Consider the following 144179-nt stretch of genomic DNA (forward strand, 5'->3'; position numbering starts at 1 on the left):
TATGTACCACAACTGCCTTATCCATTCATCTGCGAGTGGACACCTAGGTTGCTTCCTTGTCATCAGTTCAGTTCATTCACTCAGTCGTGTTCGACTCTTTGCAACCCCATGGACTGCAGCACGCCAGGCCTCCCTGTCCATCACCAACGTCCAGAGTTTTCTCAAACTCATGTCCATTGAATTGGTGATGCCATCCAACCGTCTCATCCTCTGTTGTCCCCTTCTCCTCCTTCCCTCAATCTTTCCCAGCATCAGTGTCTTTTCAAATAAGTCAGCTCTTCGCATCAGGTGGCTAAAGTATTGGAGTTTCAGCTTCGACATCAGTCCTTCTAATGAACACCCAGGACTGATCTCCTTTAGGATGGACTAGTTGAACCTCCTTGCAGTTTAAGGGACTCTCAAGAGTCTTCTCCAACACCACAGTTCAAAAGCATCAATTCTTTGAGGCTCAGCTTTCTTTATAGTCCAACTCTCACATCCATACATGACTACTGGAAAAACCATAGCCTTGACTAGACTTCTGCACAGTGCTGGAGCAGCCAAGAGGAGATTCCTTGTCTTAACTATTGTAAATAGTGCTGCAATGGACATTGGGGTACTTGTGTCTTTTTCAATTCTGGTTTCCTTGGGATATATGCCCAGTAGTGAAATTGCTGTGTGGAATGGTCATTTTTTCCTTAGTTTTTTAAGGAATCTCCATATGGTTCTCCACAGTGGTTGTATTACTTTGCATTCCCACCAACAGTGTAAGAGGGTTCCCTTTTCTCCACACCCTCTCCAGCATTTATTGTTTGTAGACTTTTTGATGATGGCCATTCTGACCAATGTGAGATAATATCTCATTGTGGTTTAGATTTGTGCATTTCTCTGATAATAAGTGATGATGAGCATCTCTTCATGTGTTTATTAGCCATCTCTATGTCCACTTTGGAGAAATGTTTGTTTAAGTTTTTTCCCTACTTTTTGATTGGGTTGTTCATTTTTCTGGTATTGAGCTGCATGAGCTGCTTGTATATTTTGGAGATTAATTCTTTGTCAGTTGTTTCATTTGCTATTATTTTCTCCCATTCTGAGGACTGTCTGTCTACGTTGCTTACAATTTCCTTCGTTGCACAGAAGCTTTTAAGCTTAATTAGGTTCCGTTTGTTTTTCTTGTAATAGTTTTACTAAGACATAATGAACAATCTTTAAAATATACCCTTTAAAGTCTACCACTTTGAGGGTTTTATGTTATTCACAGAGTTGTGCAACCATCATCACTACCTAACTTTAGAACATTTTCATCACTCTAAAGCTCAATAGGAGTCAATCCCCATTACCTCCCTCCTCTTTTCCTTCAGCAATCTCTAATTTACTTTCTGTTTCTATAGATTTATTTTTTCTGGACTTTTCATGTAAATTGAATCATATATGGTCTTTTATTGATTTAATTCATTAATTTACATTTTCAAGGTTCATCCATGTGGTACCATGTATCAGTACTTCATTCATTTTTATTGGCAATTAACATTGCCTTGTATTGGTATACAACACTTTGTTTATCAATTCATCTGTTGATGGGCATTGGGATTGTTCACTTGAAGTGGTATTTCTATAGTTTTGGTTTGTTAAAACATCTACTTCTGCTTCATTGACTATGTTAAAGCTTTTGACTGTGTGGATCACAACAAACTGGAAAATTCTTCAAGAGTTGGGACCACCTTTCTTGCATCCTGTAAAACCTGTATGTAGATCAAGAAACAATAGTTAGAACCGGACATGGAACAGAGGACTTGTTCTAAATTGGGAAAGGAGTACATCGAGGCTGAATATTGTCACTTTGTTCATTTAACTTACATGCAGAGCACATCATGAGAAATGGTGGACTGGATGAAGCACAAGCTGGAATCCAGATTGCTGGGAGAAAATCAATAACCTCAGATATGCAGATAACAACACCCTTATGGCAGAAACCAAAGAGGAACTAAAGAGCCTCTTGATAAAGGTAAAAGAGGAGAATGAAACAGCTGGTTTAAAACTCAGCATTCAAAAAACTAAGATAATGGCATCCAGTCCCATCACTTCATGGCAAATATATGGGGAAACAATGAAAACAGTGACAGACTTTATTTTCTTGGGCTTCACAATCACTGCACATGGTGACTGCAGCCATGAAATTAAAAGACGTTTGCTCCTTGGAAGAAAAGCTATGACAAACCTAGACAGCATATTAAAAAGCAGAGACATTACCTTGCTAACAAAGATCCATATAGTCAAAGCTATTGTTTTTCTAGAGGTCATGCATGGATGTGAGAGTTGGACTATAAAGAAAGCTGAGGGCCAAAGAATTGATGCTTTTGAACTGTGGTTTTGGAGAAGATTCTTAAGAGTCCCTTGGGCTGCAAGGAGATCCAACCAGTCAGTCCTAAAGGAAATAAATCCTGAATATACATTGGAAGGACTGATGCTGAAGCTGAAGCTCCAATACTGTGGCCACTTGATGTGAAGAGTCAATTCATTAGAAAAGACCCTGATGCTGGGAAAGATTGAGGGCAGGAGGAGAAGGGGATGACAGAAGACAAGACAGCTGGACGGCATCATCGACTCAACGGACGTGAGTTTGAGCAGGCTCTGGGCGATAGTGAAGGACAGGGACGCCTGGCGTGCTGCAGTCCATGGGGTCGCAAAGAGTCAGACACAACTGAGAGACTGAACACCAACAGTAGCCAGTGATATTAAGCATATTTTCATGTTCTCATTGGACAGCTGTATATCTCCTTTGGATACATGTCTATTCAAATCTTTGCCAATTTTCTAATTGGGTTATTTGTCTATCTGCTGTTGAGTTGTAAAAGATCCTTACATATGCAGAGTAAAAGTCCCTCATATATAGAAATTGAAAATGCTTTTTTTATTTGTGATTTATTTTTTTACCTTATTTATGCTATCCTTTGAAGTACAAAGTTTTATGAGAGGCAGTCCTAAGATGGCGGAGGAATAGGATGGGGAGACCACTTTCTCCCCCACAAATTAATCAAAAGAACATTTAAATGCTGAGTAAATTCCACAAACAACTTCTGAATGCCAGCAGAGGACATCAGGCACCCAGAAAAGCAGCCCATTGTCTTTGAAAGGAGGTAGGAAAAATATAAAAAATAAAAAAAGAGACAAAAGAGGTAGGGACGGAGTTCCATCCCAGGAAGGGAGTCTTAAAAAGAGAGAAGTTTCCAAACACCAGGAAACAGTCTCACTGCTGAGTCTGTGAAGAGCCTTGGAAGCACAGAGGGCAACATAATAGGGAGGAAAATTAAGTAAATAATTAAAACCCACAGAGTATGAGCCCAACAGTAACTCCCCCAGTGGAGAAGCAGCGCAGACGCCTGCACCTGCCACTAGCAAGTGGGGGCTGGGCAGGGAGGCACGGGCTGCATTGCTTAGAGTAAGGATCAGTCCTGAATGCCCTGAGGGTAATCAGAGAGAACTAATTTGGGCTAGCAAACCAGACTATGGGATAGCTAACACGCGAAAAGCCCTAAGACACCGCCAGGCCTGCACACAGAACAAAGGGCTGAACAGAACTAGCCAGCTGCAGACCATCCCCCTCTGGTGACAGGCAGCCAGAGCCGGAAGGAGGCAATCGCAGCCCCAGAGAGACATTATCTACCTAAATGCAAGCAGGCTTCTTTGCTAGCTAAGACTTCTTGGGGTTCTGGACAGTCAACATCTCCCTGAGAAGGTGCGCTGGTTGTACACCCAGAAAACGGAGCGGCAGGGATGGGAAAGGCAATAAGTCGCAGTGACCGCCCTTGCCAAACACATCACCCGACCTGCTTGTAGCTGGAAAGGGCACAAAACGCAGGCCCAATGGAGTCTGTGCCTCTGAGGACTACCTGAGTGCCCGAACCTGAGCGGCTTAGACCTGGGAGGTGCATGCAGCCCAGGGCCAGCCTCGGATGGTTCCCGGCGGAGCAACCTAGAGCCTGAGCTGTGTGGGCAGGGAGGGTACACGCTCCGTGAGTGGGGGCAGGCCCAGTGTTGCTGAGGCACTGTGAGCACACGCCAGTGTTATTTGTTCACAGTGTCCCTCCATCCCCACAGCACAACTGAACAAGTGAGCCCCCCCTCCCCCAGAAAATGTGTCCACCACTGCCCGCCTTGTGTCAGGGTGGAAATCAGACACTGAAGAGACCAGCAAACAGAAGAAGCTAAAACCGAGGGAACTGCCTTGGAAGTGACAGGCGCAATAGATTAAAACCCTGTAGTTAGTACCAACTACATAGGAAGGAGCCTATAGACATAGGAAGGAGCCTATAGATCTTGAGAAATATAAGCTGGACCTGACCCTACACTGCCCACAAGGACACCAGAGAAAGTCTTAGATATATTTTTACTATTTTTGCATTCATTCTTTTTTTTTTTAACTTTTAAAAAATTTTTAAGTCCTCTATTACTCCTTTAATTTTCATTTTTATAACCTACTATATTACTTAAAAAAAAAAAAAGAGACTATTTTTTAAAGCAAACTTCATATATATATATATATATATATATATATATATCTTTGTGACTTTTTTTTTTCTTCTTCTTTTTTTTAATATTGTATTTTTGAAAATCCAACCTCTACTTTAGAATTTTAATCTTTGCTTTTTGGTATTTGTTATCAATTTTGTACTTTTAAGAACCCAATCTTCAGTACCCATTTTTACTTGGGAGCGAAATTATCGACTTGACTGCTCTCTCGCACTTTGGACTCTCCTTTTTCTCCACCAGGTCGCTTCTGTCTCCTCCCTCCCCCTTCTCTTCTCTACTCAACTCTCTGAATCTCTGTGTGTTCCAGATGGTGGAGAACACTTAGGGAAATGATTACTGGCTGGATCTGTCTCACTCCTTTTGATTCCCCTGTTTTTATCCTCCTGGCCACCTCTGTCTCCTTTCTCCCTCTTCTCTTCTCTGTATAATTCCATGAACATCTCTGAGCAGTCCAGACTGTGGAGTGCACATAAGGAAATGATTACTGGATAGCTTGCTCTCTCCTCTTTTGATTCCACCTCATCTCATTTGGGTCACTTCTAACTCCCTCCTCCCTCTTTTCTTCTCCATGTAACTCTGTGAACCTCTCTGGGTGTCCCTCACTGTGGTGAAACTTTTCATCTTTAACCTAGATGTTTTATCAATGGTGCTGTATAGAAGGAGAAGTTTTGAGACTACTGTAAAAATAAGACTGAAAACCAGAAACAGGAGGATTAAGTCCAAATCCTGAGAACATCAGAGAACACCTGACTCCAGGGAACATTAAGCAATAGGAACTCATCAAATGCCTCCATATCTACACTGAAACCAAGCACCACCCAAGGGCCAACAAGTTCCAGAGTAAGACATACCATGCAAATTCTCCAGCAACTCAGGAATACAGCCCTGAGCTTCAATATACAGGCTGCCCAAAGTTACTCAAAAACCACTGACATTTCATAACTCTTTACTAGACACTTCATTGCATTCCAGAGAGAAGAAATCCAGCTCCACCCACCAGAACACCGACACAAGATTCCCTAATCAAGAAACCTTGACAAGCCACCGATACAACCCCACCCACAGTGAGGAAACTCCACAATAAAGAGAACTCCACAAACTGTCAGAATACAGAAAGGCCACCCCAAACTCAGCAATATAAACAAGATGAAGAGACAGAGGAATACCCAGCAGGTAAAGGAACAGGATACATGCCCACCAAACCAAAAAAAAGAGGAAGAGATAGGGAATCTACCTGATAAAGAATTCCAAATAATGATAGTGAAAATGATCCAAAATCTTGAAATAAAAATGGAATCATAAATGACTCTGAAAAAGCCAATATGCAAGAGGCTACCCGAATGTTTGGGTGTTTTTGCTGAGATCCCAGGACGGTCTCAGGACACTGTCCTGGTCATGTGTTCCATTTCCTGCCTCCTCCCTGCTCACAGAATGACACATTATCCTGATTTTTTTTTCCTTCTCTTTGGCTTATGCCTATTCTATTTTAATTAAAAATGTATAAATTAAGTTTTTAAAAAATGGAATCACAGATAAATAGCCTGGAGACAAGGATTGAGAAAATGCAAGAAAAGTTTAACAAAGACCTAGAAGAAATAAAAAAGAGTCAATATATAATGAATAATGCAATAAATGAAGTACAAAGTTTTCTAATTTTAATGAAGTACAAATTATTTACTATATGTAGTTTTTATTGTTGCTTGTGCTTTTGGCGTAGAGTCTAAGAAATCATTGCCTATCAGGGTCATGAACATTTACTCCTCAGTTTTCTTTTAGGAGTTTGATAGTTTTATATCTTTTATTTTGTTCTGTGATCCGTTTTGAGTTCACTTTTGTAAATGTTATAAGACAAATGTCCTAATTCATCGTTTTGCATGTGGATATCCAGTTGTCCCAGCAATATTCGTTGATAAGACTATTCTTTCCCCATTGAATTGTTTTGATTTTACCCTTGTCAAAATCAATTGTTTTGGTACCCTTACTCATAAATACAATGGTTTATTTCTGGACTCTGAGTTCTGTTCCAGTGATTGGTATTTCTAGACTTATGTCAGTACCACACCATCCTGAATACTGTAGCTTTGTTTGAAACAAGAAAGTGAGTCATTCAGCTTTATCCTTTTCCAAATAGTTTTGGGTTCTTATATTTACATAGGCTTTTTTTGCTCTCTTCCATTTCTGGAATTCTCATTATGTCTATATCGGTCTCATGGTAAATTAATTTGTTTTAGAAAATTCTCTCTACTGTACTATACTTGTCACTTTGCCCCAGTTGTTTTTGTTATTTCATCTTACTGTGAAACTATATTATTGTTTAATCTTTATGGTTCTGATATTGTTACTTTTGAAGTCTTTTGGTATTTTCTTTGATATAGACTTTTAGACAATCCAGGTGTTACAGAAGCATATCATTTCCTCTCTTCTGCTAATTACAAATAATTTTCACAATCACTTCTTGCTCAGGGTAAGCCCAACTCTCCAGTGTGATGACAAGAGCAGGAACAGCAAGACAAATAGATTTTCAACATGTTGCTCAGAAAACAGGAAAATAAGCCTCCATCTTTTTCCTCTAAACATCAGTGTCATCTACAATGTGAAACAAGTGTAGATTCCAGAACTGCCTTGAACTGGCCTGTGGGAAGGAGAAATTCTTCAGGGCCTGAAACTACATGCTTGGGTTTGCTTGTTGCTGCTGGTTTGATGCCAGCATTCCTTGAGGTGTTTTCTACTACCTTGTGAGCAGATCCAGCAGTGATGCCTATTTCAGTGCTGAAATTTGGATTTATACACACACTGTTCATGAGGCAATGCCATTAAATTTAGGAACAGTAGAATTTCTAATGCTGGTTGACTTCCTTCTAAGCATGAGTAAACCATATGTACAGAAAACTAGACAGATATTTGCTTTCATTGTTATATAGAAACCATTGGAGTGTTACTCCATCTAACATTTTCAGTGTCCATGTAGTTTTTTTGGTGCTAACTTTTGCCCCTAAGATCAAGTTAATATTTCTATTTATAACTTATAGTGTTAATTTTCATTTATATCATGTTACTCCTCAATATTGGGGGCTTCCCTGGTGGCTCAATCGGTAAAGAATCTGCCTGCAGTGATGGAGACCTGGGTTTGATTCCTGGGTAGGGAAGATTTCCTGGAGAAGGAAATGGCAACCCACTGCAATATTCTTTTTTTTTTTTAAATGAAACAAAGATGAATATTATTTAATGATAAAAGGTACAATTCATAAAGAAGATAGACAACATAAACCAGTAGACACCTACCGACAAAGAAACAGAGATACATAGAGCAAAAATCAGAAGAAATGTAAGGGAAAAGAAAAAAATATCTAATCATAGTGAGAGGAATTAACATTTAACATAATATAAAAAATATAATGGGCAGAAAAAATTAGAATAAGAGCATCTTGAATGTCATTAATAATTCAAATATAATAGACATATTTAATTAATTTATATTAATCTTATATCTTACAGAAATATATTTAAATTTTTGTATCTCATACATTCCTATTAGATGTCCATAGGACATTTAGAAGAATGGCAAAAAAGATAAATATTACTAAATTTCCAAAAGTAAATTTTGTGTGTGTGTGTGTGTGATTCAGTTATACATATACACATATGCTATTTTTGAAATTATTTTCCATTATAGGTTATTACAAGATATTGACTATAGTTCCCTGTGCTATACAGTAAACCTTTACTGCTTGTTGCATATCTTTTTTATTATTTGAAATGTAGCAGTCTATTCATAGTAATTCAAACAAAAGTAAACAAAATGTCATAATTTTTTTAGTTAAGCAAAAATTACAAGCTTTCTAAAACATATATATTATACATATTTTATATATGTTTGAAAAAGCATTTCTTCTATGTTAATAAAGGCTTGAGAAGAACAAAAAAAAAAGAAGAAGAAGAGATGAAGAAATTGGAAAACATTAACTAAATGAAATGGGAGCACTGAATATGACATAGGAAAAGTGAAACAAGCTAGATAAAAGTAAAAGATCCTCATGTAGTCCAGTTGTTTTTAAACACAGCTGCTCATTAGAAATATATCTGAAGATCTGAAGCTCTAGTTAAAAAAAAAAATCAATAGCTGGGCATTTGTATTTGTAAAAAAAAATCCAAAATAATTCTTATATGCATCTGGATTTTAAAAAGTGATTACAGGTTTTCCTATTAAATGATAGCATTGGTGATACATAATTCTATTATTTTTCTCTTGACCAATCACGATACAATGGTATTAAGTGAGTTATAGTTACATAATCATAATAGTAAAATATGTTTATCAGCTTTCACAATCAATAGCCAGACAAAAATAAAAGTAATAATAAAAGTTAATTGCAATCACAAGCCATAATGGGAACTTGATTTACCTAATAATATAAAATAATTACATACAATTTGGGGATCAAGCAGAATGATGTGGTAAGTGGAAGTGCATACATACACATGTTTTCATCTGCTCAGCCAGTTTATGTCTTTCAGTTGATGAAAGACATTTACATTTACGGTAATTTATCTTACATTTAAGATAATTATCAATATGTATGATCCTATTGGGAGAAGACAATGGCACCCCACTCTAGTACTGTTGCCCGGAAAATCCCGTGGATGGAGGAGCCTGGTAGGCTGCAGTCCATGGGGTCGCTAAGAGTCAGACACGACTGAGCAACTTCACTTTCACTTTCCACTTTCAGGCATTGGAGAAGGAATGGCAACACATTCCAGTGTTCTTGCCTGGAGAATCCCATGGACTGAGAAACCTGGTGGGCTGCAGTCCATGGGGTCGCACAGAGTCGGACACGACTGAAGCGACTTAGCAGCAGCAGCAGCATGATCCTATTACCGTTTGCTTAATTGTTTGGGGTTTATCTTCTGTCGGTAGGTCTTTTCCTTCTCTTGTTTCCTGCCTAGCGAAGTTCTGTTAGCATTTGTTGTAAAGCTGGTTTGGTGATGCTGAATTCTCTTAACTTTTGCTTGTCTGGAAAGCTTTTGATTTCTCCATCAAATCTGAAGGAGAGTCTTGCTGAGTATATTCTTGGTTTAGGTTCTTCCCTTTCATCACTTTAAATACATTGTGCCATTCCCTTCCAGTCTGTGGAGTTTCTGTTGAGAAATCAGCTGACAGCCTGATGGGAATTCCCTTGTATGTTATCTGTCATTTTTCCCTTGTTGATTTTGATATTTTATCTCTGTCTTTAATTTTTGTCAGTTTGATTACTATGTGTCTTGGTGTGTTCCTTCCTGGGTTTATTCTTCCTGGGACTCTCTGCACTTACTGGACTTGGTTGATTATTTCCTTTCCCATGTTCCAGACATTTTCAGCTATTGTCTCTTCAAATATTTTCTTAGGTCTTTTTTATCTTTCTTCTCCTCTGGGAGCCCTATAATGCAAATGTTTATGTGTTTAATGTTGTCCCAGAGATCTCTTAAGCTGTCTTTATTTCTTTGCATTCTTTTTTCTATATTCTGTTCTGCAGCAGTGATTTTCCACTATTCTGTCCTCCAAGTCATTTATCCATTCTTCTGCCTCAGTTATTCTGCTATGAATTCCTTCTAGTGTATTATTCATTTCTCTTTGTTTGTTCTTTAGTTCTTTCACATCTTTGGTAAACATTTCTTGTAGCTTCTTAATCTTTGCCTCCATTCTTTTTCCAAGATCCTGAATCATTTTCACTATGATTATTCTGAATTCTTTTTCTGGAAGGTTGCCTGTCTTCACTTCACTTAGCTGTTTTTCTGGGGTTTTATCTTGTCCCTTCATCTGGGACATAACTTTATGCTTTTTACCCTGATTTACTTTCCATAATGTGATTTTTAGTTACTGTAGGATTGTGGGTTTTCTTGCTTCTTTTGTCTGCTCTGTGACAGAGGAGGCTAAGAGGCTTGTGTAAGCTTCTGGATAGGAAGGACTGGGAAAAACTGGGTCTTGCTCTGGTGGGCAGGGCCTTGCTTAGTAAAACTTTGATCTGGTTATCTGCTGATGGGTGGGGTTGTGCTCTCTTCCTGGTAGTTTTTTGGCCTGAGGTGACCCAGCCCTGGGGCCTATGGGCTCTATGGTCAGGTTAATGGCGACCACCAAGAGGGTTTATGCCAAGAGGAAACTTCCCGGGCTGCTGTTGACAGTGTCACTATCCCTGTGGTGAGCCCCTGTTGACCCACGCCTCCACAGGAGACTTTCCACAAGAGCAGGTAGTTTTGGTTCAGTCTCCTGTGGAGTCACTGCTCTTCTCCTTTGAGTCTCAGTACATGCAAAGTTTTGTTTGTGCCCTTTGGGACTGGAGTCTCTTTCCCCCAGTCCTGTGGAAGTCTTATGATCAAATGCTGCTGGCCTTCAAGGTCAGATTTCCTGGGGATTCTTAGTCCCTTTGATGGGTCCCCAGGCTGTGAAGACTGAAGTGGGGTTCATAACCTTCACAACAGTGGGGGAACCTCTTTGGTATTATTGTTCTTCAGTTTGTGGATCATCCACCCAGTGGGTATCAGTTCAGTTCAGTCGCTTAGTCATGTCTGACTCTTTGTAACCCCATGGACTGCAGCATGCCAGGCCTTCCTGTCCATTGCCAACTCCCAGAGTTTACTCAAATTCATGTCTATTGATTTGGTGATGTCATCCAACCGTCTCATACTCTGTCATCCCCTTCTCCTCCCACCTTCAATCTTTCCCAGCATCAGGTTCTTTTCAAATGAGTCAGTCCTTCGGATCAGGTGGCCAAAGTATTGGCGTTTCAGTTTCAGCATCAGTCCTTCCAGCCCTTAATATTCAGGACTGATTTCCTTTAAGATGGACTGGTTGGATCTCCTTGCAGTCCAAGGGATTCTCAAGAGTCTTCTCCAACACTACAATTCAAAAGCATCAACTCTTCAGTGCTCGGCTTTCTTTAGAGTCCAACTCTCACATCCATACGTGACTACTGGAAAAAACCATAGCTTTGACTAGATGCATCTTTGTTGGCAAAATAATGTCTCTGCTTTTTAATATGCTCTCTAGGTTGGTCATAACTTTTCTTCCAAGGAGCAAGTGTCTTAATTTCATGGCTGCAATCTGCAGTGATTTTGGAGCTCAAGAAAATAAAGTCTGTCACTGTTTCCATTGATTCCCAATCTATTTGCCATGAAGTGATGAGACCAGATGCCATGATCTTGGTTTTCTGAATGTTGAGTTTTAATCCAACTTTTCCACTCTCCTCCTTCACTTTCATCAAGAGGCTCTTTAGTTCTTCTTCGTTTTCTGCCATAAGGGTGGTGTCATCTGCATATCTGAGGTTATTGATATTTCTCCTGGCAATCTTGATTCCAGCTTGTGCTTCTTCCAGCCCAGCATTTCTCATGATGTGCTCTGCATATAAGTTAAATAAGCAGGATGACAATATACAGCCTTGGTGTACTCCTTTTCCTATTTGGAACCAGTCTGTTGTTCCATGTCCAGTTCTAACTGTTGCTTCCTGATCTGCATACAGATTTCTCTGTATGGTCACCTGCAGGTCAGGTGGTCTGGTATTCCCAACTTTTTAAGAATTTGGGATTTGACTTATCATGATTGTGCCTCTCCTACCATCTTGCTGTGGCTTCTTCTTTGGATGTGGGGTATCTTTTTCTGGTAGGTTCCATTGTCCTCCTGTCAATGGTTGTTCAACAGCTAGTTGTGGTTTTGGTGCTCTCACAGGAGGCGGTCCCATCTAGTATTCTTCCTGGGAAATCTCATGGAAAGAGGAGCCTCGTGGATTACTGCTCAGGGAATCACAAGAGTCAGACATGACTTAGTGAATAAGCCACCACCACCATTCCTCAGTACTAGAAATTTAATATTTTACATTCTTTTCTTTCAAAATGTTTATGTCAAATAATTTTGACTTTCATTCAAGTGATTATTGTGAATGAATGAAAGTGACTTTCATTCATTTGATTATTCAGCCAGAAGCATAGAATCATATTGAAAATCAATTTTAATGTTAACAAGAGTTTTAAGGAAAAAAACTCTTTCAGTATTTTCCAGATATAAATAAAAGTATATTAAGTTTCACCATATAAAACTGCAAGTATTCAGTCGTTTTGACCTACAAAAAATGGTAACACCATAAGCTTCAATCTATAAATAAAAGTCTGGAAGTTTTTCAATATTGGCAAGCTATAGAGGTTTCAGACTATTCCAAGAAGATTAATTTTCTTCAACACTTTAAACTTTGTCTAATTCTTTACTTAGGCTTATTAGTCATAAGAAACTAAGTTATAGTAAATCATATGAAATTTATTGTAAGGGTACATGTGACAGAGAACACTAGGGACTCAGGTATAAAAGCTCCGTGAGAACAGAGATTTGTCTTAATTATTCATCAGTTCATTCCTCAAAGTCTAATACACTGCCTGATATAGAACAGGTGATAAATACATAAGTGTATCTAAAATATATTTTATATACCTAGAGGAATATCCATTTTTCTATTGATAAACATTTAGGTTGCTTCCATATCTTGGCTATCGACTGTACTTCAATAAAAAATTTTTAAATGCTGTAAGACGAAATCTGGAGCGGTGGCCGAGAGGAGCAACCCCACGTCCAAGGAGCAGTGGCTGTGTGGGTGCAGGAGGGCTGAGAGGAGCTACTCCATGTTCAAAGCCAGGAGGGGCAGCCTTGAGGAGATACTCCTCCTCCAAGGTAAGGAGCAGTGGCTGCACTTTGCTGGAGCAGCTGTGAAGAGACACCACAAGACAAGGTAAGAGAAACCCAAGTTAGATGGTAGATGTTGCGAGAGGGCATCAGAGGGCAGACACACTGAAACCAAAGTCACAGAAAACTAGTCAATCTGATTACAAAGGCCACAGCCTTGTCTAACTCAACAAAACTAAACCATGTCATGTGCGGCCACCCAAGATGGTTGGGTCATGGTGGAGAGGTCTGACAGAATGTGGTCCACTGGAGAAGGGAATGCCAAACCACTTCAGTATTTTTGCCTTGAGAACCACATGAACAGTATGAAAAGGCAAAATGATAGGATACTGAAAGAAGAACTCCCCAGGTCGGTAGGTGCCAAATATGTTACAGGAGATCAGTGGAGAAATAACTCCAGAAAGAACAAAGGGATGAAGCCAAAGCAAAAACAATACCCAGTTGTGGATGTGACTGGTGATAGAAGCAAGATGTGATGTTGTAAAGAGCAATATTGCATAGGAACATGGAATGTTAGGTCCATGAATCAAGGCAAATTGGAAGTGGTCAAACAGGAGATGGCAAGAGTGAATGTCGACATTCTAGGAATCAGTAAGCTAAAATGGACTGGAATGGGTGAATTTAACTCTGATCACCATTATATCTACTACTGTGAGCAGGAATCCCTTAGAAGAAATGGAGTAGCCATCATGGTCAACAAAAGAGTCTGAAATGCAGTACTTGGATGCAATCTCAAAAATGACAGAATGATCTCTGTTCATTTCCAAGACAAACCATTCAATATCACGGTGATCCAAGCCTATGCCCCAACCAATAATGCTGAAGAAGCTGAAGTTGAATGGTTCTATAAAGACCTAGAAGACCTTTTAGACCTAACACCCCAAAAAGATGTCTTTTTCATTATAGGGGACTGGAATGTAAAAATAGGAAGTCAAGAAACACCTGGGGTAACAGGCAAATTTGGCCTTGGAATACAGAATGAAGCAGGGCAAAGGCTAATAGAGTTTTGCCAAGGGAACACACTGGTCATAGCAAACACCCTCTTCCAACAACACAAGAGAAGACTCTACACATGGACAACACCAGATGATCAACACCAAAATCAGACTGATTATATTCTTTGCAGCCAAAGATGGAGAAGCTCTGTACAGTTAGCAAAAACATGACCGGGAGCTGACTGTGGCTCAGATCATGAACTCCTAATTGCCAAATTCAGACTTAAATTGAAGTAGGGAAAACCACTAGACCATTCAGGTATGACCTAAATCAAATCCCTTATGATTATACAGTGGAAGTGCGAAATAGATATAAGGGACTAGATCTGATAGACAGAGTGCCTGATGAACTATGGATGAAGGTTCGTGACATTGTACAGGAGACAGGAACTAAGACCATCCCCATGGAAAAGAAATGCAAAAAAGCAAAATGGCTGTCTGAGGAGGACTTACAAATAGCTGTGAAAAGAAGAGAAGTGAAAAGCAAAGGAGAAAAGGAAAGATATAAGCATCTGAATACAGAGTTCCAAAGAATAGCAAGGAGAGATAAGAAAGCCTTCCTCAGCAATCAATGCAAAGAAATAAAGGAAAACAACAGAATGGGGAAGACTAGAGATCTCTTCAAGAAAATTAGAGATACCAAGGTAACATTTCATGCAAAGATGGGCTCGATAAAGAACAGAAATGTATGGACCTAACAGAAGCAGAAGATATTAAGAAGAGGTGGCAAGAATACACAGATGAACTGTACAAAAAAGATCTTCATGACCAAGTTAATCACGATGGTGTGATCACTCACCTAGAGGCAGACATCCTGGAATGTGAAGTCAAGTGGGCCTTAGAAAGCATCACTACAAACAAAGCTAGTGGAGGTGATCAATTCCAGTTGAGCTATTTCAAATCCTGAAAGATGATGCTGTGAAAGTGCTGCACTCAATATGCCAGCAAATTTGGAAAACTCAGCAGTGGCCACAGGACTGGAAAAGGTCAGTTTTCATTCCAATCCCAAAGAAAGGCAATGCCAAAGAGTGCTCAAACTACCACACAGTTGCACTCATCTCACACGCTAGTAAAGTAATGCTCAAAATTCTCCAAGCCAGGCTTCAGCAATATGTGAATCATGAACTTCCAGATGTTCAAGCTGGTTTTAGAACAGACAGAGGAACCAGAGATCAAATTGCCAACATCTGCTGGATCATGGAAAAAGCAAGAGAGTTCCAGAAAAACATCTATTTCTGCTTTATTGATTATGCCAAAGCCTTTGACTGTGTGGATCACAATAAACTGTGGAAAATTCTGAAAGAGATGGGAATACAGACCACCTGACCTGCCTCTTGAGAAATCTGTGTGCAGGTCAGGAAGGCAACAGTTAGAACTGGACATGGAACAACAGACTGGTTCCAAATAAGAAAAGGAGTATGTCAAGGCTGTATATTGTCACCCTGCTTATTTAACTTATATGCAGAGTACATCATGAGAAACTCTGGACTGGAAGAAGCACAAGCTGGAATCTTAATTGCCAGGAGAAATGTCAATAACCTCAGATATGCAGATGACACTACACTTTTGGCAGAAAGTGAAGAGGAACTCAAAAGCCTCTTGATGAAAGTGAAAGAGGAGAGTGAAAAAGTTGGCTTAAAGCTCAACTTTCAGAAAACGAAGATCCTGGAATCTGGTCCCATCACTTCATGGGAAATAGATGGGGAAACAGTGGAAACAGTGTCAGACTTGATTTTTCTGGGCTCCAAAATCACTGCAGATGGTGAGTACAGCCATGAAATTAAAAAACGCTTACTCCTTGGAAGGAAAGTTATGACCAACCTAGATAGCATATTCAAAAGCAGAGACATTATTTTGCGAACAAAGGTCCATCTAGTCAAGGCTATGGTTTTTCCAGTGGTCATGTATGGATGTGAAAGTTGGACTGTGAAGAAAGCTGAGCGCCACAATATTGATGCTTTTGAATTGTGGTGTTGGAGAAGACTCTTGAAAGTCCCTTGGACTGCAAGGAGATCCAACCAGTCCATTATGAAGGAGATCAGTCCTGGGTGTTCATTGGAAGGACTGATTCTAAAGCTGAAACTCCAGTAGTTTGGCCACCTCATGCGAAGAGTTGACACATTAGAAAAGACTCTGATGTTGGGAAGGATTGGGGGCAGGGGGAATACAGGATGACAAAGGATGAGATGGCTGGATGGCATCACTGACTCCATGGACATTATTTTGGGTGAACTCTGGGAGTTGGATATGGACAGGGAGGCCTGGCATGCTGCAATTCATGGGGTCACAAGGAGTCAGACATGACTGAACTGAACTGAACTGAAGACCAAATCTACAAAAAAGTCACACGGAGAGTCATCACACAGAATTAAATACATTTTTAAAATTAAGAGGGTATAGGAAGCACTTGTGTTCTTAGTCACCAGACACTACATGCCTGCTCAGTGGCTTAAGTTATTTCTGACTTTTTGCCACCCTGTGGACTGTAGCCCATCAGGCTCCTCTGTCCATGGTATTCTCCAGGCAATAATATTGGAGTCGCTTGCCATGCCCTACTCCAGGGGACCTTCCAGACCTGGGGATAGAACCCATGTCTCTTCCATCTCTTGCACAGGTAGGTGGGTTCTTCACCATTAGTGCCACCTAAGAAGACCATAAGTCTCTTTTAATCTTCCATCTAGGGTTCTGCCACTGAGTAATTTAACTATTTTCTATGTGTTTGATTCTTTCACTGAAACTATAAGCTCTTTATGCATTCACCCTCCTCCATATATTTGTTCCCTTCCTGCTTTCTCCAAAATTCAGCTTACTATGACTCATTCCTCTTCCCAAGCCCAGTTGCACCCAAGGATCCCAAATATAATATCCAGCACCTCTTATTTGCACAATCTTAACTTTGTTTATATTATTAATTGCTTAATATTTTTTCATAGTTGTACCTGCCTAGATACATGGTATTTTTAGGCACTGCGGGGACTAACAAAATAAACACACACACACAAAAAAGATGTTCAGGGCATCCTTTACTACCCTGGGTCTAGAGACAGGAGGTTCAAACTGGTAAAACTAAAGACAAGCAGAGAAAAATGTGGCTAGTGGTAAAGTCCTTGTGGCAGGAGTAAGGAGAAGCTTGAGTATAGTGATTCCCATGGTCAGTTCTCTATAGCCAGCTGTGCCAAGCTGTAATGTTGTCCTCCTTATCATCACTGGCCCCATCTCCTCAGGAAATTCAACAGAACACAACAGCCTTGCTTAGGGTTTTGTTTAGGGGATGAATGAAGTGGAATGATATTCCATGAGAAGGGGTCCCAGATATAGAGAGAGATTGAAGATACAGGAATAGAGAACAATGGTGAGAGGCAGGTTATAATGGGAAGCAATGTTCAGCATATATTAACACAGGGACAGATGGGTAGGGCAAAACTAAAACATTTACTCCCAAAATGTGAGATGAAGTCGGTTCCTGAAAAGGTTATGCTTAAAATTAAGGGCTATTTGTGTTTACCTCTATGGTTGATAGCATTTAACCCACTACTCTGTCCTTTTTTGCTTTGACTTTCTCATTCTTCCTCACTCCTGATGTTTTTCTTCTAGGTAAAAATAAAATAAAATCTCCTGCCAATCCTCAAATCCTTTCTACGAAGGCAGAAGAGAATATAGTAATTTTATTACCAAATAAGCATTAATCTTCCCACGTGGCTCAATGGGCAAAGATTCATCTACAGTGCAGGAGACACAGGACATGCGGGTTTGACCCCTGGGTAAAGAAGATCTCCCAGAGAAGGGTGTGAAACCTATTCCAGTATTCTTACCTGGAGAATCCCATGGCTAGTGTAGTCTGATGTGCTACAGTCCATAGGGTTGCAAAGGGTTGGACATGACTGAAGTGACTGAGCACAAGCATTAATGTAGACTTTATGTGCATCATGGGCAATTTGCTGAAAAAATTGTAAGGATGGAAAGAAATTTCACTTTTTAATAAAAATAGCCAGGCCTGTGCCATCCATTCCCTCTGTGTTCTTGGGAGCAGTGATAATTGGCACACAGGTAAGGGGACTTAACAGAACCATTTATTCCACATGGTTCATCTTAAGTTCACTTGAGATCAGCATGACATTTGTGTTAGCTAATTATTTTTATCCAGTAGAAAACACACTGTCATATGTCTCTATGACAAGCAGGTAGTGACAATTTAGAGCCAAGTGTTGCTCATAAATTCCCATAGAGATGAGGAATTGGACTATCCTTAATGTGTCTAACTCAAAGAGAGAACTCCAAGGCCCTTAGGGAAAACATTCCTGGGCTGTAAAATGTGTTGTTCAGTTGCTCAGTCATGTTTGACTCTTTGCAACTCCATGGACTTCAGCACACCAGGATTTCCTATCCTTCACTATCTCCCAGAATTTGCTCAAGCTCATGCCTACTGAGTCAGTGATGCCATCCAGTCATCTAATCCTTTGTCACCCCTTTCTCCTCCTGCCCTCAATCTTTCCCAGCATCGTGATCTTTTCCAATGAGTTGACACTTCATATCAGGTGGCCAAAGTATTGAAGCTTCAGTATCAGTCTTTCCAATGAATACTCAGGGCTGGTTTCCTTTAGGACTCACTGGTTTGATCTCTTTGCTGTCCAAGGGACTCTCAACAGTCTTCTCTAGCACCACAGTTCAAAAGCATCATTTCTCACATTCATACATGACTACTGGAAAAATCAGAGCTTTTACTATATGGACCTTTGTTGGCACAGTGATGTCTCTGCTTAATACACTGTCTATCAGGCTCTACTACAAAGCCACAGTTATCAAGACAGTATGGTACTGGCACAAAGACAGAAATATTGATCAATGGAATAAAATAGAAAGCCCAGAGATAAATCCACGCACATATGGACACCTTATCTTTGACAAAGGAGGCAAGAATATACAATGGATTAAAGACAATCTCTTTAACAAGTGGTGCTGGGAAATCTGGTCACCCACTTGTAAAAGAATGAAACTAGACCACTTTCTAACACCATACACAAAAATAAACTCAAAATGGATTAAAGATCTAAACGTAAGACCAGAAACTATAAAACTCCTAGAGGAGAACATAGGCAAAACACTCTCCAGCATACATCACAGCAGGATCCTCTATGACCCACCTCCCAGAATATTGGAAATAAAAGCAAAAATAAACAAATGGGACCTAATTAACCTTAAAAGCTTCTGCACATCAAAGGAAACTATTAGCAAGGTGAAAAGACAGCCTTCAGAATGGGAGAAAATAATAGCAAATGAAGCAACTGACAAACAACTAATCTCAAAAATATACAAGCAACTCCTACAGCTCAACTCCAGAAAATAAATGACCCAATCAAAAAATGGGCCAAAGAACTAAATAGACATTTCTCCAAAGAAGACATACAGATGGCTAACAAACACATGAAAAGATGCTCATCATCACTCATTATCAGAGAAATGCAAATCAAAACCACTATGAGGTACCATTTCACGCCAGCCAGAATGGCTGCGATCCACAAGTCTACAAGCAATAAATGCTGGAGAGGGTGTGGAGGAAAGGGAACCCTCTTACACTGTTGGTGGGAATGCAAACTAGTACAGCCACTATGGAGAACAGTGTGGAGATTCCTTAAAAAACTGGAAATAGAACTGCCTTATGATCCAGCAATCTCACTGCTGGGCATACACACTGAGGAAACCAGAAGGGAAAGAGACACGTGTACCCCAATGTTCATCGCAGCACTGTTTATAATAGCCAGGACATGGAAGCAACCTAGATGTCCATCAGCAGATGAATGGATAAGAAAGCAGTGGTACATATACACAATGGAGTATTACTCAGCCATTAAAAAGAATACATTTGAATCAGTTCTAATGAGGTGGATGAAACTGGAGCCTATTATGCAGAGTGAAGTAAGCCAGAAGGAAAAACACCAATACAGTATACTAACGCATATATATGGAATTTAGAAAGATGGTAACAATAACCCGGTGTACGAGACAGCAAAAGAGACACTGATGTATAGAACAGTCTTATGGACTCTGTGGGAGAGGAGAGGTGGGAAGATTTGGGAGAATGGCATTGAAACATGTAAAATATCATGTAAGAAACGAGTTGCCAGTCCAGGTTCGATGCACGATACTGGATGCTTGGGGCTAGTGCACGGGGACGACCCAGAGGGATGGTATGGGGAGGGAGGAGGGAGGAGGGTTCAGGATGGGGAACACATGTATACCTGTGGCGGATTCATTTTGATATTTTGCAAAACTAATACAATTATATAAAGTTTAAAAATAAAATAAAATTAGGAAAAAAAAAATACACTGTCTAGATTTGTCATACCTTTTCTTCCAAGGAGAAAGTGTCTTTAAATTTCATGGCTGTAATCACCATCTGCACTGATTTTGAAGCCCACCAAAATACAGTATGTCATTGTCTCCCTTTTTTTCCTATTTGCCATGAAGTGATGGGACCAGATGCCATGATCTTAGTTTTCTGAATGTTGAATTTTAAGCCAGCTTTTTCACTCTCCTCTTTCACTTTCATCAAGAGGCTCTTTAGTTCTTCTTCACTTTCTGCCATAAGGGTGGTGTCATTTGCATATCTGAGGTTGATATTTCTCCTGGCAATCTGATTCTAGCTTGAGCTTCACCCAGCTTGCCATTTCACATGATGTACTCTGCATATAAGTTAAATAAGTAGGGTGACAATATACAGCCTTGACATACTCCTTTTCGAATTTTGAACCAGTTCATTGTTCCATGTCCAGTTCTAACTGTTGCTCCTTGTGCTGCATATGCTGTCTCAGAAGGCAGGTAAGGTGGTCTGGTATTCCTGTCTCTTTAAGAATATTCCACGGTTTGCTGTTACCCACACAGTCAAAGGCTTTAGTGTAGTCAATGAAGCAGAAATATTTTTCTGGAATTCCCTTGCTTTTTCCATGATCCAATGGATGTTGGCAATTTGATCTCTGGTTCCTCTGCCTTTTCTAAATCCAGCTTGAACATCTGGAAGTTCACAGTTTACCTTCTGTTAAAGGCTGGCTTGAAGGATTTTGAGCATTACCTTGCTAGAATGTGCAATGACTGCAGTTGTGCAGCAGTTTGGGCATTCTTTGCATTTGCGTCCTCCTTCAAAAGGACTTATGCCAGCACTGACCCCATGGCAGGTCACTGTTGACCCACACCTCCACAGGGGACTCCTGGGCCCTCATAGGCAAGTCTGGCTTAGTTTCTTGTGGGGTCACTACTCCTTTCTCCTGGATCTTGGTGCACACAAGGTTTTGTTTGTGCCCTCCAAGAATCTTGCCCTTCAAGAACTATAGACAGAGTTTCATGACATTGTACAGGAGGTGGTGATCAAAACTATTCCCAAGGAAAAAAAATTCAAGTGGCAAAATGGTTACTTGAGGAGGCCTTACAAATAGCTGAGAAAAGAAGAGAAGCTAAAGGCAAAAAAGAAAAGGAAAGCTATATCCATCTGAATGCAGAGTTCCAAAGAATCTCAAGGAGAGATAAGAAAGCTTTCCAAAGTGATCAATGCAAATAAATAGAGGAAAACAATATAATGGGAAAGACTAGAGATCTCACCAAGAAGGTTTGATATACCAAGGGAACATTTCATACAAAGACAGGCACAATAAAGGACAGAATAATGTTAGGTCCACAATAATGGACCTAACAGAGGCAGAAGATATTAAGACGAGGTGGCAAGAATACACAAAAGAATTATACAAAAAAAGGTCTTTATGACCCAGATAATCACGATGGTGTGATCACTCACCTAGAGCCAGACATCCTGGAATGCGAAGTCAAGTGGGCCTTAGGAAGCATCATGACGAACAAAGCTAATGGAAGTGATGGAATTCCAGTTGAGCTATTTCACATCCTAAAAGATGATTGCATCCTAAAAGATGATTCTGTTAAATTGTTGCACTCAATATGCCAGCAAATTTGGAAAACTCAGCAGTGGCCACAGGACTGGAAAAGGTCAGTTTTTACTCCAATTCCAAAGAAAGGCAATGCCAAAGGATGTTCAAATTACTGCACAATTCCACTCATCTCACATGCTAACAAAGTAATACTCAAAATTCTTCAAGCCAGGCTTCAACAGTACTTGAACTGAGAACTTCCAGATGTTTAAACTGGATTTAGAAAAGGCAGAGGAAGCAGAAATCAAATTGCTAACATCTGTTGGATCATAGAAAAAGCAAGAGAGTTTAAGAAAAACATCTACTTCTGCTTTATTGACTATGACAAAGTCTTTGACTGTGCAGATCACAAACAACTGTGGAAAATTCTTAAAGAGATGGGGATACCGGACCACCTGACCTGCCTCCTGAGAAATCTGTATGCAGGTCGAGAAGCATCAGTCAGGACTGAACTTAGAACAATGGACTGGTTCCAAATTGGGGAAGAAGTACAACAAGGCTGTATATTGTCACCCTGCTTATTTAACTTCTATGCAGAGTACATCATGTGAAATGTAGGGCTGGATGAAGCACAACCAGGATTCAAGATTGCTGGGAGAAATATCAATAACCTTAGATATGCAGATGATACCACCCTTATGTCATAGAGCTAAGAGGAACTAAAGAGCCTCTTGATGAAAGTGAAAGAGGAGAGTGAAAAAGCTGGCTTAAAATTCAACATTCAGAAAACTAAGATCATGGCATCTGGTCCCATCACTTCATGGCAAATGGATGGGGAAACAATGGAGACAGTGACATACTTTATTTTCTTGGGCTCCAAAATCACTGCAGATGGTGACTGTGGCCATGGTATTAAAAGACACTTACCCCTTGGAAGAAAGGTTATGATGAACCTAGACAGCATATTAAAAATCAGAGACATTACTTTGTCAACAAAGGTCTGTCAAGTCAAAGCTATGGTTTTTCCAGTAGTCATGTATAGATGTGAGAATTGAACCATAAAGAAAGCTGAACACCAAAGAATTAATGCTTTTGAACTGTGATGTTGGAGAAAACTCTTGAGAGTCCCTTGGACTGCAAGGAGACCCAACTAGTCAATCCTAAAGGAAATCAATTATGAATATTCATTGGAAGGAGTGGTGTTAAAGCTGAAGCTCCAATATCTTGGCCACCTGATGGCAACTGACTCAGAAAAGACCCTGATTCTGGGAAAGATTGAATGCAGGAGGAGAAAGGGACCACAGAAGATGAGATGGTTTGATGGCATCACAGACTCGATGGACATTAGTTTGGGCAAGCTCCAGGAGTTGGTGATAGACAGCGAAGCCTGGCATGCTGCAGTCCTTGGCGTCACAAAGAGTTGGACATGACTGAGTGATTGAACTGAACTGAGTACAGCACTTTAAGAGCGTTATTTTTTAGGATTTGAAAAAGCTCAGCTGGAATTCCATGACATCCACCACCTTTGTTCATAGTAATGCTTCCTAAGGCCCACTTGACTTCACACTCCAGGATATCTGGCTGTAGGTGAGTGATTACTCATTCGTGGTTATATGGGTCACTAAGACCTTTTCTGTACAGTTCTGTGCATTCTTGCCACCTCTTCTTAGTATCTTCTGGTTCTTTTAGGTCCATACTTTTTCTGGTTGTAAAATTGCGAGAGGCTTTTTCTTAGCTTCTTGAGACTTACAAATCAAAGGGACAGATAATTAATTTACAATGATATTTTTTTAAAAAAATCTAAGGGGAAAAACAGAAGGGAATGTCTCTCCCTATGGGCACCAGAGAAAATTTTTAAAAATAAATTAGGATTGCTTTTTTCCCTTATAGTGTATGACAGTAGTTCTCAGAATGGGGTCATTTTAAAATTCCTGAATGAATTTTTGGTTGTCACACTGGAGGAAGGGGAATACAAGCATCTAGCATGGAGGCCAGGGATGTTAAAACATCCTAAAACACACAAGACAGCCTTCCATGACAAAGAAATATCCAGCTCAATATCTCAGAAGTGCTGAGGCTGAGCAAGCTTGCACTTTGAGAAAAGTAACCACATCATTTATCATCTAAACTGGAACACTTTTTAGAATGGAAAGCTGGTATGGTTATTATAAGTCTGGGACAGCAGATATTTATATCTGTATCATGTTGTCCAGAAGACAATTACCAATGATGTGAGATTCATAAATTATGGTCAGGATATTTACACCTCATACAGTCTCTTAGGATGTGCTGGGAAAGACTGAAAAATTAACATTCTGCAAAGGAGTGGGAGTGTGCCCTAATTTTCAATGTTCATGATTATGTAATGTGGTTGATTTTGATCTATCACATGACTCACTAAATGTGGAGGGGGTGAGGTGTGCAGGAGCACATCATTATACAGGACTCACACCAGGCAAACAGCAAAAGTGTTGACAACCTCTGAAGCAAAGAAAATAGTGAAGTAATAGGAAGTGAGAAATGGGGAATACCTATCACTTTGTTTTTAAGGTGATTTAATTATAAGCTTATATGTTTTTTAAAAGGGGTGTTTTTAACAATGAAGTCTGAATTCCTTGCAGATTTATCAATGAGTTTCATGAGATGGCATGGGCTGGATCCAATATACCTCTATAATTTATTTTATAATTAGCTAGAAGTAAAATTTCACTTATAAGCTGAGAATATGTAAAGTAACTACCAAGAGTGAGAGTCTGCTGCCTAAATTCTTCTCACTCTCCCTCCCCTCAAAAGAAGAAAATTCACTCATTTAATTGTTCAGAGCTCAGGTATTTCTCAGTGAAAAGGATGATCTCAAAAGCAAGTGTTTTGGCTCCGTGTTGTCTCTGCAGCCTCTTGCCACCGTGTGGCACATTGACCCTAGTCTTTAAATAAGGTCCCAGAATGGCAAGTTCAGAGATGAAGACAGAAAAAGTTGGCAGGTAGGAACTCCCTGTGCCAGAATTCTACTTTCACAATATTCAGGAAAAATCTTCACAGTCTGTATAGTTACGGTTGCGGCCCCTTCCTGGTTTCATCCTAGAATGAGGCGAGAACTACCTGTTGTACTAATATCATTGAAAATGATTTGCCAACACTTCTTAGACTTGTCAAGCTTATATTATGTTAGCTCCATTTTAGTCTTGTCTCAATAAATACCATGTTTGGAAAAAAGGTGTTAAAACATATTTAAAATACCACAACAATATTTTATAATAATATAAATGATATTATTAATATATTGATTGACTAACTAGCTATAATACTTTTCATAATTTTCTATAATGTGCTCCCTTTAAGTTGTATAAAACCTTATATCCATCTGAACTCAGGACTCTTAAAGGGGTTGAATTTTTGGCCTTTGGAGGAGTTAGTTATCTACAAACTTTCATATTTTTTTCTGGTTTTAGACTATTCAGTTTTCTCCTCAGTCACACTAAAAAAAAAAAAAAAAAAGTCTAGTTTTAAAAATATTCAATTAAATCAAGAATTTAATATTCTTAAAATTAAAACTTTTTTTCTGTACCTGTTTATACTATCTTCTTACTTAATATGTTGTATAGATATCTTATCTTGGTTTACTGTATGCCAAACACTCCACAGGATTTTCCATCTTAAAAGACCAAACTTTTGGTTTTATTTGTTTAAACTGACTTACTGATTGCTGAAGTCTAGCATTTATATATGGGAAAAGGCAATGGCACCCCACTCCAGTACTCTTGCCTGGAAAATCCCATGGATGGAGGAGCCTGGTAGGCTGCAGTTCATGGGGTCACTACAAGTTGGACTCGACTGAGAGACTTCACTTTCACTTTTCACTTTCATGCATTGGAAAAGGAAATGGCAACCCACTCCAGTGTTCTTGCCTGGAGAATCCCAGAGACAGAGGAGCCTGATAGGCTGCTGTTTATGGGGTCGCACAGAGTCAGACACGACTGAAGCGACTTAGCAGCAGCAGCAGCAGCAGCATTTATATGTAACTCATAGGTGTATAGCTTATTTTCAAAGAAAGAGAACATCCATGGGATTAGCACTCAGATTAAGTGAAAGTCACTTTCTGGCACCCAGAAACTTACTTCGTTCTAGTTGCAACACATCTTTGTCTTCAAAGTAATAAGTATTATGACTCTAATTACTATAGATAAGAGTTCAATTCAGTCGATCATCATGTCCAATTCTTTGCAACCCTATGGACTACAGCACACCAGGCTTCTCTGTCCATCACCAACTCCTGGAGCTTGCTTGAACTCCTGTCCATCAGGTAGGTGATGCCATCCATCCATTTCATCCTTTGTCATCTCCTTCTCTGCCTGACTTCAGTGTTGATAGTGGCCTCTGATCAGGCCATGATTAAAAAGATAGCATTATAATTTGGTATTTTCTTTATCTTTGTATGTCAGTGCAGCTTAGTGACTTCACCATTAATATGATCTATTAGTCTTAGAGATTTACTTCACATTTATTTAACTATAGGACTAGATATCAATATACATTGAAAAAGATGTAATTATTATTATGTTTTCACCTGGGTTGTTTAGCAATCAAGTGTAGTGGAAAGAATATAGGCTCTGGACTGACACAAACCTGGATCTGTATCTCACTAGAGTCATTCAATTGATGTGTAACCTTGGCCTGAAGAACCCATTTTTCTGACCCTTAGTATCTTCATTTACTACATAGTAATAAGAGCAGTAATATAAGTAAATGTGAACAGTAATCAAGATAACATAATAAAGCATCTAGTATTATGCTTGCTACAATGAATAGGACCCACATAAAAGTATCTGTTAATAATGACAAAGGAAATAATAAAATATGTTTGAATAATGCATTATAATGTGATGATAAAAACCAAGCTCAGGCTGCGTGCTCCCATGGATGAGCATTTAAATATTAGCTGTGCCAATGACAAGCTATGTTAAATACACAGAATACATTCACACTTCTGGTAAGTGACTCATTGTCTGCACCTCTAAAAGTTAAGTTTTCACATCTGTAAATTAGAAAGTGATACTCACAGATGTGAAATTTTTCACTTATATAATGAAAATTAGAGATTGTATATATAAGAAACATAGCACAGTTTCTGTATGTTAAGAAGCCTGTCATCTATGGTAACTACTGTCTTACTGCTGCTGTCAAGCATTGTGAGGATTAAATATGCAAGGCTATGGAAAGTTCTGGATAGGGTGCCTGGGTCAGGAAATAATAACACTATTGCAGTTACCTCCACTACAACGTCCATTACCACTGCTACCAAAAACTGGCTCTGCAATTCCAAATTTCTAAAGGTCAGAACTAAAGAAATGAGCATGATGCATGGAGGATGTGGATAGGACAAAAAAAAATTCCTGACACTGTCCACAGTCACTGTACACTCACCTTAATCCTAAGGATTAACTTCTTACTGATAAATTTATCTTTTCAAAAAAAAATTTTTTTTTTGGTTGTTGTTTTTAGGTCCCTATATAGAAACAAGGTCTCATATGTTTTTCATTACAAAAATACCTCTTGGATTTTTCTTCAAAAAGCTGTTCAAAACTGGCAGCATGAGTGCCCTCACCAGAACGCAGCAAGACTATGAAAGTAACCGTCTAGAAATTTGGGAGCCCTGGATTTTCTTCTCTTCGGCATCTTTAACCCTGCTGGTAATCAGATTATCTGGACCCTAGTAAGCTTTCTTCTCATTTAAGGAACTAGGACCTTCATTTCCTAGACAGGAGTAAACATCCATGAATGAATTTTACCCACCAGGATACATTGAATTGTTTTTCTAAGAAACAGCTGGATTCACTATCTGGAAGAATCACAGACACTTCTTCCTTTTTAATGCTGTGAAGATAAAAAGAGTCTTTCTTTTCCAGTAAGTTAGAAGAGGACCCACTAAGAGTGACTGAAGGAGAAAGCATGGACAATTACAAGAAATAATATATCACAAGGACACACAAAAGAACAGTGAGGTGGAAGATATATTTTTCCAGTCCTACCTAAATATCTGGGTAATATGACCTAACTTTCTCATTGGAGATATGTCATATTATGTACTTGCAGTATAATGGCATTAATCAAATATCAAAAAATGATTAAGATGAACTAGGGATTTTAATGTGTTAAAATTAAATTGAATTTTAACATTTGTGGCTCTTGATAATTGTGGCAACAAATTAATGAGATGTTATGCTCATTTTATTTTTTTTGAAATAGTTAACATACTATTTCAATAAGTAGTGTTATGTTTCTTTCTGCTGTAGAGCAATTTGATCCAGTTATATTATACATATATGAATATATATACACACACATATATAATATATAATATAATATATTATATTACAATATCATATATTAAAATATATTACAATATAATAGAATATAGAATATATATATATATATATTACATGTATGTATATATTTGCTAAGGCACTTCAGTCGTGTTCGACTCTGTGTGACCCCATAGGTGGCAGCCCACCAGGCTCCCCGTCCCTGGGATTCTCCAGGCAAGAACACTGGAGTGGGTTGCCATTTCCTTCTCCAATGCATGAAAGTGAAAAGTGAAAGTGAAGTCGCTCAGTCGTGTCCGACTCTTAGAGACCACATGGACTGCAGCCCACCAGGCTCCTCCACCCATTCAATTTTCCAGGCAAGAGCACTGGAGTGGGGTGCCACTGCCTTCTCCATACATATATATACATATACATATATATATATTAGATATTATATAACATGTAATATATATATACATATATATAATTAAATATATATTATTAAATTATAAAATTAAAGCATATATGATTATATAACATTATTATATATTAATGTATTATAATATATAATAATATATTATATAATATATATAATACATATGTAATATATAAAAAATATAACAATGTATTATATATTACATATAATACATATTTATTATATATACATATATAATGTATATGTATACATTCTATATATATAATATATATGCATATATAATATACATGTATACATATATACACATAAATAAAAAATATATATTACATATTAATATAATATATAGCTTATATATTATATATATATACAATTATATATAATTATATTGTATATAATATATATCATATAATAGATCTTATATTATTATATTATTTATAATTCATATTTTATTTTTTAATAAATTCAATTTATATATTATTATTTAATTTATATTAAATAATTATTATTTATATTATTATTTAATTTATATTAAATAATTATTATTTATATTATTATTTAATTTATATTACATCATAATATATTATATTATGATACAATATATAATATAATTATATATATGTGTGTATATATACATATAATACATATACATAAATACATATATATATACATATATATATATATATATATATATATATGGAGAAGGCAATGGTACCCCTACCCAGTACTTTGCCTGGAAAATCCCATGGATGGAGGAGCCTGGTAGGCTGCAGTCCATGGGGTCGCTAAGAGTCGGACACGACTGAGTGACTTCCCTTTCACTTTTCACTTTCATGCATTGGAGAAGGAAATGGCAACCCACTCCAGTGTTCTTGCCTGGAGAATCCCAGGGATGGGGGAGCCTCGTGGCTGCTGAAGTGACTTAGCAGCAGCAGCACATATATATAATACATATATATATTTACATATATAATACATACACATATAATATATAACAATATGTATATTCGGAGAAGCCAATGGCACCCCACTCCAGTACTCTTGCCTGGAAAATACCATGGATGGAGGAGCCTGGTAGGTCATGAGTCCATGGGGTCACGAAGAGTCGGACAGGACTTAGTGACTTAGTAGTAGAAGATATATATAATGTATATGTACATATATATATGTATGTAACATATATATATGTAAAATTTATATAAATATAATTACATATATATGTAAAAATATATTTACATATATATGTAATATATATTACATATATATGTATATTAATATATATACATATATAATGCATATATATAATATATATAATACATACAAAACTGCTGCTAAGTTGCTTCAGTCATGTCTGACTCTGTGTGACCCCATAGACAGCAGCCACCAGGCTCCCCTGTCCCTGGGATTCTCAAGGCAAGAACACTGGAGTGGGTTGCCATTTCCTTCTCCAATGCATGAAAGTGAAAAGTGAAAGGGAAGTCACTCAGTTGTGTCCAACTCTTAGCGACCCCATGGACTGCGGAGCCTACCAGGCTCCTCCATCCATGGGATTTTCCAGGCAAAAGTACTGGAGTGGGGTGCCATTCCCTTCTCCATATAATACATATATATATAAAATATATTATACATTATTCATTATATAATATATAATACATATATATGTATAATATATAATACATACATATTATATATTATATATAAGACATATATATAATACATATAATATATACAATATATAATATATATACATATTTATAATACATATAATACATATGTCTATATATGTATATAATATATATATACATATATACATATATATAATATATATGCATATATATAATATATATTTATAATATATTATAATATATTACACATACCTAATGTACATGTATACCTAATGTATATGTATACCTAATGTATTCATATATGTATACATAATGTATATGTATACATGTACATGTATACATAATAATATATATGTATACATATATATTATGTATATAATATATATATGTGTGTATATATATATGCATGCGTGTATGCTAAATCACTTCAGTCATGTCTGACTGTGACTCTATGGACTTTAGCCAACCAGGCTTCTCTGTCCATGGGATTCTCCAGGCAAGAATACTCGGGTGGATTGCTGTGCCCTCCTCCAGGGGACCTTACTGACCAAGGGATGGAACTTGTGTCTCTTATGTCTCCTGCATTGGCAGGCAGATTCTTTACCACTAGTGCTACCTGGAAAGCCTATGTACATATATACACTCTCTTTTTATATTCTTTTCTGTTGTGGTTTATCACAGGTTATTGAATATAGTTCCCTATGCTATACAGCAGGACTTTCTTGCTCTTTTAGTCCATACACAATAGCTTACATCAGCAAACCCCAACCTCCCAGTCCATTCCTTCCCCACCCCTCTCTCTGTTGACAACCAAAAGTCTATGCCTGTGAGTCTGTTTCTTGTTCATAGATTAGTCCATTTGTGTTATATTTTAGATTCTGCATATAAGTGATATCATATGATATTTGTTTTTCTCTTTCCGACTCATTTCACTCAGTATGATGGTCTCTTGTTTCATCTATATTGCTGCAAATAGCATTGTTTTGTTTCTTTTTTATGGCTGAATAACATTCTCCTGTATGTGTGTACCACATCTTTCTTCATTCATCTGTTGGTGGACGTTTAGGTTGTTTCTATGTCTTAGCTGGTGTGAATAGTGCTGCTATGTACATAGGGGTGCATGTATCTGTTTGAATTAGTTTTGTCTGGGTATATGCTCAGGAGTGGGATTTCTGGATCATATAGTAATTCTATTTTTAGTTTTTTGAGGAATTTCCATACTGTTTTGCATAATGGCTCCACCAAATTACATTCCCACCAATAGTTTAGGATATTTCCCTTTTTTCCACACCCTCTCCAGCACTTGTTATTTGTAAACTTTTTAATGATGGTCATTAAATGACCACTAACCAGACGGTCTGATTGGTGTGAATTGATACCTCACTGTAGTTTTGCTTTTTAAAAAAAGACATACTGATTTTATTTTTCTAATTTAAGGTCTAAGTCAAAAGAGTTATTAGAAGAGATTTGGAGACTTAATTACAATAACATTATGGATACTGAGAACTAGTACCTGGCTACCTATTTAATCAAAGTGTCAATAAGATATTTTAGAATAACATCAAGCAGAGTATATTGGGCTTCCTTTGTGGCTCAGCAGTAAAGAATCCTGCAGGAGACTTACAGGAGATATGGGCTCAATCCCTGGGTTGGGAAGATCCCCTGGAGAAGGAAATGGCAACCCACTCCAGTGTTCCACACATAGGAGTCGTGTGGGCTACAGTCCATGGGGTAGCAAAAGATCAGACTGAGAGACTAAACAACAAACATAGTAATGTGATTGTAAGGAGCTTTAACTCTTTCATAAGAGAAGAATCTTTGTTCATTATTTTTGCTTTTTTTTTTTTTTAATAATTAAGGACATTAATAAAAGTCAATACAGAACAAAAAATATATTCTGATGAGATATGGAGCCTCTACTATTTGAATAGATTTTACAGAGGATACACAAAAACATTTTAAAATCCCTTGTTAAGATTAATTTATTATGTTAACAGAGAGAAATCTAAATTCTAACTTTTCATGAATATATTTGAAAGTAAAAGATTCACAAGCTCCTTTTCATTCCTTAAATTATCCCATGACCAAATTCTTCAAAATTCAACAAATTTGCCAAAATTTTAATACATTTTATAGCTTCTTTTCAGACTAGGCTATTATAATTCAAGGCAAATAAAATCACTTTCCTCAAATTCTCAACAACTTACTCTATGTCCTCAGATTTTTGTCCATCACTATGCTCTCTTGAGAATATTTTGGAACAGACACACACTCTTTAGTGTAGGATTATATCACTCTCTTTTTCTCTTTATTAATTAATTAATTTATTTATTTTAATTGGAGGATAATTACTGTACAATAGTGTGGTGGTTTTTACCATACATTGACATGAATCAGCCATGGGTGCACATGTGTCCTCCCATCCTGAACCCCCCTCCCTCTGCCCTCCCTACCACATCTATCCAGGTTGTTCTAGAACACTGATTTTGAGTGCCCTGCTTCATGCATGAACTTGCACTGATCATCTATTTCACATGTGGTAATATACATGTTTAAATGTTACTCTCTCAAATCATCCCACCCTTGCCTTCTCCCACATAGTCTGAAAGTCTGTTCTTTACATCTGTGTTTCTTTTGCTACCTTGCATATAGGAAAGTTGTTACTGTCTTTCTAAACTCCATATACATGAATTAATATACTGTGTTGATGTTTCTGTTTCTGACTTACTTCAGTCTGTATAATAGGCTCTAGTTTCATCCACCTCATTAGAATTGACTCAAATGGTTTGTTTTTTATAGCTGAGTAATATTCCATTGTGTATATGTACCACAACTTCCTTATCCATTCATCTGCCAATGGACATCTATGTTGGTTCTCTTCCTGAAAACTTCAGAGGAAGGTAAACTCACAAACTCATTCTATGAGGCCACCATCACCACAATACCAAAAATAGACAAAGATGCCACTAACAAAGAAAACTACAGGCCAATCACTGATTAATACAGATACAAAATTCCTCAACAAAATTCTAGCAAAGAGAATCCAACAACATATTAAAAAGATAATACATCATGATGAAGTGGGCTTTATTCCAGAGATGCAAGGATTCTTCAATATTTTCAAATCAATAAATGTGATACACCATATTAACAAATTGAGATAAAAAACATATGATTATCTCAATAGATGCAGAGAAAGCCTTTGACAAAACTCAACACCCATTTATGATAAAAAAAAAAAAAACCTCTCCAGAAAGCAGGCATAGAAGGAACATACCTCAATATAATAAAAGCCATATATGAGAAACCCACAGGAAACATTATCCTTAATGGTGAAAAGTTGAAAGCATTTCTTTGAAAATCAGGAACAAGACAAAGGGGCTCACTTTCATCATTAGTATTCAACATAGTTTTGGAAGTCCTATCCACAGCAATCAGAGAAGAAAAAGAAATAAAAGGAATCCAGACTGGAAAAGAAGAAGTGAAATTCTAATTGTTTGCAGATGACGTGATCCTCTACATAGAAAACCCTAAAGATACCACCAGAAAATTACTAGAGGTAATCAATGATATAGCAAAGTTTCAGGATATAAAATTAACACACAGAATCCCTTGCATTCCTATACAGTAACAATGACAAATCAGAAAGGGAAATTAAAGAAACAATTCCATTCACCATTGCAATGAAAAGAATAAAATACTTAGGAATAAATTTACCTAAAGAAACAAGAGACCTATAAATAGAAAACTATAAAACACTGATGAAATCAAAGATGGCACAAATAGATGGAGAAATATACCATGTTCATGGATTGGAAGAATCAACAGTGAAAATGAATATATTACCCAAAGCAATCTATAGAATCAATGCAATCCCTATCAAGCTACCAATGATATTTTTCACAGAACTAGAACAAATAATTTCACAATTTGTATGGAAACACAAAAAACCTCGAATAGCCAAAGCAATCTTGAGAAAGAAGATTGGAACTGGAGGAATCAACCTGCCTGACTTCAGGCTCTACTACAAAGCCACAGTCATCAAGACAGTATGGTACTGGCACAAAGACAGAAATATAGATCCATGGGACAAAATAGAAAGCCAAGCAATAAATCTATGCATCTATGAGCACCTTATCTTTGACAAAGGTGACAAAAATATACAATAGATTAAAGACAATCTCTTTAACAAGTGGTGCTTGGAAAACTGGTCAAACCATTTGTAAAAGAATGAAACGAACATTTTCTAACACTATACACAAAAATAAACTCATCATGGATTAAAGATCTAAATGTAAGACCAGAAACTATAAAACTCTTAGAGGAAAGCATAGGCAGAACACTCTCAGACATAAATCAGCAAGATCCGCTATGACCCTCCTCCCAGAGTAATGGAAATAAAAACAAAAATAAACAAATCAAACTTAAAAGCTTTTGCACAATGAAGGAAACTATAAGCAAGGTGAAAAGTCAATGAAACAACTGATGATCAATTAATCTCTAAAATATACAAGCAGTTCATGCAGCTCAATACCAGAAAAATGAACAACCTAATCAAAATATGGGCCAAAGAACTAAACAGACATTTCTCCAAAGAAGACATACAGATGACTAATAGACAGATGAAAAAATGCTCAACGTCACTCATTAGAGAAATGCAAATCAAAATTACAATGAGGTATCATCTCACACCGGTCAGAATGGCCACCATCAAAAAGTATACAAACAATAGTAAATGCTGGAGGGGGTGTGGAGAAAAGGGAACCCTCTTGCACAGCTGGTGGGAATGCAAACTGGTAGCCACTATGGAGAACAGTGTGCAAAAAACTGGAAATAGAACCAGAACTGCTGGGCACGCACACTGAGGAAACCAAAATTGAAAGAGACACACGTGCCCAATGTTCATTGCAGCACTGCTTGCAATAGCTAGGACATGGAAGCAACCTAGATGTCCATCAGCTCCTTGTAGATTTGATTTATATTTCTCTAATAATTAGCAAGTTGAGTCTCTTTGACTGTGCCTGCTTGCCATCTTTATGTCTTCAGGCCTCTGTTCTCTTTTTGTTGCATCCTATATTGACTTTTTAATAAAAATCTGGTATCCTCTTTTCCTAAATGAGACAACTGACTTGATCTTCACCTGCTCTACCAGGGTAATTAAATTTCATAAGGATTACCAGCAGGTAGTGAATAATATGTGACCATCCCACCCTACCCAGCCCCATCCCATGGGCAGAGAGGACTTGTTGGAAAAAGTATAACACCCAGCTCAAAAGAGCCAAGCTCAAGCTCCATGTCATAAGGGCTGCTTTTCAGCTGATTTGCTGATTCCTGTCTGTGAGCATCTTGACTGCTATTCTCATTTGGGGACTATGCCTTCTTAATGCGGGAAAGCTCCCCTTTTCTTGCATCCTATACTCACAACATAAAAGGTTCTTTGAGATGAGCTGGGTACCAAACTGTAAATTCAGATCCCATTGCTTTGGTTTTATTTGATGCCACGGAGAGGATAGCTGTTATTACATGACAGTCTGTGATGGAAATTTATTATCTTGTGGTCCAGGTAAGATTCACTAAGATATGTCTATTGCAGATTTTTTTTTTCTGTATAAGGATGCTCTTTAAAAGCCTTTTTGTTACTTGAAATATAAATTTCCAAGTATTGATTAGAAAGAAGTGTGGGACAGTGTTCAGTCAACATTTATCCCAGTTGTCTGAATCTAGGTGGTAAGATTTGGGATGAAGTGTTTACTGTCTTTCTTTTGTCTTTCTGTACTACTCTAATTCTCTATAACTAATGGGTGTTGTTTACATAACCAATGAAAGGTGAATCCCACCATATCAGTGTAAATGGAGTCCACAAAATTCAATTTCTTAAAATGTACGTCATGTTAGTGAAATGGTAAATTAAAAAGAAAGCACTATTTTTCAGTTAGATTGTCTTTTCATAAATGTGTAAAATAAAGACAGTAAAACCTGTAGTGACCCCAAATGATCTCACCTTGAACTCAGAAATTCCCACCCCAGATAAGCACAAGGCAGTCACTTCCAAGCAACTCCATGCACCAGCCTATCTGCATTTCAGCGTGAATGTGGAGTAAGAATGTGCACCAGATGACAGTTCTGTAATATCCAAATTCATACCACAACAAAGTATTACCAAAGTGTTTTATTGTATTCCCTAAAATAACAACTTCTGATGACTAAGAGTAAATTATATATTAATTTAATTTTGAGAGACTGTCTTTGTTAACTCATATCATGTGCCCTAATCTCTGCCTCAAGTAACATTCTATATTTGCCTGTTTTTTTGTGTGTAATGAGAATGTATGCAACAAATAGAGCTAAGGGATCATAATGGGCTAAGGCGACCTCAGAGGGAGAAGGAGAATGAGAGACAGAAAGCTGCACAGGTGGGTTTAGATGAACACTGGGTGGCTAACCTCACTGAGAGGTTAAAGTCTCCAGATCACATTATGTATGAAACAAATGAGCCTAGAAAGGTATTACTGGTTATAAATGTATGGCCTTTAGCACTCTAAATTCCTTAGGTGTGAGTTTTTCTTTTTCTTATCCCTGGATTTCTGGACTACACCTCTTTGAACCTCACTGAGAAAAGCCTGATGGACTACAAGCTTACATTTGGTTTAAAATTCAACAACAAGGGGACTTCGTTTTGGTTCAGTGGCTCTTTGCTCCCAGTGCAGGGGGCCTTGGTTTGACCCCTGGTTAGGAATATAGATTCTGCATGCTTCAGCAAAGACCCAGTGCAGCCAAATAAATAAAATTTTTTATAAAATTCAACAACAATACAACACTTTCTGGTATTAGCAATGAACCTTTTCTAAAAGAGAAATAGTGACATGGTTAAGTGTGTAAAACTAGGGAATACCTCTACTGTGGTTATTTCATATCCTTTATCTATTTGTTTATCTGCTTTGCTAAAATACTATGATGACTGCAATTCTTCATCCTTTATTAGAATTTTTGGTTAATTCCAGAGACCTTGAGTTTTCTCTATTCATCTCTTAGAGTAGAGAATACATATAAGCTGTCCCTCTGTAACTCTAGTTGTTGTTCACAATTTGCTGGTACAATGATCAATTCAGGCCTGAGAAGTCTTTAAAGAGAAGGGCAGAAACATTGAGAAAACAAGTACACCAGGGATTATTGACCAGGACTACAAAAGTATGATGTCACCAAAGCATGATGGCGGGTCTTTCATGAGGACAGAGATGCTAGAGGTTCCTAAATGGTTCTCATTAAAAAGTGAAACAAAGAAACAAATAAATACATAATTTACTTATTTGTCTTTTTAAAAGGAATACTCAGAGATCAAATTGCCAACATCCACTGGATCATCAAAAAATTAAGAGAGTTCCAGAAAAACATCTATTTCTGCTTTATTGACTATGCCAAAGCCTTTGACTGTGTGGATCACAATAAACTGTGGAAAATTCTGAAATAGATGGGAATACCAGACCACCTGACCTGCCTCTTGAGAAACCTGTATGCAGGTCAGGAAGCAACAGTTAGAACTGGAAATGGAACAACAGACTGGTTCCAAATGGGAAAAGGAGTATGGCAAGGCTGTATATTGTCACCCTGCTTATTTAATTTATATGCAGAGTACGTCATGAGAAACGCTGGGCTGGAAGAAGCACAAGCTGGAATCAAGATTGCCAGGAGAAATATCAGTAACCTCAGATATACAGATGACACCACCCTTATGGCAGAAAGTGAAGAGGAACTAAAAAGCCTCTTGATGAAAGTGAAAGAAGAGAGTGAAAAAGTTGGCTTAAAGCTCAACATTCAGAAAAAGAAAATCATGGCATCTGGTCCCATCACTTCATGACAAATAGATGTGGAAACAGGGCAGACTTTATTTTGGGGGGCTCCAAAATCACTGCAGATGGTGATTGCAGCCATGAAATTAAAAGACTCTTACTCCTTGGAAGGAAAGTTATGACCAACCTAGATAGCATATTGAAAAGCAGAGACATTACTTTGCCAACAAAGGTCCATCTAGTCAAGGTTATGGTTTTTCCAGTGGTCATGTATGGATGTCAGAGTTGGACTGTGAAGAAAGCTGAGTGCAGAAGAATTGGTGCTTTTGAACTGTGGTGTTGGAGAAGACTCTTAAGAGTCCCTTGGACTGCAAGGAGATCCAAACAGTCCATTCTAAAGGAGATCAGTCCTGGGTGTTCTTTGGAAGGAATGATGCTAAAGCTGAAACTCCAGTACTTTGGCCACCTCATGCAAAGAGTTGACTCATTGGAAAAGACTCTGATGCTGGAAGGGATTGGGAGCAGGAGGAAAAGGGGATGACAGAGGATGAGATGGCTGGATGGCATCACCAACTCGATGGACGTGAGTTTGAGTGAACTCTGGGAGATAGTGATGGACAGGGAGGCCTGGTGTGCTGCAATTCATGGGATGACAGAGTCAGACACAACTGAGCGACTGAACTGAGCTGAACTGAACTCTTAATTGTGTGTCCCTCTAGAATCATGAACTTTTCTCTCCAATTAATTTCCAAATACAGATGTCAAAGTGGAAATTTTTGACTAAAAATCTACATTTTCATGTTCATTTGTACATTGTCATACTTTTGTTTATTTTTAATAAACAAATATTTTAATAGGTGGTTTTTTCTCTAATAAAAGTATTGAATTCTTTTTATTAGAATAAAAACTTGGAGAGTATGCAGTTTTCAGTAATAAAAATAAATTCCTCAGTTCTTTTATTATTGTTATCAGTTGATTTTCGTGGCAATGAGCTTCATTTTAATGTTTCTGAGTGAATATCGCATCTCCTTTATTACGTTATTTATTGTTTTCTTTTGAGGCACCATGCATAGGGTTTTGAAAATGCATACACACAAATGAGCAACATGCTTAACATTTCAGCTAAATACATAATGGCTGAAAATTCAGAGCTAGTTCAAAAGTTCGAGAGAACATAACTGAATCAGTTGCTTATCCCAAGGCCTCTTGTTCAGTGTACATGCTTTGTGTATTTGGAAAAAGAGAGCATCAGCTCTACCATCTTAGAGTTTTCTTGTTTCTCTTGCACCTTTCATCTCAAGTTCTTCTTGTGCTTTCACTCTCCTAAAAACACTCTGGCTGGCTTTAATTCAATTATTTGGCTTTCCAGCTTGAAGTAAACTTTTAAAGAAAGAGGTCATATATCACCCTAGCAACCTGGTTGGAGGGAAGGAATGTATTCTAAAACATAATAGAGCAAAGGCAGCACCTGGAAGATTTTGTTATTGTTAGTCACCTCTTAAGTGGTCATGTTGTCCCGGTGAAAAGTAAAAAATGCCAGGTCCTGAAGAAAGGTGCTAGAAATGTTTCCTGAAGACACTATGTGCAATGGCAAGATCAGTTTACTAGTCTCAGAAGAGTACAAGTAGCTACTAGGTTAGCATAAGCTATCTTTTTCTTTAAAAATTGAGTAACTGTCAAAATGCATCAGGCTGGATATAAATAGGCACAGTCTGAGAACTTATAAAACTATAGATATGACCTAGAAAGACGTTATAGATTGAACGATGCTAATGTAATCTCAGTGTACGCACATCATCTCTCTATTAAAGAAAATAGGAGTTCATGTAAGGTGGCTATGCAGAGATACCCTCACAAACAATAGGCATCCATTCTCCTCTGTTTATTGCTCCTCTCTTCATTCCTCTCCTGTGCTTCATTTGTGGTGTTGTGAACCAGACATACATGAATTTTCCTGTCAATCATGAATTAATACTTGTTTTTTTTCCTTTACCTTTCTTCTGCAATTTTCAGATCAAGGCTGGAGCCAAAACTATTTACACACTTCTGCACCAAACATGAATCAAAAAATTAGAAAGACTAAAAGGAGCTATTAAGATCAGAACTATTTCTCAGCATTGTATAGTATTGCCATTAACATTGTCTTTTTCTCTTTAACATACAATTTCATCCTGGTCCAAGAGAAAGAAAAAGGAGAACAAAGAAAATCCCGGGTAGATGGAAGAGGCACTTTGGGCTTGTTACAGCTGTATTATTGCAAAGCTAACAGGTACCAGTTCTCTGGCAGCTCTCTGTATAAATCACCCCAAAGTGATAATTGTCAAATTTTCCCCATACTAAGGAAAGGATTATGTTGTAGCAGAATCTCCACTGAATTCCAACAGCAAATTACTTTTGGCCAGAAGCTAAATGGACTCTTAACCATCATCTTATCTGAACAGTTTCAGTACTGATGGAATACATCAGAAAAGAGAACTCTCATAGTTTGGCTTATAAAGAGTAAACTTTAAGAGTGAGTGCTTATAGTCATAAAAAGGAATGCATTTGAGTCAGTTCTAATGAGGTGGATGAACCTAAAGCCTATTATACAGAATGAAGTAAGTCAGAAAGAGAAATATAAATATCGTATACTATAGCATATATATGGAATCTAGAAAGGTGGTACTGATGAATTTATTTGCAGGGCAGCAGTGGAGAAACAGACATAGAGAATAGACCTATGGACATGGCGGGAGGGGAGAAGGGAGACGGTGAGATGTATAGAGAGAGTAACATGGAAATTTACATTACCATATGTAAAATAGATAGCCAATGGGAATTTGCTGTATGATTCAAGGAACTCAAACAGGGGCTCCGTAACAATCTAAAAGGGTGGGATGGAGAGGGAAATGGGAGGGAGGTTCAGGAAGGAGGGGACATGGGTATACCTATGGCTGATTCTTGCTGATGTTTGACAGAAAACAACAAAATTATATAGAGCAATTACCTTTCAATTAAAAAAAAAAAAGAGTGAGGGCTCATGTCCCTGCTTCCAGGATGATGCATTTTCATTTTTATGATGTTATAGGGTAGGAGTGTTAGGAGAAAATGATTTTCACAATAATCCAATAACATAATAAATTCATAAGCAGTATGCATGGCCTGTGTTCTCTGCAATCGGAAGACTGACTACATGTCCTATTGAAAAGAGAACTGAAAGTGTTAGTTGCTCAGTGATGTCTGATTCTTTGTGACCCCATGGACTGTAGCTCAACAAGCTCCTCTCTCCTATTGATCTAAGGCTTAGCTCACTGCCCACCTTCTCTCCAATTAAATTACCTTTTCTCCCACATGTTGGAATCTTTCCTGTGTCTAATCCTAGGAATTCCTAAAAGATAGTAAGTGATAGTTTAAATATTGCTGGCTAACTCTTGAGCAATTCTCAAAGGTCTATAAATCCACGCAGTCTTTCAGGAGTGGAATTTGGAAATACACTTCAACCACTTTAGAGATGTTTATATATTTTAATTCTGAAAATTTATTCCAAGAAGTTCTAGTAAATTAACAATCTGGAATATACATAACACTAATAATGAGATAAACAATTTTAAAATTCAAATGATCAAAATGCTTATTAATGGAAGACTGTTGAAATTAATTTGGGGGAGGATATTGCATCAGCAAAATGACAAAATAGAAAGCCCTGAACTATCCTCCCCACCTTCAAATCCCAACACATACACTGTTTCAAAATCAATACACATACTTGTTACCTGTGTGAGGAATCTGGAGGGCGGTTGAGAGGCTCCTGTAGTGTACATGAGTGTGAAATCAGCCCACATCAGAGCTCTTAGGAAAATCTGAGACACCCTCTCACCATAGTCCCTCATCTTGGCACAGAGTCATAAGATTGGGAGGAAACCCCTGCTCCAAGCTTCTCTCTGGGGAGGGAAAGAAAGGACTAGACAACACATAACATTTGGATTTCTCAGGGTACTGTCAGAGGAACTGGCTTCTATCATATCTGAATCTGAGGACTGATTTCAGATACTGAATCTCAGGTATCTGAGGACTGAGAGCTCTTGGGAGCTCTCAGGCTGGGAGAACAAGATATTGAGAACAAAGATGGTGATTTGGACTGGTGTGCAAGCAGTCACCTTAGCTCCTCCCCACAGCTCACAGTAGAGTGAGCAAGTGATCCACTCCAAATCTCACTTTCACCCTTGGGAGGTTAGACCACATATTAAAGTTCTCTTTTCAAGGGCTGCCCAAGGGACTGGCTTCTGCCATGCTTGTCTTGGAGCATTGCCAGGACTCACTATACTCTAAATGCTGAGAGCCACTGAAAGTAAAGCTGGCAGTTTGAACCAGCAGGCAAGCATTCTCCAGAGTCCCTCTAACTGGCTCAGCGCAAAGTGAGTTGCTGAAAAGCTCCAGACCCCAGCTTCTCCTTGAGGAAGGGAAGATTTAGGCTGAGTGTTCAATACTTCATCTGTTTCAGGGGCTGCCCAAGGCATTGTGTTCTTCTCTGCTTGCCTTACTGATAGGACACAGCACACTCTAGATGCCTGGGGGTCACTAAGTGTAATATTGGTTCAGACTACCATGCAGTCATCTACCTCAGCAAGACTGCAAGACCCTGGCTTTTTGTTGAGGAGAAGAGAAGACTGAACTGTGCACCCGATATTTGGACTTTCCAGGTGACCATCCACCCAATGCTCCAGCCTCAGTCTTTGCCACCTCAGAACAGTACATCCTAGATGCCTGGGGGGTCTGTGGGAACAAAAAAAGTTTGAAGAGTGCTGCTTCTTCAAAGGACTCACAGAATATCAGACAAACACGAGAAATCAAGAGAGTACAAAGTCTTGGAAATAAAAATAAGTAAGCCATCAAAGTCCTTTAATTGGAAATTTACACATACAAATCAAAAGAAGATACACACACAGAGAAAGTTTGAGAGGCATCCTGAATGTCTTGCCAGATTGATTGGTGATGTTCTTAGCCTGTGTCGGACCAGATCATGAAGACTGGTAAAAGTGTCAGCTTTTTCTAATGCACAGATGCCAACACAGAGTTAAGGAGACTGAAGAAACAGGAAAATATAGTCCTCAAAATGGAACAAGATAAAGCTCCAGTAACCAATTGCAATGGAACAGTGGTATATGAATCACCTGAAAAAAATTCAAAACAACCACTATAAAGATCTCCAATAAACTTAGGAGAAAATATGTGAACAATAAGAGAATTTTGACAAAGAGATAGAAAATACAAAAACAACAAAGTAGGAATCTTAGATCTGAAGAATATAATATCGGAACTGAAAAATTCACTAGAGGGATTCAATACAGATCAAATCAAGCAGAAGAAAGAACAAGCAAACTTAAAGATGGGCCACTTGAAATAATTCAGTCCAGGGAACAACAATTATAACAATAAATGAATAAAAAAGGTTGTAAAGATATCAAGAGATACCATCAGCAGAACAATATACACAATGGGAGTCTCAGAAATTGAGAAAAAAAGAGAGAGGACTAAAAGATTATTCATGATCAAAATCCTCCCAAATCTAAGAAAGGAGATAGACATTCAGATCCAGAAAGCCTAATAGTCCCTATGACCAAAAAATATCTTTCCATCTGTCTGCATCTTCTTCAGTGTGTGTGTGTGTGTGTGTGTGTGTGTGTGTGTGTGTGTTTAATCACTGCTTCATAATGTTCAGTGTTCAGATCTTTCACTACCTTGGTTAAATTTATTCCTAAGAATTTAATGTTTTTGAAGCTACTGTAAATGAGATTATTTTCTTAATTTCTCTTCCCAATAGTTTGTTGCTAGTGTATAGAAACAAAAATTATTTTTATGTTGATTTTGTATCTGCAATGTTAAACATTGGTTTATTAGTTCTACCAGTTTTTTGGTGCAGTTTCTAGGGTTTTTCATATGTAATATTTTGTCCTCTGTAACCAGAGACAATGTTACTTCTTTTATGATTTTGATGTCTTCATTTCTTCTTCTTGTCTAATTGCTCTGACTAGGAGTTCCAATAAAATGCTGAATAAGAAATGGCAAAAGTTGGTATCCTTATCTTGTTCCTGAACTTAAAAGCTTTCATCTTTCCACCATTGAGTTTTATACTAATGCTGTGCTTGTCACAAATAGCTTCATTATGTCGATTTACATTCCATCTATACCCAACTTGCTGAGAGCTTTCATCTTGAAAGGAAGTTAAATTTTGTGAGATGCTCCTTTCTGAATTATTGACAATTATAAGACATTTATTCTTCATTTTGTTACTGTAGTGTGTTATATTTAATGACTTACGTATGATGAACCATCCTTGCTGGTGATAAGTTATACTGGATGATCCTTTTAATATGCTGTTTAATTCACTTTGCTAGTGTTTCATTGAGAATTTTTTCATCAACATTCATCAGGGATATCAGCCTGAAATTTTCTTTTCTTGTAGGTTCTTTGATTTTGCTATCATGGTAAAGCTTACCTCATAAAATGAGTTTGGTACTATTCCCTTATCTATTTTTTTTTTTTTTTAAGAGTTTGAGGAGAATTGACACTAATGCAACTTTGAATGCTTGGTAGAATTCATCATTGAAGCCATTTGGTTCTGGGCTTTTCTTTGTTGGGATGCTTCTGATTATTGATTCAATCTCCTTACTAGGAATTGGCATATTTCAGATTTTCAGTTTCTTTATGATTCAGTCTTTGTAGGAGGTATATTTTTAGAGTATTTTTTTCATTTCTTCCAGGCTATCCAATTTGTTGGTGTATACTTGTTCATAGTAGTTTTTGTGATTCTTAGGATTTCTGTGTTATCAACTTGCAATGTCTTGTCTTTAATTACTGGTTTTATTTATTTGAGTCTTCTCTCTTTTTTCTTAATCTAGCTAAGTGTTAACTTTGTTAACATTTCAAATAACCAACTCACTTCTGGTGGTATTTTCTATTGTTTTCTAACCTTTATTTCCTTTTTTTTCTGATAATTTGTTTCTTGTGATCATTTTTTTCTGATTTATTTCTTTTTATGTCCCTGTTTTGCTAACTTTTGGCTTATTTTGTTAATTTTCTAGTTCCTTGAGGTATCAAGTTAAGTTGGTTACTTGAGACCATTCTTTATTCTTCATGTAGGTGTTTATTGCCATCAACTTCTTTCTTGGAACTGCTTTTGTTACTTCCCACAAGACTGAATATGTCATGTTTTCATTCTCATTTGTCTCAAGACATTTTTTATCCCTCTTTTATTTTCTTCTTTAACCCATTGGTTGTCAGTAGGATATTTTTTGGTCTTCCCTAGTGGCTTAGATGGCAAAGAATCCACATGCAATGCAGAAGATTTGGATTTTATCCCTGGGGCAAGAAGATCCCCTGATAAAGGGAATGACTACATACTACAGTTTCTCACCTGAAGAATTCCATGGACAGAGGAACCTGACAGGCGACAGTCCATGGGGTCTCAGAGTCAGACATATCTGAATGACTATGAATTTTCCTGTTTCCCTCTTGTTATTGACTTCCAGTTTCATATAAGTGCGGTTACAAAAGATGCTTGATATGATCTTAGTCTTCTTAAATTTGTTAAGATTTGTTTTGTCTTGACAAACATGGAGAATGTTCCATATATGTGAGTTCGGTCCATCTACTCTAACATGTACTTTAAATCTAATGTTTTCTTATTGATTTTCTGCCTGGATGATTTATCCATTGTTGAAAGTGAGGTACTGAAGTCCCCTATTATTAGTGTTTTGTTATGTATTTCTCTCTTCATTACTGACATTATTTGCTTAAAATATTTAGGTGGTGTAATGCTAAATGCATAAATATGTACAATTGTTATATCCTCTGGATGAAGTAGACTTTTTTCATTAAATAATAACCTTTACTGTCTCTTTTTATAGTTTTGGCTTGGAGTCTATTTTGTCTGATGTAAGTATATGTATCCTTGCTCTCTTTGGTCTCAAGTTGTGTAAGCATATCTTTATCCATCTTTTCGTTTTATGTCTGTGTGTCCCTAAAGTTGAAGTGAGTCTTGTCTGGGAAGAATATAGTTAGGTCTTAGTTTTTTTTATTCATTCATCCATCTGTGTCTTTTGAGTGGAAAATATAGGCCATGAACATTTAAAGTCATTTTTGAAAATTATATACTTACTATTGCCATCTTGGCAGAGCCAAGATAACAGAGTAGAAGGACATGTACTCATTTTTTTTTGCAAGAACTCCAAAATTACAACTTGCTGCTGAACAGCCATCAACAGGAGAATGTTGGAGCCCACCAAAAAAAAAATCACCCTGTGTCCAAGGACAAAGGAGAAGCCCCAGCAAGATGGTTGGAGGGGTGAAATTGTATTTAGAATAAAATACTGTACCCACCAGAGATGCTCATAGGGCTCAAAAAAATGTGTGACCAGGAGACCCCCACAGAGATTAAGCCAGACCCGCCTTTGAGTGTCTCCTGCAGAGGCTGCACAGGGGCAGCAGTGGCCTGCACAGGGGCAGGGGCTCTGGGTGCAGCAGACCTGGGTGTGGCATAAACCCTCTTGGAGGAGGGTTTAACCATTAACCCCACAAGAGAGCTGCCAGAACTTACACAGGACTGGGGAAACAGACTCTTAGGGCGCAAACAAAACACTGTGCACACCAGGACCCAGGAGAAAAGAGCAGTGACCCCACAAGAGACTCATCCAAACTTGCCTGTGAGTGTCCAGGGGTCTCTGGTGGAGGCGTGGGTCAGCAATGGCCTGCTTCAGGGTCTGGGGCACTGAGTGCAGCAGTGCATGCATGGGACCTTTAGAAGGAGGTTGCCATTATCTTGATTACCTCCACCATAGTTTGGTCTCAGGTTAAACAACAGGGAAGGAACACAGATCCACCCATCAACAGAAAATTGGACTAAAGATTTATGGAACATGGCCCTGCCCATCAGAACAAGACTCAGTTTCCCCCAGTCAGTCTTTCCCATCAGGAAGCTTCCATAAGCCTCTTCCCTCAGAAGGGGACAGAATGAAAACCACAATCACAGAAAACTAATCAAACTAATCACATGGACCACAGCCTTGTCTAACTCAACAAAACTATGAGCCATGTCATATAGGGCACCCAAGACGGACGGGTCATGGTGGAGAGTTCTGACAAAATGTTGTTCACTGAGAAAGAAATGGCAAACTACTTCATTCTTGCCTTGAGTATGAAAAGGGAGAAAGGACACTGAAAGACGAAGGAGAAATAACTCCAGGAAGAACTGAAGAGACAGGGCCAAAGTAAAAACAACACCCAGTTGTGGATGTGACTGGTGATGGAAGTAGTCTAATGCTGTAAAGAACAATACTGCATAGGAACCTGGAATGTTAGGTCCATGAATCAAGGTAAATTGAAAGTGGTCAAACAGGAGATGGCAAGAGTGAACATCGACATTTTAGGAATCAGTGAACTAAAATGGATGGGAATGGGTGAATTTAATTCAGATGACCATTATATCTACTTACTGTGGGCAAGAAACACTTAGAAGAAAGGCAGTGGCCTTAATAGTCAACAAAAGAGCCTGAAATGCAGTTTTTGGGTGCAATCTCAGACAACAGAATGATCTCTGTTCACATCCAAGGCAAACCATTCAATATCACAGTATTCCAAGTCTATGCACCAACCAGTAATGCTGAAGAAGCTGAAGTTGAAAGGTTCTATGAAGACCTACAAGACATTTTAGAGCTAACGCCCAAAACAGAGGTCCTTTTCATTATATTGGACTGGAATGCAAAAGTAGGCAGTCAAGAGATACCTGGAGTAACAAACAAATTTGCCTTGGATTAGAAAATAAAGCAGTTCTATTTCCAGTTTTTAAAGGAATCTCCACACTGTTCTCCATAGTGGCTGTACTAGTTTGCATTCCCACCAACAGTGTAAGAGGGTTCCCTTTTCTCCACACCCTCTCCAGCATATATTGCTTGTAGACTTTTGGATCACAGCCATTCTGACTGGCGTGAAATGGTACCTCATAGTGGTTTTGATTTGCATTTCTCTGATAATGAGTGATGTTGAGCATCTTTTCATGTGTTTGTTAGCCATCTGTATGTCTTCTTTGGAGAAATGTCTATTTAGTTCTTTGGCCCAATCCCACTGCTGGGCATACACACTGAGGAAACAAGAAGGGAAAGAGACATGTGTACCCCAATGTTCATCACAGCACTGTTTATAATAGCCAGGACATGGAAGCAACCTAGATGCCCATCAGCAGATGAATGGATAAGAAAGCTGTGGTACATATACACAGTGGAGTATTACTCAGCCATTAAAAAGAATACATTTGAATCAGTTCTGATGAGGTGGATGAAACTGGAGCCTATTATACAGAGTGAAGTAAGCCAGAAAGAAAAACACCAATACAGCATATATATGGAATTTAGAAAGACGGTAACAATAACCTTGTGTACAAGACAGCAAAAGAGACACTGATGTATAGATCAGTCTTATGGACTCTGTGGGAGAGGGAGAGGGTGGGGAGATTTGGGAGAATGACATTGAAACATGTATAATGTCATGTATGAAATGAGTCGCCAGTCCAGGTTCAATGCACGATACTGGATGCTTGGGGCTGGTGCACTGGGATGACCCAGAGGGAGGGTATGGGGAGGGAGGAGGGAGGAGGGTTCAGGATGGGGAACACATGTATACCTGTGGCGGATTCATTTCGATATTTGGCAAAACTAATACAATATTGTAAAGTTTAAAAATAAAATTAAAAAAAAATAAAGCAGGACAAGGGCTAACAGAGTTTTGTCAAGAGAATGCACTGGTCATCACAAACACCTTCTTCCAACAACACAATAGAAGAATTCTACACATGGACATCACCAGATAGTCAATATTGAAATCAGAATGATTATATATTCTTTGCAGCCAAAGATGGATAAGCTCTATACAGTCAACAAAAACAAGACCAGAAGCTGTCTGTGGCTCAGACCATGAACTTCTTATTGTAAAATTCAGACTTAAATTGAAGAAAGTAAGGAAAACCACTAGATTATTCAGGTATGACCTAAGGCAAATCCCTTATGATTATACAGTGGAAGTGACAAATAGATTCAAGGGATTAAATCTGTTAGACAGAGTGCCTGAAGAACTGTGGATGGAGGTTCATGACATTTTACAGGAGGCAGTGGTGAAGACAATCCCCAAGGAAAAGAAATGCAAAAGGGCAAAATGGTTGTCTGAGGAGGACTTACAAATAGCTGAGAAAAGAAGAGAAGTGAAAGGCAAAGGAGAAAAGGAAAGATATACCCATTTGAATGCAGAGTTCCAAAGAATAGCAAGGAGAGATAAGAAAGACTTCCTCAGTGATTAGTGCAAAGAAATAGAGGAAAACAATAGAATGGGAACACTAGAGATCTCTTCAAGAAAATTAGAGATGCCAAGGGAATATTTCATGCAAATGTGAGCACAATGAAGGACAGAAATGTTATGGACCTAACTAGGCAGAAGATATTAAGAAGAGGTGGCAAGAATACACAGAACAACTATACAAAAAAGATCTTCATGACCCAGACAACCACAATGGAATGATCACTCACCTAGAGTAGAGCCAGACATCCTGGAATGTGAAGTCAAGTGGGCCTTAGAAAGCATCACTATGAACAAAGCTAGTGGAGGTCATGGAATTCCAGTTAAGCTATTTCAAATGCTAAAAGATGATTCTGTAAAAGTACTGGACTCAATATGTCAGCAAATTTGGAAAACTCAGTGGTGGCCACAGGACTTTGAAAAGGTCAGTTTTCATCCCAATCCCAAATAAAGCCAATGACAAAGAATGTTCAAACTACCGCACAATTACACTCATCTCACATGCTAGCAAAGTAATGCTCAAAATTCTCCAAGCCAGGCTTCAACAGTACATGAACCGTGAACATTCAGATGTTCAAACTGGATTTAAAAAGGCAGAGAAAGCAGAGAACAAATTGCCAACATCCACTGGGTCATAGAAAAAATCAAGAGATTTCCAGAAAAACATCTACTTTTACTTTATTGACTATGCCAAAGCCTTTGACTGTGTGGATCACAACAAACTGGAAAATTCTTAAAGAGATGGGAATACCAGACCACCTGACCTGCCTCCTGGGAAATCTGTATGCAGGTCAATAAGCAACAGTTAGAATTGGACATGGAACAACAGACTGGATTCAAATTGGGAAAGGAGTACATCAAGGCTGTATTTTGTTACCCTACTTATATAACTTATATGCAGAGTACATCATGAGAAACCCTGGACTGGAGGAAGCACAAGCTGGAATCAAGATTGTTGGGGAAAATATCAATAACCTCAGATATGCAGATGACACCACCCTTATGGCAGAAACTGAAGGGGAACTAAAAAGCCTCTAGATAGAGTATAAGAAGAGAGTGAAAAGTTGGCTTAAAGCTTAACATTCAGAAAACTAATTTCATGGCATCTGGTCACTTCATGAAAATAGATAGGGAAACAATGGAAATAGTGAGAGACTTTATTTTCCGAGCTCCAAAATCACTTCAGATGGTGACTGCAGTCATGAAATTAAAAGACATTTGCTCCTTGAAATAAAAGTTATGACCATCTTATAGTCAGTATAAAATGAATAATGCAATAAATGAAATTAAAAACACTCTGGAGGCAACAAATAGTAGAATAACAGAGGCAGAAGATAGGATTAGTGAATTAGAAGATAGAATGGTAAAAATAAATGAATCAGAGAGGATAAAGAAAAACGAATTAAAAGAAATGAGGACAATCTCAGAGACCTCCAGGACAATATTAAACGCTACAACATTCGAATCATAGGGGTCCCAGAAGAAGAAGACAAAAGAAAGACATGAGAAAATACTTGAGGAGATAATAGTTGAAAACTTCCCTAAAATGGGGAAGGAAATAATCACCCAAGTCCAAGAAACCGAGAGAGTCCCAAACAGGATAAACCCAAGGCGAAACACCCCAAGACACATATTAATCAAATTAACAAAGATCAAACACAAAGAACAAATATTAAAAGCAGCAAGGGAAAAACAACAAATAACACACAAGGGAATTCCCATAAGGACAACAGCTGATCTTTCAATAGAAACTCTTCAAGCCAGGAAGGAATGGCAAGACATACTTAAAATGATGAAAGAAAATAACCTACAGCCCAGATTATTGTACCCAGCAAGGATTTCATTCAAGTATGAAGGAGAAATCAAAAGCTTTTCAGACAAGCAAAAGCTGAGAGAATTCTGCACCACCAAACCAGCTCTCCAACAAATACTAAAGGATATTCTCTAGACAGGAAACACAAAAACGGTGTATAAGTTCAAACCCAAAACAATAAAGTAAATGGCAACGGGATCATACTTATCAGTAATTACCTTAAACGTAAATGGGTTGAATGCCCCAACCAAAGACAAAGACTGGCTGAATGGATACAAAAACAAGACCCCTACATATGTTGTCTACAAGAGACCCACCTCAAAACAGGGGACACATACAGACTGAAAGTGAAGGGCTGGAAAAAAGATTTTCCATGCAAATAGGGACCAAAAGAAAGCAGGAGTAGCAATACTCATATCAGATAAAATAGACTTTAAAACAAAGGCTGTGAAGAGAGACAAATAAGGTCACTACATAATGATCAAAGGATCAATCCAAGAAGAAGATATAACAATTATAAATATGTATGCACCCAACACGGGAGCACCGCAGTATGTAAGACAAATGCTAACAAGTATGAAAGGAGAAATTAACAACAATACAATAATAGTGGGAGACTTTAATACCCCACTCACACCTATGGATAGATCAACCAAACAGAAAATTAACAAGGAAACACAAACTTTAAATGATACAATAGACCAGTTAGACCTAATTGATATCTATAGGACATTTCATCCCAAAACAATGAATTTCACCTTTTTCTCAAGCGCACATGGAACCTTCTCCAGGATAGATCACATCCTGGGCCATGAAGCTAGCCTTGTAAATTCAAAAAAATAGAAATCATTCCAAGCATCTTTTCTGACCACAACACAGTAAGATTAGATCTCAATTACAGGAGAAAAACTATTAAAAATTCCAACATATGGAGGCTGAACAACACGCTGCTGAATAACCAACAAATCACAGAAGAAATCAAAAAGAAATCAAAATTTGCATAGAAATGAATGAAAATGAAAACACAACAACCCAAAACCTGTGGGACACGGTAAAAGCAGTCCTAAGGGGAAAATTCATAGCAATACAGGCACACCTCAAGAAACAAGAAAAAGTCAAATAAATAACCTAACTCTACACCTAAAGCAACTAGAAAAGGAAGAAATGAAGAACCCCAGGTTAGTAGAAGGAAAGAAATCTTTAAAATTAGAGCAGAAATAAATGCAAAAGAAAAAAAAAGAGACCATAGCAAAAAATCAACAAAACCAAAAGCTGGTTCTTTGAAAGGATAAATAAAATTGACAAACCATTAGCCAGACTCATCAAGAAACAAAGGAGAAAAATCAAATCAATAAAATTAGAAATGAAAATGGAGAGATCACAACAGACAACACAGAAATACAAAGGATCATAAGAGACTACTATCAACAATTATATGCCAATAAAATGGACAACGTGGAAGAAATGGACTAATTCTTAGAAAAATACAACTTTCCCAAAACTCGACCAGGAAGAAATAGAAAATCTTAACAGACCCATCACAAGCACATGGAAATTGAAACTGTAATCAAAAATCTTCCAGCAAACAAAAGCCCAGGTCCAGATGGCTTCACAGCTGAATTCTACCAAAAATTTAGAGAAGAGCTAACACCTATCCTGCTCAAACTCTTCCAGAAAATTGCAGAGGAAGGTAAACTTCCAAACTCATTCTATGAGGCCACCATCACCCTAATACCAAAACCTGACAAAGATCCCACAAAAAAAAAGAAAACTACAGGCCAATATCACTGATGAACATAGATGCAAAAATCCTTAACAAAATTCTAGCAACCAGAATCCAACAACACATTAAAAGATCATACACCATGACCAAGTGGGCTTTATCCCAGGGATGCAAGGATTCTTCAATATCCGCAAATCAACCAATGTAATACACCACATTAACAAATTGAAAAAATAAAAACCATATGGTTATCTCAATAGATGCAGAGAAAGCCTTTGACAAAATTCAACACCCATTTATGATAAAAACTCTCCAGAAAGCAGGAATAGAAGCAACATACCTCAACATAATAAAAGCTATATATGACAAACCCACAGCAAACATTATCCTCAATGGTGAAAAATTGAAAGCATTTCCTCTAAAGTCAGGAATAAGACAAGGGTGCCCACTTTCACCATTACTATTCAACATAGTTTTGGAAGTTTTGGCCACAGCAATCAGAGCAGAAAAAGAAATAAAAGGAATCCAAATTGGAAAAGAAGAAGTAAAACTCTCACTATTTGCAGATGACATGATCCTCTACATAGAAAACCCTAAAGACTCCACCAGAAAATTACTAGAACTAATCAATGACTATAGTAAAGTTGCAGGATATAAAATCAGCACACAGAAATCCCTTGCATTCCTATACACTAATAATGAGAAAACAGAAAGAGAAATTAGGAAACAATTCCATCCACCATTGCAACGGAAAGAATAAAATACTTAGGAATATATCTACCTAAAAGAAACTAAAGACCTATATATAGAAAACTATAAAACACTGGTGAAAGAAATCAAAGAGGACACTAATAGATGGAGAAATATACCATGTTCATGGATTGGAAGAATCAATATAGTGAAAATGAGTATACTATCCAAAGCAATCTATAGATTCAATGCAATCCCTATCAAGCTACCAACAGTATTCTTCACAGAGCTAGAACAAATAATTTCACAATTTGTATGGAAATACCAAAAACCTCGAATAGCCAAAGTGACCTTGAGAAAAAGAATGGAACTGGAGGAATCAACCTACCTGACTTCAGGCTCTACTACAAAGCCACAGTTATCAAGACAGTATGGTACTGGCACAAAGACAGAAATATAGATCAATGGAACAAAATAGAAAGTCCAGAGATAAATCCACGCACATATGGACACCTTATCTTTGAATAAGGAGGCAAGAATATACAAGGGATTAAAGACAATCTCAACTCCAGAAAATAAATGACCCAATCAAAAAATGGGCCAAAGAACTAAATAGACATTTCTCAAAGAAGACATACAGATGGCTAACAAACACATGAAAAAGATGCTCAACATCACTCATTATCAGAGAAATGCAAATCAAGACCACTATGAGGTACCATTTCACACCAGTCAGAATGGCTGCGATTCAAAAGTCTACAAATAATAAATGTTGGAGAGGGTGTGGAGGAAAGGGAACCCTCTTACACTGTTGGTGGGAATGCAAACTAGTCCAGCCACTATGGAGAACAGTGTGGAGATTCCTTAAAAAACTGGAAATAGAACTGCCTTATGATCCAGCAATCCCACTGCTGGGCATACACACTGAGGAAACCAGAAGGGAAAGAGACACGTGTACCCCAATGTTCATCGCAGCACTGTTTATAATAGCCAGGACATGGAAGCAACCTAGATGTCCATCAGCAGATGAATGGATAAGAAAGCTGTGGTACATATACACAATGGAGTATTACTCAGCCATTAAAAAGAATACATTTGAATCAGTTCTAATGAGGTGGATGAAACTGGAGCCTATTATGCAGAGTGAAGTATATACTAACGCATATATATGGAATTTAGAAAGATGATAACAATAACCCTGTGTACGAGACAGCAAAAGTGACGCTGATGTATGGAACAGTCTTATGGACTCTGTGGGAGAGGGAGAGGTGGGAAGATTTGGGAGAATGGCATTGAAACATGTAAAAATATCATGTATGAAACGAGATGCCAGTCCAGGTTCAATGCATGATACTGGCAGAAGATATTAAGAAGAGGTGGCAAGAATACACAGAACAACTATACAAAAAAGATCTTCATGACCCAGACAACCACAATGGAATGATCACTCACCTAGAGTAGAGCCAGACATCCTGGAATGTGAAGTCAAGTGGGCCTTAGAAAGCATCACTATGAACAAAGCTAGTGGAGGTCATGGAATTCCAGTTAAGCTATTTCAAATGCTAAAAGATGATTCTGTAAAAGTACTGGACTCAATATGTCAGCAAATTTGGAAAACTCAGTGGTGGCCACAGGACTTTGAAAAGGTCAGTTTTCATCCCAATCCCAAATAAAGCCAATGACAAAGAATGTTCAAACTACCGCACAATTACACTCATCTCACATGCTAGCAAAGTAATGCTCAAAATTCTCCAAGCCAGGCTTCAACAGTACATGAACCGTGAACATTCAGATGTTCAAACTGGATTTAAAAAAGGCAGAGAAAGCAGAGAACAAATTGCCAACATCCACTGGGTCATAGAAAAAATCAAGAGATTTCCAGAAAAACATCTACTTTTACTTTATTGACTATGCCAAAGCCTTTGACTGTGTGGATCACAACAAACTGGAAAATTCTTAAAGAGATGGGAATACCAGACCACCTGACCTGCCTCCTGGGAAATCTGTATGCAGGTCAATAAGCAACAGTTAGAATTGGACATGGAACAACAGACTGGATTCAAATTGGGAAAGGAGTACATCAAGGCTGTATTTTGTTACCCTACTTATATAACTTATATGCAGAGTACATCATGAGAAACCCTGGACTGGAGGAAGCACAAGCTGGAATCAAGATTGTTGGGGAAAATATCAATAACCTCAGATATGCAGATGACACCACCCTTATGGCAGAAAGTGAAGGGGAACTAAAAAGCCTCTAGATAGAGTATAAGAAGAGAGTGAAAAAGTTGGCTTAAAGCTTAACATTCAGAAAACTAATTTCATGGCATCTGGTCACTTCATGAAAATAGATAGGGAAACAATGGAAATAGTGAGAGACTTTATTTTTCCTAGCTCCAAAATCACTTCAGATGGTGACTGCAGTCATGAAATTAAAAGACATTTGCTCCTTGAAATAAAAGTTATGACCATCTTATAGTCAGTATAAAATGAATAATGCAATAAATGAAATTAAAAACACTCTGGAGGCAACAAATAGTAGAATAACAGAGGCAGAAGATAGGATTAGTGAATTAGAAGATAGAATGGTAAAAATAAATGAATCAGAGAGGATAAAAGAAAAACGAATTAAAAGAAATGAGGACAATCTCAGAGACCTCCAGGACAATATTAAACGCTACAACATTCGAATCATAGGGGTCCCGGAAGAAGACAAAAAGAAAGACCATGAGAAAATACTTGAGGAGATAATAGTTGAAAACTTCCCTAAAATGGGGAAGGAAATAATCACCCAAGTCCAAGAAACCGAGAGAGTCCCAAACAGGATAAACCCAAGGCAAAACACCCCAAGACACATATTAATCAAATTAACAAAGATCAAACACAAAGAACAAATATTAAAAGCAGCAAGGGAAAACAACAAATAACACACAAGGAATTCCCATAAGGACAACAGCTGATCTTTCAATAGAAACTCTTCAAGCCAGGAAGGAATGGCAAGACATACTTAAAATGATGAAAGAAAATAACCTACAGCCCAGATTATTGTACCCAGCAAGGATTTCATTCAAGTATGAAGGAGAAATCAAAAGCTTTTCCGACAAGCAAAAGCTGAGAGAATTCTGCACCACCAAACCAGCTCTCCAACAAATACTAAAGGATATTCTCTAGACAGAAACACAAAAATGGTGTATAAGTTCAAACCCAAAACAATAAAGTAAATGGCAACGGATCATACTTATCAGTAATTACCTTAAACGTAAATGGGTTGAATGCCCCCAACCAAAAGACAAAGACTGGCTGAATGGATACAAAAAACAAGACCCTACATATGTTGTCTACAAGAGACCCACCTCAAAACAGGGGACACATACAGACTGAAAGTGAAGGGCTGGAAAAAGATTTTCCATGCAAATAGGGACCAAAAGAAAGCAGGAGTAGCAATACTCATATCAGATAAAATAGACTTTAAAACAAAGGCTGTGAAGAGAGACAAATAAGGTCACTACATAATGATCAAAGGATCAATCCAAGAAGAAGATATAACAATTATAAATATATATGCACCCAACACGGGAGCACACACAGTATGTAAGACAAATGCTAACAAGTATGAAAGGAGAAATTAACAACAATACAATAATAGTGGGAGACTTTAATACCCCACTCACACCTATGGATAGATCAACCAAACAGAAAATTAACAAGGAAACACAAACTTTAAATGATACAATAGACCAGTTAGACCTAATTGATATCTATAGGACATTTCATCCCAAAACAATGAATTTCACCTTTTCTCAAGTGCACATGGAACCTTCTCCAGGATAGATCACATCCTGGGCCATAAAGCTAGCCTTGGTAAATTCAAAAAATAGAAATCATTCCAAGCATCTTTTTCTGACCACAACACAGTAAGATTAGATCTCAATTACAGGAGAAAAACTATTAAAAATTCCAACATATGGAGGCTGAACAACACGCTGCTGAATAACCAACAAATCACAGAAGAAATCAAAAAAGAAATCAAAATTTGCATAGAAATGAATGAAAATGAAAACACAACAACCCAAAACCTGTGGGACACAGTAAAAGCAGTCTAAGGGGAAAATTCATAGCAATACAGGCACACCTCAAGAAACAAGAAAAAGTCAAATAAATAACCTAACTCTACACCTAAAGCAACTAGAAAAGGAAGAAATGAAGAACCCCAGGGTTAGTAGAAGGAAAGAAATCTTTAAAATTAGAGCAGAAATAAATGCAAAAGAAACAAAAGAGACCATAGCAAAAAATCAACAAAACCAAAAGCTGGTTCTTTGAAAGGATAAATAAAATTGACAAACCATTAGCCAGACTCATCAAGAAACAAAGGGAGAAAAATCAAATCAATAAAATTAGAAATGAAAATGGAGAGATCACAACAGACAACACAGAAATACAAAGGATCATAAGAGACTACTATCAACAATTATATGCCAATAAAATGGACAACGTGGAAGAAATGGACTAATTCTTAGAAAAATACAACTTTCCAAAACTTGACCAGGAAGAAATAGAAAATCTTAACAGACCCATCACAAGCACGGAAATTGAAACTGTAATCAAAAATCTTCCAGCAAACAAAAGCCCAGGTCCAGATGGCTTCACAGCTGAATTCTACCAAAAATTTAGAGAAGAGCTAACACCTATCCTGCTCAAACTCTTCCAGAAAATTGCAGAGGAAGGTAAACTTCCAAACTCATTCTATGAGGCCACCATCACCCTAATACCAAAACCTGACAAAGATCCCACAAAAAAAGAAAACTACAGGCCAATATCACTGATGAACATAGATGCAAAAATCCTTAACAAAATTCTAGCAACCAGAATCCAACAACACATTAAAAAGATCATACACCATGACCAAGTGGGCTTTATCCCAGGGATGCAAGGATTCTTCAATATCCGCAAATCAACCAATGTAATACACCACATTAACAAATTGAAAATAAAAACCATATGGTTATCTCAATAGATGCAGAGAAAGCCTTTGACAAAATTCAACACCCATTTATGATAAAACTCTCCAGAAAGCAGGAATAGAAGCAACATACCTCAACATAATAAAAGCTATATATGACAAACCCACAGCAAACATTATCCTCAATGGTGAAAAATTGAAAGCATTTCCTCTAAAGTCAGGAACAAGACAAGAGTGCCCACTTTCACCATTACTATTCAACATAGTTTTGGAAGTTTTGGCCACAGCAATCAGAGGAGAAAAAGAAATAAAAGGAATCCAAATTGGAAAAGAAGAAGTAAAACTCTCACTATTTGCAGATGACATGATCCTCTACATAGAAAACCCTAAAGACTCCACCAGAAAATTACTAGAACTAATCAATGACTATAGTAAAGTTGCAGGATATAAAATCAACACACAGAAATCCCTTGCATTCCTATACACTAATAATGAGAAAACAGAAAGAGAAATTAAGGAAACAATTCCATCCACCATTGCAACGGAAAGAATAAAATACTTAGGAATATATCTACCTAAAGAAACTAAAGACCTATATATAGAAAACTATAAAACACTGGTGAAAGAAATCAAAGAGGACACTAATAGACGGAGAAATATACCATGTTCATGGATTGGAAGAATCAATATAGTGAAAATGAGTATACTATCCAAAGCAATCTATAGATTCAATGCAATCCCTATCAAGCTACCAACAGTATTCTTCACAGAGCTAGAACAAATAATTTCACAATTTGTATGGAAATACAAAAAACCTCGAATAGCCAAAGCGACCTTGAGAAAAAAGAATGGAACTGGAGGAATCAACCTACCTGACTTCAGGCTCTACTACAAAGCCACAGTTATCAAGACAGTATGGTACTGGCACAAAGACAGAAATATAGATCAATGGAACAAAATAGAAAGTCCAGAGATAAATCCACGACATATGGACACCTTATCTTTGAATAAGGAGGCAAGAATATACAAGGGATTAAAGACAATCTCTTTAACAAGTGGTGCTGGGAAACTGGTCAACCACTTGTAAAAAAGAATGAAACTAGACCACTTTCTAACACCTTACACAAAAATAAACTCAAAATGGATTAAAGATCTAAACATAAGACCAGAAACTATAAAACTCCTAGAGGAGAACATAGGCAAAACACTCTCTGACATACATCACAGCAGGATCCTCTATGACCCACCTCCCAGAATATTGGAAATAAAAGCAAAAATAAACAAATGGGACCTAATTAACCTTAAAAGCTTCTGCACATCAAAGGAAACTATTAGCAAGGTGAAAAGACAGCCTTCAGAATGGGAGAAAATAATAGCAAATGAAGCAACTGACAAACAACTAATCTCAAAAATATACAAGCAACTCCTACAGCTCAACTCCAGAAAAATAAATGACTCAATCAAAAAATGGGCCAAAGAACTAAATAGACATTTCTCCAAAGAAGACATACAGATGGCTAACAAACACATGAAAAGATGCTCATCATCACTCATTATCAGAGAAATGCAAATCAAGACCACTATGAGCTACCATTTCACACCAGTCAGAATGGCTGCGATCCAAAAGTTTACAAATAATAAATGTTGGAGAGGGTGTGGAGGAAAGGGAACCCTCTTACACTGTTGGTGGGAATGTAAACTATTCCAGCCACTATGGAGAACAGTGTGGAGATTCCTTAAAAAACTGGAAATAGAACTGCCTTATGATCCAGCAATCCCACTGCTGGGCATACACACTGAGGAAACCAGAAGGGAAAGAGACACGTGTATCCCAATGTTCATCGCAGCACTGTTTATAATAGCCAGGACATGGAAGCAACCTAGATGTCCATCAGCAGATGAATGGATAAGAAAGCTGTGGTACATATATACAATGGAGTATTACTCAGCCATTAAAAAGAATACATTTGAATCAGTTCTAATGAGGTGGATGAAACTGGAGCCTATTATACAGAGTGAAGTAAGCCAGAAGGAAAAACACCAATACAGTATACTAACGCATATATATGGAATTTAGAAAGATGATAACAATAACCCTGTGTACGAGACAGCAAAAGTGATGCTGATGTATGGAACAGTCTTATGGACTCTGTGGGAGAGGGAGAGGGTGGGGAGATTTGGGAGAATGGCATTGAAACATGTAAAATATCATGTATGAAACGAGATGCCAGTCCAGGTTCAATGCATGATACTGGATGCTTGGGGCTGGTGCACTGGGATGACCTGGAGGGATGGTATGGGGAGGGAGGAGGGAGGAGGGTTCAGGAGGGGGAGCACATGTATACCTGTGATGGATTCATTTTGATATTTGGCAAAACTAATACAATTATGTAAAGTTTAAAAACAAAATAAAATTTAAAAAAAAAAAGAAAAAAAAGTTATGACCATCTTAAACAGCATATTAAAAAGCAGAGACATTACTTTTCCAACAAAGGTCTGTATAGTCAAAGCTATGGTTTTTCTAGTGGTCATGTATGGATGTGAGAGTTGAACTATAAAGAAAGCTGAGTGCCAAAGAATTGATGCTTCTGAACTGTGGTGTTGCAGGCAAAACTAATACAATTATGTAAAGTTTAAAAATAAAATAAAATTTAAAAATAAAAAAAAAGACTCTTGAGAGTCCCTTGGACTGCAAAGAGATCCGACCAGTCCATCCTAAAAAAAATCAGTCCTGACTATTCATTGGAAGGACTGATGCTGAAGCTGAAACTCCATTACTTTAGTGAACTGATGTGAAGAACTGACTCATTTGAAAAATGCTGATGCTGGAAAAGATTGAAGGTGGGAGGAGAAGGGGATGACAGAGGATGAGATGGTTTGATGGCATCACCAATTCAATGGACATGAGTTTGAGTAAGCTCTGGGAGTTGGTGATGGACAGGGAAGCTTGGCGTGCTACAGTCCATGGGGTCACAAAGAGTCTCATATGACTGAGCTACTGAACTGAACTGACCCCATATTCAATAACAGATACAGTATCTACACAGAATATCAATAAGGAATCAGGACATTTGAACACTATATATCAACATAAACTAACAGAAACAGAGAAAATTCCATTCAACAGCAGCAGAACATACATTCTTCTCAGATGTACACATAACAACCCCTCACAAAGGTAATATGTAGGCCACAAAACAATTCTTAACAAATTTAAAATTGAAATCATGCCAACTATCTTTTCTCCATACAATGGAATAAAACCAGGAAACAAAAGCAGAATGGCTGTCGAAAATTTATAAATATTAGGAAATGAAATAATATATTCTTGAACAATAAATAGGTCAATGAAGACTAAAAGAGAAATTAGGAAATGTTTTGAGGCATGCAAAAACACAACATACCACAATTTATGAGATAAAACAAAAATAGTAGTAAGATGGAATTTTATAGTAATAAACTTCTCAATTATAAAAGAATAAAGATCAAACATCCTAACTCACACCTCGATGAACTGAAAAGAAAGGAAAAACTACATTTAAAGATAGCAGAAATAAATTATATGGATTATTAGAGTAGAAATAAAGTATAAAACAGAAAAACAAAAGCAAAACATCAAAAGTAAGAGTTAGTCTCTTGAAAAGATTAATAAAATTTACAAACCTTTAGACAGACTAAGAAAAGAGAAGGACTCAAAAAATAAAATAAAAAACAAAAGAGGAGACATTACAACTGATGCCACAGAAATAAAATACTACAATCAACAGTTATACAAATAAATTGGATAATCTTAGAAATTGTGATAAATTCCCAAAAACATACAGCCTAACAATACTGAATGATGAAGAAATAAAAATTTAAACAAACCAGTAAGAAGTTCGAATTAGTAGTCAAAATGTCTTGACAAAGAAAAGCCTAGGGCCAGATGGCTTTACTGCTGAATTCCAGCAAACATTACTCTGACAAAGACACTACAATAAAAGAAAGCTACAGGCTAATTTCCCTGATGAATAAACATGCAAAGTTCATCAACAAAATACTAGGAAAGTGAATTCAACAGCACACTAAAAAGGTCAGTCACCATGACTGGATGAAATTTATCCTTGAGATGCAAGGATGCTTCAACATATGAAAATCTGTTAATGTGATATTCCACATTAACAAAACAAAAGACAAAAATTATCTCAATAGAGTCAGAAAAAGCATTTGAAAAAATTAAACACCTTTCATGCTAAATTCTCAACACACTTAGAACAGAAGGATATTAACAATACCTTAAAAATGAAAGACAATTTATGAAAAGCTCACAATCAATATCATGAAAGCCTTTTATTTAAGAACAAAATGAGCATTTCTCCTCTGCCAGTTCTATTTAACATAGTACTGGAAGTCCTATCAGAAATAATTAGGCAAATATATATATAACATTCAAGGAAAAAATATGATTTATATTACTGTTTTAGATGACATGTTTATACCCTAAAGACTCCACAACACCCCAAAACTGTCAGAATTAATGATTAATTCAATAAAGTTGCAAGGTACAGAATCAACATATAAAAATCAGTTGCTTTTCTATACACTAACAATGAACTATCTGAAAAAGAAATTAAGAAAACAGTTCCATTGATAATAAGCATCAAAAAGAATAAAACAGTTTAGAGAAGTTGGCAGATCTAATTGGAGAAAAAGTGGATTGGAGTTGCTTCATCCTTGACTGGGGATGATATTTGTTATATCCTAGTCAACGTACTATTTAGAGTAGGTTTTTTATGTATGTATGTTTGGGCTATAAGAGTTATATTTGAAGGAAGAAAAATAGAAAAGAAAAAAAGTGTGTGAGAGAGATCAAACCTGAGCTATTAAATGTTTTCTATCCCCAAGAGGTAGTTGGGGAATACAAGTGAATTAAATTTTAAAAGTATAATAAAGGAATCACACACACCTATTTGGGTGCTAAAATCTGAAGGAGCAAAACCAAGTGCTGGAAGCCATGTAGAGCAATAACAACTCTCATTTGTTGCTGGTGGGAATGCAGAATGGTACAGCTACATTTGAAGACAACATGGCAGGTTCCTACAAAATTAAACATTTTCTTATCATATGATCCAGCAATCACACTCTTTTTGCTATTTCCCCAAATGAGTTGAAAACTTATGTCAACACAAAAACTTGCATGTAGATAGTTATGGCAACTTTATTCATAACTGTCAAAAGTTGGAAACAGCAAAGATGTCCTTCAACCAGCAAACAGATAAACTTTGCAACAACCAGAAAATGAAACATTATTTAGCACTAAAAAATGAGCTATCAGATCATGAAAGTTATGGAGGAGACTTAAATGCACATCACTAAGTGAAACAAGCCAATCTGAAAGACTAAAAGCTCTAAACTATATGAGATTTTGAAAAAGGCCAGCTATGGAGACAGTAAAAATATCAGTGGTTGCTAGGGGTGGGGTAGGGAAGACAGCACAGAGAATGTATAGGCAGAGAAACTATTCTGTATGATACTATAATAGAGAATACATTTGTCAAAACCCATAGAACATAAAACACCAAAAGTGAACTCAATGTAAACTATAAACTTTGGTGATAATGAGGTGTCAGTGAAGGGTCATGAGTCATAATAAATGCACATTTCTGGTGAGGGATGTTGATAATGAAGAGGCTGTGCATGTGTTAACCCAAAGTATATGTAGAAATATCTCTGTACCTGATGTTCAGTTTTGCTGAGAATCTAAAATAAAGTGTGTATATATATATATATATATATATATATATATATATATATATGCATTATAGAATGTTGAGAGTAAAATACTAAATCATCAGATTTAGAGGAAGAACAACATAATCAGAAAGAGGGAAAGTCTTCAGAAGCAGAGAGATTGAGAAGAAAAATAGGAGCAGGAATTTCTCCCCAAAGATGTTCATAACTGATTGCTATCAAATATTTACTTGCTCTTTGAGGCCATGTGTGTATTTTTCCTCCATAGATTTTATGTGGCTGAATCGCTTTTGCTCATTGCTTCTTGTTCTTTCATGCTCCCCTGTAGTTTTCCAAATATTCATCCTGCTTTTAGCTTAATTTGTCTGATTTCTTTGTACTTGCATTGTCTCTGTTCTCCATTAGAAAATAAATGGTAAATGTAAACACCAAACTCTAAAGATTTTGGGCATGTGGCTACCAGGAATAAATGCTTCATTATAAAAATACTCATTAGCAAGTTTTCAGTCTGAAATCAGTTATAGCTTTAGTTCTCTTAACCCACAAGAAATACAGAAAATTGACACTCCCTTTAAGGACAAAAGTGCAAACATTAGTTATCCTGGTAGCTGCTGCTGTATTAATCTCAATGGGAAGATACATTTATTTAACAGCCTATTCTTTTTAGAAAGTTCTGAAATACCATCTGAACAGAAATCCTAATAGGATGTTATTTGTTACAGATATAGGAAAAACTGATTTACTTCTCCTTTGCTTTATGAAATAAAGAAAATGAAATTTTCACATTCTAGACTATTTTAGAAAAGCTGTCAAAACCTATTATAAGATATGTAGATGAGGTTTGCTATAAGCTCAGCTAGAGGTTACAACTGTTGTATTCCTATCAATGTGCTCCCCATAGAGTTGGTATTTGTAGAATATTCCATGTAGTGGCACACCCTCCATTCTTACTCACTACCTCTCATTCACTTGAGACAGTATGTGCAGAAGGTGAAGAGACATGTTGAAACAAGGTGATGGTCATTGGCACTGGTTGATGTAGGAATTTTCTGATACTTCAGAGGTCACCAGAATAACTAACTCTGGCTGTGCCAGTCAACTAATTCTAGACTAAGGGAAGAATTGTAACAGCCAGTGTAAATGCTTCTATTGAGAAACTTTGGTCTAAAGGACATGGAAGAATCAGGTGTGGCTTAAGTAGTACATGGTTCAATGCACGATACTGGATGCTTGGGGCTGGTGCACTGGGACGACCCAGAGGGATGGTGTGGGGAGGGAGGAGGGAGGGGGGTTCAGGATGGGGAACACATGTATACCCGTGGTGGATTCATTTTGATGTTTGGCAAAACTAATACAATTATGTAAAGTTTGAGAATAGAATAAAATTAATTTAAAAAAAAGAAAAGAAAAGAAATCAGAAGAGGCATTTTTTTCAAAGGTGAAAAATTACAGCAAATTGGTGTGATGATGGGATGATTCAGGAGGAAGGGAATAACACAGGAGAATGGAAAGAATGTTGAAGTGTTGTCCTTGAGAAGATGTAAGACCAATGAGGTCTGGTGTGTAAGTGGAGGAGTGACACTTAGGGGTAATACATCTATAGGAACAAGAAAGAAAGGCAAAAAATATAATAGTTAGGACATGGCTGGCTACATACTTTGTGGCCCAAGTGAAAAATAATAATTCAGGGCCCTGGCAAAAGGTAGCAGAGTCCATCTCCCCTTCCCAGGAGCTGATGGCTCCAGTCCATGGGGGATAAGCATAGTAATGATGATTATCCAGACAGACAGGACCAGTAGGGTGTTTATATGTATGTGTATACACACATAGAATCATAAAGAGATTTATTTGAGGGACAGGATCACATGATTATGGAGTCTGGCAATTCCAAAATCTGTAGAGCAGCCCAGCTGAGGGGCTGTAGACCCAGAAAGACCCAATGTTTCAGTTCAAGTCTGAGATGGTTAATTTAATATGTCAACGTGACTGGGCTAAAGGATTATTTGATAATTGGTGGAAAGTATTTCTGGATGTGTTTGTGAGCATCTCTGGAAGAGATTAGCATTTGGATCAGTCAAGTGAGTAAACAAAAATGCCCTACCAAAGTGGACCAGTACCATCCCACCTACTGAGGAGCAAACAGAATAAAAAGGCAGAGAAAGGTGGATTCTCCCTCTTCTTCAGCTGGAACCTGCATCTTCTCCTGCCTGCAGACATTGAACATTGGAGCTTGTTCTTGGGAATTCTGAACTGGGTTCTGGACCACCAGCTTTCCTGGAGCAACAACATATTATGGACTTGTAAGCCTTCATAATCACATGAGCCAATTCCCATAATAAATCTCCTCATACAGCTTCATATCACATTTGTTCTGGTCCTCTTGAGAACCCTGACTGATACAAAGCCCAAAGTCCTTTTGCTGGCAGAATTCCCTTTTGCTCAGGGGAAGTCAGTCTTTTGTTCTGGTCAGGCCTTCTACCGATGGAAAAAGACCCATCCACATTATGGAAGGCAACCTGCTTTACTGAAAATCCACCAATTTAAAATGTTAATCTCATCTAATAACATCCTCAAAGAAACATCCAGAATGATGTTTGACTGAACCATGGCCTAGCCAAGTTGACACATACAATAAACCATCACATAGGTAACTTCTAAGAGATTAGTTTCCCCAAGCTATGCTCAGTCTTGAGATAAGGAATGGGCTAGATGCCTCCTAACTGCTCACCTGCTGAAGGAGTTGCCAGAGCAGCCATTGCCTCACTTTGCCCCCAAAATGCCACAGGTGTGGGCTCAGCCCTCATCCACAATGCTCCAGTGTTCAAGTGTTCTACCTGGGGTAGATGCTGATGGTGACTTGTAGACTCTCAGCCCAATATAACTTTCAGCCCTAGGTGGAAGATGACAGCAGTAGTGGCAGGAGGGTGACAGGAGAGCAGGAGTGATAAAGAGTGATTGGGAGCAGAGACTGAGCAATTTCAGGAACCATTTGGAGGAGGCAGAGAGGCCATGAGAGGCAGGGCCCAGGTTCTGAGCCCCTGAAGCATGCTCCATTTTCATTTGAAGCTGATTTACAATATGCAAATTTAAGGAAAATTTATAAGAACTGTATCTTATGACAAGGACCACAGAGCATGAAACAACAAGAACAGGGCCCTTCTGAGTACAGATCTCTCTGTGACTGCACTGGCCTCATACCCATGAAGCCATGTTCCCATGCATGTGGAGACAGATAGGCAGATATCTGCGAAGTTTGTGGAATTCCTCCAATTACTTTTTATTTTCTTAATAAGTAATGTTTTCAACTGAGAGGCAGAAGGCAGAAGAGATGGTGGTGGTTTCAGGAAAGGAAAGAAGAAATTTAAAAAGCATCAGGGAGCATAAAAAAGAGAGAAAATAAAGCAGGAAATGCACTTGGATTGCTGGCCAGCTCCATGGCCCTATTTGAGTTTAAGTCATGAATTTAAAGAGACATTGAGCAGTACTGAGATGCAATTCTTTTTGGCAGCAGGGAAAAGTTGGATTTAACCAGGGCTGGAGTTTTTCCAGGAAGCACGATGAAGCAAAAGAGGTTAAGGAAGTGGAATTTGTAGGCAAAGAAGCTGTTACAATATTGGAATGCAGAAATAAATAAATAGGTACAAATTAGCTAAATAAAGATATTAATGAATAAATAAGTAAATTATCACTTAGTGAGTCTCAAACATTTTGTGGCTGATAGATTTCTTTCAGTACTGCATTTAATTTTTCAAACATTATGTAACACTATATTCATTTATTTTATTCAACAAATATTGGTTGAGCACTATTATGTGCCAGACACTTTTCTGTAGCTATGGCTTATTTGCACAGATGAAGTGTGTACCCACAAAGCAGGAAAACAAAAATAATCATAAATTCATGAACAGGATAATTTGAGGTAGTGGACAATGCTTTGAAGGCAGTAGAATTGAGTAAGAAAGTTGAGATTGGCTGAAGTCAGAGAGGATATTCAATCCAGTAGTAAGAAAAAGTCTTTCTGAGATGATAATTGACTGAAATAAGGGTAAGAATTTTCCACAGTTTATTGCAGATGACACCACCCTTATGGCAGAAAGTGAAGAAGAACTAAAGAGCCTCTTGATGAAAGTGAAAGAGGAGAGTGAAAAAGTTGGCTTAAAGCTCAACATTCAGAAAACGAAGATCGTGGCACCCAGTCCCATCACTTCATGGCAAATAGATGGGGAAAGAGTGGCTGACTTAATTTTTCTGGGCTCCAAAATCACTGCAGATGGTGACTGAAGCCATGAAATTAGAAGACACTTACTCCTTGGAAGGAAAGTTATGACCAACCCAGACAGCATATTAAAAAGCAGAGACATTACTTTGTCAATAAAGGTCTGTCTAGTCAAGGCTATGGTTTTTCCAATGGTCATGTATGGATGTGAGAGTTGGATTATAAAGAAAGCTGAGCACAGAAAAATTGATGTTTTTGAACTATGGTGTTAGAGAAGACTCTTGAGAGTTCCTTGGACTGCAAGGAGATCCAACCAGTCCATCCTAAAGGAGATCAATCTTGGGTGTTCATTGGAAGGACTGATGCTAAAGCTGAAACTTTGGCCACCTGATGTGAAGAGCTGACTCATTGGAAAAGACTCTGATGCTGGGAGGGATTGGGGGCAGGAGGAGAAGGGGACAACAGGATGAGATGGCTGGATGGCATCACAGATTCGATGGACATGAGTTTGGATGGACTCCGGGAGTTGGTGATGGACAGGGAGGCCTGGTGTGCTGAAGTTCATGGGGTCACAAAGAGTCGGAAATGGCTGAGCGAGTGAAGTGAACTGAAGGGTAAGAAGGTGCACACCACACACACACACACACACACACACACACACACACAACTAATATGAGCAGAGGAGCCAGAGAGAAAGCTTGCTGTTCAAGAGCAGCTGTAATGCAGTTAAGCAAGTGTATTCACAATTGAGTTTCAGCACAGTCTATGTGAATGGCACCCCCTAGAGAAAAGTGAGGCACAGCCTGTACACCAACACTAAAAGGAGAGCTCATCTATTACAAAATCAAACTTGGATCCTCCTGCCTGCATGCAGAATGGCCAGTATACTGACACCGGGTTGTGATGAAGGAAAGTGCAGCATTTATTTCAGGTACCAAGCAAGGAATTCAGGCAGCATGCACTTAAGTGGTCTGAACTCCCTTAAGGCTTTCAGGGAAAGATTTTTAAACACAGAGTGAGGGACAGAGGTTGTGGAGTGTGTGATTAGCTCATGGACATTCTGATACATTGGATGTGAGATAATCAGGAGTCAACACCATCAACCTTCTGGCTCCAACCAGTCTGAGGTCTGTGTGCTTGTAGGCAACATACAGTTCACTTCTTTCATCTGGTGGGGGTTTCAGAATCTGAAACACAGCTCTAAGGACATGGCTCAGAATATTATCTACATCCCTTGAGGAGGAACTAAAGGTTCTTGACTTTGTCAAGTAGCTAAGCTACTATTATTTTCTTTTCCTTGACTGTTTTCCCTTTTTTCCTGCATTTTCTCATTTCTGTGATTAAACGTACTCTTTGGAACTCAGGGAAGGTCTAGGAGACTAGGTTTTCTAAAGAAAAGAGACAGGCAGTAGACATGGGGAGTGTCTCTTCCAGGAAGGCCCTGTAGGGTCCTATTTGGTTACCCATCCTATGCTAACTTATCTCATAATTAAAAACACATGATTCATACACATGTCAAAATCACTATAAAATATATACAATGACCATGAAATGCTGATTTTCAGTTCTCTAGGAATTTGAGAAAACCCTTAATCGAGTGAAGTTATGTTAATTGCTTCTGCTTCTACCTAATAACTGCTTTCCTTCTTTTGTTGCTGAGCCCCACTGATTCTTGTACGTGTTTTCCACGTCTCTTCCCTCACACCAGCCTTTGCTTGAATACCATTTCCTTTTAGTAGAAAGCTTATTGAAGTCTCTCTAGAAAATGCCTGGTTTTGAATCCTGCAACTACACAAGATTCATTTAAAGTACAGTGTTTACATACTGTATTGTCAGTGCTGCTTCCACTTCCTCCACTATGCTCTGTAAATACCTCTTGCCAGTCTTACAGGTGAGCTCTCTATTTGTGAGTGGCTCTGACTGAGTGGTTTTCTTTCTTCTTAGTGATTTTTGTTCTTTAGCCAGATGCCCCTGTTCTTTCTGTGCTGCCGTCATGATAAGACATTGCATTCTCCCTTCCGTATATCGAAGTTTGGCATAAAGAGTAATTTTTTGACTGGTTTGAATTGAAAGGGAATCTCCACTGGGAAAAATATTGAGGCAATAATACTTACAATGAAATATGGTTTATGTCATAAATTATATCTTCTTATGGGTTTTTCTGGGTAACCACTGAATGGCCATTGTATGACAAAATGTAAAGTAGAATGAACTAAAAATCAAAAGGTCTGGACTCCAGTCTATTGCTGACACTTATTAGCAAGTTACTAGATCTTAATTTTTATATCCTCTCTCTAAACAGGTAGGGGTCTAGTTTATAGTGTTATACAGAACTCCAAAGAGAATGTAATCAAAACTGATTTGTACATCAGAAAAATGCTTTATAGACCTAAGGCATAATTATGCCTGTATCTTTTTCTGTTTGCTTCTCTATACTATATTTCTTTTAAGATTATAATTAAGACAGATTATAAAATAGTACAAGTGCAATGGTATCTCTACATGAAGATAGCATTTTGGGATATTTAAATATAACAGTGTCAGGTTCCAGGAAAAAAGATTCTGCCCTGGGAAACTTACTGTCTGAGAGACAGGATTAAAGATAGTCACAGTAATTATGAGTGTAAGTCAAGAATAATTGAACTGCCCTAACGTACTAATGGCTTAAAAGTCTATGAAGTGACCAACATAAACATTTGCACATGGGAAACAATATTATGGCCTTATAAAGTACTGAGGTCACATAGCTGTCTTGAAAAATACCAAGCCAGAAGAAATCCTACTGTCCTTTTTAAAATATTTATTGGTAGCTACATGAACAAATTAATTGTAATACTAAAAAAAAACCTACAGTGAAAAATTGAAGAGATTTAAAGTTGTCATGCATAATACAAGTGTTCAAGAAAAATAAAGAAAAATAATTAATTTTAGAAGTGAAATACTCATTTACATAAAATGAAACTCAGAACTTCCACCAGTTAGCAATGATTAGAGAATCTGTAGATTCTGAACCAAGTGGCACGAATTATATACTCTTGATTTTCACCTTTTCTCTTAGGTTCTCTTTGATGCCACTGCCATGAGTATGCTGATTTCCAGAGCTGCCCCTTAGCAAACAAGCAGCCTTGCCTTGATTCTCAGCCTAAATCTAAATCTGTGGTCTTTTTGTCTAAACTGACACCACAGTTAAATTTGAAGCCTCAGAAGTAGCTATTCCCACCATGAGTCATACTTTTAACATCTTTGATGACAACCCAAACACAAATTCCTAATACCTTCCTTGACTCATCTATTTTTTTTACTCTTTACTTCTATCATTTTTATTCTTTACTCACTTTACATCTTAGGCCTCTTCATGGAACACTTATTTTACTGTCTAGAAAATTTTCCTTTCCAAGAATTCCACTTGCCCTGTAATCATCTCAAGTGGAGGCTGTTCATCCTTATAGATTCAATATACCAAATATACCCAAATACCAAAGAGTGATATTTTTAGCCTGAGTGGAATTAGAAGACAGAAGGTTTTGAACAGAGAGATGATATAACTTGTTGAACATTTCGGAAAGACTCTGGATGTTGTAAGGGAGCAAGAGTGAAAGCAAAACAAAGCTATTATAGTAATCCGATTGGTTGATAATGGTGTCTTGGACTAGAATGTTAACAATAGAGGTAATGAAAAATGGTGAAGCACTGAAAAAATTTTCAAAGTAGAGCTATCAGCATTTGGTGTTGAATTGGATAAAGATGTAAGAGAAGAGGAGTCAAGTGTGTCTCCAAATGTGTGTGTGTGGGTGTGGGTGTGGGTGTGAGTTCACAATTAGCTGGATTAAAGAGAGTGCTATATATTGAGATGGGAGGACTGGTGTGAAGGGGGACTATTTGGTAGGAGTGTTGGATACAAATTAAAACTGTCACTTTGGATATCTAAGTTTGAAATGCCGACTAGACATTCATATATCAATAAAAATGTCAAAAAAGCAGTTGCTTTTTTAAGTCTGAAATTAAAGGGAGGGTTGGAGCTGAATACATAAATTCAGGACTTTTCTCCTCATAGATGTTGTAAATCCATGAGATTGCAGAGTACCCAGATAGTGTATAAATACATCTAGAGGGTATTAATAATGTAAGAACTGTACATACACATGTAGAGGGGATGTGACAAAATGACAAAGGAGGCTGAGACGGAGCTGTTGGTGAGGTAAGCAAACCAAGAGGGAAGGGGATTTTGAGGAAAAGAGAAAAAGTTTCAAGCCAGAGGAAATAAGTAAAGCTGACAGCAGTATGAAGATAGAATGATAGATATTTCCAGGAAATATTTCTTCAGATTTGACGAGAGTTCAGTGCAGACAGCTCATTTCTTCCATTTAATTGAACATTTTTATAAAGTTCTGTTATTGAAGAAAGTTGTAGTTTCCTAGCTACCAAAATACCCATGTTAGTTGAGAATCTAAGAAAAAAATAAGAGCCAGAAACAACAAAAAAGATAACAATTGAAAATAAAATAATAAGACAGGACCTGAAGTAAAACAATGTAAAATCTTTGCTGAGATATGTTATTGTTGGCAGAATAAGGGCCCCCAAAGTTGTCTGTGTCCTATTCCTAAAAGCCATGATAAAATAATCCTACATGGCAAGAAGGACTTTTGCTTAGTAAGGAAGGCAGGCAGCTTCTAGAAGCTGGCAAGAGGTCAGGACATGGTTTTCCCTCTAGGTTTACAGATGGGACACAGCCTTACCAATCCATTTTAGACTGATGACCTTAAGGTTTGTAAAATAAATTTGTATTACTTTAATCTACCATGTCTTTGGTAAAATGTTTCAACAACAATAGAAAACAAATACAGATTTTAAAACACTTGAACCAATGGTAAGAAATCACTTACCATACATACAGATAAATTTGTATCAGCTAGAAAAGTTTTTTGAAAAACTCTTAATTGGGCAAGTATGACATGGAATAGGTTTAGAGAAAAATATTTTATTAATATCTCATCTTTTATTCTACTGTTCAACTGGAATCTCTTTTTTAAAAATTATGCATGTATTATATATATATATATATATATATATATATGAAAATTCCACAGATCATGAAATTAAGCCAATTCATTCTCAGTCACTACAGAAGGCAATTTTTCTCACCATAGTCAGATCACCTCTGTCACTGGGATGGACAAGAAGACTTAAGCAAGAAATATGTGAATAGTTTATACTGATGCTCTTCAAGATAAGCAGTCATGCCTTACACCTTGGCATAGAAATCTATAGACTGTTAAATCACAGAGAAAAAAAAATAGTTAAGGTTTTCAAGCTTTTTATATATGCTGTGCAACCCAAATAATAAAGAATCATCAAATAATAGTGCTCCTTTACACTTAGAAATGATAATAACTTTGAAGAAAATTTCATATGCCTACTTGTTAGTGTTTATTTTATTCTAGGAAAAAAATTGAAACTGGGTTAAAAAGAGAATGGTATAAAGGATTGTAAATTGTAGCTGAATGGCCTTGATAGAATTGACACTTTGGTAGAGACTGCTATCATTAAGTGTATTGTATTTGCCTAAATGATATGTGGGTTATTTGGAAAAGGGCATAAATATGGTTGCTTAGCAAGTGGTATGTTTTGCTTAATGCAAATCACTAAAATATAAATCCTTTTGTAAATCTTCAACATGAACATTTTATTAAAAAATAGCACCACTGACAATGATCAAAGCAATAACTGTGTGTACAACTAAAAATAAAAGTTTCAATCAACAGAACTTTCCTATTTGGAGACAATAAAATCATTTACAAAACTAATATTTGCTTATTCTGATAGATATCTGTTTCTTGCTTTTCTCAATCATAAACTATTCTGATTGCAGCTCATTGACTCTTGGGCTAAATATTACTGTTCTACACATGAAAAGATGCTCAACATCACTCATTATCAGAGAAATGCAAATCAAGACCACTATGAGGTACCATTTCACACCAGTCAGAATGGCTGTGATCCAAAAGTCTACAAATAATAAATGTTGGAGAGGGTGTGGAGAAAAGGGAACCCTCTTACACTGTTGGTGGGAATGCAAACTAGTACAGCCACTATGGAGAACAGTGTGGAGATTCCTTAAAAAACTGGAAATAGTACTGCCTTATGATCCAGCAATCCCACTGCTGGGCATACACACTGAGGAAACAAGAAGGGAAAGAGACACGTGTACCCCAATGTTCATCGCAGCACTGTTTATAATAGCCAGGACATGGAAGCAACCTAGATGTCCATCAACAGATGAATGGTAATAAAGCTGTGGTACATATACACAATGGAGTATTACTCAGCCATTAAAAAGAATTCATTTGAATCAGTTCTAATGAGGTGGATGAAACTGGAGCCTATTATACAGAGTGAAGTAAGCCAGAAGGAACAACACCAATACAGTATACTAAAGCATATATATGGAATTTAGAAAGATGATAACAATAACCCTGTGTACGAGACAGCAAAAGAGACACTGATGTATGGAACAATCTTATGGACTCTGTGGGAGAGGGAGAGGGTGGGAAGATTTGGGAGAATGGCATTGAAACATGTAAAATATCATGTATGAAACGAGATGCCAGTCCAGGTTCAATGCACGATACTGGATGCTTGGGGCTAGTGCACGGGGACGACCCAGAGGGATGGTATGGGGAGGGAGGAGGGAGGAGGGTTCAGGATGGGGAACACATGTATACCTGTGATGGATTCATTTTGATATTTGGCAAAACTAATACAATTATGTAAAGTTTAAAAATAAAACAAAATTAAAAAAAAATAAATATTACTGTTCTTTCTCAGAAGTCCACACATAAATGACATATATCCACTGAAGAAACACAATCTAAGGGCTGTGAGTTGAGCTTTATTCAGTGTCTTACTAAGGACGATAGCCCAGGAGACAGCATTTCATGCAGCTCTGAGGAACTGCTCCCAAGAGGCAGGGGAAGTGGCCAGTATATCTATCTATCTATCTTTCTATCTATATGATTTTGGCTGGGGAATATGTGCAGTCAAACACACCTCAATAAAAGGTTTCTGCTAGTTACTAGGAACAAGTATCTCTGATAATAATGTTAGTGTATCTTTCTGTATATGGGAATATGCAAGAATCTGGGTTCATTAATTATTTTCTCTCAAGATACCTTTAACTCTCTTAAGAGCTATTTTTTTCCCAAAGCACAGAGTGTCTTATCTTGGATTTTGTCCTGAATTCCTTTCAGCGTGCACTGTTGGGGAGTAACTCCAAAGTCTAATGACTTTATCCTTGTAGAACTAGACGGTGACCAATATACTTTGCTTTACATTTTCTCCCTTTTGGTCACAAATTTGATAGAGGTTGTGAGGCATGTCATGACCATTTTGTCTCACGGCACTCAGAAGGCTCATTCCTAGACCAGACAGGGATTTCATTGATTGATCACCCAAAGTGCTGTTAGTGAACATGGCTCTGTTAATGGCAGCATAAAAGCCTTTAGACCCTCTGTTTTATGAGTCTGTTCTAGTCTGGGAAAATATTCTCCCTGTTGCTTCTTCCCATATCTAAACTATTACAATCATTTTAATCTTATACAGAACTATGAATTTTGTCAACTGCTTCAAGTTGCTTAGTCATTATTTTTGTCAGAAGCTCAGTTACCTATTGGGCAATGCCAGAAACAACAATCAGGGACTTCCCTGGTAGTCCAGTGATTAAGACTTAGCCTTCCAGTGCAGAGGATGCAGGTTCAATCCCTGGTAGGAAAGTTAAGATCCCACACCCCACAGCCAAAAAACCAAAGCATAAGATAGAAGCAATATTGTAATAGATTAAAGACTCTAAAAATGGCTCCAAAATTTTTTTAGTTAAAAAAAAAAAAAAGAAACAGCAATAGGGAGAATGTAAGTAATATAGCTAGTAGCACTAATAAAGTTATGAGTAAGAATTTAAGCCAAGAACTTCCATTAAGGGCAACCCAGGGTATCCCCGGTCATCTGACCCAGGCTGTTCCATACTAATCAGTGTATTTAAGGGTAATGATATATTTCCCTTGTTCATAAGGCATCCAGTCTAACTTTCTAGTGTTATTAGAACTAAACATGATATAATTGTACCCAACATAAAGGGGCTTCTAAACTTAAATAACATAACTTGGAGTTACTCATATAAATCAATCCCATAACTGAGGGATATTCTTTCCTGATAAGCAGGAGGTTATGATTTTTGACTGAAATTTAGATTGTTGCTCTTACTGAGCTTAAGCAACTTTTAAAGAAAATTTATATTTAAAATGGTTAGAAACAAGTGAAAGTTGTTTAGTCATGTCTGACTCTTTGCGACCCCATGGACTATATAGTCCACGGAATTCTCCAGGCCAGAATACTGGAGTGGGTAGCCTGTTCCCTTCTCCAAGGGATCTTCCTGAGCCAGGAATCAAATTGGGGTCTCCTGCATTGCAGGCGGATTCTTTACCAGCTGAGATACCAGGGAAGCCCCAGAGACAAAGCAAGTATTACCTATTGGCCAGGTGAGGGAATTCTATCTAGTAATATTTATAGTGTCCCCAAAGGATTATAACTATTTTCCTAAGGACAATCCAATGAGAACCTTGTGTGTGCTGTGTGCTAAGTCACTTCAGTCATGTCCTACTCGGAGTGACCTTATAACCTACCAGGCACCTTTGTCCATGGAATTCTCCAGGCAAGAACACTGGAGTGGATTGCATGTCCTCCTCCAGGAATCAAACCCACATCTCCTACATCTCCTACATTGGCAGGCAGGTTCTCTACCGCTAGTTCCACCTGGGAAGCCCAATGAGAGCCTTGGAGAAGATAAATTCACCAAAGTAAACCAAAGTACTGCACTTAGGCAATTGACCATAAACCCTAAAATTTGATTGATTTCTCAATTCTGCACAGAGTTGAGCCCATGATAGAAAAACATTCAATTCACATGCAAAAATCCAAGAAATCAAGAAAATACTGTAAATAATCATATGGGGCAGGTCCAGCATTTTAGGATAGCTATCTACTTTTGATGTTATCTTCTTCTCATCCTGGTGTTGGTATCATTTATTCTCTGTTTGACTGTTATTTTGAGGTGAACTTGAAGTCATCAGCCCTCTCTATAAACCAGTCCAGTTCAGGGCCCCTTTTAGAGTGTAAAATACAAATCAAAATCATTTCCCTTCAGTTTTGCTGCACATGAGCTAATTAAGTATACTTGACAGGGAACCTTCTATCTAGGTTGGAGAGAGTCCTTTAAATGACACCTTTTTGTGTTTGTATAATCTCATGGTTGCATATCATAGGGCATCTGGTCTTCATCTAAAAATAGGTTACTATGAAAATCTTCATAACAGGCTTAGAATTCATTTTAACAATTCAATTAAACCTTATAATAATGAAATGTAGTGAATGGAACCATTTTTTGGAAGTAAGGCTCAGATAGTAAATAAACAACATCAAAAACCATTAGCAACAATAGAATTTAATAGTCACTGAGACACAGTTTTCTCTAAAATACCCTCATTCTGACCAAATATAGCCATATTAAGACTAATTTGCTTGCAAAATAAGTCTAGTTCCAATAAACTTGGCCTGATTATTTACATATATAATTGATCACATAAGCTTTTTCAAATTGTTTTGCTGGAACTTTTCATAAGGAATCTCAGTTTGAACTTCTAAAAGGTCTCTCAAGGCCAAAAGAAGTCACACCAACTACTTGCCACCAGATTTACCTATAATTCCTATAAATTTGGGTAAATTCCTCTCTTCTTGAGGTCCAAGATATCTTGAGTGACCGTCTTTGTTCACCTGATAATGTACTGGGAATTCTGTAAAAGGTATTGAGAGATTTTTTTCAATGAGCATGCTGGATCTTTAAAGTTCACCTTAGTTCTTCAAAGCTGTTTAGGAATACTGAGTTTTAAGCTAGCTTTTCATTTTCCTCTTTTGCCTTCATCAAGAGGCTTTTTAGTACCTCTTCACTTTCTGTCATTAGGATGATGCCATCTGCATATATGAAGTTATTGATATTTCTTCCAGCAATCCTAATTCCAACTTGAGCTTCATCCAGCCCTGCATTTCGCATGATGTACTCTGCATATAAGTTAAATAGCAAGGTGACAATATACAGCCTATACATACTTCTTTCCCAATTTTGAACCAGTCCGTTGTTCCATGTCCAGTTCTAGCTGTTGTTTTTTGACCTACATACAGGTTTCTCAGGAGGCATGTAAGTGGTCTGGTATTCCCATCTCTTTAAAAATTTTCCACAGTTTGTTGCGATCCACACAGTCAAATGTTTTAGGGCAGTCAATGATGTAGATATTTTTCTGGAATTCCCTTGCTTTTCCTAGGATCCAACAAATGCTGACATTTTGATCTCTCATTCCTTTGCCTTTTCTAAATCCAGCCTGTACATCTGGAATTTCTCAGTTCACGCACTATTGAAGTGTAACTTGAAGGGTTTTGAGGATTACCTTGCTAGCATGTGAAATGAGTGCAATTGTTCTTGGTTTGAACATTCTTTGGCATTGCCCTTAGAGAAATGCAAACTCTTCCCAAAGGGACTTTTGTTCCCTTAGGGTCAGAATTTTGAAGATATTTTGGCTTTCTCTAACTACATATGCAAAAACCATATGGAATGTCAAAACAGTCCCTTCTTAGACATATCAGGGCAAGATTTCCTTAGTGTCCAATTCAATAAGTACTTGCAAGTATAAGTTTATATGCACATAAATCCAGCAGGGGTATTAGCTGAAAGTTATGTGGTGCCTTTTTTCCCTTCTGTTTTGATGGCTGTTTCCCATTTCAGGGTCAACTTTTTTGGGGATAAAATTACTATTGAAAACTGTGTGGTGGGATCATGTGCTATTTGTGAATTTACTTCCTCTAGGTGTTACCCTAGAGTCATTTCAGCTCTTTGATGTATCTCAGTTTCTCCCTCTGGCAGTCTAAAACTGCTTTGGGTCTAGCAGTACTGGATAACCAATCCTTATGTATGTATCCCCAGCTGAGTGAGCTTTTTAATTAATGAGTGGTTTCCCTACACAACTTCTGCACAGTATAAGGACTCACCTCCATTACTCCTGTAAGTTGCCTGAGAAGTTTGAAGCTGGCTGAAAGGAGTTGTACCCCTTATCTTAAAAGAGGAAAACTCTCATATGATATCTTCATTTTTATTCTGACAAAACACTGTTAAAATAGCAAATTGGAGGAGAGAGATTAGGTCAGCCTTTAATTATTGAGTCCAAACCTCCTCAGTGTCTTTGGACTGAGCAAAATATTTCCAGTGTCTTTCATCTGGGTGATCCAAGTGCCTCTCCTTGAACTTAAGTTCAAGGAAAACCTACTCCTCATAGTGATAATTTTAACAACTACTGAAATAAAACTCAGGATCATCAACCAAGATAGGAGATCCAAGATCAGGAGAGAGTCACCCAATATCTTCTAGATTCACTGAGGAGATGGATGGGCACAAGGGCCCTTGCTGGATCCAGTTCTCTGGATCTTTGTAGAGATCAGGCCAAAGAGAACAAGATGTTCTTCATGTCACTAAGACTGTCAACTGAAAAAAAAAACTGCACAATTTACAAATTGTGAGTTGAATTTCACTTAGACTCATTCAAGACCCTAGCCAGGGAGACAACATCTCAGACAGCCCCGAGGATCTGCTCTCCAAAACAGCCAGAATATATATGGTTTTGGCTAGGGAATATGTGCAAACACATCTCAGTAAAGGTTATTGCTAATCACAAGGATCAGATATCTCAGCTAATTATGCTAGGCTTTTGTATATATGGGAAGATTCAATAATCTGGATTCATTCATTTTTTTTTTCCTCTGAGGTATTTCTAACTATCTAAAGGGTTGGTTTTTCCAAAACACAGAGTGCCTTATCATAGTATACATCTTGAATGCATTTCAGAGGGCACTGCTTATCATTGCCTGCAATGGCTCACAATTTAATCCTTGTAGAACCAGGTGGTGAGCAACATTCTTTGTTTTACACAGATTTGCTGTTGCAGCCCTATATTTTCCTCTGGTTATGTCCTTTTGGTTCCATAACAAATTATATAGGATGATGGAAGACCAGTTTTATTTGAGGATGTTATAGATTTAAGCAACTCATCAACCTGTATTCTCTAACCACCGTTTTTTAAAATTCCAAAGCCTAACAATATTTTTAATTAACAAAATCTTAGCATTTTACCATTAAATACTAACTTTTTATTCTTGACAAAGAAGTTTCATAATATTTTATAAAGTTGACCTAAAAGACTAGACATTATGGGGGTGAGAAGATGGAGGAGTAAGATGGGAAGATCATCTTTCTCCCTACAAATACATCAAAAATTCACCTGAATATGGGACAACTCTTAGAGAATAACTTCTGAATACTAGCAGAAGACCCCAAACTTCAAAAAAAAAAAAAAAAAAAAAAAAGGCAAGCCAATCTCCTTAGAACAAGGTAATGAAAAGATAATGACCCAAAACAAAAACATACAAAGGATTTCAGAACAAGGACTTGCACCCTGCTGCAGAAAGTGTCATGAAGAAGAAAAGTGTCATTTCCACACACTAGGAAATCCCCAAACAGGCAGAGCTAGGAGGAGCTTCAGAACCACAGAGGAGTGTAATGGTTGGAACTCAGAAGGCAAAACAGAGACCATTCACCACAGATATCGCTGCTGAACTTCCCAGCCTAGAAGGGACTCACATGACTCTGCCCACAGCAGAGAGTAGGGCAGAGGTGATGAGGCTCAGGCTTGGGTGTCAGATCCCACGGGGAGGACTTTGGTTGGCTGCTGTGAGGATACACTGAAGCAGCTACTTCGACACAGTTGAGGGAGTCGAGAGAAAAGACTGGTCATCCCAGAGTGGTAAGAAGTCATTGTCGGCAGGATACCTACTCCACATTTGGCTACCCAAACTGGCAAAACTGGTCAGAGTGCCAGCTGTGGAAGTAGATGCAACTGCCACTGACAAAGCCTGGGGAAATGCCTCAGGCAGCAAACAAAATGCTGCTGATGCATCCAAACCCCAGAGGTGGCAGCTACCACCAGGCTGTGAGCAGGCACTGGTTATTGCCAGCACCTTGTTGGGAGCTTAAGCAGCTTGGCTTTTCCTAGGGTCCGACAACCTGAAGCCAATTACTCTGGGAGAGTGCACAACCTGCCTCCGGCTGTAACATATCTGGCAGGCCTCTATTGCCACGGGGACTCTCTGCTGCTACTGCTGCTAAGTCGCTTCAGTTGTGTCTGACTCTGTGCGACCCCATAGATGTCAGCCCAACAGGCTCCCCCATCCCTGGGATTCTCCAGGCAAGAACACTGGAGTGGGTTGCCATTTCCTTCTCCAATGCATGGAAGTGAAAAGTGAAAGTGAAGTCTCTCAATCGTGTCCGACTCTTCCCGACCCCATGGACTGCAGCCTACTAGGCTCCCCTGTCCATGGGATTTTCCAGGCAAGAGCACTGGAGTGGGGTGCCATTGCCTTCTCCAGCAGGGACTCTCTAGTACATCCCAATTGTGGCTTCTATATCCCCTCTCTCCCCAGCCTGAGTGAGCCAATGAGCCATAATAGGCCTTGGCCTTCACCCACTTGTGACTGGACAGCAAACAGACTGTGGACTTTAGGGGCAACTCTGAACTTCAGGAGCAAGTACAAGCTGGAGTAAAGCCAGAGGTGAGACTGAGCTGGTCCCATACTGCTCACAAAAGGCCCAGGGATCTCTCTAGAAATATTAGAGGATTTGGTGTGGGTGTTCTGGGCCATTGAGTGTTTCTTTCAACAAGAGTCTTAGGGTTTTGTCCTCTGTGCTGTGTGGCTTATGAGGCTTTGGTGCTACAACAGGGATCAGGCTTTAGCCCCTGCAGTGAGAGACCCAAGTCCAGGATTTTGAACAGCCAGAAAGCTGCCAACCCCAGGGAGTACTAATAGGCCAGAGTCCTCCCAAAGGACTCCATATCAACACTTAGACCAAACCCCACCCAAAGGCTAGAAAGCTTCATTGCTAGATGCCCCATGCCAATCCTTCAACAAAATAGAAGCACAACTCTGCACACTGGCAGATAGGCTACCTGAAGCCATACCAAACTCATAGACACTGCAAAACACGCTACTGGACATGGTAGTGTCTTTCAGAGAGATTAAATTTAGCTTTATCCACCAGAATATAGGCACAAGTCCCCGCAGCCAGCAAACTTTCACAAGGCACTGATCCAATCCTATCCACAGCGGGCAGACTCCAAAATTAAGCAGAACCTTCCAAGCTGCATAAAGAAGACTTCAAACACAGTAAATTAAATGAAATGAAAAGACAGAGAAACATGAAGCAGATGAAAAACATGGTAAAAACCCACGAGCCAAACAAATGAAGAAGAACTAGGTAGTCTACCTGAAAAAGAATACAGATTAATGATGACAAAGATGATCCAAAATCTTGAAAATAAAATGGAGGCATGGATAAATAGACTGAGGGCATGGATTAAGAAGATGTAAGAAATGTTTTTTATGTTGTTGGGTTTTTTTTTTTTTTTTTCGCCACCACCAATCCTTCCTACCAGAAAGCTTACACAAGCTTATTAGCCTCCTCCATCAGAGGCTGGACAGCAGAAGTAAGAAGAAACACAGTCCCAGAGCAGCTAAAACAAAAACCACTTTACAGAAATTTAAGCAGGCTGAGAAAACAGAGTTATGTCTTAGATGAAGGGACAAGATATTACTCCAGAAAAACAACTAAATGAAATGGAGATAGGCAACCTTCCAGAAAAAGAATTCAGAATACTAATAGTCAAGATGATCCATGATCTTGGGAATACAATGGAGAAGATGCAGGAAATGTTTACCAAATACCTGGAAGAACTAAAGAACAAACAAACAGAGACGAATAATACATTACAAGGAATCAATAGCAGTATAACTGAGGCAGAAGAATGGATAAAAGACCTGGAGGACAGAATGATGGAAATCTCTGGTGCTGAACAGAATATAGAAAAAAGAATGCAAAGAAATGAAGACAGCCTAAGAGACCTCTGGAACAACATTAAATGCAGCAACATTCCCATTATAGGGGTCCCAGAAGGAGAAGAGATGGAAAAAGGACCTGGGAAAATTTCTGAAGAGATAATAACTGAAAAATTTCCTAACATGGGAAAGGAAATAGTCAACCAAGTCCAGGAAGCACAGAGATTCCCAGGAAGGAAAAGTCCAAGGAGGAACACACTGAGACAATAGCAATCAAATTTTATGTAAAATTTTATGACATTTTGATTCTACTTGTTTGACTTGGGCTTCCCTCATAGCTCAGTTGGTAAAGAATCTGCCTTCAATGCAGGAGACTCCGGTTCAATTCCTGGATTAGGAAGATCTGGTGGAGAAGGGATAGGCTACCCACTCCAGTATTCTTGGGCTTCCTTTGTGTCTCAGTTGGCAAAGAATCCACTTGCAATGTAGGGGTCCTGGGTTCATCTCTGGGTGGTTGGGAAGATCCCCTGGAGAAGGGAAAGGTAACCCACTCCATTGTTCTGGCCTGGAGAATTCGATGGACTTAGTATGAATAGAATGCTAGATCTCTAATTGAAAAATATATATGCAACAAAAATTAAAGACAAAGATAAAATGTTAAAAGCAAAAAGGGAAAGACAACAAATAATATACAAGGGAACTCTCATAAGACTATCAGCTGATTTCTCAAGAGAAACTCTACAAACCAGAAGGGAATGGCACAATATATTTAAAATGATGAAAGGGAAGAACCTACAACCAAGAATACTCTACCCAGCAAGACTCTCACTCAAATTTGATAGAGAAATTAAAAGCTTTCAAGAAAAGCAAAAGTTAAGAGAATTCAGCATTACTAAACCAGCTTTACAACAAATGCTAAAGCAATGTTTCTAGGCAGGAAACACAAGAGAAGAAAGAGACCTAAAGAAAATAAACCCCAAACAATTAAGAAAATGGTAACAGGATCATACATAATGATAATTACCTTACATGTAAATGGATTAAATGCAAGAAGCAAAAGAGATAGACTGAGCACATGAAAACATTTGCTCGTATGCACTTCCACTTACCACATCACTCTGACTGAGTCCCCAAAATTGCATGTATTTATTTTATATTGTTAGGTTAATCATGTTCCCATTATGGCTTACAATTGCAATTAACTTTTATTTTTGTCCAGCTATTGATTGTAAAAACTGATATATATCTTTTACTATTGTGATTATGTAACTATTACTCACTTAAGACGATTGTGTCATGATTGGTCAACAAAAAAATAATTAAACTCTGTATCATCAAAACTCCAATTTAATAGAAAAACCTGTGATCACTTTATAAAATCCAGATACACATCAGGATTATCTTGGAACTTTTTGAAAAATACAAATGTCCAGGTATAGCTTTTTATCTTTTTCCTCCAGAGCTCCAGGTGCTTCTAATGAGCAGCCATGTTTAAAAACAACTGAACTATATGATGATCTTTTACTTTTACCTAGCTTGTCTCACTTTTCCTATATCATATTCAGTGCTCTCATTTCGTTTAGATAATGCTTTCCAATTTCACCCTCTTCATTTTTTGATGCTTTTTTTCAAGCCTTTATCAAGTGTAGCAGAAAAGCTTTTGTACAGTTCAGTTCAGTCGCTCCGTCGTGTCCGACTCTTTGCGACCCCATGAATTGCAGGACACCAGGCCTCTTTGTCTATCACCAACTCCCTAAGTTCACTCAAACTCATATCCATCGAGTCGGTGATGCCATCCAGCCATCTCATTCTCTATTGTCCCCTTCTCCTCCTGCCCCCAATCCCTCCCAGCATCAGAGTCTTTTCCAATGAGTCAACTCTTCGCATGAGGTGGCCAAAGTATTGGAGTTTCAGCTTTAGCATCAGTCCTTCCAAAGAACACCCAGGACTGATCTCCTTTAGAATGGACTGGTTGGATCTCCTTGTAGTCCAAGGGACTCTCAAGATTCTTCTCCAACACCACAGTTTAAAAGCATCAATTCTTCACACTCAGCTTTCTTCACAGTCCAACTCTCACATCCATACATGACCACTGGAAAAAACATAGCTTTGACTAGATGGACCTTTGTTGGCAAAGTAATGTCTCTGCTTTTGAATATGCTATCTAGGTTGGTCATAACTTTCCTTCCAAGGAGCAAGCGTCTTTTAATTTCATGGCTGCAGTCACCATCTGCAGTGATTTTGGAGCCCCCAAAAATAAAGTCTGACTCTGTTTCCACTGTTTCCCCATCTATTTCCCACAAAGTGATGGGACCAGATGCCATGATCTTAGTTTTCTGAGTGTTGAGCTTTAAGCCAACTTTCTTATTCTCCTCTTTCACTTTCATCAAGAGGCTCTTCAGTTCCTCTTCACTTTCTGCCATATATAGAAATGATATGCATAATATATATATTTTAGAAAACATGAATTTTTGCCTAACTAAAAATTTTATGAAATTTTGATTCCATTTGTTTGACTTAGTATGAAAAGCTGTTAGATTTCTAATTAAAAAAATAGATATGCAAGAAGCAATAAAGGTTTACCCTATAGCATGGGGATCCTGTAATAACCTAAAATGTAAAATAATTTCAAAAATAGTGTAAGTGTGCATGTATAACCAAATCACCTTGCTGTGCATCTGGAACGTTGTAAGTCAACTACAACAAAATATATATATATATTAAGAAAAAAATTTTTAAATAAATACACAGGAGGGAACCAACAGCAGAGTAACTGAATAGAGGAACAGATAAGTAAGCTGGAAGATAAATGGTGGAAATAACTGAAACAGGACGCAATAAAGAAAAAATAATAAAAAGCAAAGAGGGCAGTCTCAGAGACCCCTGGGACAACTTTAAACATAACAACATTTCAATCAGAGATTCCAGAATAAGAAGACAAAATGAAAGAGTTTGAGAAAATATTTGAGGAGATTATAGTTGAAAACTCCCTTAAAATTACAAAGGAAATAGCCAAGCAAGTCCAGGAAGCCCAGAGAGTCCCATACAGGATAAATTCAAGGAGAAACAAGCCAAGACACATATTAAGCAAACTAACAAAAATTAAATGCAAAGAAAAAAATATGAAAAGCAGCAAGGGAAAAGCAACAAAAAACATACACGAGGATCCCCATAAGGGTAAGTTGATCTTTCAACAGAAACTCTGCAGACAAGAAGGGAATGGCAGGATATACTTAAAGTGATGAAATGGAAAAAAACCTACAACCAAGATTACTCCGCCTGGGCAAGGACCTCATTCAGATTCAAAGGAGAAATCAAAAGCTTCACAGATAAGCAAAAGTAAAAGAATTCAGCACCATCAAACAAACTCTACAATAAATGCTAAAAGAATTTCTCTAGACAGAAAACATGAAAAGGAAAGGCAAACAAAACAAATCCCAAACAATAAAGTAAATGGTAACATGATTATATATATCAATATTTACCTTACATGTAAATGGGCTAAATGCTCCAACTAAAAGACAGATTGGCTGAATAGATAAAAAAAAAATAAGACTCTTATATATGCTATTTACAAGAGACCCACCTCAGACTTACAGAAACAGACTGAAAGTGAGGGACTGGTAAAAGATATTCCATGCAAATGTTCATCAAAAGAAAGTGGGAGTAGCAATACTTATACCAGATAAAATAGACTTTATAGTAAAGACCATTACAAGAGACCCAGAGGTCACTACATAATGATCAACAGCTCAACCAAAGAAGATATAACAATTATATATGCACTCAATATAGAAGCACCTCAATGTATAAGGCAAATGATAACAACTATTAAAAAGGAATAAGGAGTATGTCAAGGCTGCATATTGTCACCCTACTTAGGTAACTTATATGAAGAATACATCATGAGAAATGCTGGGCTGAATGAAACACGAGCTGGAATTAAGATTGCTGGGAGAAATATCAATAACCTCAGATATGCAGATGACACCACCCTTATGGCAGAAAGTGAAGAACTCAAGAGCATCTTGATGAAAGTGAAAGAGGAGAGTGAAAAAGTTGACTTAAAAGTAAACATTCAGAAAACTAAGGTCATGGCATCTTTTCCCATCACTTCATGGCAAATAGATGGGGAAACAATGGAAACAGTGAGAGACTTTATTTTCCTGGGCTCAAAAATCACTGCCCAGGTGACTTCAGCTATGAAATTAAAAGACACTTGCTCCTTGGAAGAAAAGTTATGACCAACCTAGATAGCATATTGAAAAGCAGAGACATTACTTTGCCAACAAAGGTGCATCTAGTCAAAGCTATGGTTTTTCCAGTAGTCATTTATGGATGTGAGAGTTGGACTATAAAGAAAGCTGAGTGCCAGAGAATTGACGCTTTTGAATTGTGGTGTTGGAGAAGACTCTTGAGAGTCCCTTTGATTGCAAGGAGATCCAACCAGTCCATCCTAAAGGCAATCAGTCCTGAATATTCATTGGAAGGACAGATGTTGAAGCTGAAACTCCAGTACTTTGGCCACCTGATGTGAAGCACCGACTCATTTGAAAAGACCCTGATGCTGGGCAAGATTGAGGGTGGGAGGAAAAGGGGATGACGGAATATGTGATGGTTGGATGGCATCACCGACTGAATAGACATGATTTTGAGTAAGCTCTGGGAGTTGGTGATGGACAGAGAGGCCTGGCGTGCTGCAGTCCATGGGGTCACAAAGAATCGGACATGACTAAACAAATGAACTGAACTGAACTGACTGTAACACAGTAATAGTGGGGGACTTTAACACTCCATTCACACCAATAGACAATTGGTGTGAAAATTAATCAGGAAACACAAGCTTTAAATGATACATTGAATCAACTGGACCTAATTGATATATATAGAACAATTCATCCAAAAATAATACAAATCATTCTTTTTCTCAAGGGCACATAGAATGTTTTCTAGGATGGATCGTATCTTGGGCCACATATCAAGCCTTTGTAAATTAAAAAAAAATAACTGATATCATTTCAAGCATCTTTTCTGACCACAGTGTTATAAGATTAGATATCAAGTATAAGAGAAAAAATATAAAAAGCACAAACACATTCAGGCTAAGCAATATGCTTCTGAATAACCAACAGACAACTGAAGAAATTAAAAATGAAATAAAAATATTCCTAGAAACAAATGAAGGACTTCCCTGGTGGCTCAGATGGTAAAGTGTCTGCCTACAATGTGGAAGACCCAGGTTCTATCCCTGGGTCAGGAAGATCCTTTGGAGAAAGAAAAAACATGACAATTAAACCTTTGGGATGCAGTAAAAGCTGTACTAAAAGGTAAGTTTATAGCAGTAGAAGCCTACCTTGAGAAACAAAAGAGACATCAAATAAATAACCTAACCTTACACCTAAAGCAACTAGAAAAACAAGAACAACAACAAAAAAAACTAATTTAGTAGAAGGAAAGAATTTATGAAATTGAGAGTAGAAATAAATTTTTAAAAAATGAAGGAACAGGTAGCAAAGATAAATAAAGCTAAAAGATAGTTCTTTGAGAAGGTAAAACCTGACAAATTGTTAGCCAAACTCATCAAGAAAAAAGGAGGATGACTCAGATCAATAAAATTAGAAATTAAAAAGAAGTTATGACAGAAAAACAAAAATATAAAGAATCATAAGACACTACTATGAGCAACTATATGCCAATAAAATGGACAACCTGGAAGATATGAACTAATTCTTAGAAAACTATAACCTTCCAAGATTGAACCAGGAATAAATAAAAAATAAGAATAGACCAATCAAAACTGTAATTAAAAATTTTCCAACAAACAAAAGCCCAGGGCCAGATATCTCCACAGGCAAATTCTGTCAAAAATTTAGAGAAGAAATAACACTTATTCTGCTCAAACTCTTCCGGAAAATTACAGAGGGAGGAAAAGTCATCCCAAACTAAGTCTATGAAGTCAACATCACCCTGATACCAAAACCAGACAAAGATGTTATACAAAAAAGAAAATTACAGGCCAATATCACTGATGAACATAGATGCAAAATTCCTCAGCAGCATACTAGCAAATAGAATCGAACTACACATTAAAAAAATCACACATCATGATCAAGTGGACCTTATCCCAGTGAGGCAAAGATTCTTCAGTGTATGCAAATCAATCAATGTGATACACCATATAACAAATTGAAAGATAAAAACCATATGACCATCTCAATAGAAACAGAGAAAGCCTTTGACAAAATTCAACACTTGTTTATGATAAAGACTCTTCAGAAAGTAGGTACATGAGGAGTATACCTCAACATAATAAAGAGCATATATGATAAACCCACAGCAAATATTATCCTCAATGCTGAAAAACTGAAAGTATTTACTCTAAAATCAGGCACAAGACAAGGGTGCCCATTCTCATACTATTATTCAACATAGCCATAGGATATAAAATTAATACACAGAAATCCTTTGCATTCTCATATATTATCAGTGAAAAATTTAAAAGAGAATGTAAGGAAACAATCCCATTTACCATTGCAACAGATAGATTAAATACTTAGGAATAAATTTATCTAAACAGACAAAAGATCTGTTTCAGAAAACTATAGTACACTGATGAAAGAAGTCAAAGACAATACTAATAGAAGGCGAGACACACCATGTTCTTGGATTGGAAAATCAATATAGTGAAAACTAGACTACCCAAAGCAATCTATAGGTGTTGGGGGCCGGCATGAGGCACTCCGCCCGTGGCAAAGGTCATGAGGAAGGAGGCTCGACATACACAAAGGCGGGATCGAACCTCAGGAGTCCCCCTGGAAATTCTTGAGCATCTACCCCCATAACCAGAGCCTGCCTTCTTTACTACTTTGTGCTCTCACCTACACCTCTGACTTTACGGAGGGCTGTCCCCCACCACCTCTTTCGGAGAAGGAGTTAACTTAGAGCCCCAGTTAATAATAATTCCTGGGCATGATAGGAGTGTTTCAACCTACAAACTCCTCTGAAGGTTCTCTAGCCTGCCTGACAGGCTTGTCCGGCCACATGTGATTGCTCACAGCCTCCCAACCATGAGAGGCACGAGATGCTTTAAACCTTCTAAAAACAGGTTCTCTAGAGAAGTTAGAAAATTATTAGTATAAGTATAGTGGGCTGATTAGAAATTGTATTGGTGAAGGGTTTTTCATTCATTGAGCCAATGTTTACTGCGAAGTCTCCACATCCCCTGCCCTTATACACATTAATGAATATATAGAAGAAATAAGTATTAACCTTTGATATTAATCACGTTAGACCTTAGGCTAAGCAAATTCTTTCCTTAACTAAAACCCACTACACCCTCACCCTATAGGAATGTAACTTTATTTGGGTGGCGTCTGTTTTAAGAATAATCACCCCTGGAGAAATAAGTGTTGACTGACCGCTGTCACAAGGAGAGGGTCATAAGTTGTCAGCAGGCCCCCCTGGCCAGAAGATGATGTAACACCCCTAAGACCTCTGTATACATTTGTGTGAAGCACCTGACTTTAATAAAAGTCAGGACTGTTGTCCTTGCGTGACTTTTGTATAACATCTCAGTGTATAAAAACAGACTCTGGAAAATAAAGAATTGGGATCAGTTCCTCGAAAGACTGGTCTCCCCATGTCGCTCTCTCTCTCAAACTCTGGCTGAATCTCCATCTGGAGCACGGAACCCACCATGCTTACTAATTATGCCTGGCCTTCTAAGATCCGACCGGGGAGGCCTCAGTGTCTCTTCTCCTTCAGGAGAATGGAAGGACGCCTGCGGCCTACGTAAGTGGTGCAAACTTCTTGTCTTGAAGTTTTGTTGGTCTCCCATGTAAACCGAGCTACTCAGCCTCTTTTCTCCACTGAATTTTCCTATTGAGCTATCTTCATTCTATTACTCTTTATATCTTTGATGAATATGTAAATAGTCGCCGACACCATCTCCCCTTCGAATACCCTGGATCAGCCGGGGCTGGACCCTGGCATATAGGTTCAGTGCAATTCTTATCAAACTACCCATGGCAAATGAAACAACTGACAAAAAATTAATCTCCAAAATACACAAGCAGCTCATGCAACTTGATACCAGAAAAGCAAACAACCTAATCAAAAAATGGGCAGAAGACTTAAACAGAAATTTTTCCAGAGAAAACTTACAGATATTGAACAAACACATGAAAAATGTTTAATATCACTTATTCAGTTCAGTTCAGTTCAGTCACTCAGTCGTGTCCAACTCTTTGCGACCCCATGAATCGCTGCACGCCAGGCCTCCCTGTCCATCACCAACTCCCGGAATTCACTCAGACTCACGTCCATAGAGTCAGTGATGCCATCCAGCCATCTCATCCTCTGTTGTCCCCTTCTCCTCCTGCCCCCAATCCCTCCCAGCATCAGAGTCTTTTCCAATGAGTCAACTCTTCGCATGAGGTGGCCAAAGTACTGGAGTTTCAGCTTTAGCATCATTCCTTCCAAAGAAATCCCAGGGCTGATCTCCTTCAGAATGGACTGGTTGGATCACTTATTATTAGTGAAATGCAAATCAAAACTACAATGAGGTATCATCTCACACTGGTCAGAATGGCCATAATCAAATAAATGCTGGGGAGATTGTGGAGAAAAGGGAACCCTCTTGCATTGTTGGTGGGAATGCAAATTGATACAGCCATATGGACAATGGTATGGAGATTCCTTTAAAAAGCTAGGAATGATACCACCATATGACCCAGCAATCCCACTACTGGTCATATACCCTGAGGAAACTGTAATTGAAAAAGACACATATACACAATAGTTCATTGCATCACTATTTACAATAACTAGGACATGGAAGCAACATCAACAGATGGGCAGAATGGATAAAGAAGTTGTGGCACAGAAACACAATGGAATATTACTCCACTATTAAAAGGAATGCATTTGAACCAGTCCTGATAACCTAAAGCTTATTATGCAGAGTAAAGTAAATCAGAAAGAGAAAGACAAATACCATATATTAACACAAATACCATATATTAATGCTTATAATATAGATTATGTTAAAATCTAGAAAGTACAAGTGATACTGCTTGCAGGGAAACAAAGAAAACTCTGAATAAACCACAGACTTTTGGACACAGTGGGAAGAGGGTGGGATGATTTGAGAGAGTAGTATTGAAACATTTACATTGCTATATATAAAATGGGTGGCTAGTGAGAATTTGCTGTATGACGTAGGGAACCCAAAGCCAGTGTTTTGTGACAACCTAGAGAAGTCAGATGGGGAGGGAGGTTCAAGAGGGACAGAGCATATGTATACCTTTGTTGATATATGGCAGAAACCATCACAGTATTGTAATAATCTTCTAATTAAAAGTTAAAATTAAAAAAAAAAGACTAGACATTCATGCGTGTGTGCTTAGTCATGTCTGAGTCAGCTGTTCACAGCAGGTGACCAAAATAATAGTGCTTCAACTTCAGCATCAGTCCTTCCAATGAGTATTCAGGGTTGATTTCCCTTAAGATTGACTAGTTTGATCTCTTTGCTGTCCAAGGGAATCTCAAGAGTTCTCCGAAATCACATGGAATGTAGCCCATCATTCTGTCCAGTACTAAATTGGGTTGACATTTCCTCCTCCATGGGATCTTCCTGACCCAGGGATTGAACCTGCATCTCCTGAGGTTCCTGTGTTGGCAAGCAGAGTCTTTGGCATTGAGCCACCCTGGAAGCCCAAGACTAGACATGCTTGTTTTTTAAATATGGAGAGTTCACTCAAATCAAATGTACTCTGTACTTCACTATATTTTCACAGAATTTAAATATAAAAAGATACATTTTGGAAACATGGTATGTTTATTACAACGAAATAGCATCTTCTTTTTCACCTATTGATGTTGATCTTTCAGTTCAGTTCAGTTCAGTCGCTCAGTTGTGTCTGACTCTTTGTGACCCCATGAATTGCAGCACGCCAGGCCTCCCTGTCCATCACTAACTTCCAGAGTTCACCCAAACTCATGTCCATCAAGTTGGTGATGCCATCCAGCCTCTCATCCTTTGTTGTCCCCTTTTCCTCCTGCCCCCAATCCCTCCCAACATCAGAGTCTTTTCCAATGATCTTTATATTCCCCCAAATTTTCCCTGAAACATAGGATTTGAAAAGCTATGAAATAGCATTAAAGAATAATGGACCCTAGGAATGCAAACTCAGAAGATAAATATTGCTTGAAGATAGTGCCTTGGTCCTTAAAATAATGCATTTCCTTCTCTTTCTGCAGTACTATTCCAAAAAGAAATACGTAATGAAACTGGTGCCATGCTCATTTCTCAGGGCTTTTTATATAATATTCATTTTTATTTATGAATTTGAGTTGGGCTCTAAAATTACAGTGGATGGGAACTGCAGCCACAAAATCAGAAGATGATTGCTTCTTGGCAGGAAAGCTACGACAAACCTAGACAATGTGTTGAAAAGCAGAGACATTACTCTACCAACACAGATCTATGGTCTTCCCAGTCGTGTGGTTGTGAGAGCTGGACCATAAAGAAAGAGGAGTGCCAAAGAATTGATGTCTTCAAACTGTGGTGCTGGAGAAGACTCCTGAGAGTCCCTTGGACAGCAAAGAGATCAAACCAGTCAATCTTAAGGGAAATCAACCCTGAATATTCATTGGAAGGACTGAAGCTGAAGCTCCAGTATTCTGGTCACCTGCTGTGAACAGCTAGCTGACTCACTGGAAAAGTCCCTGTTGCTGGGAAACATTGAGTGCAGAAAGAGAAGAGAGCATCAGAGGATGAGATAGCTGGATGGCATCACTGAGGCAATGGGCATGAATTGGAGCAAACTTTGGGAGATGGTAGGAAACAGGGAGGCCTGGCACGCTGCAGCCCATGGGTCACAAAGAGTCAGACAAGACTGGACGACGACTGAACAGCAACAACAAAAGATAGTGTCTTGGTCCTTAAAATAATGCATCTTCTCTTCTTTCTACTGTGCTTTTCCAAAAGGAATTACATAATAAAACTGATTCTATGCTCATTTGGCCGGAGGTTTAACATAATGTTCATTTTTCTTTATGAATTTGAGTTTTCAAAAACAAGCACTTAATACTTTGCCTGTAATTGTTGTGCTGCCACCAGGAGGAGTGAAGATGTGCCTTCAATATAGTCCACTGACAGCACCTCCATAAGAGTGTTACATGCTTTCCACTCAAGAGTATCAGTAAGCAAGACCATAAAGCATTTAACAATAGCCAGCATGATTGTTTTTGATAAAATAATACTAAAATATGCAAGCTTCTAAACACACAAGATTTCAAATTTAGTATTTTCCTCTATATTATCAATCTTTACTAATGTAATATTAAATTTGTCCAGGCAGAAATAGATCTTACTAATGCAGCATTCTGCAAAGGGTGATATTATTTTGTTCTGCCCACTTTAAACAAAATACCATTGACTGCAGCAGCCATTGGCACGTCTCCTTGTCTCTGTACTTATGAGATGGGAACCCCATGCTGTGTAGAGTATAATTCACTAAGCATAACTGAATATCAAAAAATACAGAGTAGGGCTGGCATTATTTAGAAGTCTCCACACTAAGCAAAAAACAAAAATTCTATAATGACTTTTATTCTAGCCTACCTTTATTTTCTGTTTTTTTCTCCTAGTTTCTGTGTTCCCATGTTTCTAGTTTCTGTAGTTTTGACAGTTCTCAAAAGAGGTTGGGAATCTCCAATTTAAATATAGAGCAGGTGTTACAGTGGCCTGCTGCTGCTGCTAAGTTGCTTCAGTCGTGTCCGACTCCTAGTGACCCCGTGGACTGCAGCCCACCAGGCCCCTCTATCCATGGGATTTTCCAGGCAAGAGTACTGGAGTGGGGTGCCATTGCCTTCTCTGGCTACAGTGGCCTAGGCACATTCAATATGCTTTCTGGGACTGAGAGTTCTGTCTTTCTATGTGAAAAGGAGGAAAAAGAGTCTTAACAAAAATCTCCAAATATTTGATCTCACATGCAGCATAACCATTTCTTTTCCTCAAAGAGACACTTTGAAGCTACCTGATAATTATTTTAACTTTAGATTCTTGTCTCGAAGCTTTTATTAAAATGTTATTTCCAACCTACATCATTTTATTAAATGCAAAGTTTGCTGCTGCTAAGTCACTTCAGTCATGTCCGACTCTGTGTGACCCCATAGACAGCAGCCCACCAGGCTCCCGTCCTTGGGATTCTCCAGGCAAGAATACTGGAGTGGGTTGCCATTTCCTTCTTCAGTGCATGAAAGTGAAAAGTGAAAGTGAAGTCGCTCAATCGTGTCCAACTCTTCGAGACCCCAAGGACTGTAGCTTATGTCTGTCTTTTTATAAACATTTTAGCCATATTATATTTATTAATAAATTCATTCATGCATTCTATCAACAGCAGGGGATTTTCGTTGCAGTGCCTAGAGGCCGTTTTCCACCACAAGAGAAGCCACTGCAATGAAAAACCCCTACACTGCAATGAAGAGTAGCCCCACTCACCCCAAGTAGAGAAAGCCAACAGGCAGCAGTGAAGACTCAGTACAACCAGTAGTAAATAACCACTTCTGCTGTCTGAGAAGTTCTAGGTATGCAGCTAGTGGTACGATGAGGGTGAGCTTCCCAACATAAAGGAGGGAAATTTTTGTGAGTAAAAGTACTCATGAAAGTGATGCTAACAACAGAATTCACATGAAAGAAACTCTCAGAGATCTCTCATGACACTGAGAGCACTAAGGAAAAAATATTGAAGTGGAACCAAATTTAGAAAGAAGTGTGAAAACTAGCAAATTACAGAAAAGTGAATGCTTACTTTATGCCATTATAGAGTATGAAGTTATCAAATGAGTAGGAGACATCACTTTTCAAATGAGTAAGTTTTCCCAAAGAAATTAAATGTTAATTCTCAATGTTTCTAATGTTTTATATTTTGATATATCAAACAAGCAATAGTTTTACATTTCATTTTTATATGCTTTAATAATCAACAGTTAAAAAAATCTTTTTAATGTTTTAATAAAATTTTTATTTATTTATTTACTTTACAATATTGTATTGGTTTTGCCATACATCAACATGCATCTGCGATAGGTGTACATGTGTTCCCCATCCTGAACCCCCTCCTCCCTCCTCCTCCCCATACCATCCCCTGGGTCATCCCAGTGCACCAGCCCCAAGCTTCGGTATCCTGCATTGAACCTGGGCTGGCAATTCGTTTTAATGCCATTCTCCCACATCACCCCCACCCCCCACCAACCTCCCACAGAGTCCAAAAGACTGTTCTATACATCTGTGTCTCTTTTGCTGTCTTGCATACAGGGTTGTCGTTATCATCTTTCTAAATTACATATATATGCGTTAGTATACTGTATTGGTGTTTTTCTTTCTGGCTTACTTCACTCTCTATAATTGGCTCCAGTTTCATCCACCCTATTAGAACTGATTCAAATGTATTCTTTTTAATGGCTGAGTAATACTCCATTGTGAATATGTACCACAGCTTTCTTATCCATTCATCTGCTGATGGACATCTAGGTTGCTTCCATGTCCTGGCTATTATAAACAGTGCTGTGATGAACATTGGGGTACACGTGTCTCTTTCAACTCTGGTTTCCTGGGTGTGTATGCCCAGCAGTGGGATTGCTGGGTCGTATGGAAGTTCTAGTTCCAGTTTTTAAAGGAATCTCCACACTGTTCTCCATAGTGGCTGTACTAGTTTGCATTCCCACCAACAGTGTAAGAGGGTTCCCTTTTCTCCACACCCTCTCCAGCATTTATTGCTTGTAGACTTTTGGATTGCAGCCATTCTGACTGGCGTAAAATGGTACCTCATAGTGGTTTTGATTTGCATTTCTCTGATAATGAGTGATGTTGAGCATCTTTTCATGTGTTTGTTAGCCATCTGTATGTCTTCTTTGGAGAAATGTCTATTTAGTTCTTTGGCCCATTTTTCTATTGGGTCGTTTATTTTTCTGGAATTGAACTACAGGAGTTGCTTGTATATTTTTGAGATGAGTTGTTTGTCAGTTGCTTCATTTGCTATTATTTTCTCCCATTCTGAAGGCTGTCTTTTGACCTTGCTTATAGTTTCTTTTGTTATGCAGAAGCTTTTAATTTTAATTAGATCCCATTTGTTTATTTTTGCTTTTATTTCCAATATTCTGGGAGGTGGGTCATAAAGGATCTTGCTGTGATGTATGTCGGAGACTGTTTTGCCTATGTTCTCCTCTAAGATTTTTATAGTTTCTGGTCTTATGTTTAGATCTTTAATCCATTTTGAGTTTATTTTTGTGTATGGTGTTAGAAAGTGTTCTAGTTTCATTCTTTTACAAGTGGTTGACCAGTTTTCCCAGCACCACTTGTTAAAGAGATTGTCTTTTCTCCACTGTATATTCTTGCCTCCTTTGTCAAAGATAAGGTGTCCATAGGTGCGTGGGTTTACCTCTGGGCTTTCTAATTTTGTTCCATTGATCTATATTTCTGTCTTTGTGCCAGTACCATACTGTCTTGATGACTGTGCCTTTGTAGTAGAGCCTGAAGTCAGGCAGGTTGATTCCTCCAGTTCCATTCTTCTTTCTCAAGATTGCTTTGGCTATTCGAGGTTTTTTGTATTTCCATACAGACTGTGAAATTATTTGTTCTAGCTCTGTGAAAAATAAAGTTGGTAGCTTGAAAGGGATTGCATTGAATCTATAGATTGCTTTGGGTAGTATACTCATTTTCACTATATTGATTCTTCCAATCCGGGAACATTGTACATTTCTCCATCTATTAATGTCCTCTTTGATTTCTTTCATCAGTGTTTTATAGTTTTCTATATATAGGTCTTTAGTTTCTTTAGGTAGATATATTCTTAAGTATTTTATTCTCTCCATTGCAATGGTGAACGGAATTGTTTGCTTAATTTCTCTTTCTGTTTTCTCATTATTAGTGTATAGGAATGCAAGTGTTTTCTGTGCGTTGATTTTATATCCTGCAACTTTACTATATTCATTGATTAGCTCTAGTAATTTTCTGGTAGAGTCTTTAGGGTTTTCTATGTAGAGGATCATGTCATCTGCAAACAGTGAGAGTTTTACTTCTTCTTTTCCAAATTGGATTCCTTTTATTTCTTTTTCTCCTCTGATTGCTGTGTCCAAAACTCCCAAAACTATGTTGAATAGTAGTGGTGAGAGTGGTCACTCTTGTCTTGTTCCTGACTTTAGGGGAAATGTTTTCAATTTTTCACCATTGAGGATAATGTTTGCTATGGGTTTGTCATATATAGCTTTTACTATGTTGAGGTATGTTCCTTCTATTCCTGCTTTCTGGAGAGTTTTTATCATAAATGGATGTTGAATTTTATCAAAGGCTTTCTCTGTATCTATTGAGATAATCATATGGCTTTTATTTTTCAATTTGTTAATGTGGTGTATTACATTGATTGATTTGCGGATATTGAAGAATCCTTGCATCCCTGGGATAAAGCCCACTTGGTCATGGTGTATGATCTTTTTAATGTGTTGTTGGATTCTGATTGCTAGAATTTTATTAAGGATTTTTGCATCTATGTTCATCAGTGATATTGGCCTGTAGTTTTCTTTTTTTGTGGCATCTTTGTCAGGTTTTGGTATTAGGGTGATGATGGCCTCATAGAATGAGTTTGGAAGTTTACCTTCCTCTGCAATTTTCTGGAAGAGTTTGAGTAGGATAGGTGTCAGCTTTTCTCTAAATTTTTGGTAGAATTCAGCTGTGAAGCCATCTGGACCTGGGCTTTTGTTTGTTGGAAGATTTCTGATTACAGTTTCAATTTCTGTGCTTGTGGTAGGTTTGTTAAGATTTTATATTTCTTCCTGGTTCAGTTTTGGAAAGTTGTACTTTACTTTTTCTTTTTCCTTTTTTTTTAATTTTATTTTTTAACTTTACAATATTTATTGGTTTTGCCATATATCAACATGAATCCGCCACAGGTATACACGTGTTCTCCATCCTGAATCCTCCTCCCTCCTCCCTCCCCGTACCATCCCTCTGGGTCGTTCCAATGCATCAGCCCCAAGCATCCAGTATCGTGCATCGAACCTGGGCTGGTGACTCGTTTCATATATGATATTATACATGTTTCAATGCCATTCTCTCAAATCATCCCACCCTCTTGTCCATTTCTTCCATGTTTCCATTTTATTGGCATATAAATGCTGATAGTAGTCTCTTATGATCCTTTGTATTTGTGTGTTGTCTGTTGTGATCTCTCCATTTTCATTTCTAATTTTATTGATTTGATTTTTCTCCCTTTGTTTCTTGATGAGTCTAGCTAATGGTTTGTCAATTTTATTTATCCTTTCAAAGATAGGATATCCTTTCAAAGCTTTTGGCTTTGTTGATTTTTGCTATGGTCTCCTTTGTTTCTTTTGCGTTTATTTCTGCCCTAATTTTTAAGATTTCTTTCCTTCTACTAACCCTCGGGTTCTTCATCTCTTCCTTTTCTAGTTGCTTTAGGTGTAGAGTTAGGTTATTTATTTGACTTTTTTCTTGTTTCTTGAGGTATGCCTGTATTGCTATGAACTTTCCCCTTAACACTGCTTTTACAGTCCAATAGGTTTTGGATTGTTGTGTTTTCATTTTCATTCATTTCTATGCATGTTTTGATTTCTTTTTGGATTTCTTCTGTGATTTGTTGGTTATTCAGCAGTGTGTTGTTCAGCCTCCATATGTTGGACTTTTTAATAGTTTTTCTCCTGTAACTGAGATCTAATCTTACTGCATTGTGGTCAGAAAAGATGCTTGGAATTATGTCAATTTTATTGAATTTACCAAGGCTAGATTTATGGCCCAGGATGTGATCTATCCTGGAGAAGGTTCCATGTGAGCTTGAGAAAAAGGTGAAATTCATTGTTCTGGGGTGAAATGTCCTATAGATATCAATTAAGTCTAACTGGTCTATTGTATCATTTAAAGTTTGTGTTTCTTTGTTAATTTTCTGTTTAGTTGACCTATCCATAGGTGTGAGTGGGGTATTAAAGTCTCCCACTATTATTGTGTTATTGTTAATTTCCCCTTTCATACTTGTTAGCATTTGTCTTACATATCGTGGTGCTCCTATGTTGGGTGCATATATATATTTATAATTGTTATATCTTCTTCTTGGATTGATCCTTTGATCATTATGTAGTGACCTTCTTTGTCTCTTTTAACAGCCTTTGTTTTAAAGTCTATTTTATCTGATATGAGTATTGCTACTCCTGCTTTCTTTTGATCTCTATTTGCATGGAATATCTTTTTCCAGCCCTTCACTTTCAGTCTGTACGTGTCCCCTGTTTTGAGGTGGGTCTCTTGTAGACAACATATATAGGGGTCTTGTTTATGTATCCATTCAGCCAGTCTTTGTCTTTTGGTTGGGGCATTCAATCCATTTACATTTAAGGTAATTATTGATAAGTATGATCCCATTGTCATTTACTTTATTGTTTTGAGTTAGAGTTTATACACCCTTTTTGTGTCTCCTGTCTAGAGAATATCCTTTAGCATTTGTTGAAGAGTTGGTTTGGTGGTGCTGAATTCTCTCAGCTTTTGCTTGTCTGTAAAGCTTTTGATTTCTCCTTCATATTTGAATAAGATCCTTGCTGGGTGCAGTAATCTGGGCTGTAGGTTATTTTCTTTCATCACTTTAAGTATGTCTTGCTATTCCCTCCTGACCTGAAGAGTTTCTATTGAAAGATCAGCTGTTATCCTTATGGGAATCTCCTTGTGTGTTATTTGTGTTTTTCCCTTGGTGCTTTTAATAATTGTTCTTTGAGTCTGATCTTTGTTAACTTGATTAATATATGTCTTGGGGTGTTTCGCCGTGGGTTTATCCTGTTTGGGACTCTGGGTTTCTTGGACTTGGGTGATTATTTCCTTCCCCATTTTAGGGAAGTTTTCAATGATTATCTCCTCAAGTATTTTCTCATGGTCTTTCTTTTTGTCTTCTTCTTCTGGGACTCCTATGATTCGAATGTTGTGGCGTTTAATATTGTCCTGGAGGTCTCTGAGATTGTCCTCATTTCTTTTAATTTGTTTTTCTTTTTTCCTCTCTGAATCATTTATTTCTATGATTCTATATTCTATTTCACTAATCCTATCTTCTGCCTCCATTAGTCTACTATTTGTTGCCTCCAGAGTGTTTTTGATCTCATTTATTGCATTATTCATTATATATTGATTCTTTTTTATTTCTTCTAGTTCCTTGTTAAACCTTTCTTGCGTTTTCTCAGTCCTTGCCTCCAGGCTATTTATCTGTGATTCCATTTTCATTTCAAGATTTTGGATCATTTTTATTATCATTATTTGGAATTCTTTATCAGGTAGATTCCCTATCTCTTCCTCTTTTATTTGGTTTGGTGGGCATTTCTCCTGTTCCTTTATCTTCTGGGTATTCCTCTGTCTCTTCATCTTGTTTATATCTCTGAGTTTGGGGTGGCCTTTCTGTATTCTGGCAGTTTGTGGAGTTCTCTTTATTGTGGAGTTTCCTCACTCTGGGTGGAGTTGTATCAGTGGCTTGTCAAGGTTTCTTGGTTAGGGAAGCTTGTGTTGGTGTTCTGGTGGGTGGAGCTGGATTTCTTCTCTCTGGAGTACAATGAAGTGTCTAGTAACGAGTTATGAGATGTCAATGGTTTTGGAGTAACTTTGGGCAGCCTGTATATTGAAGCTCAGGGCTGTGTTCCTGTGTTGCTGGAGAATTTGGGTGGTATGTCTTGCTCTGGAACTTGTTGGCCCTTGGGTAGTGCTTGGTTTCAGTGTAGGTATGGAGGCATTTGATGAGCTCCTATTGCTTAATGTTCCCTGGAGTCAGGTGTTCTCTGATGTTCTCAGGATTTGGACTTCAGCCTCTTGCTTCTGGTTTTCAGTCTTATTTTTACAGCAGTCTCAAGGCTTCTCCTTCTATACAGCACCGTTGATAAAACATCTAGGTTAATGATGAAAAGTCTCTCCACAGTGAGGGACACCCATAGAGGTTTCACAGAGTTACATGGAGAAGAGAAGAGGGAGGAGGGAGCTAGAAGTGACCCAAATGAGATGAGGTGGAATCAAAAGAGGAGAGAGCAAGCTAGCCAGTAATCACTTCCTTATGTGCACTCCACAGTCTGGACTGCTCAGAGATGTTCATGGATTTATACAGAGAAGAGAAGAGAAGAGGGAGGAAGGAGACAGAGGTGGCCAGGAGGATAAAAGTGGGAAATCAAACGGAGAGAGACAGATCCAGCCAGTAATCAGTTCCCTAAGTGTCCTCCACCATCTGGAACACACAGAGATTCAGAGAGTTGTGTAGAGAAGAGAAGGGGGAGGGAGGAGACAGAGGCGACTTAGTGGAGAGAAAAGTGAGTCTAAAGGGGGAGAGAGCAGTCAAGCCAGTAATCTCGCTCCCAAGTAAAAATAGGTACTGAAGATTGGGTTCTTAAAGGTACAAAATTAATAACAAATACCAAAAAGCAAAGATTAAAATTCTAGAGTAGAGGTTAATTTTCAAATTAATTGAAATATTAAATATTAATATTTAATTTAAATATTAAAGAGAAGAAGAAGAAAAAAAACAAAATCACAAAAGTTATTAAAATATATATATGAAGTTTGCTTTAACAAAGTCTTTTTTTTGAAAATAGTAGGTTATAAAAATGAAAATTAAAGGAGTAATAGAGGACTTAAAAATTTTAAAAGTTTAAAAAAAGAAAAGAAAAAAAAAGAAGACGAAAAAAAGAAAAGAATGATCGTAAAAATAGTAAAAATATATCTAGGACTTTCTCTGGTGTTGTTGTACGCAGTGTGGGCTCAGTTCATTTTTGGATAGTTTCTTGGTCTGGCTTATATTTCTCAAGATCTATAGGCCCCTTCCTATGTAGTCGGTACTAACTATAGGGTTTTAATCTATTGCACCTGTCACTTCCAAGGCGGTTCCCTCGGTTTTAGCTTCTGTTTGCAGGTCTCTTCAGCGTCTGATTTCCGCCCTGACACAAGGGGGCGGTGGTGGACACTTTTTTAAGCTCACTTGTTCAGTTGCGCTGTGGGGAGGGAGGGACGCTGCAAACAAATAACACTGGCGTGTGCTCCTAGTGTCTCAGCCACACTGGGCCTGCCCCTACTCACGGCATGTGCACCCTTCCTGCCCACACAGCTCAGGCTCTAGATTGCTCTGCCAGGAACCGTCTGAGGCCGGCCCTGGGCTGCATGCACCTCCCAGGTCTAAGGTGCTCAAGTTCAGGCACTCAGGTAGTCCTCAGAAGCGCAGACTCCGTTAGGCCTGCATTTTGTGCCCTTCCCGGCTCCGAGCAGCTCGAGTGATGAGGTGTTTGGTGAGCAAGGTCACTGTGACTTATCGCCTCTCCTGTCCTTGCCGCTCGGTTTTCTGGGTGTACAACTGGCGCACCTTCTCAGGTGGATAACTGTCCAGAACCCCAAGAAGTCTTAGTAAGCAAAGAAGCCTGCTTGCAGTTTGGTAGATCATGTCTCTCTGGGGCTGCGATTGCCCCCTTCTGGCTCTGGCTGCCTGTCACCGGAGGGGGAAGGTCTGCAGCCAGCTAGTTTTGTTTCAACCTTTGTTCTGCACAGGCCTGGCGGTGTCTTAGGGCTTTTCACGTGGTAGCTATCCCTCAGTCTGGTTTGCTAGCCCAAATTAGTTTGCTCTGATTAGCCTCGGGGGCATTCAGGCCCGATCCTTAGTCTAAGCAATGCAGCCCACACCTCCCTGCCCAGCCCCCACTTGCTAGTGGCGGGCGCAGGCGTCTGTGCTGCTTCTCCATTGGGGGAGTTACTGCTGGGCTCATAATCTGTGGGTTTTAATTATTTACTTATTTTTCCTCCCTATTATGTTGCCCTCTGTGCTTCCAAGGCTCGGCACAGACTCGGCAGTAAGAGTGTTTCTTGGTGTTTGGAAACTTCTCTCTTTTTAAGACTTCCTTCCCAGGATGGAGCTCCATCCCTACCTCTTTTGTCTCTTTTTTTTTGTCTTTTATATTTTTCCTACCTCCTTCTCGAAGACAATGGGCTGCTTTTCTGGGTGCCTGATGTCTTCTGCGGGCATTCAGAAGTTGTTTTGGGGATTTTACTCAGCGTTTGAATGTTCTTTTGATGAATTTGTGGGGAAGAAAATGATCTCCCCGTCCTATTCCTCCACCATCTTAGGACCGCCTCTTAATAAAATTTTTGAAGACTACAGAACAATTATTATTTTTATCATTAATTTTAAGTAATTCTTTAAAACTTCAGCTTTGGAATTTTCTCTTGGCCTGCACTACTATGCAAAGCAGAACCTGTCTGTATATATCTTATTCTCTTCAAAGAGTCGGACACGACTGAGCCACTGATCTGATCTGATCTGATCTGATTCTCTTCATAGGGCCCATAATGTAAGTGAGAATTGGCCCAAGAATGGTTTAAGTACTGACTATCAAACTCAAAACACATATTTCTTTCAATGACTAAGCACCAACAACATTTCTCAACCCTTCTGCAAAGATACTTTCATTGGACAATCTCACCATTTTGGTAGACATGACAAAACATGCCTGAAATGTGGAAAGAAACATAGTTGAAGTTATTTTTCTAGGAAACTCCTCAGCTCCTGTGTAGGTATAGCAATCAATTCTGATAGGCTTATCAGCAGGGCTTTACACATTTCCATTCATGAGTAAGTCCATTGGTGGATCCTGCCTAGCTGAGATCCTTATTCCATAAGCAAAATTAACATAAAATAAAATTATTGAAATACCATAAAAGTATGTTAGAGTCCCAGATACCACTCCAGAAAGTTTTATAGTATTTATTTTGAAACAGCAGAAATATACATTCATTTTAGGATGTAGGGCTAAATGATCTTGATTTTTATAATGCCATATAATTAAATTAAATACTGTCTCTTGGAAAGAGATGGTCTTTTCATAGTTTCTCATGATTTGAGTAAGTATTTTTATCAAACACAATATTTTTTTTTTTTATTCTTCCAATTTTATTTTATTTTTTAAACTTTACATAATTGTATTAGTTTTGCCAAATATCAAAATGAATCCGCCACAGGTATACATGTGTTCCCCATCCCGAACCCTCCTCCCTCCTCCCTCCCCATACCATCCCTCTGGGCCGTCCCAGTGCACCAGCCCCAAGCATCCAGCATCATGCATCGAACCTGGACTGGCAACTCGTTTCCTACATGATATTTTACATGTTTCATTGCCATTCTCCCAAATCTTCCCACCCTCTCCCTCTCCCACAGAGTCCATAAGACTGTTCTATACATCAGTGTCTCTTTTGCTGTCTCATACACCGGGTTATTGTTACCATCTTTCTAAATTCCATATATATGCGTTAGAATACTGTATTTATGTTTTTCCTTCTGGCTTACTTCACTCTGTATAATAGGCTCCAGTTTCATCCACCTCATTAGAACTGATTCAAATGTATTCTTTTTAATGGCTGAGTAATACTCCATTGTGTATATGTACCACAGCTTTCTTATCCATTCATCTGCTGATGGACATCTAGGTTGCTTCCATGTCTTGGCTATTATAAACAGTGCTGCGATGAACATTGGGGTACACGTGTCTCTTTCCCTTCTGGTTTCCTCAGTGTGTATGCCCAGCAGTGGGGCTGCTGGATCATAAGGCAGTTCTATTTCCAGTTTTTTAAGGAATCTCCACACTGTTCTCCATAGTGGCTGTACTAGTTTGCATTCCCACCAACAGTGTAAGAGGGTTCCCTTTTCTCCACACCCTCTCCAGCATTTATTATTTGTAGACTTTTGGATCGCAGCCATTCTGACTGGTGTGAAATGGTACCTCATAGTGGTTTTGATTTGCATTTCTCTGATAATGAGTGATGTTGAGCATCTTTTCATGTGTTTGTTAGCCATCTGTATGTCTTCTTTGGAGAAATGTCTATTTAGTTCTTTGGCCCATTTTTTGATTGGGTCGTTTATTTTTCTGGAGTTGAGCTGTAGGAGTTGCTTGTATATTTTTGAGATTAGTTGTTTGTCGGTTGCTTCATTTGCTATTATTTTCTCCCATTCTGAAGGCTGTCTTTTCACCTTGCTAATAGTTTCCTTTGATGTGCAGAAGCTTTTAAGGTTAATTATCAAACACAATATTTTTAATACTCTCAGTCACCACTTGAGTTAAGTTTATTTTCTCATTTCCTAATGCCAAACCACTGAAGAAAAGGGAAACTCTAATTTATTTTTATTTACTTTTGGGGGGGTTTGCCATTTATAAAATGGAGCAAAAACAATGTCTTCTTTTCTCTAGATAAAAATATATTTATAGAATCCGACTTTTGACGTTTCCAGAGATATACTACTAGTCACTGTTTTATTGAGACAGTCATTATTTGCTTGATTTTGAATATGTATTTGGATATGAAGCCTTGAAAAAGATTACATACAAAACAATTTCTAAATGTTATTTGATGTTGGAGGTCACATTTTAAATTATGAGTTTTGGGGCTCACTGCTATAGTTTAAGTGGCTTGGAAATGAGTTGTGCCGATTGATGGTCATCTAAGTGGATAAGCAAGGCTGAATCAGTTCAACAGAGCACAAAATCATTAGGGAAAGGATGATAAAAGCAGCTTCAACCATTCAGCTCTTGTTTAGCAGCTAGAAAGAGCACAAGATCTCAGGTTCACTCTCATTTAATACAGGGTAAGTCCTTTTACATAGCAAATATCCTTTACCTTTCATCATAGTAAATCATAAATCCAAATATATGAGTTGCTCTTTAGATCATCTTTTTAATGCTAATACTCTTCAGAACTGAAGAGTAAAAAGCATTTTGGATTAAACAGTTAAACATCAGCTAAAGCATATACACATTAAAAGAAAACAATCTGTCAAAAATTTGGAGGCAATATGTAGATTAAATAAGCTTGTTATATATTTTAATCAAAATTAAGTTAAAATAAGTAAAAATCTTTGTTTAGCTAAATTCATAAAATTCTGCAACTCCCTTAATCAATAACAGTATATAGATTAAATTAAAAGAAGCACTTTGAGAGTAGGGAACAAGGAGAAGATATAAAATCTAGTCCCATCTTTTCTACTAATTAGAATTTTTGAAAATGAAACCCAGTACCCCATACCAAGTTCCCCTGCCAAGTTTATGACTAACTCTCAATTCAAAACTTTATTCCCTTTCTTGTCCCCTCTGATCTAAATCCTGTGCTAATTGATCATTATCAGCCAGAGTTAGATGACTACAATTGTTGCCCATAGAATCATTAATGTACTAAAATTGCTGCTGTAAATATCACCATTAATGCACAAACTCAGGCTGTTTCACCAAGACAGGATAAGTACAAGTCCCTGGGTCATGGATCAATAGCCCAGAGGCTCATAAAGTGTAAGCATCTGATTCCTGACAGGAATTACAATCAAGAATTATAATTAAGGAATTACAATTAATTAAGAAACACAATTAAGGAATGTCACATAAATGTCATACAATGATGATTAATTCCAGTATCTTCATTGATTCCCTTTACACACGCAACTCAAAGAGCAAGTGGGAGTGGACCTGAGACTTGTTTCCCATTCTGTTGCTTAATGTCCTGCAATAAACTTACTTTGCTGCAAATGCCCAGTGTCAGAGTTTTACTTTCTGTACTGCAGGCACATGAGCCCTTCTACTCAGTTACAAAAAGAAAACAAAAGGGGTGGGGGAGGGTTATCTTTCAGTAAGAATACTCCAGTACTCTTGCCTGGAAAATCCCATGGATGGAGGAGCCTTGTAGGCTGCAGTCCACGGGGTCGCTAAGAGTCGGACACGACTGAGTGACTTCACCTTCACTTTTTCACTTTCATGCATTGGAGAAGGAAATGGCAACCCACTCCAGTGTTCTTGCCTGGAGAATCCCAGGGACGGGGGAGCCTGGTGGGCTGCCGTCTATGGGGTCGCATGGAGTCAGACACGACTGAAGTGACTTAGCAGCAGGCAGTCAGACCTTTGGTTCATGCATGTCATTGAGTTCTCTCAGACATCCCATGAGAAGGTTATCTTTATCTTCATGTTACAACTATTAAGCAGAAACATGGATGTCTCAAAGCAAGTCAGAAGCTAGTAAGGGTCAAACCCAAAATTAAAACTCACATTTGTTACACTCTAAAATCTGTGCCCTTTCCAATAGATTCTCATTTCCTTTCAAATAATCTAGAATACAATGGGTTTCTTTCTGCCATTGAGAAATGGAATATTTCCTTCCATATCAGTAAGCAAAGATGTCACAGTCAACAGCAATTGCAACCCTTCAACGTGAGCCATTAAGCAAGCCTGAGGAAACTCAGGAAGGATAAGAAGACCCGCCATCTAGTAGTTTATCAGACTTCAGGCGCTCATCACAGTGAGCCCTGAGAAAACTCCAGACGTGAAACAGGATACTGGCTGCAGATAGGTGAGGCGCATAGCAAAGGAATGATTTCAGTGAGCCCAGGCTCTTGCATCTTCCCATGCAAAGAAAAGCATTAAATCCCTTAACTTGACATATCTGGTTTTATTTAATTAACAATCATCATTTGATGTTCTGACTACCTGATCTTTGCTGCAAAACTTCTGTGTAGCCTGGTTCTTCCTCTTTCTCTCACCTCCTCAGAATTGTTCTCTCAGGTTTACTTGATATGTTGTCTCCCAAGCTTGAAGTCCTAAAAATCCCACAAAATAAAACACAACTCTCAACTTTTAAGTTGAAAATATTTTTTAAGTTCATACCATCAAATTGATGTCAAATATAAATCCGACTTGAAATTTCTTTTGTGTTTGAGAGCTCCCAAATCCCACACATGCTCTTCCCACCATACTATGCTGTCAGCAATATTTATAATCTTTGTTATATTTAAATCGCTGCATTTTGTATTTTAATTTTTACCCTAAATAAAAAAAGGCATCAATATCTGCCTCTGAGTAATAAAAATTCAATTGAAATAATCATTATAAAACTGTTTCAAGGATTTAAAGATAGGAAACAAACTAAGGTCATGATTATGTTTTCATTATGGAACAACAAAAAATTTGTTTTCCAAATTAAAAAAAAAGAAAAACTTTAGAAGTATATACAGCCATATCCTTTATTCAGTACCAAGAAATCCATTGAAAGGACCATATTTATATGGTAAGAAACTGAAGGGCATCTTCTGAGAATGTAAGGGAAAAGAAAAATTTAACATGAGACAAAAAAAAGAAACAATTCTCCTGATGAAAATAATACAGTAACCCTTCCCTCCCAAAGTATTTAGTTTAGAAAATTTGTAATTGTGAGTTCTTTCTCTATCCTTTTGGAATGAATGTGAATTTTTTAAACCTAAATAAGCCCCTTGCCAGCTATATGACCCAGCAATATCTTTCTTAAGGGCCAGTAAACATCTCTTTGAAATGCAATCAGTCAAGAAGAGAGAGTCCTTACCTCTTGTTTCTGTGAGAGGGGAGGAGCCCCACTCTAGCACAAGCTTTTTTTGCTCCCAATTACAAAACTACCTCGTGTCACAAATCTATGAAACATTTTTGGATAAAGCCAATTAGCTAACACAGATGGTCACCCCAACTACCAAATGAATTTAGGATGAACTGTGTGAGACATGATACCGTCAAATCCCTTTCAGTTCAGTTCAGTTCAGTCGCTCAGTCATGTCCGACTGTGCGATCCCATCAACCAGAGCATGCCAGGCCTCCTTGTCCAACACCAACTCCCAGAGTTCACCCAAACCCATGTCCATTGAGTCGGTGATGCCATCCAACCATCTCATACTCTGTCTTCCCCTTTTCCTCCTGCTCTCAATCTTTCCCAACAACAGGGTCTTGTCAAATGAGTCAGCTCTTCGCATCAGGTGGCCAAAGTATTGGAGTCTCAGCTTCAGCATCTGTCCTTCCAATGAATATTCAGGACTGATTTACTTTAGGATGGACTGGTTGGATCTCCTTGCAGTCCAAGGGACTCTCAAGAGTCTTCTCCAACGCCATAGTTCAAAAGCATCAATTCTTCAGCTCTCAACTTTCTTTATAGTCCAACTCTCATATCTATACGTGACTACTGGAAAAACCATCGCCTTGACTAGATGGACCTTTGTTGACAAAGTGATGTCTCTGCTTTTTAATATGCTGTCTAGATTTGTCATAACTTTCTCTGCAGTGATTTTGGAGCCCAGAAAAATAAAGTCTAACACTGTTTCCCCATCTATTTCCCATGAAGTGATCGGACCAGATGCCATGATCTTAGTTTTCTGAATGTTGAGCTTTAAGCCAACTTTTTCACTTTCCTCTTTCACCTTCATCAAGAGGCTCTTTAGTTCTTCTTCACTTTCTGCCATAAGGGAGGTGTCATGTGCATATCTGAGGTTATTGATATTTCTCCCAGCAATCTTGATTCCAGCCTGTGCTTCCTCCAGCCCAGTGTTTCTCATGATGTACTCTGCATATAAGTTAAATTAGCATGGTGACAATATACAGCCTTGACGTAGTCCTTTTCCTATTTAGATTTATTTTGAGAACATGTATATAGTGAGTTGCATCTGTTTCACTATATAAAAAGTGAGATTTCTTTGTAATCTTTCAGATGGTTGCCTGTGATATTTCTTATATTCAAGTTTAATGTGTTTATTCAATAATAACATTATTTTCTTTTTTTTCTTTTATGGAGAGATTTTCTGAATTGGCAAGAGATTTTGTTATTAATTATATTGCTCAATGAGTGAAAATATGTCTTCAGAGTATCAGAAGTCCTTATAAAACCAGGGTCTTGAACACAGTTAGAAAATGTGAAATACTAGGGCAAAAGCAGTGATGATTTATTTCATCAAAGGTCATTTGAAAAGATGTATGCAACTGGCTGGTAAGAGGAACCCACATTGAATTTTTCTTTTCTTTTATATTATTATTTTCTTTTCTTTTCTTTTTTGTATTGAAGAGGTATGTTTCATGCTCTCAGATGAACTCCAGTTGGTTCAATTTTCTATAAAAGGTTTAAGGAAATAAAATTCATATTTTATGATAAGACTGTTGTCCCAGAATCCTTCCCCTGCCCCTCCTTCAAATGGAAATCAATTATTCTTATCTAAGTTTCAAGAGGAAGTTGCAAAGAGAGAAAAAAACAAAACAAAAACAAAACAAGAACTGGTTAGAAGCAAATAAACCCAAGATGGCAGAAGATTTGACTTTAAATGGACCTAGAGCCTCATTACATGCTCATTGTAATATATTAGCTGCTAAATGACACACCCAGCAGTGCCATGACAGTTAATGATTGTCATGAAGAAACTAAACAAGACTCAGTGAGGCTTCTGAGCACAAAAACCTATCTGTGTCTCCTGTTTCTTGTTTGTGGGAAATAGACTTTATTCAGCCTCCATGACCTTCTCTGTGTTCCAAGTGTTACTTGCTCAGTCCTGTCCAACTGTTTGTGACTCCATGGACTGTAGCCCACAAGGATCCTCTCTCCATGGGGTTCTCCAGGTAAAAATACTGGAGTGGGTAGCCACTCCCTTTCTAGTGGCTCTTCATGACCCAGGGATTGAGCCCTGGTCTCCTGTATTGCAGGAGGATTCTTTACCAACTGAGCCACAAGGGAGTTACAAAGGGCAGATCAAATTCTTGCTAATTGGGGAAGGAAGGGGATGCAGAGACAAGGGAGGCACAGTCAAGAAACAACAGTGCAACCTTGGAGCAGAGTCTTGGTTCTCCCTCAAGAGATATACATAACAATATTTTGAAGCTGTTTTGCTGATACTGAAACTCCCACCAGGTGGAAGAATATAACTGTATGCTGCCCACAAGCAAGTAGACCCCAGACTGGGTGGAACCAGAAGGTTGAAGATGATGACTCCTAATTACTTCACCACCAATCAGTCAGGAGATTGTCCATGAGCTGATCATGTCTTCTTTGAGCCACTCACTACCTCTTTCAAGAAAGGACTGTTTTGAGGGAATTAGCCCACTGTGGCTTTGCCTGGCAAAGCAGTACATTTATTTTTTCTACTTTATCCAAAAATCTGTCTTCAAGATTCAATTCAGTAGCAGTGTACGAGACTGAATTTCAGCTACAATGGCAACAACCAGAAAAGTTTATAGAAGTACTGAAAACGAGTATTGCATGAGTTCTATGAAAAAGAGTATTTCATGAGTTCTATGTCCAAACCAGAGTTCTGCTCTCAGATAACTCATGAATATTTCTATCACTCTTTCCAATTTCCTCTGTTTTACATCAACCCCCCTATATATTTGGTGTCTCCATCTGAATTGAATTGTTAAATGGGTTTCCATTTCCCCATTCTTTGGCTGTTGAATAAAGCTTGTGCTTTAGCATCACTTTCATTACTGGCTGTGTGTATCTGAGCAGAAAAAAAGAACTTCCCCATTTGAGACAAGGGATCTCTGTAAAGGCTAGTACCCCATTGGGGGTCCTGTCAACTAATTCAATGACAGGACAAGAAAAATTAAAAAAAAAAATTTCTTTGCTCTTTTGGGCCTCTTCTTTCCCCTTTAGGGTACATCGAGCACCTGTATTAACCAGATATCTTTGGCAATAACCTTCTATCCTAAGGAGGCCACAATGACCCATAATCCACTCATTTTGTAGATCTAAGTTGTGTAAACTGTCAATAATACACCATTTAATATACAGCCCTCTGTCTCAAAAAACTTACATAACTGTGCTTTGACTTCCAATGGGTGGAACAGTTCTCAGAGTTTTCTGGGAGGCTGTTCCCAGGTTACGATCCTCAGTTTGACTGGAATTTAAAATTTTCCATTTTTCCTCCTTAGATTGACTCATTGACTTTTATTGATAGATTTCAATTGCTTTAATTGATGTCTTGAGTATGGGAATATGAAGGATTACATATTAACTGAAAAATAGGAAAGCAAATTGATGGTTAGAAGATGCATTAAATTAAGCCAGTGTTCAGTACTCATCCTCTAGTTGGAAATAAACAACATCTAACCCGCAGGATGTTCTGGTAAATGAGGGAAGGTATGGGGAAGAAGCTTTGGGGATGGCCATACCTTGTTTTATAGGTTCACAACTTTCACTAGGTTATTTAAAGGTCTGAGATCCTAATAACCTACAGTTAATAAATTTGTCTCACTTTCCTTGATCTAATATTCTCTAAATTTATTTGACCTTTTGTAAAAGGATGGGCTAAGGAGTCCATAGAGAAAGATGGCCACGCATAGCTTTCTTGACATAAGAGAAACCCATTTAGACTTAAGCCAATTTGTGATCTAAGCCTTGCCTCAATGCTGGCCCTTGAACAGGTCCCAGAGATTAACACTCTTGAAGGAAAAAAAGAAAGCAGGAACAAATGACTCATCTGGCTAGAGAAGTGATAACAGCAAAGAAAATACCTCAGTTGTAAGACTCTCAGTTCTGTTTCAATGGAAAAGATGAACCCAAAGCACTTTCTTGAGCTGTTTTGCAAAATTCAAATCCCTTTGAGCACTCAACCACCAGATCAACTAGAACCTAACAGATGACGCTACTGATGTTTTCTGACCCTCATGTTAATCACTTAGTAGTGTCAGACTCTTTGCGACCCCGTGGACTGTAGCCCGCCAGGTTTCCCTGTCCATGGGATTCTCAAGGCAAGAATACTGGCATGGGGTGCCATTCCCTTCTCCAGGGGATTTTCCTGGCCCAGGGATCGAACCCAGGTCTCCCACTTTCTGACCCTCATGAATTCAATCAAGTAAAACTTCGACTCTGTGACCTTTGTCCGGTTCTATCTTGAATTCTCTTCTGCTCAAGCCCCTTCATGAATATGTATATACCCTGAGCTTAAAACTTCCCCAATACTACTGCTCAGGGCAACACTACTTTGGGAAAGATTCTCAGCATTCTTACCACAAGGAATAAAACTTTCCTTCCTTTTATCTTTAGCTTGGTTGTCTTTTGGCTCAACACACATCAAGAGGCAAACCCATTTGGGGGCAACACTTTGAGAACACTTTCTAAGCTAGTTGTTAAAATCTGCAGTGGTGCATATGTTCTACACAATAAAGCTCTAGACTGTGAGGAGTCACTGAGGATTTTTTTTTTTTTTAATATTGAAATTGACTACATCAGTAGAACATGTTCTGGGATGTGCTGATTGAAGGCCAGCACTGAAAATTCATATTTTCCAATCCCCATTAATTGGAAGAGAGAAAAGAAACACACATTTGATCAGTCATGAAATGATGGTATAAAGCCATTTGCTTCGGAGTTTAGCATATGGCAACAGCCACAGTTCAAGGTTTTTGATTAATGGGAATTAACAAACACAGCTGGAAGCTTCTGTTAATCACTCAGAATGTAATCTATTGAAGCAGCTTTGAAAATGTTTTTTTCTTTTCTTAATTTGTGGATTGTGCCTACTCTAATGAAAATGGATTTCATGTTAATCCTTAGAGGGTAAATTTAACATAATCCTTTTCTATAATTGGAGGAATGATTTTAAATAAAATCTACCTACACAAGCATTTTCCCAAGTTAAATAGAAAAGAAAAAGAATTCCGTTTGTGCTGTGGTGGTTGTTCCCTTGAAAGTTTAGTCATCAGAGTGAGGACTGAAGGCATTTGCCCATGTTCCCTTTGACACTAAGGACTGAAACTGTCCCTGAATTAGGTCGTGTGGATCCCCATTTGGGTCCCAGCCTGGCTAAGACCCCTGCCTTGATGACAAGAAAAGTTCTTTTTCCATTCAGGTTCATACGGTCACAAACAAAACTGAAGCTGAGTTTGAAACAGCACAAGCTTTATTCAAAGGCCAGAGGAGGGGGAAAAAAAAGAGAGAGAAGTGAGAATATAATTCACATATCAACTTCTTGCCTTAATGGCAAGAAGGATTTGTGGAGTTGTTTTTTGTTTGTTTGTTTTTATTTTTTTGGTTTTGTTTTTTGGAGTATAGTTGCTTTGCAAAGTTGTGTTAGCTTCTGCTGTACAACAAAGTGAGTCAGCTATATATATCCCTTCTTTCTTTGAGTTTTCTTCCCATTTAGGTCACCACAAAGCATTGAGTAGAGTTTACTGTGCTATACAGTAGCTTCTCATCAGTTGTCTATTTTTTTTTCTTTTCTTTTTTTTTAGTTGCCTATTTTATACATTGTGTTGTTGTTGTTGTTTAGTCCCTAAGTTATGTTCAACATTTTTCTGACCCCACAGACTGTAGCCCACCAAGCCTCTCTGTCCATGGTATTTCCCAGGCAGGAACACTGGAGTGGGTTGCCATGTAACTCTCCAGGGGATAGTTCCAACCCAGGGATTAAATCCACGTCTCCTGCCTGACAGGTTGATTCTTTAAAACCACTGAGCCTCCTGGGAACTCCATTTTAGACAAAGTAGTGTATATATGTCAATCTCAATCTCCTAATTCATTCCACACCACCTCTTACCCCTGGTGTCTACCTGTTTGCTCTCTATGTCTGTATCTCTGTTCATGCCCTGCAAATAGGTTCATCTATAGCATTGCCAGCAAATTTGGAAAACTCAGCAGTGGCCACAGGACTGGAAAAGGTCAGTTTTCATTCCAATCCCAAAGAAAGGCAATGCCAAAGAATGCTCAAACTACCGCACAATTGCACTCATCTCACATGCTAGTCAAGTAATGCTCAAAATTCTCCAAGCCAGGCTTCAGCAATATGTGAACCGTGAACTTCCTGATATACAAGCTGGTTTTAGAAAAGGCAGAGGAACCAGAGATCAAATTGCCAACATCTGCTGGATCATGGAAAAAGGAAAAGAGTTCCAGAAAAACATCTATTTCTGCTTTATTGACTATGCCAAAGCCTTTGACTGTGTGGATCACAATAAACTGTGGAAAATTCTGAAAGAGATGGGAATACCAGACCACCTGATCTGCCTCTTGAGAAATCTGTATGCAGGTCAGGAAGCAGCAGTTAGAACTGGACATGGAACAACAGACTGGTTCCAAATAGGAAAAGGAGTACGTCAAGGCTGTATATTGTCACCCTGTTTATTTAACTTATATGCAGAGTACATCATGAGAAACACTGGACTGGAAGAAACACCAGCTGGAATCAAGGTTGCCGGGAGAAATATCAATAACTTCAGATATGCAGATGACACCACCCTTATGGGAGAAAGTGAAGAGGAACTCAAAAGCCTCTTGATGAAAGTGAAAGTGGAAAGTGAAAATGTTGGCTTAAAGCTCAACATTCAGAAAACGAAGATCATGGCATCTGGCCCCATCACTTCATGGGAAATAAATGGGGAAACAGTGGAAACAGTGTCAGACTTTATTTTTCTGGGCTCCAAAATCACTACCGATGGTGACTGCAGCCAAGAAATTAAAAGACGCTTACTCCTTGGAAGGAAAGTTATGAACAACCTAGATAGCATATTCAAAAGCAGAGACATTACTTTGCCAACAAAGGTCCGTCTAGTCAAGGCTGTGGTTTTTCCAGTGCTCATGTATGGATGTGAGAGTTGGACTGTGAAGAAGGCTGAGCGCTGATGAATTGATGCTTTTGAACTGTGGTGTTGGAGAAGACTCTTGAGAGTCCCTTGGACTGCAAGAAGATCCAACCAGTCCATTCTGAAGGAGATCAGCCCTGGGATTTCTTTGGAAGGAATGATGCTAAAGCTGAAACTCCAGTACTTTGGCCCCCTCATGTGAAGAGTTGACTCATTGGAAAAGACTCTGATGCTGGGAGGGACTGGGGGCAAGAGGAGAAGGGGACGACAGAGGATGAAATGGCTGGATGGTATCACTGACTCGATGGACGTGAGTCTGAGTGAACTCTGCGAGTTGGTGATGGACAGGGAGGCCTGGCGTGCTGCGATTCATGGGATCGCAAAGAGTCGGACACGACTGAGCGACTGATCTGATCTGATAGCATTTTTCTGGATTCCACATATATGTGTTACTATGCAATAGATGTTTTTCTACTTCTGACTTACGTCACTCTATGACAGTCTCTAGGTCCAGCCAAATCTCTATAAATGGTACAATTTCATTTGCTTTTATGGTCGAGTAATATTCCATTGTATATATGCGCAACAAATAACGTACAAAGGATTTGCTTTTAAGGAATAAGGACAACAGAGGGAGGAATGAGAGTAATAATGGGGAGGCGTATGCATTAGTTTTCTAGTTAAAACAGAGCTTTATTGGAAATGAGGGAGCTACTCCTTTTCTGTCCTTTTTTGGTCAGTGACTTCAAGTCACAGTCACCAGTATATGCATCATTTTGTACACTAATGTAGTGAAATCAACATAGAATGAGACTCCGGTCTATTGGAGGTCAAATTTGTCACCATCTTGCTTCTAGTTGGTTCTATCTAGTTTCTGTTTTTCTCTTCTTATAACTTTTTTTCTTTGTGTCCAAACTTAAAGATATGTGTTTGTTCCTGGTCAAGTAGACTTTCTTGGGTTTTGAACAAGAGTCTTAAGGAAACTGGTAATAACACTTCTGTCTCACAAACACCCACAATACCATGACTTTGTTTCTCCACTGTCTTCATTAACATTAGTTTATCCTTCCCTGAGTCTCTTGCCCAACCAAAAGATTTGATTATTTACTAAATGAGAAGACTCAGCAACTCTTCAATGGAAAACATCAAAACACCTCAAATGGAAAACACCTCAAAATCATTTCCTTGACATTTCCTTCATACCTGGACTATTATAACATGACTTTACCTAATCCCAATCTACTCCCCCACATTGAAACACTCATCTTAATAATACTCAATAAATTTAGACTTTATCTTTTGTTATGGTTTGAACTGTGTCCCACCTAAGTTCTTACATAGATGTTCTAACCCCTAGCACTTATGAATTTAGCTGTATTTGGAGATAGGGTTTTTACTGAGGTAATCAAGTTAAAATGAAGTCATTAGAATGGGCTCTAGTCCAATATGATGGGTGTTCTTATAAAAAGAGAAAATTTAGAGATAGATACACACAGGGAGAATGCCATGTGAGCATGAATGCAGATATTGAGGTGATAAATTTATAAGCTAAGGAAAGAGTGCCAGCAAACCACCAGAAACCAGGAGAAATGGAGCAGATACTTCCTCACAGCCTTTAGAAGCAAACCCACACTCTGAGTTCAGACTTTTTACCTCCATAACTATGAAGCAATGAATTTCTGTTATTGAACCCTCCTAGTTTGCACTGCTTTGTTACAGTAACCTAGTAAATTAATACATTTTCCCCATTTCAAGGCATTTCCAATGTTCCATAGCAAAGGTGTTCTTTCCTTTGCTATGTTCATCTTTGTCTTATCAGTAGGTTATCTAGTCACATCTATCTAGTCATATTTGAGGTGCCAGCTTTCAACAATAGCCAATGCAGTTGCTACTCATTCTGGTTCTTTTGGCTTGAGGTTGCATCAGCCCAAGAAGAACTTGACTCAGATGTTATGTTACACATTATTAGTAATGAAAGGCATTTCTGTGATTATTGGGCATGCCCACAAATTACAGTAAAGGTGTAGCAGGAAATGGGGTGAGGAAGTTGTTGGCAGTTAAATATTAGATGGACTTGAGTCATAGTATGGAGTTTGGAATTTTTCCCAACAGCAATGAGAAACAATTGGGGAAAAATGAAGATCACACATCAGTCTTCAATGAATATCATTGAACCAAAGACTGAGAATAATTACAAACTTGACAAGCAGTGAAATAATGAAAATATGAACTCCAAGAAGAGGGACCCAGATCTAAAAATAAACCATATTTAATATTATTTTAAATTTCATAATAATACAAAATTTATTCTCAATAAATAAAAAAGATACTTTTGGTAAGTAGAATAATAGATATTAACAGAGTGAATCTTTTCATAAAGGAAAATTTAAGTTACTAAAATTTTAGTAAAGATTGTACTGTAAACTGTTAAAATGGCTATTTTCAAAAAGATAAGAGGTAATAATTTTGGGGAGGGTGTGGAGAAAAGAAAACCCTCACAAATTGTTGGTGGGAATGTAAACTGGTAAAGCCACTATGGACAACAGAATGAAGGTTCCTCAAAAAAACTGAAACTAACATATGATCCAGCAATTCCACTTCTGTGTATCTATCCAAAAGAAATCAAATTACTATCTCAAAGAAGTTTCTGCATGCCCATGTTCCTTGCAGCATTATTTACAATAGTCAGGATATGGAAACAAGCTATGCATCCACTTACAAATAAATGGATTAAAAAATAGAGGGAAACAATAGAATGGGAAAGACTAGAGATCTCTTCAAGAAAATGAGAGATACCAAGGGAACATTTCATGCAAAAATTAGCACAATAAAGGACATAAATGGTATGGACCTAACAGAAGAAAAAGGTATTAAGAACAGGCAGCAAGAATAAACAGAGGAACTATACAAAAAAATATATTCATGACCCAGATAACCACAATGGTGTGATCATTCTTGTAGAGCCAGATATCCTGGAATGAGAAGTCAAGTGGGCCTTAGGAAGCAACACTATGAACAAAGCTAATAGAGGTGATGGAATTTCTGTTGAGGTATTTCAGATCCTAAAAGCTGATGCTGTGAAAGTGCTGCACTCAATATGCCAGCAAATCTGGAAAACACAGCAGTGGCCACAGGACTAGAAAAGATCAGTTTTCAATCCAATCCCAAAGAAAGGCAATGTGAAAGAGTGTTCAAACTACTGTACAATTGCACTCATCTCACGTGCTAGCAAAGTAATGCTCAAAATTCTCCAAGCCAGGTTTCAACAGTATGTGAACTGTGAACTTCCAGATGTTCAAGTTAGATTTAGAAAAGGCAGAGGAACCAGAGGTCAAATTGCCAACATCTGCTGTATTATCAAAAAAAAAAAAAAAAACAATAAAGTTCCAGAAAAACATCTACTTTTCTTTATTGACTACATCAAAGCCTTTGATTGTGTGGGTCACAGCAAACTGTGGAAAATTCTTCAAATGATGAGAATACCAGACCACCTGACCTGCCTCCTGAGAAATCTGTATGCAAGTCAAGAAGAAACAGTTAGAACTGGACATGGAACAACATACTGGTTCCAAAGGTGTACTAGGGAAAGGAGTACATTAAGGCTGTATATTGTCACCCTGCTTATTTAACTTATATGCAGAGTACATCATACGAAATGCCAGGCTGGATGAAGCACAAGCTGGAATCAAGATTTCTGGGAGAAATATCAAAAACCTCAGATATGTGGATGACACCACCCTTATGGCAGAAAGTGAAGAAGAACTAAAGAGCCTCTTGATGAAAGTGAAAGAGGAGAGTGAAAATGTTGGCTTAAAGCTCAACATTCAGAAAACTAAGATCATGGCATCTGGTCCCATCACTTCATGGCAAATAGATGCGGAAACAATGGAAACAGTGAGAGACTTTATTTTTTTGGTCTCCAAAATCACTGAAGATGGTGGCTTCAGCCATGAAATTAAAGGACACTTGCTGCTTAGAAGAAGGAGCAACCTAGACAGCATATTAAAAATCAGAGACACTACTTTACCAACAAAGGTCCGTCTAGTCAAAGATATGGTTTTTTCAGTAGTCAGGTTTGGATGTGAGAGTTGGACCATAAAGAAAACTGAGCACCGAAGAATTGATGCTTGTGAACTATGGCATTGGAGAAGACTCTTAAGAGTCCCTTGGACTGCAAGGAGATCCAACCAGTCCATCCCAAAGGAAATCAGTTCTGAATATTCATTGGAAGGACTGATGCTGAAGCTGAAACTTCAATAGTTTGGCCACCTGATGTTAAGAACCAACTCACTGGAAAAGACTCTGATGCTGGGAAAGATTGAGTACAGGAGGAGAAGGGGACAACAGAGGATGAGATGGTTGGATGGCATCACCGACACAATGGACATGAGTTTGAGTAGGCTCCAGGAGTTGGTGATGGACAAGGAAGCCTGGTATGCTGTGATCCATGGGGTCACAAAGAGTTGGACACAACTGAGAGATTGAACTGAACTGAATATATATATTATATATATATATGTACATATATTATATACTTATACAGTTTTTTTCAGCCATAAAAATATACAGAAATCCTGTCATTTGTGACAACATGGATGAATCTTGAGGACGTGATACTAAGTGAAATGAATCAGACAGAAAAGACTGTGACCTCACCTCTATTTGAATGTAAAGAGTTGAACTCCTAGAAACAGACAGTAGAGTGGTGGTTGCCAGAAGCTGGAGGTAGGGCAAATGGCAAGAGGTTGGTAAGGGGTTCAAACTTTCAATTATAAGATGAGTAAATCCTGGGGATCTAATGTGCAACACAGTGAATATAGTTTACTGTATGGTCTACATGAAATTTCCTGAGGATAGATCTTAAACATTCCTACCATAAGCACAGTTTTTCTTCTAATCCCAAAGAAAGGCAATGCCAAAGAATGCTCAAACTACGCACAATTGCACTCATCTCATACGCTAGTCAAGTAATGCTCAAAATTCTCCAAGCCAGGCTTCAAAAGTACGTGAACTGTGAACTTCCAGATGTTCAAGCTGGTTTTAGAAAAGGCAGAGAAACCAGAGATCAAATTGCCAACATCCGCTGGTCATGGAAAAAGGAAAAGAGTTCCAGAAAAACATCTATTTCTGCTTGATTGACTATGCCAAAGCCTTTGACTGTGTGGATCACAATAAACTGTGGAAAATTCTGAAAGAGATGGGAATACCAGACCACCTGACCTGCCTCTTGTGAAATTTGTATGCAGGTCAGGAAGCAAAAGTTAGAACTGGACATGGAACAACAGACTGGTTCCAAATAGGAAAAGGAGTACATCAAGGCTGAATATTGTCACCCTGCTTATTTAACTGTGAGTAGATCATGAGAAATGCTGGGCTGGAAGAAACACAAGCTAGAATCAAAATTGCCGGAAGAAATATCAATAACCTCAGATATGCAGATGACACCACCCTTATGACAGAAAGTGAAGAGGAACTAAAAAGCCTCTTGATGAAAGTGAAAGAGGAGGGTGAAAATGTTGGCTTAAAGCTCAACATTCAGAAAACGAAGATCATGGCATCGGGTCCCATCACTTCATGGGAAATAGATGGGGAAACAGTGGAAACAGTGTCAGACTGTACTTTTGGGGGCTCCAAAATCACTGCAGATGGTGGTTGCAGCCATGAAATTAAAAGCCGCTTACTCCTTGGAAGGAAAGTTATGACCAACCTTGATAGCATATTCTTTTTCCAGTGGTCATGTATGGATGTGAGAGTTGAACTGTTAAGAAAGCTGAGCACCAAGAATTGATGCTTTGAACTGTAGTGTTGAGAAGACTCTTGAGAGTCCCTTGGACTGCAAGGAGATTCAACTCTGACCTGCCTCTGAAATCTGTATGCAGGTCAAGAAAAACAGTTAGAACTGGACATGGAACAACAGACTGGTTCCAAACTAGGGAAAGGAGTACATTAAGGCTGTATATTGTCACCCTGCTTATTTAACTTATATGCAGAGTACATCATGAGAAATGCTGGGCTGGAAGAAGCACAAGCTGGAATCAAGATTTCGGGAGAAATATCAATAACCTCAGATATGCAGATGACACCACCCTTATGGCAGAAAGTGAAGAAGAACTAAAAAGCCTCTTAAATAGATGGGGAAACAGTGGAAACAGTGTCAGACTTTATTTTTTTGGGCTCCAAAATCACTGCAGATGGTGACTGCAGCCATGAAATTAAAGGCTTACTCCTTGGAAGAAAGTTATGACCAACCTAGATAGCATATTCAAAAAAGCAGAGACATTACTTTGCCAACAAAGGTCTGTCTAGTCAAGGCTATGGTTTTTCAGTGGTCATGTATGGATGTGAAGTTGGACTGTGAAGAAAGCTGAGTGCTGAAGGTGATGCTTTTGAACTGTGGTGTTGGAGAAGACTCTTGAGTCCCTTGGACTGCAGGAGGCCAAGAATGCTCAAACTACCTGCACAATTGCACTCATCTCACGCTAGTAAGTAATGCTCAAAATTCTCCAAGCCAGGCTTCAGCAATATGTGAACCGTGAACTTCCTGATGTTCAAGCTGGTTTTAGAAAAGGCAGAGGAACCAGAGATCAAATTGCCAACATCTGCTGGATCATGGAAAAAAGCAAAAGAGTTCCAGAAAAACATCTATTTCTGCTTTATTGACTATGCCAAAGCCTTTGACTGTGGATCACAATAAACTGTGAAAATTCTGAAAGAGATGGGAATACCAGACCACCTGATCTGCCTCTTGAGAAATTTGTATGCAGGTCAGGAAGCAACAGTTAGAACTGGACATGGAACAACAGACTGGTTCCAAATAGGAAAAGAAGTACGTCAAGGCTATATATTGTCACCCTGTTTATTTAACTTATATGCAGAGTACATCATGAGAAGCAGCTGGACTGGAAGAAACACAAGCTGGAATCAAGATTGCGGGAGAAATATCAATAACCTCAGATATGCAGATGACACCACCCTTATGGCAGAAAGTGAAGAGGAACTAAAAAGCCTCTTGATGAAAGTGAAAGTGGAAGTGAAAAAGTTGGCTTAAAGCTCAACATTCAGAAAATGAAGATCATGGCATCTGGTCCCATCACTTCATGGGAAATAGATGGGAAACAGTGGAAACAGTGTCAGACTTTATTTTTGGGGCTCCAAAATCACTGCAGATGGTGACTGCAGCCATGAAATTAAAAAGCAACTTACTCCTTGGAAGGAAAGTTATGACCAACCTAGATAGCATATTCAAAAGCAGAGACATTACTTTGCCAACAAGGTTCATCTAGTCAAGGCTATGGTTTTTCAGTGGTCATGTATGGATGTGAGTTGGACTGTTAAGAAAAGCTGAGCACCGAAATTGATGCTTTTGAACTGTGGTGTTGGAGAAGACTCTTGAGAGTCCTTGGACTGCAGGAGATTCAACCAGTCCGTTCTAAGGAGATCAGCCTGGATGTTCTTTGGAAGGAATGATGCTAAAGCTGAGAACTCAGTACTTTGGCCACCTCATGTGAAGAGTCCTCCCTCCCAATTCCTGTCGGCCGCCCCCTGACCGCCCTCCCAGCCCTCTTTCTCTTTGGCGAAAACAAGTATCTGAAAGTCGGGGGCGGCAGGGAGAAGCTGCTTGGTCTCCAGCGCAAGCAAGGAAGGTCCCTCCGCACGCGCCAGGAGCGGCTCCTGCTCCGCCCGCAGGAGAGGAGCATAAGCGCTGTGGGAGCAGGCGGGCAGTCTCTGAGGACTTACTGCCTCCTCTAATTTCATAGAGATGCAAGAGACCTTCGGCCGCGCAGGAGCATCTACCAGGCTCCTAGGCCCAGGCAGGTTTCCATTGAGAGCTTTGTCTCTGTCACTGGCTGCTGCAGCTCAGCTCCTGGAACAGAGAAGAATTAAGCGCCATCTTCACCATATTGGGTAAACGACTTCTGGATGGTCACAGAAGGCCTTTCTTATCAGAAGGAAACTTACTTCATCAGGGAGGCGGAAGCAGCCACTCCGAAAAACACAAAGGAATCGGGAGAAGTTAAACAACATGAAGAAGGCAACACTGAGACAAATCTGAATGTGGTGATATTCTCGACTGTCCTGGTCTCTTCAGAACTGCTGTGTCTGTGAATTTAAAAGGTTATGAAACTTCTGAATACCAGAGAGGACATCAGGCACCCAGAAAAGCAATCCAACTCTTGAAGGAGGTAGGAAAAATATAAAAAGACAAAAAAAGAGACAAAGAGGGAGGGACGGGCTCCGTCCGGAAAGAGTCTTAAAAGAGAAGTTTCAAACACCAGGAAACCTTCTCACTGCAGATCTGTGCCGAGCTTTGGAAGCACAGGGCAGCGTAACAGGAAGAAAAAAATAAATAAACAATTAAAACTCGAGATTGCGAGGTCCTCTTGGTAACTCCCCCAGTGGAGAAGCAGCGCAGGCGCCTGCAGGCACCGTTAACAAGCGGGGGCTGGGCGGGAGGCTGCTGGCTGCATCGCTCAAGTAAGAATCTGGCCTGAATACCCCTGAGCACTATCTGGCGAAATAATTTGGGCTAACAAACCAGACTGTGGGATATCTACCCGCGAAAAGCCAGCCCCAACCTAAGACCGCCAGGCCGATACGTGGAACAAGGGTGAACAGAGATAGCGGCTGCAGACCTTCCCCCTCGGTGATAGGCAGCCAGGGGCGGAAGGGGGTCGCAGCCCAGAGAGACGTATCTATAAAACTGTAAGCAGGCTTCTTTGCTAACTAAAACTTCTTGGGGGTCTGGGCGGTTAACATCTGCCTAAGAAGGTGCGCGGTTTTGCGCCCAGATAACCGTGGCGGGGCGAGGCGATAAGTCGCAGCATTGGTGCTCGCCAAACACCTCATCACTTGAGCTGCTCGGACCTGGGAAGAGCACAAAACTCAGGCAACTGAGTCTGCGCCTCTGAGGACTATCCAGTGCCTGAACCTGGCGGCTTGGACCTGGGAGGTACATGCACCCAGGGCCAGCCTTGGATTGTTCGGTCCCGGAACAACCTAGAGCCGAGCAGTGTGGGCAGGGGAGGCTACAGCGCGCAGTGGCGGGGGCAGACCCAGTGTGGCTGAGGCACTGCGAGCTGCGCCAGTGTTATTTGTTTGCAGCATCCTCCCTCCTCCCCACAGGCGCGACTGAACAAAGAGAAGAAATACAGTTCACCCATCAGAACACTGACAGCTTCCTAACCAGGGAAACCTTGACAAGCCACCTGTACAAGCCCCACACAGTGAGAATACACAATAAAGAACTCCCTGAAACTGCCCAGAATACAGAAAGGACACCCCATACTCAACAATTTAAACAAGATGAAGAGACAGAGGAATAGCCAGCAGATAAAGAACAGGATAAATGCCCACCAAACCAAACAAAGAGGAAAGAGATAGAAATCTACCTGATAAAGAATTCGAATAATGATAGTGAAATTGATCCAAAATCTAGAAATTAAAAATGGAATCACAGATAAATAGCTTGGAGACAAGGATTGAGAAGATGCAAAGAAAGGTTTAACAAGGACCTAGAAAGAAATAAAGAGTCAGTCAATATACAATGAATAATGCAATAAATGAAATAAAAAAACACTCTGGAGGCAACAAATAGTAGAATAACAGAGGCAGAAGATAGGATTAGTGAATTAGAAGATAGAATGGTAGAAATAAATGAATCTTGAGAGATAATAGTTGAAAAACTTCCCTAAACTGGGAAGAAATAATCACCCAAGTCCAAGAACCCAGAGAATCCCAAACAGGATAAACCCAAGGTGAAACACCCCAAGACACATATTAATCAAATTAACAAGATCAAACACAAAGAACAAATATTAAAAGCAGCAAGGAAAAACAACAAATAACACACAAGGAATTCCCATAAGGATAACAGCTGATCTTTCAATAGAAACTCTTCAAGCCAGGAGGAATGGCAAGACATACTTAAAATGATGAAAAAAATAACCTACAGCCCAGATTATTGTACCCAGCAAGGATTTCATTCAAGTATGAAGGAGAAATCAAAAGCTTTTCAGACAAGCAAAGCTGAGAATTCTGCACCACCAAACCAGCTCTCCAACAAATACTAAGGATATTCTCTAGACAGGAAACACAAAAAAATGGTGTATAAATTCGAGACCCAAAACAATAAAGTAAATGGCAGCAGGATCATACTTATCAGTAATTACCTTAAGCGTAAATGGGTTGAATACCCCAACCAAAAAGACAAAGACTGGCTGAATGGATACAAAAACAAGACCCCTACATATGTTGTCTACAAGAGACCCACCTCAAAACAGGGACACATACAGACTGAAAGTGAAGGGCTGGAAAAAGATTTTCCATGCAAATAGGGACAAAAGAAAGCAGGGTAGCAATACTCATATCAGATAAAATAGACTTTTAAAACAAAGGCTGTGAAAAGAGACAAAAGAAAGGTCACTACATAATGATCAAAGGATCAATCCAAGAAGAAGATATAACAATTATAAATATATATGCACCCAACACAGGGAGCACCACAATATGTAAGACAAATGCTAACAAGTATGAAAGGAGAAATTAACAATAACACAATAATAGTGGGAGACTTTTACCCACTCACCTATGGATAGATCAACTAAACAGAAAATTAATAAGGAAACACAAACTTTAAACGATACAATAGACCAGTTAGACCTAATTGATATCTATAGGACATTTCATCCCAAAACAATGAATTTCACCTTTTTCTCAGCGCACATGGAACCTTCTCCAGGATAGATCACATCTGGGCCATAAAGCTAGCCTTGGTAAATTCAAAAAAATAGAAATCATTCAAGCATCTTTTTCTGACCACAATGCAGTAAGATTAGATCTCAATTACAGGAGAAAAACTGTAAAAAATTCCAACATATGGAGGCTGAACAACAGCTGCTGAATAACAAATAAATCACAATCTAGAAAGGAAGAAATGAAGAACCCCAGGGTTAGTAGCACACCTCAAGGAAAAAAATCTTAAAAATTCAAACAGCAGAAATAAATGTAAAAGAAACAAAAGAGAAACCATAACAAAAATCAACAAAGCCAAAAGCTGGTTCTTTGAAAGGATAAATAAAATTGACAAACCATTAGCCAGACTCATCAAAAACAAAGGAGAAAAATCAAATCAATAAAATTAGAAATGACAGTGGAGAGATCACAACAGACAACATAGAAATAAACAAAAACCATATGATTATCTCAATAGATGCAGAAAGCCTTTGACAAAATTCAACACCCATTTATGATAAAAACTCTCCAGAAAGCAGGAATAGAAGGAACATACCTCAACATAATAAAAAGCTATATATGACAAACCCACAGCAAACATTATCCTCAATGGTGAAAAATTGAAAGCATTTCCCTACCATTCACCAAAGAAGAGATAAAATACTTAGGAATATATCTACCTAAAAGAAACTAAGACCTATATATACTATAAAACACTGGTGAAAGACATCAAAGAGGACACTAATAGATGGAGAAATATACCATGTTCATGGATTGGAAGAATCAATATGGTGAAATAGGTATACTACACCCAAAGCAATTTATAGATTCAATGCAATCCTATCAAACTACCAACAGTATTCTTCACAGAGCTAGAACACATAATTTCACAATTTGTGGAAATACAAAAAACCTCCGAACCAAAGCGATCTTGAAAGAAAAATGGAACTGGAGGAATCAACCTACCTGACTTCAGGGCTCTACTACAAAGCCACAGTTATCAGACAGTATGGTACTGGCACAAAGACAGAAATATAGATCAATGGAACAAAATAGAAAGCCCAGAGATAAATCACGCACATATGGACACCTTATCTTTGACAAAGGCAAGAATATACAGTGGATTAAGACAATCTCTTTAACAAGTGGTGCTGGAAATCTGGTCAACCACTTGTAAAAAGAATGAAACTAGAACTTTCTAACACCATATACAAAAAAAAAATAACTCAAAATGGATTAAAGATCTCAACATAAGACCAGAAACTATAAAACTCCTAGAGGAGGGAGAACATAGGCAAAACACTCTCTGACATACATCACAGCAGGATCCTCTATGACCCACCTCCCAGAATAATGGAAATAAAGCAAAATAAACAAATGGGACCTAATTAAACTTAAAAGCTTCTGCACATCAAAGAAACTATTAGCAAGGTGAAAAAGACAGCCTTCAGAATGGGAAAATAATAGCAAATGAAGCAACTGACAAACAACTAATCTCAAAAATATACAAGCAACTCCCTACAGCTCAACTCCAGAAAATAAATGACCCAATCAAAAAATGGGCCAAAGATCTAAATGAACATTTCTCCAAAGAAGACATACAGATAGCTAACAAACACTTGAAAAAGATATTTCAACATCACTCTTTATCAGAAGAAATGCAAATCAAAACCACTATGAGTGCCATTTCACACCAGTCAAGAATGGCTCACGATCCAAAAGTCTACAAATAATAAATGCTGGAGAGGTGTGTGGAAAAGGAACCCTCTTACACTGTTGGTGGGGATACAAATTAGTACAGCCCACTATGGAGAACAGTGTGGGAATTCCTAAAAACTGGAAATAGAGACTGCCTTATGATCCAGCAATCCCACTGCTGGGGCATACACTGAAACCAGAAGGAAAGAGACACGTGTACCCCAATGTTGCAGCACTGTTTATAATATGGGACATGGAAGCTGTTTATAATAGCCAGGACATGGAAAGCAGTACCTAGATGTCCATACATTTGAATCCCAGCAGATGAATGGATAAGAAGAGACTGTGGTATTCTTAAAATAGATGGGAGTTTGCTTTTAAAAGGGGCCAAGATTGAGGGATAAAATTTTGCAGATGAGTTTCAACATCACTCTACCTGGTCTATATACAGTTTATCCAACTTAAGCTTCTTCAAAACATGGTCTTTTCACACTCCCCCCATGTTTGTGTCTCACTTTTAAATAAGTTAGGAATAGAGTAAGGAGAAGGAGAATTCTCATGTTAATGTAATTAGAAAGATGAAAGTGTATCAAAATGGTAACACTGAAATTACTTTTACTCAGTAAATTTTTCTTACATTCTGATATTTCAGAACCTAAAATTAAAAAGTGAATGCTTGGAATGAAAAACACACTTCATAACCAAACATTTGGATACATAATAAACCTTTCATAGAAAATTAATATCTGGCACACATGGACATTGAATAAAAGAACACATCATCAATATAGGTTTATCCTAACTTGTGGAAAATATGTAATAATGAATTCTACCCTTTACTGGCATGTATGTACCTCTGAATATGATCTTTTAAAAAATATAATGGGACTCACACTCTAATTTTTAAAACTGATCAATTTTAAGTGGATATCTCCTCTAAATCTAGCACAATTGTGACATTCAATGATAAAGAGCTCTTTTCTTAGCTATTATTTCTAGACAATAAAATAATCATCTGGTGAGGACAGAATTACTGATCTTTAACAAGAAAGACAAATCAGATTTGGCAATTTTCAATCTAAGCTTGTTAAAAATTTTGACGGATATGTCACGGGAGTGTTTAATTTACTCTGTTCTGTCTCACCACAGCAAAGATTTGAAATGGTAGACCAGTATTATAGCTCAGGTACAGCTCAGAGTTTTATTCAGAAAAGGATAGTACACCCTCGAGGTGTGAGGGCGGGCCTACCCCAAAGCCTTATTCTGTCTTCAGTTTAGTTCAGTCACTCAGTTCGTGTCCGACTCTTTGCGACCCCATGGACCACAGCATGCCAGGCTTCCCTGTACATCATCAATTCCCGGAGCTTGCTCACACTCATGTCCATCAAGTCGGTAATGTCATCCAAACATCTTATCCTCTGTCATCCCATTCTCCTTTTGCCTTCAATCTTTTCCAGCATCAGAGTCTTTTCCAATGACTTGGTTCTTCGCATCAGGTGGCCAAAGTATTGGAGTTTAAGCTTCAGCATCAGTCCTTCCAATGAATATTCAGGACTGATTTCCTTTAGGATGGACTGGTTGGCTCTCCTTGCAGTCCAAGAGACTCTCAAGAGTCTTCTCCAACACCAAAGTTCAAAAGCATCAATTCTTCGGTGCTCAGCTTTCTTTATGACAACATAAAGAAATGTTGTCCAAATGTACAAATCTCATATCTGTACATGACTACTGGGAAAACCACAACTTTGACTAGACAGACCTTTATTGGTAAAGGAATGTCTCTGCTTTTTAATAAGCTGTCTAGGTTGGTCATAACTTTTCTTCCAAGGAGCAAGTGTCCCTTAATTTCATGGCTGCAATCACCATCTGCGGTGATTTTGGAGCCCCAAAAATAAAGTCCCTCACTGTTTCCATTGTTTCCCCATCTATTTGCCATGATGTGATGGGACCGGATGCTATGATCTCAGTTTTCTGAATGTTGAGTTTTAAGCCAACTTTTTCACTCTCCTCTTTCATTTTCATCAAGAGGCTTTCATCAGTCCATCTTGACTTTTTCCTTTTATATGTTTGTCTCCTCCCCACCTTGAGACTGCTGTATGTAAATTGGGGTCATGAAGGGGGCGTGTTTGTTTCATTTGAAGTTCACACTCCAGTCCATGGAATTTCTTTTGTTCCATTTTCTCAGGCTTTTCTCTATTTTTTCTTTTAGTTACTGTCATTTTGGACTTTTTTTTCCCCCTATTCTAACTACCTAACACTCCACCCTCAAGAGATGGGAGGCCCAATTCTTTGGGAATAGGGGCGTCGAGGTCTTTGTGGCTACTTCCTGCTGAGCTGGGATGCCGAGGGGCATTGAGGCTCCCCCTCTTGCTAGTTTCAAGCCTCAGGGTCCTTATAGCAGTTTTCATCTAAGGGTGAGTGATATATACCATGGTCGGGTGTAGTTTTAGATACCCTTGTTGAACTGGCACTGCATGTTGTAGCTTGTTGACCTGGGCAGAGAAAAAATGGGTTAGACAACTGATAATATATGGAGCAATCATTGGCAGCACCAATATGGTGACAACGGGCATTACTAGGGGCATTCAGTTCATTTCATTTCAGTCACTCAGTCGTGTCTGACTCTTTGCAATCCCATGAATTGCAGCACACCAGGCCTCCCTGTCCACCAACAACTACCGGAGTTCACTCAAACTCATGTCCATTGAGTCGGTGATGCCATCCAGCCATCTCATCCTTTGTTGTCCCCTTCTCTTCCTGCCACCAATCCCTCCCAGCATTAGGGTCTTTTCCAATGAGTCAACTCTTTGCATGAAATGGCCAAAGTATTGGAGTTTCAGCTAAAACATCAGTCCTTCCAATGAACACTCAGGACTGATCTCCTTTAAGATGGACTGGTTGGACCTCCTTGCAGTCCAAGGGACTCTCAAGAGTCTTCTCCAACACTACAGTTCAAAACCATCAATTCTTCAGCACTCAGCTTTCTTCACAGTCCAACTCTCACATCCATACATGACCACTGGAAAAACCATAGCCTTGACTAGACAAACCTTTGTTGGCAAAGTAATGTCTCTGCTTTTGAATATGCTATCAAGGTTGGTCATAACTTTCCTTCCAAGGAGTAAGCGGCTTTTAATTTCACGGCTGCAACCACCATCTGCAGTGATTTTGGAGCCCAAAAAATAAAGTCTAACACTGTTTCCACTGTTTCCCCATCTATTTCCCATGAAGTGATGGGACCAGATGCCATGATCTTCGTTTTCTGAATGTTAAGCTTTAAGCCAACTTTTTCACTCTCCTCTTTCACTTTCATCAAGAGGCTTTTTAGTTCCTCTTCACTTTCTGCCATAAGGGCAGTGTCATCTGCATATCCGAGGTTATTGATATTTCTCCCAGCAATCTTTATTCCAGCTTGTGCTTCTTCCAGCTCAGCATTTCTCATGATGTACTCTGTGTATAAGTTAAATAAGCAGGGTGACGATACACAGCCTTGATATACTCCTTTTCCTATTTGGAACCAGTCTGTTGTTTCATGTCCAGTTCTAACTGCTGCTTCCTGACCTGCATACAGATTTCTCAAGAGGCAGATCAGGTGGTCTGGTATTCCCATCTCTTTCAGGATTTTCCACAGTTTATTGTGATCCACACAGTCAAAGGCTTTGGCATAGTCAATCAAGCAGAAATAGATGTTTTTCTGGAACTCTTTTCCTTTTTCCATGATCCAGCGGATGTTGGCAATTTGATCTCTGGTTCCTCTGCCTTTTCTAAAACCAGCTTGAACATCTGGAAGTTCATGGTTCACATATTGCTGAAGCCTGGCTTGGAGAATTTTGAGCATTACTTGACTAACATGTGAGATGAGTGCAATTGTGCTGTAGTTTGAGCATTCTTTAGCATTGCCTTTGTTTGGGATTGGAATGAAAACCAATCTTTTCTTGTCCTGTGGCTACTGCTAAGTTTTCCCAATTTGCTGGCATATTGAGTGTAGCACTTTCACAGCATCATCTTTCAGGATTTGAAATAGCTCAACTGGAATTCCATCACCTCCACTAGCTTTGTTCATAGTGATGCTTTCTAAGGCCCACTTGACTTCACATTCCAGGATGTCTGCCTCTAGGTGAGTGATCACACCATCATGATTATCTGGGCCGTGAAGCTCTTTTTTGTACAGTTCTCCTGTGTATTCTTGCCAGCTCTTCTTAATATTATGCTTCTGTTAGGTCAATACCATTTCTGTCCTTTATCGAGCCCATCTTTGCATGAAATGTTCCCTTGGTATCCCTAATTTTCTTGAAGAGATTCCTAGTCTTTCCCATTCTGTTATTTTCCTCTATTTCTTTGCATTGATCACTGAGGAAGGCTTTCTTATCTCTTCTTGCTATTCTTTGGAACTGTGCATTCAGATGCACTGGAAAGATATCTTTCCTTTTCTCCTTTGCTTTTCGCTTCTCTTCTTTTAGCAGCTATTTGTAAGTCCTCCTCAGACAGCCATTTTGCTTTTTTGCATTTCTTTTCCATGGGAATGGTCTTGATCCCTGACTCCTGTACAATATCACGAACCTCCATCCATAGTTCATAAGGCACTCTGACTATCAGATCTAGTCCCTTAAATCTATTTCTCACTTCCACTGTATAATCATAAGGGATTTAGGTCATACCTGAATGGTCTAGTGGTTTTCCCTACTTTCTTCAATTGAAGTCTGAATTTGGCAATAAGGAGTTCATGATCTGAGCCACAGTCAGCTCCTGGTAGGGGCATTAGCCAACTCCAAATTCCCTCTCACCAGGAGAAGGATCCCCCAAAAGAGACTGTAGCCACCCCAAGAACACTCCAGCTCATTTTGAGATCCTATAGAATCTGAATGCTTTTCTTAAGGGCCATGAGACTTTCTCTAACTTGGTTGGAGGTATTTCCCCAGAAACAACACGTCTCATTCAAAATGGTTCAAGTCCCTCGAGGTCTATCTCCTGTCTGTTTTGGAGTGTAACTCCTGCCAAGCTGTGTTGGCTCTTTAGAGCTGTCCTGGGAAATCTTATCCCCAGAAACTTAATTATGGGAGTATTCGTTAGGATGGCACTCATTTGTAGTCCTGAATAGGTATTTGACATCTACCAGGGGCTCACAGGTGTATTGAGTGTCTTCATCTGTTTCCTTCCATGGCCTGATTAGTGAGTAGTGAATCCAGGAGTTGTGCCCTGGTACCTTGACTGCTATGGGGGTGGAAAATATTATAGAGTAGGGGGCCTTCGATATGTGCTGGAGTTGAGTCTTTGGGGACCCATCTTTCCAGACTTTAGTTAGGACTGGAGTCCCTGGAGCATATAGTGGTGGCTCTTTAGAATCTTTTGGGTCCTGGTTGACACCACACAAGCGTATTTCTTGTTGGAATTGCCCAATGGCCATTATATAAGACTGGGGGGCCTGAGCCTCTGGATCTAGGAAGAGGTCATTGACATAAACAAAAGATCTCCCATTTAGCATCTCATAAGGACTAAGACCAGCCTGTTCCTTAGGGGCAATACGATTGTGGAGGAGAGCTATTGGTGAAACTTCCTTCCATCACAGGGAGGTCTCCTGGATTATCTTTTTTATCACTGACTTTAAGAATTGATTGGCTCTTTCTACTTTTCCTGAAGACTGAGGCCTCCAGGTTCAATGGAGGTAATAAGTACTGCCCAATGCTTTAGAGACCCCTTGGGTGGCCTTAGAAGTAAATGATGTCCCATTGTCACTTTGTAATGACCTGGGCAGACCAAATCTTGGAATGATTTCATGGAGCAGTTTTTTTTTACTACCTCCCCAGCCTTCTCAGTCCAGGTGGGAAAGCCTTCAATCCACCCTGTGAATGTATCTATCATGACTACTACTACTACTACTACTACTAAGTCGCTTCAGTTGTGTCCGACTCTGTGTGACCCCAGAGACGGCAGCCCACCAGGCTCCCCCGTCCCTGGGATTCTTCAGGCAAGAACACTGGAGTAGGTTGCCATTTCCTTCTCCAATGCATGAAAGTGAAAAGTGAAAGGGAAGTAGTATCTGACTTTTCACGACCCCATGGACTGCAGCCTACCAGGCTCCTCCACCTATGGGATTCTCCAGGCAAGAGCACTGGAGTAGGGTGCCACTGCCTTCTCCATCTATCATGACTAGCAGGTATTTATACCCTTGAGAAACTGGCATCTGGGTGAAGTCCATCTGCCAGTCCTCTCCTGGGTAGACCCCACATCATTGGACAGGCTGGGCCAGCCAAGTTCTTCGAGCTCCTTGGGGGTTTTTAATTGGCAATGGGGACAAGAGGAGACCACATGCCTTATAGTCGTTTAGAGGCCTGTTCCTCTAAAGGACCTTTCTAGTAATCTTTGGAGGGCTTTTTCCCCTAAATGAGTGGTGTCATGTAAGGAGTTAACCAACTTCCATTGGAGGTTCCCAGGCAGCAAAAGGAGTCCCTCCTTGTGGAACCACCCCATATGATCTTCTTGAAAGTCCTCACTCTTAGCTTTGAGTCTCACCTTCAATATATGAAGGAGTTGCTGGCAAATTAATCTGTGGAACTAAGCTGGCAACCCCTATTAAGTCACTGTTCTGTAATGCTGCTGTCTTAGCTGCCTGATCATCTGCTTGGTTCCATCGTGCCACTTCTATGCTCCCTTTTTGGTGTCCTTTACAGTGAGAGACTGAAACCTCAATGGGCAGATAGACTGCCTCCAAGAACCTAAGGATTTTGTCACCATATTTGATTGGGGACCCTCAGGTGGTCAAGTGGTCTCTTTCTTTCCAAATAGCAGCATGTGCATGTAGCACCAGAAAGGCATACTTGGAGTCAGTGTAAATGGTTACTGTTTTTCCTTTTCCCAGCTCTAAAGCTCAAGTCAGGGCTATGAGCTCAGCTAATTGGGCTGAAGTACCTGATGGCAAAGGTTTAGCCTCTATGGTCTCAAAATTGAAGACTTGCATATCCGGCTCTTCTTTTTCCATCTTAGACAAAGCTGCTTCCATCAGTGTACCAGATTTCCTCAGGACAGGTCAGAGGATCTTCTGACAATCCCCCTCCAGGTTTTGTCCAATGATCCAAAGTTTCCAGGCAAGAGTGAAAGGGGAGAGAGCCATCGGGGAGTAGGCAGGAGGGTAGTTGGGTTAAGAACCTTGCAAGGAGGTATAGTCAGGCCTGGATTTTCCATCAGCACTACTTGATATCTGAGGATCCTTTGATCAGACATCCATAAATGGCCTCTCTCATTCAAGAGTTGTTTCACTTGTTGGCTGGTAAAAATAGTTAGTTTGCCCCAGAGAGAGTTTTAAAGCATCTTCTATCATGATTGCAATAGCTGCAAGATTTTGAAGGTGGGGAAAGATCTCTTCCTAATAAGGGGGTAGGCCATTCAGGGAATACCAAAAACTGCTGGGGAAATATTTGTCCACCCTAGCAACAAAGAAGTGCTTGGGTGAATCTTTTTGTAATTGTTTTTCCTATTGCACCCAAAATGGTACAGGTTTGGGAGAAGACTCTGAAGTAGAAAGTCAGGACAGAGTATGTAGCCCTGTGTCAACCAAGAAATTCTCAGACTTACCTGATATATCCAGTTGCAGCATTGGCTCCAGCTCTGTGATGGTTATCCATGACAGGCAGGCTGGCTGGAGCAGGCCTGTTGAACCATCGTGAGGGAAGGCTTGACACTTGACCTTGAGGCTCTTGGGTCCTGAGGGCAGCATGCCACCCAGTGTCCCAATTGATGGAATTTGTAGCAAGCCATTTTAGGAGACTTTACATGATTTGGACATTCTTTGGCTCAATGTCCTGCCTCCCTACAGACTAAGCATTTGCTTCGTGCCTTGTCCTTCAGGGACTTAGGGTTTACCATAGGGTTTCCCTGGAGGGTGGCCAGCATCTGGGCATGCCTTATCTCTTTCCTTTTCTCCCTGTTCTGTTATAAAAGGTATTGGTGGCTGTCTGGACCATCTCATCTAAAGAGGCAAAAGGGTCCTGCTACCGTAGCTGTTGTAACTTTATCCTGATGTCTGATGCACATTGGAACAGGAACTTGTCCTTTAAAATCACTTGTCCTGAATAGATAAGAAAGCTATTGTACATACACACAATGGAATATGACTCAGCTATTACAAAGAATGTGTTTGAATCAGTTCTAATGAGGTGGGTGAAACTGGAGCCTATTATACAGAGTGAAGTAAGTCAGAAAGAAAAACACCAATACAGTATATTAATGCATATATATGGAATTTAGAAAGATGCTGACAATGACCCTATATGTGAGACAGCACAAGAGACACAGATGTAAAGAACAGACTTTTGGACTCTGGGAGAAGGTGAGGGTCAGATGATTTGAGAGAATAGCATTGAAACATGTATATTACTATATGTGAAATAGATTGTCAGTCCAGGTTCCATGCATGAGACAGGGTGCTCAGGGCCAGTGCACTGGGATGACACTGAGGGATGGGGAGGGAGGTGGGAGGGGTGTTCAGGATGGGGAACAGATGTACACCCATGGCTGATTCATGTCAATGTATGACAAAAACCACTACAATATTGTAAAGTAATTAGCCTCCTATTAAAATAAATAAATTTTAAAAGAGAGATAAATAAAATCACCTATCCCTCATAAGAGTATAGATCCAGACTGGTAAACTTTTGGAGAGCCCCTTTTAGCCTTTCTAGAAAGGCAATGGGGTTCTTGTTGGGCTCCTGAATTGTTGCTGAGACTGGGCACAGTTCCACAACTAATAGGCCTCCTTCTAGTTCCATGGGTGGATTTCTTTAGGGGTGAGTCTTTCTGAAGCTTATCCTACCCAGTACTGTTGCAACCTGAGAGCTGGGAATCCCCTAGTCAGGGTGCAGATCCCCAGGCAAGTTGAGGTGTGACAACGTCCTAGAGATCGAATCCCTGGGCAGGTTGAGGCATGTTGGCCTCTTGAGAATTGGGTCCCTAGGCAGGTCGAAGCACGTTGACCTCCTGGGACCCCCAGACTGGAGGATCCCCAAGTAGTTTGAGGCATGATAACCTCCCAGGGACAAGATCCCCAGACAGATCAAGGCAGAATGACATCCTGGGATCCACAGGCTGGAGTTAGGTGTCCCCAAGGTCTCCAGCAGGACCAGTGCTGGGTAGGATTAAGGGGTTGTAATCTTAACTCATTGGTGATTTGTCCACTGAGGATGGGAATAGTTACCATGATGTAAAGCAATCTCCTAGCCCATGCCCAGAGACTAGGAACCTGATGAAATAGCCATAAGGCTTATCCTCTTGAGGTAATATAAGTCACTGATTTACTCCCTTAGTCTTCCATAAGAGTAGTTATGGGTATTCCCAATGGTAAACTTTTCATTGTCATAGACACACTCTAGGTAATAACAAAAGTAATTACAAAACAGTGGGTTATCTGGTCCTGTTAGGGATGTTAAGAGTATTTTATTAATAAGCTAGGTGGAGTGATGTTGCCTACAGATGGGGCAGGATCATGGTTGTAGGAGTTAGTAAGTGGCTTAAGAACAAATTGATAAGAGGCAACAGACCAGATGTTCCATAAAAATGGAGTGGAGATTTGATCTGGGGGTACGTTTGTAACTTTAGGAGAAGGGTGGTCAGGGTTTGGGCCCAAACAGCCTGAAGGGTTAACTCCCAAAATGGCAAACATTGTCCCTGGAAGCCCAATTGCCCTTGAAGGGATGCCACCAACAGATGGACTCTTAGCAGATGGACATCTGTGTGCCTGTCACCCACCCTAGCATGTTCACTAAGAGATGATGTTGTTGCACATGTTGTAGGAAACATGGAAGATGAAGGCCTGGATATCTAGAGGAATTGGAAGTTATACAGTATTTCCCTTCCAAGGATCATCTGTTTCCTGGTTGTCTCACCACAAGGCAACATTGTGGGCCCAGATGGGGCTCAGGAAGAGAGAATGAAACAGGACAGAAGGAAGTAGGGCACAACTTTTGAAAGAATGGCATAACCCAAGGGCACAACATAAACTGATTAAAAACAAATGGGTCCAAGATGGTAGACAAGTCAAATCCAACTAAACCTTGATCCTTAATCTGCAAGCCAAATGACACACCCAGAGGCATCATGAGGGGTTCCAAGGCACTATCAAAAGACCAAGGACTGGGTGGTTTCCAAATTGTTGCAATGATCCTCCCACTCCTTAGCATATGAAATTACCCAGCCCATAAAAAACTAACCACACCACATTCCATGGCTAATGCACTTGCCCTCTGTGATGGCCCACACTCTTGGAGTGTGCTTCTCTCTGAAAACCCACTTCTTAACTATCACTTTGTCTCTCACTGAATTCTTTCTGCAATGAGACATCAAGAACCTGAGCTTCATTAGGTCCTGAAACCAGGCACTGTGGGTTTTGGCCAGGCTCAAATCCTGGTAGTACATGACTGAGTGATTAAGTATAGCAGAGTCCCTGCCATGTGGGTTTGAGTCCCAGTCTTAGGTACACAGTTTCAAACACAACTTTCAGAAATGAAAGATGACGATCTGCCCAATACTTTGTAAACTGTGGCATAGATGGAGAGAGGAGCTGAAGGACAGGAGGAAAAAGCATTGGGAAAAACGTGCCAAGGATCCCCTTTCAATAACGTGCCAGAAAAACTGCTAAATGCCTGACCTGTGCCCACAATTTTCATTGGCCTGATCCTTGGCACAAAGAAAGTTGAGGACAGAAGAACCCTCACTCACTTGGGCAACAGCTATTAAGCCACAGCAGATAGTGGAGCCTTCAGGACACACTGGGAAGAAGTCCCTGCCAGAGTTCCTCAACTGAACCCACTGATGCTCACCTGTTCACAGGGAGTTCAAAGAAACAAAAAATGAGAGACTGTAAAGAAATTAAGATTTTGTTAGCCATACGTCCTTCCAGCCATAGGGGTGAGGACCTCCTACCTTAACCGGAGGTCTTCTGGAATCTGATACTGAGTCATGTGAGCTTTCTGCCAAGTTTGTTTTGTTGTCCCTGTTACCAACACGCTGGGCTTCTTGTCACTTCCACTGTGCTAGGTTTCCTTCGTGTTCAGTTTCTACCATGTGCACTTCTGCCAAGTTGGGCTTCTGCTGTGTTTGGTCTCTGCCTCACTGGGCCTGAGCTGAGGTTGTTTCAGCCACGTTACATCTGAGACATGGCACCAGACATGTCAGGGGAATGTGTTTTTCTCAGTTCTGTCTCACTGCAGCAAAGATTTGAAACAGTGGACCAGTGTTACAGCTCGGTTACAGCTCAGGGTTTTATTCGGCAGGCAAAGGATAGTACACCCTCGAGGTGTGAGGGCAGGCATACCCAAAGGAGAAGCCTCAATCTGTCTTGGCTTCCTTCTTTTACATGTTTGTCTCCTCTCCACCTTGAGCCTGCCCCATGCAAATTGGACTAGCCAAGAAGGGGGCATGTTCGTTTCACCAGAAGTTCTCACTCTGGTCCATGGATTTTCTTTCTTTCTGTTGTCACAGGCCTTTCTCTATCTTTGTCTTTTAGCCACTGCCATTTTGGACCCTTTTCTCTATTCTAACTACCTAACAGAAATATTAACTTGGTAAAAGCTAGAAATTCACAGTCAGTTTTCAGGCAGCTTATTCTACATCTTCATTCAGTGAAAACAATAAAGCCAGCAAATTAAATATTAAATTTTCTTATTGAGTCCAAAATTACTATACAGTAAGTAAGTGGAGACTACAGCAATGCTTCTAGACTCCCACTGCTCTTACATCAAATTTCATTGAAGACAGATTCATCCTAATTCAAGAGAGTATTGAATTAGCCTGACTACATGCCTTATTCAGGTCACTGTTGAGACAATTTATCTGCTTAGTGGAAAGGTCAAATGGAAGTTAATTAATTAAGGAGTGTTGGAAATGAGTTACATTGTGGCTGCTATTTAAAGTATTGTAGAAAAGAAGTATCCATAAGCAGATGTGAATAAGTAAGAGAAAGAATGTTTCAGGTTTCATTCAGAAAGAAACACATTTTTTGAGATATAAATATATAGTAGAGTAGATGAGAAGCTTTTTGGGACCTAGCTTCTAGGAGCAAAATAGATCAACATGTGGTGTCCAAAAGAACAGCAGCTGTGAATTTGACCTTTGGCTCTTGTATTTTTCCATTCACAATAGCCAGGTGATGGCAGTTCTCCATGTCCACATAAGAGGACAAAAGGATAAAGAAGTAAATTAAAACATTAATGGACCTTGATTAATCAAAAGGAAGAGAGACTCTAGTCTGATATTTAATTCCATCAGAGTCTTGGAAACTGCCTAAATGAATGAAACTTTGCAAAAAGTTTTCCATTTCCTGTGGTTGATAAATTGGCTGTTGTAAATTTTGACAAATTTGATTTGAGACTACTGTTTTAGAATTATTCTTTATATAATTTTCTATCTCTAATATCAGTTAATAGTTATTTAATATCAACCTAATCATCACTCAATATCAATTAATAGTCAACCTAAAAACTATTAATAAATGAACATCACAAACTAAAAGAGATGTTTGTCATAAGAACCTCATTGCAAATTAATTTATTTAAAGAAGCCAGAGCAACAAGGCTGGGGAAATGAATATAACACTAATAGTCAGTTGTTAAAATGTTGACATTTAATTGTTTTGTTGCCATATATTTTTTGCTAAATACAATATTCTTTTCCTTTTGAATAAAAAAAAAAATAGCAAAAAAGAATGGGCTTAGAGATGAAACAAGTTTACCAAAAACTTGAATATTTGAAACAGTTTGGGATTTGATTTCATATTCAGGGGAAATTTTAAATTTCTCTTAAAATTGAAAACACATTATAGTGTATGCTTTAGAATTAAACATTAATAGAAATAGGTTTGAATCCTTTTTCCACTACTTAACCAATAGCCAAATTTGTAAGATTTATTTATTTTCATTGAGTCTCATTTGTAAACTGGGTGAGAATTTATTGAGTTGCTGGGTGGATTAATGTTGAGAAAAAGTATTTGACATAATTATTATAAAGCTAACCCCTATCATATGTGGCAACCATTATGTTTCTATATTTTAATGGAGATAAAGTTTTAGTTATTTTTAAAACAATTAACCTCAGAGAACTTGAAAAAAGAGCCAAAAGGGAGGGGTATTGTATACCTAACATTAGAAAATTATTCAGAGCCCTTTTGTGCAAATTGAACAGTAACAGACTTTACTTTTGGGGGCTCTAAAATCACTGCAGATGGTGACTGCAGCCATGAAATTAAAAGACTCTTGCTCCATTGGAAGAAAAGCTATTTAGAAAAGCTAAAGACAAACCTGGACAGCATATTAAAAAGCAGAGACATTACTTTACCAACAAAGGTCCATATATGGACCTAAGGTCAAAGCTATGGTTTTTCCAGTAGTCAGGTTTGTTTATGTGAGAGTTGGACCATAAAGAAAGCTGAGCACCGAAGAATTAATGCTTTTGAACTGTGGTTTTGGAGAAGACTCTTGAAGTCCCTTGGACTGCAAGGAGATCCAACCAGTCAATCCCAAAGGAAATAAACCCTGAATATTTATTGGAAGGACTGATGCTGAAGCTGAAGTCCAGTACTATGGGCACCTGATGTGAAGAACTGACTCATTGGATAAGACCCTGATGCTGGGAAAGATAGAAGGCAGGAGGAGAAGGGGGCGACAGAGGATGAGATGGATGGATGACATTACCGACTCAATGGACATGAGTTGGAGCAAGCTCCAGGAGTTGGTGATGGACAGGAAAGCTGTGCTGCAGTCCATGTGGTCACAAAGAATTGGACACAACTTAGTGACTGAACAACGAGCTGACTGATGTCACTATTTCTAATTCAATGTGAATGCAGAGAATCAGTCCTCCAAACTTCTGCTGGTTCTTTGCTCAGCAACAGATAGCTTCCTCACATGAATGCACTGATTAGTACCAAGCTGAATACTCAAGTATGGGGGTGGAGGAGGTATCCACACAGCTCTGTAGTTCACTCTATGTGCAGCTCTCTCCTCTCCCATATGCTATCCTGAAAGCTCTAGTCTCCTTCATGTCACTGGATTCTCAACTTGTCTCCTCAACTCAGAGGGTCTCCCAGAAGGCATCTGGCTTCACTCTCATAGGAATTCATCCTAGAGATCGTCAGAACAGGAAGCTGGCACAATATTGGGCCCACCTCATTTATTTCCTTCCTCTAGGGTCAGGGTCCTTATTTAACTGTAGTTCATGCCCATGAAAACCATCATTTTGTATAATTTGTATAATGCTGTGTGTGTTGTGCTTAGTAACTCAGTCATGTCTAACTCTTTGAGACCCACCAGGCTCCTCTCTACTGGAGTGGGTAGCTTTGTCCTCCTTTAGGGGATCTTCCAAACCCAGGGATCAAGCCCAGCTCTGCCATAGTGCAGGTGGATTCTTTACCATCTGAGCCACCAGGGAAACTCAATTTGTATTATATTTTTAGTCATTTCAGCTGGTAGGGTAAATCCAAAAACTGTTATTCATTATGGTCAGAAGTTGAAGTCTCTGACAGATTTTTTTAAAACTATGATTTTGTTATTTACCTGGTGTTTTCCATTGCTACAATGGGAGTGTTTGAGCCTTGTACCCTCTTCATTTCAGTTGAGAGAGGAATTAGGGCATCTTTGTTCTTTGTTTATTATTTTCTGTTCTTCATTTCCATTAATTCAACTTTTTACCCCATTCTTTTTCTTCTCTTTCCCATTCATGTGGTGATAAG

At 38.6% G+C, this 144179-nt stretch overlaps 1 pseudogene; it reads left to right on the forward strand.

Moving 5' to 3' along the window:
• Positions 1–10607: 10607 nt before the first annotated feature.
• LOC138988262 (craniofacial development protein 2-like) lies at positions 10608–81794 on the forward strand (annotated as a pseudogene).
• Positions 81795–144179: the final 62385 nt, after the last annotated feature.

Source organism: Bos mutus, chromosome 6, assembly GCF_027580195.1.
Source record: "Bos mutus isolate GX-2022 chromosome 6, NWIPB_WYAK_1.1, whole genome shotgun sequence".
NCBI classification, from domain to species: Eukaryota; Metazoa; Chordata; class Mammalia; order Artiodactyla; family Bovidae; genus Bos; species Bos mutus.